This window comes from Pinus tabuliformis, chromosome 6, assembly GCF_031772625.1.
Source record: "Pinus tabuliformis cultivar Carrire ecotype Pingquan chromosome 6, CPIR1, whole genome shotgun sequence".
Classification (NCBI taxonomy): Eukaryota; Viridiplantae; Streptophyta; class Pinopsida; order Pinales; family Pinaceae; genus Pinus; species Pinus tabuliformis.
Window position 1 is genome coordinate 492,573,191 of NC_142292.1, and position 144,179 is coordinate 492,717,369.

Below are 144,179 nucleotides of genomic sequence, written 5' to 3' on the forward strand. Positions count from 1 at the left end.
TGTAACTGTTTTGTCAACAAACACATTTTTATAAATATTAAGTTCTTGTTCTGGTTAAAAAAAAACAAATGATACTTGATAAGGTAGGTACAACCTTTATTAAATCCAACACCTATTCACCTCGTATCAAAAGACTTTATGCCTAATCAAATGAACCATTCTAAAATTGAAATCATCGCAACAAACTTAATAAACAATGTATTTCTAAACTCAAGTTTCATTTGCTGGGCATATGCCATAGTCTAGCCATACTCTAACCAGGCTTCAAATTTACCCAGCAAATTATGGAAAAATTGGCAAGCTTTTGATAAAATCCAGTAAATTGTTTTGTAAATCCAGGTTACAGCTGTCAAATTTTAAGATTTTGGGTGCGTTGGGGGTTTTGATGGTGTTGAATCTATTTCTACCATCAAAAACATGATTCAAACACTCTTACTAGCAGATTTTTTGAAAAATAAAATTGCCGGATTCCGACCATTTTTTGCCGTCCAGGCAAATTTGCTGCCTCAGTAGATACCTATACCATATTGTTGCTCATTGAACTTATTTTTGCTCATTGACATTGTTGACCACAGTTTTAGTTCAAACATCACACTGTATGACTGAAAATTTCACATCGCTGAAGAGAATAAATTGAAATGTGGACGTCATTATGTTCGAATTGAAAATTTGGTATTTCGGAAGAAGCTATTCCATTTTAACTCGATACAAAAAGATGATTGTTAGAGACTATTATGCGTCTTCAAATACTAATGTGTTATTGTTACAGTTACGTATATTTGAATGCTCAAATTTCTGAAAGAAATAGCTATATGGAGATTATGAAACCCTTGTCACAACTCATCTTATTGTTACAAATAAGATGCGTTCCAAACACTCGTGAGAAGGATACAAATAAAAGAGACTATGAAATACCAATCAGCTTTTTAGATAGGTTGCATTTATTTTTTTGCAAGACCTCTTATCTGTGTATATAACTAATAGTAAAACTGAAGAGTGATTATCACAGTATGTATATAACTACTGATGCTGCACATGCCTCTGATGTTTCTTACTATGGGAACACACAATTCCAGCTTTGCAGGTACCTAGAATGCATGTACAAACATAAAGCAGGAAAGCCTCAAAATCTGACGAAAACCAATTGCATTATAAATTTGGACAAATCATGAACGATAGCCAACATTTACAAGATAGTCTTACTGGCACTTGAAATACCACTATTACATTTGTCCTCTACAGCTCTTTAGAGAAATCCAAAAAGAGGGTGAATGTATCTCGGACAAAGATGGACTCGGGTATTTATTAAATATTTATTTAAAATCCATGTACACCCAAAGGGTACACTACTTTCAAAAAATGTTCCAAAACCAATGTCACTCATCCACGATGCACCTCTGGTGGTCCATGAAATTGAGATCAGCTCTTAGTGTTCAGAATGATGTTTCTTCCTTTCAAAAAGCCCATCAGGACCTAGATGCCACAACCAAACGAATATAAATTTTGATTAGTGAAAAAATACATTTCGCAACATGATGTCTTGAAAATGATCCTGTAATATCCTTAACCTCAACCCACAAAATTCAATTACTTAATCCTTACATAATAACAGAGACTGCAACACCTATATATTATCAAATATAGTTAATCATTTATCAAATTGCACATTTCTCTGGCTATAGAGCATTGCTAACAAGTGTTGTCCATAAATGGACTAAATATGCACACATCTTTTCTTCTTCATATAGGATTTGCTAATATTCCCCAAAGCACCCAGATCATACAAAATAGCTGACACTGTTAGAAGTTAGAACCTGGGCATCCCCCAGAGTTGATGCGACAATTTTCAGAACTTCACCCAACCTCAGATTGCAATCTTAAATACTATTCTAAAGGATACAAATTTTATATTGGCAGTATGTTATCTTGGGTTGGTCCATTACAATTATCCCTACCGATTTGACAAAAGAATTGGCCATCATTTCCATGTTCCGTAGATATACTACATTGATTGTGGAAGAATGAGATGTGGTGAAGGGCTATGCCAACGTCAGATGCTTTGTCAACGCCTTAGGCAGGTTAGGACTCGAGAGTTATCCAAGATAATATGCAACTTTTCATGTTCGCCTATCAAGTCTCTGCATTAATGTCTTACACCATTGAATCACACCCGTAGAAATGGCATCTTAACTGCCCTAACTAGCGACACCCTGTTATTGTCCTCCAAGGGAGTGTATGTGTACTCCCGAAGCTCAACCAATCATACAAGACAATTGGAGGCAAAGTTACAAAATAAAAACATTACAAAGAACAACTTAAAAAATTCATCTTATGGTCTACTGGAATGTAATTCCATAGCCCCTAATGGTATCTTTTAATCAGAATCACCTACAACCACATTCTTCCTAAGCTTGTTTGCTAAAAAGAGCCAAAGAAGACAAAGGAAGAGTTAGCCAAAGCCTCATCTAACTGCATTTATGCCTTCACAATAATTCAGTCCTAGCTTAATCATAGTCAATGCCTGCCTAAAATATGGCAGAAGTATGTAGTTGGAAAAACGGGACAAAGTACACAAAAAATAAAGTTAATATTATGTACACACCTTTAGTTTCCTCTAAAATAAATGGTTCTAGTCAACCAAGTTGTGGTCAAGTGGTTAGGCTAAAGTACTTCCAATGCTCATACCCATGACATTCAAAATCCCCCCCAAAGCCATGTTGTCGCAATAAAGTTGTTAATAAAAACTTCCCATTAAGTTGATCTTATGTCATAGAATGTGCAAGGTTCATAGATCAAACTTGCTTGTTGTGTACAAATGAGGTCGAATTCCTTCTTATATATAGACTTTCTAGGGGTACGAATTGCCTTCATGAGGCCGACTTGATCTTCCATGCAGGCCGACTTCTTGTAGCTCATTTGACAAGGTCTTGGAGGGTCTTTGACTCTAGTTTGACTCAAATAAATTTTCTTTACAATATGTAACATGCCCAAAAGGGTCTTCCATGTTGAAAAATCAATGCTAGTAGTAATTAGTGTTTGGTTCCTCTTCTTTGATAATTACTTGTGAATTATGTTGGCTTCTTTTACTTATTTATTATATTATGTTTCATCAATCAATTACCAATATATGTGTATATGAAGATTACAAGAACAAGAGACATAAGATGTAGGAGGACAGCCAGGTCAAAACACCTATAAGGGGAAAATTCACGCATAACTCTTCCTTCAGTAGATCCAAAGACAAGATGAGATAGTCCAAGACTCGTTTGATCTTGGACACAGACTTCCCCCAATCACCAAGTCAGCCCTTCCTTCTTCTTCAAGTGATGTTCTCCAGTAGCAACTTCAACCTAGAGCTTCGACCTGGCAACAGCAGAATTTCGGCCTCCCCAGCAACAAAACTACATGCAGTAGAATTCAGAATTTCAGCCCCAGCAATAGCCCAGTAACTTCGCACATGTGAGAGAAAGATGGCCCAAAACTTCAACTTTGTCTTCTCCTTCAATATTCTTCCTTCTCTTGGAATTTCGCACCTTTTTTTGCCTCTCTTTCTTATGTATCGAACTTGTTGAGTGAATGCAAAAATGGATCGAAATGCCTGTCTATATATAGCCTCTTTTGGGGGTCGAATTGCCCTAATGTAGGTCAACTTCATCATCACAGGGACGACTTGGTGCGGGGTCAATGACCTATTTGACTCAAAAATAGTTCTTTTTACATAATAAAAAAGCCCAAGAATGATCCAATAAAATTTACAATGACTCTATTGACTCAATATAAAACCTAGAAGCCTACAATGGAGGCTTTGACCTATAAACATGATGACCCAAGCATGAAACCCATTGATTTAATAAGTCATTATAAAATTTCTTTTAACAAATAAATTACATGATACAAATATGAAGACCGAACCTAGTTACATTCTTCAACACTCCCTCTTAACTAGGAAGGTATTCATATACAAGTACATGGACGATCTCAAAAACACATGAACTACGAAGAGTTCAGGCATACTCAATGCCACGAATTAGATACCTGACCAAGGTTATCTATCTGGGTGGGACTAAGATGGACTAAAGTTTTCAGCCACTCTAGGTACCATCAGGCTTACTAACTAACCATCAACCCAGGGATCTAGGTGTGTATCCAAGGTCAGAGCTCCAAGACCAACGCCACCCTCCCTCTTCAGGATCAGGACATCAAACACACACAGGTCGGCCAAGTGTTCTCCCAAACATCCACCATTAGATGCTTCTTCTCTCTTTATCAACCAAACCTGCAATGTTAACCAAACCAAGCATGATTCGGAAGAGACTTTGTCAGCACATCAGCAACCTGTTCATCTATTGGAATATATTGTAGCTTTATGACCCCATCTTGTACCAAACTTCTAATATAGTGGTACTTGTTGTTGATATGCTTCGTCCTTGCATGGAATACAGGGTCTTCAGACCAATGTTGCACGAAGCGGGGGCGAAGCGGAAGCATTTTTTAGAAGCGTGGACGCGGAAGCGTCATTTTCCAAAAATCTAGGAAGTGAAGCGTCCGGGGAAGCGTCTGCTATATATATATATTTATATTTATATTTATATTTTTTTTGCATTTATACTCAAAACAAACATCCCAAATACCAAATTAATTGTAGAAGACATGAAAACATGCATATTTTTGCATAAATCAAGATAGATATAACATCCATTGTACATTAATGATTAATTATTCGAGCATCAACCATTTAGATGCATCAACCATCTAGAATCCAGATTCTTCTCCTCTTGTCTAGCCTTTGCCTCTACCTCGATTGTCTAGGGATATTAGTCAACATTGCCCAATTTTGATCAAGCTACCTAATTCAAGACTTAAAATATGGTAGAAAAAGCTTAACATGGTTGATCGATGATTTTGACTTGATTGAAAGGTAATTTTTTGCTAAGGGCGTGCCACGTGACAAAGGAGTTCAACAATTAACACCACCAACACTTGGGTACATATAGGGCTTGGTGCTCTTGATTAAATGCTAATCGCATACCTTCATACTTGATATAATCTAATGAAATGCCACAATCTCATTGATCCTGAATTCCTGAAAACTGTTAAGTTTGTTGAATTTTGAATAGGATATGAAATTCTATTTTCTCCATATGAAGTCCAATGAGGCTGGAACCACTCTCAAACATCCTGAGTCATTTCATGGTAATGTTAAAATTTAAAAATTTAAGTAAAATGATGAAAATGAAAAATAAAGAAGAATGTCACTTTTACTTTAAGAATTTAACATTACCATGAGGGAGCATCTGCTATATTTATATTTTTTTTTGTCTTCATTCGTCACCCTAACCCAAGGTGGACCCACCCCCAACAAGCAAACTCACCTAAACTTAATAAACCAAAAAAAAAAAAAATTGAAAAAAAAAACGATTTTCCAAACGCTTTTCCGGAAGCGTACGCTTCCTCCTCCGAAGTGCCATACAAAGCGCGCTTCGGCGCTTCCGTACCACGCTTCCGAATTTCCAGGAAGCGGCAAAAAATTCGGAAGCGCGCTTCCTTACGGGACGCGCTTCGAGGCTTGGAACCGTGGGGGGGGGCGCTTCGTGCAACATTGCTTCAGACATCTTGATGCTGCTTTGATTATCACAATTTATTATAGTAGGATCCAGAGGCTTTCCAAACAAATATGACAAGAGTTTTCTTAACCAAACAGTTTCCTTTCCTACTTCACATGCAGCAACATATTCAGCGTTGGCACTACTTAATGCAATGGGATCTTGTTTTCTACTCATCCATTAGATCATTGCAGCTCCCAAACTAAAACATCCATCGGTAGTTCTTTTGTCATCAGTCTCACTACCACCCCAATATCAATCTGTGAAACCTGTCAACTTAACTTCCTTTCCATCATATTTTAGGAAGTGATGTATAGTGCCACAAAGATATCTAAGAATATGCTTAGCAGTTATCTAATGGTCATGGTGAGGCTCCAACTAAAATTGACTAAGAATATTTACAGCAAAACATATATCAGGTCTTGTATTTAGCAAATACATTAGAGAGCCCACCAACTTGCGATAGCTAGTAGGATCGACGAGACCAGAGTGAGAGCTTCTCAATTTCTTGAGATTAGTTATCATGGGTGTAGTCATAGGCTTGTAATCCATCATACCAAATTTCTGTAAAATATTGATTATGTATTTACCTTGACCCAGATATATTTCTCCAAGTTTCTGCCAAACTTCCAAACCCAAGTAATAGTGCATAAGTCCCAGATCTTTCATTTCGAATTCAGCTGCTAGCATCTTCTTGCATTCTTGTATTCTATGCTCCACACCTGTAATAAGCAAATCATCTACATAAAGTAGTATAATGACTGGTTCATTGTTTACTACCTTAATGTAGAGATTTGGATCTACAAAACTTTTCATAAACCCAATTCTTAAGAGATATGCATCCATTCTTGCATACCATGCCCTAGGAGCTTGCTTTAAACCATATAGGGCTTTCTTGAGTCTGCAAACATGTGTGTCCTTGCTATTTATTTCAAAGCCTTCCAGTTGTTCAATGTATACTTCTTCATCGATGGTCCCATTCAGAAAAGTTGTTTTTACATCCATTTGATGAATATTCCATCCCATTGTAGCAGCTAGCGAAACCAAAGATCTTATAGTAGTATACCTAGTAGTAGGTGCAAAGGTTTCTTCATAGTCTATACCTTCCTTTTGAGAGAAACCCCTTGCAACAAATCTAGCTTTGTATTTATCTATACTTCCATCAATCGCATGTTTGATTTTGTAAATCCATTTTGAAGTGACAACTGATTTGTCCTTTGGCCTAGAAACAATTTCCCAAACTCCATTCTTCGTGATGGATTTATATTCTTCTTGCATTGCCTTCTTCCATTCTTCTTGATGAGCAGCTTCTATCTTTTTTGTTATGTATGTTGCATATCCTGAATATCTTTTAGGTCTTTTGCTTTCTCTAAAAGTTCCTTTAGCAGCTCCATGTCCTTCAGCATCTTCAAGAGTAGCTTTCAACCAATTTGGCCTCTTACTTGTTTCGCCTATGATCATAGTTTGAATCAGTTCACTTGGTCCTTCGTCTTCTTCTTGGTTAGGAGTTGTCTCATCATGATGTTTTTCTTCTTCAAATAGTGGTGTATCTGTTGAGAAATCAATGCAGTAGATTAAGGTTTGATTTCTCTTTCTTGATAATTACTTGTGAGTTATGTTGGCTTCTTTTACTTCTTTTTTATCTTATCTTTCATCAAGCAATCACCATATTATGTGTGTGAAGATCACAAAAACACAAGACACAAGATGTAGGCCCTATGCCAGGGCAAAACCCCCCTCGAGGGGAAAACCCGGTCAAAAATTATTTTCCTTCAATAGTTTTCTTTGAGACTCTTCAAACTAGACATAGACCAAACCTTCCCTCCACACCAAGTCAGCCCTTCCAGATCTTGGACCCCTTTGCAGCAGCACTTCCAACCCAACAACTTTGACCATGCAGCGACTTATGGCATTAGGCAGTAACTGGCAGCAACAACACTTGTAAGACTTCGATCTCCAAAACTAGGGCACGAAAGAGAGAGAGAGTAGCACCAAAACTTCGATTTCTTCATTCTCCTTATCCTTGACCTAACTCACACTCCTTTTGACTTCCTTGACCCACTTCGCACTGTTTCCAACTTCACTAGAGATATCAAACTTGCTTGAGATGAGATACTCCAAATGACTTCGATCTCCTTCTATTTATAGGATCCAGGTGAGGTCAAATTGGTGTTCGTTAGGCCGACTTGATCTCCTTTAGGCCGACTTGATGTGGAGGTTACATAAATCATATTTGACTCAATAATAAACCTTTTTACATGATTCCAAATCCCAAGAAGGGTCTCTTTAAATGTACAATGACTCTATTGACTCAATATTAATCCTAGGAATCCACAATGGGGACTTTGACTAATATAATGATGACCCAAGCATGAAACCCATGCTTTAATAAGTCATTGATACAATAATAAAATTATTTTTCTTTATTCTTTTGACAAGTACATTACATAATGACTCAAATACATTTATGAAGACCGAACCTAGTTACATTCTTCAACAGTGTCTTTGTCATCAGAATCAATTGGAATATCCTTGGATCTCTTGTAGACATGATTCTCATTGAATATAACATCCCTACTTACTTCAATGTGTCTTCCTTCCTTAATGTAGATTCTATATGCCTTTGAAGAAAGACTGTAGCCAACGAAGATCCCTTTAATGCTTGTAGAATCTAGTTTCTTTCGCTTGTCCTTTGGAACATGGATGTATGCAGGACACCCAAAGATTCGAAGATGGTCCACACATGGCTTCTTCCCTGTGAATGCTTCTTCAAGTGTCATATTCTCAATAATTCTATGAGGACTTCTATTTTGTATATATATGTTGTCATAGTTGCTTCACCCCATAGAAACTTTGGAAGATCTTGATCAAATATCATAGTTCATATGCATTCTTCAATTGTTCTATTTTTCCTTTCTGCAACTCCATTTTGTTCGAGATTGTAGGGAACAATGAGCTCCCTCTTAATACCTTCTTCTTTACAATATGCAACCAATTCTTTTGAAGTGTATTCCCCACCATTGTCGGATCTCAAGGTTTTTATCTTTCTTTCGGTTAAGGTTTCCACTTCAGATTTAAACTCCTTCAATTTTTCAAATACTTCATCCTTTGACTTGAGAAGGTAGAGCCATGTTTTTTTATAGTTATCATCAATGAAGGTCCCATAATAAAGATGGCCTCCAAGTGATTAGTTAAACATAGGCCCACACACATCAGAATGAATAAGATCTAATATTTCTTTAGACCTTGTATCACTGCTTGTAAAAGGCTTCCTTGTATTCTTTCCCAAAGCACATCCCTTACATGCTCCTTCACGATTGTCCTTGATGGTAGGAATGCAATTATCATTTGATTGAGCATTAGGGGAATTTTGAGGTCTAAAATGGGCCTCCTAAGAAAAATGTACAACCAAAATAAAATTTATAAGAACCAATTGGATTCAGGATGATGATGTCAACCATGGGGGATGATTCACCATTTTTGGAGTAAAAAAGTAAAAAGATTAAAAAATAATAAAATAATAAAACTACTTTTTCAACTTATCTCCCTAAGTTTTTACTCAAATTTCGAGCGAGAGTACTCATAGGATGCGAAATTCAATTCTTCATCCAAGGAGTACCCATGTTGCATACTTTCGATGGATCTTGCAACACAAAAAATGAGAAATACATGAAAAAACGTTATTGCAAATATGAAACATGGATAATCCTTGGATGAGGAATCAAATTTTGCATCCAAAAGTGTTTTCACTCGAAATTTGTGTAAACCCATAGGGAGATAAGTTGAAAATACGAGTTGAAAAAATAATTGTCTTTTATCCCTCTAAAATTTGATGATGTAATCTAATCTTATTTTATTATTTCCACTATTATTTTAAAATTTCCTTAAGAGGCCCATTTTAGACCTCAAAACTCCCCTAATGAGAGGGAATGACCTTGTAGTGTATATGCCCATATCTTCTATGCCATAGTTCAATGGGATTGATTTCCATGTAAATTAAGGCTTAAGGAGATGGTGTTATAACTCTATATAGTCTTCTTTCACGAACTCCAATAACTTTTGCTTTTTCAATGCTGGAATCCTTTCTCCAAACCAAAACTTTACCATCTACAAAAGCAACCCTATCTCCTTTTATCTTCTAAACAAGAAATTGAAAGTAAATTTTTTTCAACCCTGGAACACAGAGTATATTGTTGAGGTTTAGTTTTGCTCCATTATCTAGCTTCAAAGACGTAGATCAAAGGCCCTTGACTACATAATTGTTATTGACTCCTAGCTCCACTGCATGAGATGATTGTTCCTTTTATAGAGTATGAAGTTGTCCTCTTTCTACTGTCATATGTCTTGATGCTCCACTATCAATGATCCATGCATTGTCATCATCAAGAGTACCTGTAAGTGCAGCCAAGAATCCTTCGCTTTTGACCTTCTTAGATCCCTTCCAATCCAACTTCCTACAATTCGTATGATATTGAATCACATCTTCAAGTAACTTGCCACAGAGGGAGTATCCTTTCTTTTTAAGCCAACAAAGTGATCTCCAACCTTCTTCGACCTTAGCTCTAATACCAGGTCGAGAAATCAATGCTAGTAGTAATTAGGGTTTGATTCCTGTTCTTTAATAATTACTTGTGAATTATGTTGCCTTCTTTTACTTCTTTATAATATGTTTCGTCAAGCAATTACCAATATATGTGTAGATGAAGATCAAAAGAACAAAAGACACAAGACGCAAGCGGACAGCCAGGGAAAAACCCCTATAAGGGGAAAACCCATTCAGAACTCTTCCTTCAGTAGATTCAAAGACAAGATGAGATAGTCCAAGACTCTTTTGATCTAGACAATGACTTCCCCCAATCACCAAGTCAGCCCTTCTTCTTCAAGTGATGTTCTCCAAGTAGCAACTTTGACCTAGAACTTCGACCTGGCAGCGGTAGAATTTCGGCCTCCCCGGCAACAGAACTTCGACCCCAGCGACAAAACTTCGACCTGCAGTATAATTCAAAATTTCGGCCCCAGCAATACCCTAGTAACTTCGCACGTGTGAGAGGAAGATGGCCCAAAACTTCAACTTTGTCTTCTCCTTCAATCTTCTTCCTTCTCTTGGAATTTTACACCTTTTTATGCCTCTCTTTCTTGTCTATCGAACTTGTCGAGGTTGTGAGCAAATGGATCGAACTACCTGTCTATATATAGCCTCTTCTGGGGTCAAATTGCCCTAACGTAGGCCGACTTCATCATCATAGGGCCGACTTGGTGTGGAGGAGTCAAATGACCTATTTGACCAAAAAAAAAATTACATGATGCAAAAGCCCAAAAAGGGACTAATAAAATTTACAATGACTCTATTGACTCAATATAAAACCTAGAAGCCTACAATGAAGGCTTTGACCTATAAACATGATGACCCAAGCATGAAACCCATGCCCTATAAACATGATGACCCAAGCATGAAACCCATGCTTTAATAAGTCATTATAAAATTTCTTTTGACAAATAAATTACATTATACAAATATGAAGATCGAACCTAGTTACATTCTTCAACATTCCATACATGACAATGACTCAATTGACGTGTAGACTCAATGACAAGCTCTAAAAGCACTCAATGGGTGCTTGACCTATAAATAAATTTTCCTTGAGCATGAAACCCATGTCTCAAGAATGATTACATATGTCATTATAAAGACTGAACCTAATTACATATTTCAACACTCCCTCTTAACTAGGGAGGTATTCATAATCCATATCAGGTACTTCGACATTCTCACACTGAATAATTCTCATAAGAAAAGTCAGATTTGTAAGACATCTCATAAGATATCTTATCAGCTTATACCAGAGCATCTCATCATACCAACCAGAATTGTCACATAGCAAGCCCTTGACTAACAACTCTATCTCTCCACAAGATCAGAGCACAACGCTGGTGAGACCAATGACTGATAGACACCATCATCATTGTCTCTCAAGGCACATACCCCACCCGGGTGTTCATAGGGTATGTCCTTTTAGGACAATTCCTATCTTGGAATAACACATCCTTAAGGAATTTCCTAACTACTCTTGCCTATTGGATGCCCTACCACATCCTCAAAGAGTATCGGAATCAATCTCATGTGCTTACCCAATCCTCCATTCTTTCTTCACAACATGAAGACAACTAGATAACCGGATTCGTCCTAGAGGCCCCTCGAATCCCGAATCCAGCGTGTCCGACGCGATTCTGCCCTGATTCGTGTCCAAATCCAATGACACGTCGTGTCCTTTCCTGACTCGTCGAATCCGAGGTCGTGTCCCGATTTTCATCTGCGTGTCACGATTTTGGGAATCGTGTCCTGTTTCCAGGACTCGCTAGGCTCAAAAAGTGACCTGCGCGGGTATGAAAAGGCCGCATTTGGTCATTACAGCCACGCATATTTTCATTTGGCAAGCGTTTTGGCAGCTTCATGATCAAGTCTAGGCCCTAGTATTGATATGCTATTCATGGTAATGTTAAATTCTTAAAGTAAAAGTGACATTCTCCTTAATCTTCATTTTCATCCTTTTACTTAAATTTTTAACATTACCATGAAATGACTCAGGATGTTTGAGAGTGGTTTCGGCCTCATTGGATTTCATATGGAGAAAGTAGAATTTTAGATTTCATTCAAAATCCAACAGACTTATCAGTTTTTCAGGATTTTAGGATTGGGGGATTGCAATGTTTCCATTGAATTTTGTCATGTATTAGGGTATGGAACTCATATTTAATCAAGAGCACCAAACCAGGAGCTTTTGAAAATGTCGCTCCCGCTCCCGTTTTCGTTCCCACTCCCTGATTTCGCTCCCGCTCCCAAGTAACATTGTTCCTGATGATATGGGTCTGGACACCAGTGTTGAGTTGGCATTGGCCAACATGGATCTCAATTATCCAGTGCTAGAGCCTGTTAGATTTGATGACTTAGAGGGGTCATCCTCCACACCAGCAGATGCAGAGGCGACTATGGATACAAGGGAGGAGGATGATGTAGAGGAGAGCAGTGGGGACTATGATGATGAGGACATTGATGCTGATTCTGATGCTGATTGATGCCTTGAGGCCTGTATACCTGTAGTTGTTTTATATTTTCTATTTCTATTTGCCATTGGCATTGCTCTAGCACTACCTATGTAACACATTTTGATTTGATGACTTAATGAGAAAACTACAGTTGTCAATGTGTTTATGTTACTATCTTGTAGTTGTAAGTTGTCTTTCAATTATGAATTATGAATCATGATTTAAATTTTTAATAGATTTATCATTTATGTGACTAGTACCACTGACATTTATTTGAATTTTGTATGTACTATGCATGCTAATAGCTATAGATGAAAATCTATGTTTGAAATCAATAAATTTGTATCATTAATTAAAACTTGTGTAAGAAATATCTAATTTTTAATATATATATATATATATATATATATATATATATATATAAAATAATATATAACGAATCCTACGTGCCCTGTTCCGGGGGGGTCAAAGTGTCCGAATCCGACACCACGAATCTCGAATCCTATGTGTCCCGAATCCCCGTGTCAGGTGACCTAGGAAGACAAGAATGATGTGTCTATCTCTCCCTCTCAACTAGGGAGGATTTACTCGATCCTATAAACGGATATACACAAGCTCCCTCTTAACTAGGGACTTGTTATCGACAGCAGCTATCTGCTCTTCTGTGGAGATCATGGTTCCATTTTCTTCTTTTTGCTTCTCTCTCTATATTTTCTCGTTTTGTCAACTCTATTTTTGGTCACCTCACTAGTGATTGATTCCCTCTAAGTCATTGAAATGAGTCGATGTCATCCATCACTTTCCTTCAACGAACCATAAGGTTGAACCACTAGTCATGTCATCCTTCTCTTCATCGGAAAGTGATCTTCTAGTCCACATCTGGCTTTTCTTCATATAGCTACGTCTTCCAAGTCATATTTCTTTTAGGATCTTCCATTCATTCCCACGAGTATGAGTTGTACATGACATCTACAACTCCATTTCAGTAGTAGCCCTGTTTCAACCCAACTAGATGTTCAAAAATCAAAATGAACATAAAATCAAAGTTACCTTTTACGATGGCCTTTCATCATGACATCTTCTTGTTTGCAACATCAACATCTTGCACATTCATAAACACATCTCCAAGACATTTGATGTCAAAAGTCTCCTTTCTTTACAGAGTTTATCAGGGTCTTCATATCTTCTCTATGGAGATGTCCTAATTCTTCTAGTCATTGGATGTTGATCACTATAGTTGCATCTTCCATGAACTCTTCTTCCTTTCTTCACATATTTCTCCCCAAGAACTTCTATACATAGTTCCTTCATCTTGTCAACTACCTCATATTCCATATGAGGTCATAATATGTTGATTTCATATTGTCAATAGTTCAAGACATATGCCTTCATGCATCGTTCCAAAAGAAGAGATCCTTCTTCTTCGATCATGCTCATGAGCTAGAGCATTCAACCATGCTATCTGCAACTATATGATGACATGACTTAATCTATTAAATATATACATACCTCTTTTCTTCTTTTGATCATCTAGACTTCCTTCGGCAGCTTCCTTTCCTTGCTTGAAAATACTTCAACCATCTTGACATGTTGCACTCCTTTGTCACCATACCATCATCCTTCTAAACAATGGATCCCACACAAGGTGGAATGTAGACTATCAGCGAGACACTTGCTTCTTCCAAGTAGAGGTGAATCTTCTTATAAAGATTCTAGTGAAGGATCTCGATGATCCTCATTCTGCAAATGCTCCTTAACAATGATGATGTATGATGACCTTTCTATCTTTTATCATGCTAGATGACTTTCTTCCAACCATATATACTACTATTTCGGTTGACCTTTTCATGCTTTCAATGAGGTTACCATGAGCTATTTCCTTTCTATCACGATGACTGCTACAACCATGTAGACTTCTACTTCAGCTATCCTTTCAAGCATCTATAATGATGTCATGAGCTCTTCTTTCAATCGTATGCTTCTAATATGATGCCACCTTCTAATATGATGCATCCTATCATACTTACAATGCTTCTCATCTTGACTACAATCTTTAACCATAGTAGAGGTCTTTTCACCTCCTACTTCTCCTTGCTATGTACCTGAGAGACCTTAATAGCGAAGATCTATCCCTTCCTACATGAATTTCTCATCAATTTCTTCTACTTCTTCAATGATATGGGATTCATTTCTTTCTTTTCTCTTCTTGTTGTCCTTTTTGAGTTTCAGACAATCTCTCTTGAAATGCCCATATTCCTGACATCCATAGCATTGGATCTTTGATGTATCGATCTTCTTAAACTTCCCAAACTTTCCTTTTCTCCTAACCATGGCAGCAAATCCTTGAACTTGTTCATTTGATCCCACGTCACCTTTTGCCTTCAATCTGGTTTCTTCAATGTTGCATAATAACCAAGTTCATTGAATGGGGTGCCTTCCTTCTTTCCATAGATGCTCGATATAGAGTTGCCCCGTTCATCAGGTAGTGCATTGAGCACCACGATGGTCATTTCTTTGTCGGACATTATTTCCCCTAACTCTTGCAATTGGTCTCTTATTTGTGACACCCTCATAAGATATGAGGCTATCCCTTCTTCCTTTGATACCTTCATCTTGTATAGCTCGGTTCTCAAAGATATAACTTCTCCTGTAGTGCTTATGGAGAACAATTCTACCAGCTTATCATAGATTTCTTTTGAATCTTCCAACTTTGCTACATAAGGGATGAGGGAATCCTTGATTGATTCTATAAGGATTCTTTGAGCCCTTATTTCCCCTTTCATGTATTTTGCTAGAGCTTGAGCTTCTTCTTTTGGTGGTTTAGTGATTGAACCCTTAACATGTCCAATGACTTCATTTTCTATGAGGATCAAATTTGTCCTCTTTTTCCATGCAAGGAAATTTGATGACCCAACCAGTTTGTTGCTCTCCTTGTAGAATGAAGTCATTTTGATAGTAGATTCAAACATAGATATAAAGGTACTTACTTGTCAAGTGAAGATGCTTCTTTGATGATGATATCTTCAACTTGATGCCTTCTTTGATTTTGATTATAGTTGATGATGATAGCTTCCTTGAAGATGACAATATTCTTCTTCTAGAGATGTCTTTCTTCAAATATGCTTGAGATGTGATCCTTGCTTCAATGAGAGGGAGATCACCTTGATGATGATGGCAACGCTTCTTCTTGCTTCCTTAGAATGTGGAGACTTCAAGATGCTTCTAATGTGTAGTCCCTTTTTCTTTGAGTGGAGGTAGGGTTCTTCTTGAAAGTAGAGTCTTTGAGGTCTTCTTCTTCTTGTTGCTTCTAGATGGTGTGATCCTTGAGATGAAATGGGTAGCCCTCCTTGATGCTCCTTAGATTGCTCGACCCTTATGTATCCCTTCTTGATGGTTCGATGTCCTCTTTGATGCCTTGACCTTTCTTGATATTCCTTTTGATGGTCCTTCTACAAGTTACCTTTCCTTGTCTTGTCACCTTAGCTCTGATACCATGTTGAGAAATCTAGGGGCAGCTAGATTAGGTGATTTCTCTTAAATTGATAATTGCTTGTGATATCTTATTACTTATATTAATTAGCTTCTTCTTCTTCAACTTGATTATTACTGTGTTATTATCATCAAACAACGACCAAACAATAAAGAACAATGAGACAAGAGGACACAAGATATAGGTTATCAGCCAAGGCCAAAACCTTTCCTCTTAGGAGGAAAACCCGCAAGAACTCCTCTTCTTTAGAACTTCAATTGACGAATTCCAAGACCTATAACCCTTGACCAAGACCCCTCCTAGACCAAGTCAACCTTCATTCTTGATGAACTTTCCTTACACACCTTCCAGCAAGAAACTTCGATGTTCTAGCAACTTCAACCCCCAGCGACAATTTTTGCAACCTCGACCTAGTAGCTTCAACAACTTCAACCTAGCAAATTCATAGCTTCGACCTAGTTGCAGCTTTCACAACTTCGATGCAACATCACAGCTTCAATCCAGCTGCATAGCTTCGACCTAGATGCAACTTCACAGCTTCTATGCAGCTTCAAAACTTCGCCTTGCCTAGTAACTGTAGAAACCCTAACACAAGAGAGAGAGAGAGAGAGGGCGGTCCAAAACTTCGAACTTGCTCTTTTTCGTCTTTTTCCAACTTCTTTCTTGGGAAGATTGAACTTGCTTGTTGTGTGTACAAATGAGGTCGAGTTCCTTCTTATATATAGACTTTCTAAGGGTACGAATTGCCTCCATGAGGCCGACTTGATCTTCCATGTACGCTGACTTGTTGTAGCTCGTTTGATAAGGTCTTGGAGGGTCTTTGACTCTAGTTTGACTCAAATAAATTTTCTTTACAATATGTAACATGCTCAAAAGGGTCTTCCATACATGACAACGACTCAATTGACTTGTAGACCCAATGACAAGACCTAGAAGCACTCAATGGGTGTTTGACCTATAAATAAATTTTCCTTGAGCATGAAACCCATGTCTCAAGAATGACAATAATAAATTTATTTTTCTCTTTACATCAAATACATAAAATCATGATTACATATGTCATTATGAAGACCGAACCTAGTTACATATTTCAACATCTTTACCATAGAATCTCATCCCTCAACTCACAGACAACTCAAGATAGATTCAACGATAAGAAGTTCTTGTACAATGTAAAAGAGAATTTATAAGGGGTTGGAATCAAATGATTGCACAGAATATAGAGACAGTGAACAAAAGACCTCAATGTCAAATTGTCCCTCTAGTGATTAATGAATCTTGTCCTTGGGGATTCTTTGATGGTGCTTTCTAAGATAATCTAGGGAATAGTGGAGCAAAGAGTTGTCTCTTAAATTTTTTCATTATATTTCTTTTTTATTACGTCTTGGGGAGGATCGAACAAATGAGCTCGTAACTCAGCAATGGCAGTTACGTAAGAACTAATGCAAGAAATGTGTCACTACATCTTTTCCTCCCTCTCATTTTCCTTATTGATATTTCCGTTATATATTCAACTAGCCTCATTGGCTTGTATGAATTGTTGGGTGTATTTGATTTGTATTAAGGATTCTTTCATAGTCAATACTAAATAGACTGTGTTTTCAAGATTGGCAATGAAATGGCATCATATAACCTTTGTTATGGAGCAGTTTATGCTAGTACTGTACTCTTTTTTTGGAAGATTCAATTGGTCCAATCCATGTGGATAGTTTTTGCAGTCTGACAGTATAGACATGTGCCTTGGCACAAATATATATTCTATTCCAAGTTAATAAATTATGCTTTATTTCCCTCTAGGACATATATATATAAGAAACTAATGGTGAATTTTATCAATAGAAAAAATTGCTATTTTTTCTTGAATTTCATTGTCATTGAATTCAAACACGAACACAAAACCAGACAACATACCTATGGACAAGCTCAAGTGGCCAAGAAACTAACCTCACCTTGTTCTTAAAGCATTGTTGATGGTGTTTCCTCGGCGCACACACTTCACATACACCACTAGGTAATTCAAGCTACAAAAGATTGTCAGCAATATGCTAACTCATATGTCGACAAAGATTCAAGGTTGGTATGACCCAAACATTGATGCTATAGCATGTTGTGTCATCAACATCAACTACCACAGCATCAAACCCTCTTGTTCTAAGGAAGGAGTCTTCCCCAATTTGTACATATGATTGGATTCATCGTAATATTATGAGGCAACCACACTTTAAAACAACCACTCATGCCCTTCCCAACCGATCAATTGGGTCAAAATTCCACCTTTTTACTGGTGTGTAACGTGGTAAATAGAAAGAAAATTTGGTCCAACTCCCAAAACATAAAGGACATCTCCAAATGTGGGACTGTGATGACATCACCACAACCTGAAACTGGTAAGGCAAAGTTATCCCCAATAACCACTTTCTCTCAACTACGTTGTTGTCCATAATCAAAGAGAAGGTGTTGGTGTTTGGTCACATGCCTTGTAGCCCCAAAATTAGTAATCCATTATTTCAAGAGGAACAAGATGAAGAATGCACAGCCAAATGTGCATTGTGAGAGGATCTATTAGTATCATTAAAAAGATCCTCGTTGCTCATATTTCCCCTGCATATTCTTCAATTTTTTAAGACATATCCCTCCAATAGTTGCATGAGTTCCCCCCAACCTGCTCAGGCTCATGCTTAAAAATGTTGATGTGAGTAGCATTGGAAGATCTTCTACAATTGCTTGGTGTCTTAGCATGTGGAAGTCATTATTTGTCTCTTCTAGTGATTTATGTCTTCTTTCCCAAATTTAACTTACGAAAAGTGCAAAAATTAAAATAAATTAATTGTTGTGGACTATTGGATTAAGAATAAATAATTTAATTATTTAAGCGACTTAGAAATAATTTCAACCGTTGATCTTCAAGATGTTTCGAGAAGGAAGATTCAAGATATTTTTAAAAAGAATCTTCAAGATGTTTCTAGAGGGGAGATTGGGGTTAGATATTTGGAATCAATAAAGATTATAAATGGAGGTGAAGACACAACAAAGAGCTCAAGCATGTGAGTGACTCATCACGAGAGAGTGATTCCCTTTGCAATGCAAGTGTGGCTCAAGTGACTAGTGCGCAGAGAAAGGAAGAAGTGTGATTGGGTTTGAGCGAATCAAAGAGGGCCAAGTTGGAGAAGAGGGCCAAGTTTGTGGCTTAATTAATTTTGCAATGTGTGATTGACCTCTCTGATTTATTTCCATTGCATATTTTTAATTCTAGAAGTTAAAGATACCAATGATTCTATTTTTTGGCGATTCAGTTATTAGTTGAGTAAATAATAATAAATTGGGGATAAATTAAACTATCATGAGAAAAAAAAATTGGCTAGCATTAGAAATTTAACAGGGTATCAGAGCTACCTAGAAGACTTTAAAAGAGATATCTGAGATCACGAGGATTGGTAGCAGATAACAGTATCGAGAAGTATAAAGCGAGGTTTGTGGCGAGAGGGTTCTCCCAAAAGGAGGGAGTGGATTACAATAAGAGATTTGTACTCGTCGCCAAATATGCATCTAATAACGCAATTATGTTCATTGCTTCAGAGATGGGGTGGAGGATACATCAAATTGATGTGAAGATTGCTATCCTCAACAGAGTGATTGGGGAGGAGGTGTATATTGAGTAGCCTCGGGGTTTTGAGGTGTATGCAAGTTGAAGAAGGCCCTTGCCAAGATTGATGGATATCTTCTTGGTTTGGGCTTTTCACCAACACTGAAGTGGATCCTAACTTGTACTTTGTACTCATTGAGGGATGTGCAAGGAAGACCTTGATTCAAAATTCGACATGAAGGACATCGTCTTTATGCACTACTTTTTGGGGTTGGAGATTTGGCAGTGCTGAAGAATGTAACTAGTGTCGGTCTTCATAATTGTATTTGTCAAAAGAAAAATATTATTGAAGCATGGGTTTCATGCTCTTTCATTTATTTTCTAAGTCATAGCCTCCATTGAAGGCTTCTAGGTTTTGTCAAGAGTCAAGAGAATCATTGTCATATTTATTAGACCCTTCTTGGGCTTTTGTATCATGTAAAGAAATTTATTTTTGAGTAAAAATAGTCATTTTGTCCATCCCCAAGTCGGCCTTGTCTTGGAGGAGTTGGCCGTATTGGAGGCAATTCGACCCTATGGAAGCAATATAAATAGAGGCAACTCGACTCACTTGGAAGCACACTCACACAAGTTCAATCTATAAGAGAAGTATAAGAAGAAGACCTAATCCAAGGATGAAGAATAATCAAATTTTTTGAGCATCTCTCTCACATGTGTGAAGATTTTTAGGGTTTTTGGACAAGTAGTTGTGTAGCTGCAGGTCCAAAATTCTATAGCTCAGGTGTCGAAATTCTAGATTGAAGTTGCACCTGGGAAGCTGACATTTGGAGACTTTGGCATAACACATCAAACTGAAGGAAGGGTTGACTTGGTGATTGGAGGAGGTCTCTGTCTAGGTCAAAAGGGTCTTGGATTGTCTCATTCGACTCTGGATTTTCCCCTAGATAGGGGCTTTTCCTGACTGAGTGCATATATCTTGTGTTCCTTGTTCTCGTGATCTTCATACATTTTATTTGGTAATTGCTTGATGAAAGATAACATAATAAAGAAGTAAAGAAGCCAACATAATTCACAAGTAATTATCAAGAAAAGAGGAATCAAACCCTAATTCCTACATGCATTGATTTCTCAACATGGTATCAGATCTAAGGTGAAAGAAGGACTAGTTGAAAATCACTTTGTTGGCTATCAATTGAAGGAAGGAAAAACAATCTTGGAAGAAAAGATCACTCTCTCAATGGCAAGTTATTTGAAGATGGGACTCAATCTCATGAAAATTGCAGGAAGCTTGGTTGGAAGGATCATCTACAATCTATCTAGGAGAGTCGAGAGTGAAAGATTCTTGGTTGCACTTATGGGTACACTATGATAACAATGCATGGATAATTGATAGTGGAGCCTCAAGACACATGACAGGAGAAAGTGGACAACTTCATACTCTATCAAAGAATCATCATCACATGTAATGGAGCTTGGAGACAACAACAGCGACGCAGTCAAGGGCCTTGGATCTACATAATTAAAGCTAGAAAGTGGAGCAAAGCTACACCTCAACAACATCCTCTATGTCCCAGGTTTGAAAAAGAATTTACTTTCCATTTCTTGTTTAGAAGATAAAGGAGATAGAGTTGCTTTTGTAGATGGTAAAGTTTTGGTTTGGGGAAAATATTCTAGTTTTGAAAAGGAAAGAGTTATTGGGATTTGTGAAGGAATATTATATAGAGTTATAACTCCATCTCCTCAAGCCCTTGTTCATATGAATATTAGTCCCATCGAACTTTGGCATAGAAGATATGGACATATTCACTACAGGATAATACGCTCTCTAAGTCAAAGGGTGAAGGGCATCCCCAACATCAAGGAGGACCATGAAGGAGTATGTGATGTGCCTTGGGAAAGAATACTACAAAACCCTTTACAAGCAGTGATACAATATCTAAGGAGATATTAGATCTCATTCATTCTGATGTATGTGGGCCCATGTCTAATAAATCTCTTGGAGGCCACCAATATTATGTGACCTTCATTGATGATCACTCTAGAAAGACATGGCTCTATCTTCTCAAGACAAAGGATGAAGTATTTGAGAAGTTCAAGGAGTTTAGATCCGAAGTTGAGACCCTAACCGAAAGAAAGATAAAAAACTTTGAGATCCGAGAATGGAAGTGAATACACTTCAAAATAACTTATAGCATATTGCAAAGAAGTTGGCATTAAGAGGGAGCTCATTGTTCCCTACAACCCCGAACAGAATGGAGTAGCAAAAAGGAAGAATAGAACCATTGAAGAATGCATAAGGACTATTATATTTGATCAAAACCTACCAAACTTTCTATGGGGAGAAGCAACCATGACAGTGATATACATACAAAATAAAAGTCCTCATAGAATCCTTGACAATATGACCGCAGAAGAAGCATTTTCAGGGAGGAAGCCAAGTGTAGGCCATCTTTGAATCTTTCGATGCCCTGCATACATTCATGTTCCAAAAGACAAGCCAAAGAAGTTAGACTCTACAAGTATAAAAGGTATCTCCGTTGGTTATAACCTTTCATCAAAGGCTTATAGAATCTACATCAAAGAAGATAGATGAATTGAAGTTAGTAGAGATGTTATAATTTTTGAAAATCGTGCCTACAAGAAATCCAAGGATATACCAATCGAGTTCGATAAAAAGATGTACTAATATTTGAAGAAGAAGAGCAACATGACAAGTCATCTACAAACCTAGAGGAAGGACCAAGTAAACCCATTCAACCTACAATTATTCCCGAACGAAGAAGAGGCCAAATTCGTTAAATGCTACACTTAAAGATGTCGAAGGACATGGAGCAACAAAAGGAACTTTCTAAGAAAGCAAAAGACCAAAAATATACTCAAGATATGCAACATACATGACGAAGTTAATCAAAGCAAAACCAACTACCTTTGAAGAAGTCGATGTCGCTCATCAAGAAGAATGGAAGAAAGCAATGCAAGAAGAATATCAATCCATCATGAAAAATGGGGTTTGGGAAATCTTTCCTAGACCTAGTGACAAATCTGTGTTCCAAATGGATTTACAAAATCAATCATGTTGTTGATGGAAGCATAGACAAATACAAAGCAAGATTTGTTGCAAGGAGTTTCTCTCAAAAGGAAGGAATAAATTATGAAGAAACCTTTGATCCCACTGCCAAGTACACTACTATTATATCTTTGGTTTCGCCAACTACAACTATGGGATGGAATATACATCAAATGGATGTTAAAATAGCTTTTCTAAATGGAACCATTGATGAAGAAGTATATATCGGACAACTGGAAGGCTTTGAGATAAATGGCAGGGATACTCATGTTTGCAGACAAAGAAAGCTCTATATGGCTTGAAGCAAGATCCTAGGGCTTGGTAGGCAAGAATGGATGCCTATCTTTTAAGGAATGGCTTTGTCAAAGGTTCTGCTGATGCAAATCTCTACATCAAGAAAGTGAAGAATGAACTAGTGATTATACTTCAATATGTGGATGATTTATTTATTACAGGTGTGGAGCACAAAATTCTAGAATGTAAGAAGGTGTTGGCAATTGAATTCGAAATGAAAGATCTGGGACTCATGCATTACTATTTGGTCTTGGAAGTTTCGCAGAAACCAGATGAGATATATCTTGGTCAAGGAAAATACATAATCAAGATGTTACAAAAGTTCATGATCTGAAAATGAGATCTTAGATTAATATTAAGGTATTACAGACTCATGTGCAGGATTTGCCTATATTACTTAGTGCAACGGATCGAAAAGATTGTGAATAATATAGACAATGAGCAGTTAGAGAAACATAACAGACACACACACATAACATAGCAAATAATCAAGGAGTTCACCCAAAACTCTTGGGCTACGTCTCCTAGTCCAGCTTTCAGTGGTGACCTCTCTATTATGTCTTCAAGAGCAGAGTTTTTACAAATGTGAGCTCAAATTGAGTCTCAACACAACAAGAACAAACAACAGGGTTTTTCTTGAATCCCTCAAGTCTTTCTGAGTACACAGACTCTCCCTCTCGCTCTCTATCTTTGTTTTCTCTCTGTCTCAGCACTGCCTGTCCCTTTCTCTGCCACTGACTGGCTTTTAAGCCTATCGGCGCTTGTCTGTTCGTCTCCCCTTTCGGGCTTTCTGGCTTCCGGCCTTTGTCCGCTCAAATCCCCTCTGAGCATTAACCAATCATGGTGTAACATCTTCAGGTATGGTGGCCACCTGTTTTTAAACAGAAGGGACCATCGGCGCGTTTGAAATCCCAAAACAGTCGTTTCTCTGTTTACACAGAGAAATACACTAAAAACACGCGAAAACTCTTTCTATCGGACTTCAAAAATCTTCAAATCCGCCCTATAATCCTTTCGGATCCGCCTTTGGTTGCTATCGCAAGTCCACCGTTGATCTGGGTGATCTTTGATCCAACGGTTGATATTCATTTTCGGGCGGCTTATGCGTACAGGGATTCCCGCCCGAAAAGGCAGTTTTCTCTCTCCGACTCCAAGCCATGTGTCAGCCGTGTATGGGATCAGGCGGAGCCCGTCCAATCCTACTTACCGCCTGAGGCCCGCCCGAAATCCCGCTCATTACGAAACTCAAAATATATATAGCTGCATGTATAAACCTTTCGGGTCTGCTTTATCGCTCCGAGTGCATTTCCTTTGTATTTCGTTTAATTAACGAAAATGCGGGATTACATAAAAAAACCTTTTTTCCGGAACTCAAAATATATGTATTCGCATCCATAAAACACGTTGGGTCCGGCTTTATCGCATGTCGCATGTCTTTGGCATCACCCCTTACATAGCTGCGATGCGATACTAAGTCACATGACACGAGGACACGAGACACAGAGGACACGTAAATATGAGGTATTCAATACGAAACGCAGCGACCTGGAAACAGGACACAGGGGACACGTTTTATATATATTTAATAAATATATATATATATATATATATATATATATATTATAAGCCTCTACCATTACCCATATTTGCAGCACAAAATTTTTTACACATTTTACCCTTTCTTAAGACATTATGAAGGGGCACAAATATCTATTACCCTCTTCTATCTTGTTTTCGGTGGTATTACTAAGGTTTCAGGATCCCTTTAATCAATTTTCAATATGAAAAATATTCCCCTAATCGTACATGTTCACCTAATATATGGCTCAACTAATTTCAAAAGTATGCAAAGAATTGCTAAGTCTTAATTTAGAAGATTGGTTTTTCACCTTACCTAAATTGCAAGAATAGAACATAGGAAGGGGTCCCATTAGGAAAGACTTCAATTTTGGATGAAAACGACTATAATTTATATATATATAGTATATTTGCACCAAAGTTTAAATACATTGATGAAGCCTTATTTTATTATATTTTTCATGAAGATATGATCATATATATAACTTGCTGTAATATACCATGTTACATAATCTTATAAAAATACATGAATACAGATATTATTAGCATATTTATTCTCAATACAGAATTGAGGAAATAATCAGGATTTAATGCTATATGGTATTGATGGCAACGTTGTTAATATTACATGGAAGAAAGGGAAGTAAGCCCAAGTTTCGAGATCGTTTTACAATTGATTATTTTCTCATTCCACTTTCAATTTCCTATGGACTATATAGCTTTGTTGATAGTATGGCGGATTTATTTAAAATTGGCCCAGAAAAAGAAAAAGCACACAATGATTTTGATACGCTTCTTTACATTTACTTTTCTTCTCATTTGGTTTGCATTCTGCTCTTTTTCTTATTTGGTTTGCACTCTTTAATATTTCTGATTTTTTTAATGCTCATCAGTGATCACTAATGTAGATTATATTTATGTGCTTCATATTGCTTAAAGTGGTCCAAGTCATATTTTAAGATCTTTTATATTTTTTAAACACTTAATTTCGTTTGTAGGACTCTCTTTACATGTAATAATTCCAAAGATTTCTTTGGTCCAAGTTTCTGCAGGAACTTGAAGGGGAGATATTGTCTGAAACTGAGAATTGGATAGTTAATAACAAATCACTGCTATCTTTTACATTATTGTACAAGCAAATTGATTTCTTTATTTTCATCAGGACTTCATTTTCATCGGGACTTTTTTACTGCAAAGTTTTTTAAATTTTTCTTTAATTTTCAGCATTTTGTATATATCTAGTTTATTTTGATTCTTTTATAACATTGGTTTTGTTTCATTCTTTTGTAAATTCTTTATTGATATTATATTTATTCTATACCATTTCAATTGTGAAGAAAATTTGAAAAAAACTAAAACATTAAAATATTTAAATAACAACTTTCAAGTTAGTACTTCTTGAACTTTAAATCTTTATCATCCTTTAAACGAGGACTTGATGAACTTAAGTCTTTATCATTTCTTTAATCCTTCAAGCATATGGTGACATTCCTCGCGACTACCTCGCTTATCCTTAGAAAGTTTCAGTGTCATGGATGAAACATTACAATTTTGCTCTCAATAATACAAACATTTGGTTTGCCAATTTAATAACCTTTTTAATTTTTGGATTTGAAAACTTGTGACTGTTTCAACATCACCTCACCGCTGCTCGCTCCACACGACAGAACACTCCCGCAGCTCGCTCCACACGACAGAACACTCCCGACAACCGAAAATAGGCCGGAATAGACCGACGCTTACGTTATAAACCACGCTTTTTTTTCAATACGTATTCAAAAATCGAAATACGTTAGGGCAACGTATTTTATGTACCAAATACGCGTATTCCAAATGTATGACACGACTCGAAAACGTCGAATACGTATTCGATTTTTATGACACGTTAAAAATCGTATTGGACACGTATTAGGGCCGTTTTCGTGTCCAATACGTAAAATACGGGACACGGGACCCTAGGGGACGTGTCCTCTGACTTAGATGCGATATATCGCAATCGCATATTGCCAATCCTTCAAACCGCGAGTAAGTCCTTCTGTATGTATATTAGCGATGCGATAGCGCAGGTAAATCTGGGCCGTTGATCTGCGCGCTTGATCAACGACTCTCATTTAATCGTGCTAATCGCTATCGCGATTCCCATAAGGCCTCCTTCGATTGACTCTGCTTGCTGCCTTCGATTGCGATATGCCAATTAGATCTGAACTGTTGATCGGCCAGATCTGACGGCTCCTATGCATTGTTTTTTTAGCCTTCGATAGCCTCTGTTTTCACCATTTCTGCGTGTTTTTCCTGTCCAATAGTGTTTTCCTCCATTTGTGAAGGTTTATCCTTAGCGATAGTTCTTAAGTATTGAAAACTTGGAGGGTTTTTTGGATCCATTTTGGATCACGCCTTCCTACTGAAAAGCTTTTGGACCACCAAAAGTTGGTTTTTAAGCATCGATCAAGTGAGGATACAGCTTCCTAACTTGCCCAATTTCTATCCATCGTGCATTGCTTGGTTTTGAACCTTTGAGTCTGATTCTCAGGTACTCAACATCCCCTCTGCGCATAGTTCTCACCTTCCTGGCCAAAATTGTGTCTTCTTGCAATTCATTGAGATATTTAGGCAACAGATCATCAATAGAAGGCAACTGACTTTGCTCTTCGGGATCTTCAATCATTGAAGCTTCATACAGTCTCAAGTTCTCTGCATTAACGACTGAATAGATATGCATATAAGCTGGCAAATCAAGGCGAAAAGAATTTTCACCAATTTTCTCAAGTATCTTGAAAGGCCCATACCTTATTGGTTTCAGCTTCTTACTTTCACCTTGCCTTCTGTCTTTGCTAATGTACAGCCAGACTTGATCACCAACTTGGAAGCTATGCTCAATTTGATGCTTGTCATGCCTTGCCTTGTACTTGGCCTAGCTTCTTTCCAGCTGTTCCTGCACTGCCTGGTGAATTTCTTGGATCTGTTCAATGAACTTGGTTGCTTTGTCCACATCACTATGTCCATCAACTGCTATGTCTTTACTAAAGACAAAATCCAAGGGAGACTTTGGTATAAAACCAAAACAAGTCTCAAAAGGAGATCTCTGAGTAGAAGAGTGCTTGGCACGGTTGTAAGCATGTTGCACATAACACAAATGTTCATCCCAAAGCTTGGAATGCTTGCTGCAATAGCCTCTGAGCAATTGGATCACTGCCCTGTTGACCACCTCTGTTTGACCATCTGTTTGTGGATGAAATGTTGTGCTCTTCTTCCATCTGGTGTCCATCAACTCCCATAGACTTGACCTAAACTTCCCAACAAATCGGGAATCTCGATCAGATACAATAGAAGTGAGTAAGGCAAAATGAACCCATACACGCTGAAAGAACAACTTCGTTGCTTTTCAGCTATAACCTGCTTGTTACAAGGTATCAAAATACACATTTTGTTGAACCTATCCACAATAACATATAAATAATCATGACCTTTTCTAGATTTTGGCAATCTCCCAACAAAGTCCATGGAAACACTTTCCCAAGGACAAGAAGGAACTGGAAGTGGAGTGTACAAGCCTATTTTTCTACTGTTGGGCTTGCTTTGAGCACACATGGTACACCCTTTAATATATCTAGAAACTGTTTCATGCATTCTTGGCCAATAACAGAACCTTTGTAGCTGTGCCACTGTTTTACTTACACCAAAATGACCTGATATAAGAGAAGTATGTGCTTCTCGGATTATGTCAACTCTTTCAGTTTGTGGAATACATAACTTTCCCAATGATACAAGAGTTGGTCCTTAACATAATAATCCAATTCTTCTACATGTTTGCCATGACTTAAAGTTGCATATACATCTTTAAAATCTACATCTTGAGCATATTGTTCAATGTAGCTTTCACGCATTACTGAGTTATGCTTAAGTATAGTAGATGCCACTGACTGGCTTTTAAGCCTATCGGCGCCTGTTTGTTTGTCTCCCCTTTCGGGCTTTCTGGCTTCCGGCCTCTGTCCACTCAAATCCCCTCTGAGCGTTAACCAATCATGGTGTAACGTCTTCAGGTATGGTGGCCACCTGTTTTTAAACGGAAGGGACCATCAGCGCATTTGAAATCCCAAAACAGTCGCTTCTCTGTTTACACAGAGAAATACACTAAAAACACGCGAAAACTATTTCTATTGGACTTCAAAAATCTTCGAATCTGCCCTATAATCCTTTCGGATCCGCCTTTGGTTGCTATTGCAAGTCCACCGTTGATCTGGGTGATCTTTGATCCAACGGTTGATATTCATTTTCGGGCGGCTTATGCGTACGGGGATTACCCACCCGAAAAGGTGGTTTTCTCTCTCCGGCGCCAAGCCACGTGTCGACCAGTGTATGGGATCGGGCGGAGCCCATCCAATACTACTTACCGCCTGAGGCCCACTCGAAATCCCACTCATTACGGAACTCAAAATATATATAGTTGCATGTATAAACCTTTCGAGTTTGTTTTATCGCTCCAGGTGCATTTCCTTTGTATTTCATTTATTTAACGAAAATGAGGAATTACATAGAAAAACCCCTTCTTTTCAGAACTCAAAATATGTGTATTCGCATCCATAAAACCCGTCGAGTCCAGCTTTATCGCATGTCGCATGTCTTTGGCATCACCCCTTACATAACTGCGATGCGATATATCGCAATTGCATATCGCCAATCCTTCAAACTGCGGGTAAGTCCTTCTGTATGTATATTAGTGATGCTATAGCGCGGGTAAATTTGGGCCGTTGATCTACGCGCTTAATCAACGACTCTCGTTTAATCGTGATTCTCATAAGGCCTCCTCTGATTGACTCCGCTTGCTGCCTCCGATTGCGATATGCTGATTAGATCTGGACCGTTTATCAGCCAGATCCCACGGCTCCTGTGCATTGTTGTTTTAGCCTCCGATAGCCTCTGTTTTCACCATTTCTACGTGTTTTTCCTGTCCGATAGTGTTTTTCGCCATTTGTGAAGGTTTATCCTTGGCGATAGTTCTTAAGTATTGAAGACTTAGAGGGTTTTTAGGATCCATTTTGGATCAGTTCAGTATGATGAATTCCAAGCCTATGACCACTCCCATGATCACAAATCTAAAGAAGTTGAGAAGCTTTGTCCCGTTGATCTTACAAGCTATCGTAAGTTGGTGGGCTCTTTGATGTACTTGGTGAATACCAGACCTGACATATGCTTTGTTGTAAACGTTCTTAGTCAATTTCAGTTGGAGCCTCGTCATGACCATTGGATAGCTGCCAAGCATATCTTGAGATACCTACGTGGAACAATTCATCACTGCCTGAAGTATGATGGAAAGGAAGTTAAATTAATAGGTTTTACCGATTCCGATTGGGGTGGCAGTGAGACTGATGGAAGAAGCACTATCGATGGTTGTTTCAGTTTGGGATCTGCAATGATTTCATGGATGAGTAGAAAACAAGATCCTATTGCTTTAAGTAGTGTTGAAGTTGAATATGTTGTTGCATGTGAAGTAGGAAAAGAAGCAATTTGGTTAAGAAAACTCTTGTCAGATTTGTTTGGAAGGCCATTAGATCCTACCGTGATAAATTGTGATAATCAAACCAGCATCAAGACGTCTGAAGGCTAAGCATATCAATAACAAGTACCACTACATCAGAAATTTGGTGCAGGATGGGGTCGTGAAGCTACAGTGTATTCCGACAAATGAACAAGTAGCTGAATCTCTTCCAAATAAGAAGTTTGAATATTTCATAAGCATGCTTGGATTGGTTGATATTACAGATTTAGTAGATAGGGAGAGATGAAGCATCTTGGGGCGACAAGATGCTTGGGAAGACATCAGGTCGACATGTGATGATGTCTAGATCCCGAAGTAGCGAGGGTGGCATTGGTCTTGGAGCTTCGACCTTGGATATGCACCTAGACCCCTGGGTTGGTGTTAGAGCATAGGCTTGATGGTACCTGTAGAGGCTAAAGCTTGGAACACAACCTTAGTCCCACCTAGTTAGATACCTTAGTCAAGTATCTAATCTGTAGCACTGCGTGTGTTGTAACTCTTCATAGATCATATTATTTTGAGGCATTCCATGTACCTCTATATATATGTAATTATGAATACCTCCCTAGTTAAGAGGGAGTGTTGAAGAATGTAACTAGTGTTTGTCTTCATAATTGTATTTGTCAAAAGAGTCAAGAGAGTCATTATCATGTTTATTAGACCCTTCTTGGGATTTTGTATCATGTAAAGAAATTTATTTTTTAGTCAAAAGAGTCATTTTGTCCCTCCTACCAAGTCGACCTTGTCCTGGAGAAGTCAGCCCTATTGGAGGCAATTCAACCCAATGGAAGCAGTGTAAATAGAGGCAACTCAACTCACTTGGAAGCATACTTACACAAGTTCGATCTACAAGAAAGCAAGGACGAAAAAGAGAGCGAAGTGTAGGAGAAGAAGACCTAATCCAAGGAAGAAGAAAAATCAAAGTTTCTGGGCATCTCTCTCACATGTGAGAAGATTTTTAAGGTTTCTGGACGAGTCGCTGGGCACTGAAATTTCTGAAGTAGATGCAGGTACGAAATTTTGTAGCAGGCGGGCCGAAATTCTAGATTGAAGCTACATCTGGGAAGCAAACACTTGGAGACTTTGGCAGAACACATCAAAGTGAAGGAAGGGTTGACTTGGTGATTGGAGGAGATCTTTGTCTAGGTCAAAAGGGTCTTGCACTGTCTCATTGGGTTTGAATCTACTAGTGGAAGAATTGGACTGGGTTTTCCCCTGGATAGGAGTTTTGCCCTCACTGAGTGCCTATATCTTGTGTTCCTTGTTCTCGTGATCTTCATACATTTTATTTGGTAATTGGATGATGAAGGATAATATAATAAAGAAGTGAAAGAAGCCAACATAATTCACATGTAATTATCAATAAAAGACTAATCAAAACCCTAATTCCTACATGCATTGATTTCTCAACAGGCAGCAGCGAGCAGAGATTTTCCTTAGGCAGGGCAAATATGTAGGAGATCATGTTTGTCTGGAGGAGGTGGAGATGTTGGAGTGTTGGGGTTTTTTCAGTGCACAATCTGATTACTAGAGGTCGATTTCTTCAGAGCGATTTCATTTGGAGGTAGATTTCCTTGAGGTCGATTTACCTAGGTCGAATTCATTCTGTGGGAGCCGAGTTGTGGGTTCCAAATTGTATTATTCTTTGCATCTTTGTGGGTCGAAAACCCAAATTTTCCAGTTAATGAAATGACGGAGAGTTGTTTGTGGGTTAATTAATTTTCCAATATGTGATTGACCTCTCTGTTTTATTTCGGCTGCATATTTTTAATTCTAGAAGTTAAAGATATTAGTGATTTTATTTTCCGGTGATTCAATTATTATTTGGGTAAATAAATAATAAACTAGGGATAAATTAAATTGTCGTGAGAAAATAAATCTAGCTAGTATTAGAAATTTAACAAGAAGAGGTCAAGATAGTCTTTAGATGGGCATGATCTCAAATGGGTAATTCTCCCATATTCCTTAATGTGACTTGACACTAGGCAAGACTGCCAAAAACCTCCTTAAGAGGAGATGTGCAACCCTTTAAAAATACAGGGATATTATAAAATTGGATAGTGAAGGATTTGAATGTTAATAATAGAGAAGGTTTTAAATGCTAAAGAAAGGTTATTTAGAACAACACAGAGGAAAGGGTGGCTTTCCATATACATCCATAAACTCTTGCTACAAAAAGGAGGCACTCACTTGATCTAACCAAATATGATAATTAGCCCCATTCAATTTGTTGTGTGTGTGTTATATTCTTTCCACAACTAGCCCCACACGCGGGGGGGTCGCCCCCCTGTGAGTTGCATCGAGCGCAATAGGGGGGTCACAGGGGGGGTGGCAACCCACCCCCCTATTGGGGGGTTTGAAGGGTGCAGTAGCCCCCCTCTACGGGGTCTGAGGCAGCACCCTGGGGAAAAAAAAAATTGAACCCTATATTAGGTGGGCAGAGCTACCTATGGTTTTGTGCGTGGTTTTCGCACATGGTTCTGGGCATGATGGTTTTCTGCCCATGGTATTTTGTAGATCCGGTCAAGGGAACTACTGTTATGTTCTAATCCAGGGTTAATGGATTGGGGTTTATGGATGTTTTGACATATATATATATATATATATATATATTGTAACATTGAAAGGAATATAATGAAAAATCAATCTAGTAGTCCTAGTTTTGGGATCCAGGAGAAAATCTCTGTGTATATCTGTTTTATGTTTTATGCTCTCGCCATTGTTTATTTTCTGTTTTTAGAATTCGTATGCAGGTAATTTCTATACGAGGTTAAAACCTACACAATCAAGCAAACAACCATTTTGAGTCCATGAGGTTCAACAACATCATCGCTTTGATAGACCCAAGAAGTACTAGCTTCTTCAGAAACCTACATTACGCTGCCTACAACAAAGTGAAGGAAAGAAAAAGCATCGACTTTATAAAAGGGTTTAAACTTTAACCCTAGAAAAACTTAGAATACCCTTGAAAAAGTGGCAATAACCTTTGAATAAGAGTTTAAACCCTAGGAAAAACCCCATAAATACATTATCCAAATAACCCTGGTTCCAGAATCCATAGTAGAAAAGCAGTGTAACCAATGCAACTAGGAAAAATATTTGAGCTCAATTGTTAAATTGAACAAGTGAGACTACAACTTTAATTTCAACACTTGACTCGATCAGAGGGGAAAAATTGCATGTAGAGGTTTCCCTATTAAATACCTTATCCTTGGAATATGGTACTTTATAAATATTAATTTAGGAGAAAAATGAAGAGTTAAGTGAATATGAATAGTCATTATACCTACTGGAAGATGAAACCAAAGGTTACTTCACATTGTATTTATATATGGCTCGCTTTAATGAAATTCTCTTAATCCGTGGGATTATTCAATCCTCTACATGGCAGTGGTATCAAAGCTTTGAGGTTGGTATAACTCCATGACCCTACTCATAGAGCCAAGAATCTCTACAGCCTGCTCATACAACTTGCTTGAACAATTTGGAATCTCTATAGCACTTCAATCTTTAAACCATAGGGATAGTTATCAACCAAGGCAAGAAGGCTCATTTAGCTATAAAACTGGAGCACATTTTACCAATCCATTTGAGATAAATTCAAGCGTTGCAAAGAAAATGTATTGGATTTTTTGGGGACATTAATTTTAGGAAATTGCAAAAAGAACCCTCATGTGTGCACTAGGGATTCCCAACTTGGAAGGCCTTTCAACAGAAGTTTCAATCACTTGTTTCTGTATGTATTTTGCTCATCGCTATGGCTGAATATTGGAGTATTTTTTATCAACAATACAAAGGTCACAAAGTAGAATACCATCATTTCTAAGACTATAGTGAAACATTAAAGGAGAATGATTGTGGCCAAGACGAAGAAAAAGGTTCCAAGCCGTTAAATCCAAAGATGGAAAGAGTCAAGTCTCTTCATTGTTAAGTCGTGTTCATCAATAGCAAGGCTTTTTCTACTCCTCCAAAACTTGTGACATGGCAGCAAGTTGATCATTTAATGTGCCCATAGGCCTGTCTACTCTCTATTAAAGAATGAGCACTCTCCAAGAACAAAACCCACATTTGCAAATTTAGTATCGAACTATGCGAGTTGCAAATGAAGGTGAACTTTGTGCTTGAAAGCATTTAAGCATTCCTACTAAAACGATGGCAATGAAAATGTGGTGGACCCATAACCGTTCAATGTCAATTTCTCGCCATTTCCTTATCCCTCTACAACCCTTGCTAAGATCTAAGTTAAGTTGGATGTTGACTAGATTCAATCACGGGTAGAGGGTTTCCTCCCTATTTTTCCAAGGAAGGGTTAATACTAGAATGATTTAGTTACAAATGATTTATCATATGAAGATTTTTGTTGGTAAGGCCATTGCCATGAAGAACTCTTAAATTAAGTCGCAGCATCAACATTCCACTCTAGTGTGCTCAAATTTGGTGCGATATGATTTCACCCGTTAATGATTCCTTGATGGGCAAGCAATATCCAAGTCTCTATTAATCAAAGAAAAAACACAAAAATTATCCAATATCCAAGTCTTTATTTGAATTTGCTTGGACCTTTGCCACCTCATTCTTTGCTTTCACCGAGCGTGTCCATGGGCTTGTGTAGGCATAGGTGGGCAGCATGGACATAGCATGAGAGGAAGTGAAATAACCTTGGCTCCTCTCCTATGCTTTGAATTTGCTCAATTAATCTTTTTCTGATCACCTAATTCTTGTTGGTGTCCAAAATGTGTACAACTAAGTGAGATAACTAATCTCCTTAATCTTAGTAATTAATCTCCTTAATCTTAGCAACCACCTTATCTCAACAATAAAATATATGACTAAGATTAGATCAAATCCAACTCTTTAATATTCCAAAAATCTCTAGAATATTTCATTTAGAATTCTAATATTTAAGAAATCTAGGGAAATTAAACTCACTTTTATTTACTAAGTGAAATTACAAGATGGTATTATTTCCAACTTTTACTAAGTGATTACCAAAAGTTGTCTTAAACCACTTCTTACTTGTTCACATGTAACATGTGCAAGTAGTTCCTACTTTAGCTACACTTCTCAACACTCCCTCTTAGCGAGGAAGGAATTATGCACCAATTTAAGTCTATTCCTTAATGCTTTTAGTCTATTCCTTAATGCTTCAAACTTCCCTTTTACCAAGGGCTTGGTCAAAATATCAACTACCCGTTGATCAGTGGGAATATACTGAGCTTCACTACTCCCTTCTAAATCTTGTCAGAAATGAACTTTTACTTGATCTAATTCATGAAACACTACATTCTTAGAGAACTTAATACAACATTGATTTCCATAGTAGATCACCATGGAATCTAACTCCTAATCAAATAATTCTGCAAATAACTTGTGAAGCTAGATGGCCTCACAACTCATTGTACTAACTGCCATATACTCTAACTCTACTTATCTAAGTGCCACAGAAGTTTGCTTCCTACTAAACCAGGATATCATTGTTGATCCCAAACAAAAGCAGCGCCTTGAGGTAATCTTCCTACCTATTGCATTGCCTAGCTAAAATGAGTCTATATACCCCTGCAACTTCACTTCACCATCTCCAACATATCTCAGACCATACTCCATTGTGCCCCTCAAATACCTGAGCACATGTTTTGCTGCTATCCAATACTCTTGCCTTCACTCCACCATGGGTTGACTCAAGGTATTCACTGCAAAACATATATCAAGTCTAGTGTTTACCAAATACGTCAAGGAACCTATAAAATACATGTACATCATGAGATCCACCAACTTTGAATCTGAAGTTTTCACCTTCTTCAAATTGGTGATCATGGGTGTGGCCATAGGTTTGCAATCCTCCATCCAAAATCTCTTCAAAATCTCAACTACATATTTACCTTGTCTAAGGAAAATATTCCATAATCTCTATCAAACCTCAAAACCCAAGATAAATGCATCATGCCAATGTGCATCTCGAATTACACTGCCATATCTGATTCACACCCTACAATGAGGTTCTCTGCACCTATCAGAAACAAGTCAACTACATATAATACCAAAATAAGCAGATCAATCCCAATGAATATATAAGCTGAAATTTTTCTTCACTTTTGGTGAAACTCATGCCCAACAAATATCCATTGATCCTAGAATACCACGCTCTTGGCAATCACTCGAGTACGTAAAAGGATTTCTTAAGCTTGCAAATATGAGACTCCTTCACATGTACCCCAAAGCCTTGAGGTTATGAAGCCAGATGGCCTCACAACTCATTCTACGAGCTATCATATATTATGCCTCTACTGAGCTAAGTGCCATGAAAGTGCGCTTCCCATTGAACCAGCATATCATTGTTGATCCCAAACAAGTGTAGTACTATTTGTTGGACTACCTGCACTTATGTCTATATACCCCTACAACTTCACTATCCCCCAGATATCTCAGACCATATTACATTGTGCCCCTCAAATACCTAAGCACATGTTTTATTGCTACACAACACTCCTGTCTCGGCTCCATCATGAATTGACTCAAGGTGTTCACTGCAAAACATATATCGGGTATGGTGTTGATCAAATACATCAAGAAACCTATCAATCGTATGTACAATGTGGGATCCACCAACTTTGAATTTTAAGTTACCACCTTCTTCAAAATGGTGATCATGGGTACGGTCATAGGTTTGCAAAAGTCCATCCCAAATCTCTTCAGGATCTCAACTACATACTTACCCTATTTAAGAAAAATCTCCCCTGGTCTTTGTCAAACCTCCAAACACAAAAAGTAATGCACCATGCCAATGTCCCTACAATGAGCTTCTTTGCACCTATCAAACATGAGTCATGTACATATATAAAAAAAATCGGAATTTTGCTTCACTTTTGGCAAAGCCCACACTCAACAAATATCCACTAATTTCAGAATACCACACTCTTAGCACCTTTGCTTGAGCCCATACAAGACCTTCTTAATCCTACAAACATGAGACTCCTTCCCATGTACCTCAAAGCCTTGAGGTCATTCTATGTACATTTTTTCCTCAATGATCAATTAAGGAAAGTTGTCTTCGCATCCATTTGATGTATCCTCCATCCCATGACTAAGACAATAAATAACAACTCTAATGGAAGTGTCAGGCCAGGGTAACTCGTTCATCTTCTTGATGACTGTTCACGTTCCAATTCACCCATCCGTTGAGGATTAGGTGTCAACATTCCCCCCCTTAATCTAAAGGGATGTTGGTGAGTCCAAGCATCGTTCTGAATCTTTCAAGCTTTTCTCTTCCAAGCGCTTTGGTGAAGATGTCTGCAATTTGTTCATTTGTGGAACAATGACGGAGATGGATTGTTTTGGCCTCAACATGATGTCGGATCAGATGATATTTAGTATTGATGTGCTTAGTACGATCATGGAACTTTGGGTTCTTGGCCAACTTTATTGCAGAGGTGTTATCAATCATGAGTGGAGTTGATTGTACTTGTTTTACCTGCAAATCTTCAAGAATTTTCCTGAGCCACACAATTTCTTTTGTTGCTTCAGCTGCTGCCACGTATTCTGCTTCTGTTGTGGAATCTGCTGGAACTGATTGTTTGCGTGATCTCCAGGAGACAGCTCCTGATCCAAGACTCATAGCATATCCTGAAGTAGATACCCCAGTTTCTTTGTCTCCATCGAAGTCTGAATCAGAGTATCCAATCAAGTTGAAGTCGTCCACCTGTGTATACTTGATTCCAAGGTCTTGAGTTCCCTTCAAGTACCTTAGAACTCTGTTTGCAGCAGACCAATGTCCCTCACAAGGCTTTTGCATAAACCTGGAGAGAATTCCAACAGCAAATGAAATGTCTGGTCTGGTAGTAGTGAGGTAGATGAGACTTCCTACAAGCTGTCTATACTTTGTTGCATCCTCAAATTCCTTTCCTTCAATAGATGTGAGCTTCAAGTTTTGTTCCATTGGAGTAGAAAGAGGATTGCACTCTGTCATGCCAAATCTGTTTAACAAATCTCCAATGTATTTCTTTTGAGAAAGAAATATGGATTTTGGATGTTGGGTTACTTCAATGCCAAGATAGTAATGAACATAGCCCAAATCAGTCATTTCAAAACTTTTTCCTAATTCTTTCTTTATGGATGCAATATAGCTTTCATTGTTCCCTGTCATTAAAAGATCATCTACATATACCATAAGATATACAACTGTTTTGCCAACTTTCTTGACAAATAAAGTTGCATCATCAAGATCAAAATGTTTGAAGTTGAGTTTCAGAAGATGCTCAGTTAGTTTTTCATACCAGGGTCGTGGTGCTTGTTTGAGGCCATACAAGGACTTCACAAGTTTGCATACTTTGTGTTCATGTCCTTTCACAGCAAATCCTTCAGGCTGGGACATAAAAACATTTTCTTTTAGATCTCCAGTCAAGAATGCAGTTTTTACATCCATTTGATGGACTTTCCAACCGTTCTGAGCAGCGAGTGAAAAGAGTGTCCGGATGGTGGCCCATTTGCTGTGGGGGCAAAAGTTTCCTCATAATCGACCCCTTCCTTCTGTGCAAAGCCTTTTGCCACAAGCCTAGCTTTGTGCTTGTCAAGTGAGCCATCAGCTTTGTACTTGTTCTTGTAGACCCAATTGCAGCCAATTGGTTTGGTTCCAAATGGAGGATCAACCAGCTTCCAAGTGCCATTCTTTATGAGGGCATCATACTCCTTCTGCATCGCTTCTTTCCATTCATCATGAGAAGCAGCTTCTTTGAAGGAAGTTGGTTCAAAATCTGTAGACAAGTTCAATTCACAATCATAAGTAACATCCATATCAACAGGTGAATTAGAGTTATCTACATCACCTCCATCTTGTCGGTTTGTATTTCTGGTTCCTGTTTTTCCAATTTCATCAGGATGAACACTTTCAAGTGTCTTTGTCAGCCACTTTGGAGGACCTTTCTGAGATGGTCCAGGCTGCTCTGTTGATTGAGTTGGGACTGAATCAAGATTAAGTCTCCCAATTCTATCAATTACATCACTTAAAGCATCATCCGTTGTTGGAGTGTCATGCAGGGGAGATTGTTCTTCAGAAGAAGATTCCACATGTTGATCTAGTATAGGAATCCCCCCTTCAAGATGTGGAATCTGATTATCAAACTCTTGAAATGATTTCGGTTTTGTGAATCTATCCAAGCGATCAAGTTGCCGCTCAACAACACTGTCAAATTTGGATGATTCAAAAAAAATGACATCTCTAGATATAACAAACTTTTTATTTACTTCATCATAGAGACGGTATGCTTTAGAGGTGTTTGAATACCCCAGGAAGATACACTTACGACTTCTAGCACCAAGTTTGTTTCTATGTACCTTTGGTATTAAAGCATAACAGGTGGAACCAAAAATCCTGAGATGTTTTACCGAAGGAACATATCCATACCACAATTCATAAGGAGTCTTGTTTCTTATAGCACTAGATGGACATCTATTCTTTATATATGCAGCACATAGAACAACATCAGCCCAAAACATTGTCTTTACATTTTTGAAGAAAAGCATGGATCGTACCATATTCAAGATTGTTCTATTCATTCTTTCTGCTACACCATTCTGTTGGGGATTATAAGGTACAGTTGTTTGATGTTTGATCCCATGTTGGCGAAGATAGTTTTCAAATTCATTTGATGTATATTCTTTTCCATTATCAGTGCGAATAGACCCAATATGAGATTGTGCATCATTTTAAATCCACTTATGAAAATTCTTGAATGTTTGAAAAGCATCAGATTTGTTCTTCAATAAATAAACCCAACACATTCTGGTGTAATCATCAATAAATGTCATGATATATTTATTTCCATTTGCAGAAGGAACAGGCATTGGACCACATAAATCTGAATGAATGAGTTCAAGCTTCCTATGTGCTCTTGAATGTGAATCATGAAAAGACTGTTTGCTATGCTTTCCTAGAATGCAAGCATCACATTGCTTATGTTTTCTAGGAATTGTAGGCAAACCAGCAACACCATTTTTCTTTAATAAGCGGAGACTGTCATAGTTTAAATGTCCAAATCTAGCATGCCATAATAAACTTGATGGAAGTGTACCTTCTTCATGATGAGAAATATATGAGAAATGTTGTGCATGAGCAGAAGTTCCTTGCAGTTTAAGAAGTCTTTCTTCTTCTATACCCCTCATGACAAGTGAGTGGTCAGATGCCTTTCTTACCTCAAGCTTGCCATCAAACATATGAATGGAGTGACCTTGCTGGCGGATGTGGACCAGGGACAGCAAGTTTCTCTTGAGCTGTGGGAGATATAGAACATGATCCAGAAGAAAGTCTGGAAGACCAGGCAGTTTAAGGCTGATTGTGCCAAGCCCTGATGGCTTGATTTTTGACTGATCTGCAAAGTATACTGCTCCATCAACATTGTCAGTGAAATCTTCAAAAAAATCTTTCCTATGAGTCATATGACAGGTTGCTCCTGAATCAAGCAACCAATCATTTTTCAAAGAAGCAAGTGAAGCATTAAACAAGTCTTCATTTACTCCAATGTTACATTGTGCCTCAATATAGTGAGCGGATTCAGGTGCTTTACCTTTGTCTGTGTCATCAGTTTTACCTTTCTGCTGATTTCTTTTCTGCTCAATCTTTTCCCATGGTAGCTTGCATGTAGAAGCATCATGTGATCCATTTCGTTTGCAGCGAATGCAATGCAGATCTGCCTTTTCTCCTTGAGGGTGTCTGCCCCCCCTGCCTCTGAAATATCTTCTTCTTTCTCTTGAATGCATACTGTAACAAAAATTATTTCTGCTGATAGAAAATCCTTACGTTACAGCCTTCAAATCTCTCTAATATTTGCTAAAAAACATCAGTATTTCATTGTACATATCACTGCAATACTACTATGTTTTGAAAAATGCGCAAAGGGATCACTTCAATATATCACTTCAATGTATTAATATATCACTTCAATATATTAATATATATCATGCAATACTACAAATGCTTTGATATATAAAACACTCTGACTGATATAACTTTGAATGCTTTGAAAACTGCTTATATAAACGCTTTGGATGATATATATAAACTGCGCAATACTATTTGAACTACCAAACAAAGTTTTGTTACCATACGCAGCAATGTTCACTCTCAAAGACTTCCCACAGACGGTGCCAGATGCTATTTGTCAGTTACCATACCATATCCTCCTTAAAATATTCAAACAGCTTCCAAAACTTATTGAAATAGCGTCCAAAACGCATTCAATAACTTATTCAAGCAGCACATTCAAAAAAAACTTATTGAAACAGCGCATTCAAAAACTTATTGAAACAGCTGGTCAATATATATATGCTGGTCAATCATCAACAAGGCATATACATGCGGTTTAATACCAAACTTTATGGAAACATATACCACTCGGACGGTGCCAATCTTCTGCACAATTTCACCTTTAGGAGGTGCTGTCGTTTGGAGCTCGGAGGGAGCGCAATGGACTGTCTTTCATCTTCCTTTGGCGTGATTAATTCCACCACCCTTAACAATAATAACAATACCTTGCGCCCAAGGCTTGGGGTCTGTCACGCGAAGAACAACACTGTATCAACGATGCGCAACAGCAGCCTCAATAACCATTCTTCCAGGTGATGGCATTGAGCACAGGTCGTTGGCTCCAAAAACAAGCCTAAACCCCACTATTTTACAGCCGAACCGCCTGCACACCCATTTGTCATCAAACCACTACAATAACATCGACACATGCGACATCAGCGCTATGAACATTCCAAACATTCAAATATGCAGCCAAAATTGAAATAGATTGCGGTATATAGAGTCACATTGAGGTCCCTGACCAACCCAATTACGAGTTCTCAGCGATATGGTGAACAACAGGTGTACAGTGGAACTAGAGGCTGAAGATGTCGAGACCAATGTTACCCTCCAGCAGTCGGTCGCTCCAAGCTCGATCCTAACCTTCCACGGACGCCGCGAGATCTATGACCATAAATGAAAGGGCATTGTGATAAGCTCGGTCCACAGCGTAATTCTCCACAACTTCCAGGTAGGCGACGTTGCAGAAAGCGATACAATTCATATATACAAGGGGGTGACCAAGGTGTGGATCGATCACTTGACCTCCTTCAATGGGAAACTGGGCCTCGTCACAGTAATTCAGGGCTCCACCGATGTGACCATCTCCAACTCTCTGCTTTCCAATACGAATTTCAACATGCTCTAGGGTGGTTCGGACATGGATACAGTCGATCACAAGCTCAGGGTTACAGTTTATCGAAACTGGTTCTTGAATGCTTCATGGACGCGGAGACTATGACCACAAATGCAAAGGCAAATCATACACAAAAACCTACGAGTGTGAAGACCAGAGCCGAGGCGCAGAGCGGATTGGTAGAAGGTGTCAAGCCAGACAAACGTTCCAGGCAGAGGTCAGACAAACGTTCCAGGCAGAGGAGTTATTGCCAGGCAAACATTTCAGGCAGAGGCGTTATGGACAGATGCAGCGCTCATGACAGAGCAGCGCTCAGGACAGAGGAGCGCTCAGGACAGAGATAAGGGAGTTACAAGGAATCTGGGACCTGCGCTCTGATACCATGTCAGGCCAGGGTAACTCCAGAATAGGCAGAAGAAAAACTGATCTATTATTTCATTAGAGAACTATTGTTTATATACAAAAAGGAGACGGAACAGTTCATCTTCTTGATGACTGTTCACGTTCCAATTCACCCATCCGTTGAGGATTAGGTGTCAACAAGAAGTGTACCTAGCAACTAGAGAAAAAGTCTCCTCATAGTCCACTCTCTCTTTTTGTAAGAACCCTCTCACAACAAACCTCGCTTTGAACTTCTCAATATAATCATCTACAACATGTTTGATTTTGTAGAGCCACTTGGAAGTTACTTTTGACTTCCCCTCTGATCTTGGAACTATAACCCAAACATCATTCTTCACGATGCAGTGATACTACACCATGGCATCCTATCATACCCGCTGCTCTACTACCTCGGAATCAATAATGTTGCTCATTAATGCCATGTAAGTAGGAAACTTCTTCAAAGGTCTACTCTCACTAAATGTGTTCCTAGGAGCCCCAACATACTCCTAAGCATCCATCAATGTCTGTGTGAACCATCAAGGTCTCCTGAAAGAATTGGAAGGGGCTAATGTCTACTCATGTGACAGTTGTCTCAAATTGGAAGTTTCTCAAATTTCGAAGCTTCTTACTCATATTTTATCACTAGAATAAGCTCATGTGACTTCCTAGATGCAAAGTCTTCCTTAAACTTTACATCTCTGTTCACTATTGTCCTCCTCTCTTATGGATATAAACCTTGTAGGCTTTTGAAGTCTCACAATACCCCAAAAAATAGCCCTTCCTATTAGAGCACTCCAATTGGGTCCTCTTTTCTACCGACAAATAGATATATACTTGAGAAAAAAGATGCAAAACTGACTCACTTATGGCTTAACACCAGAATGCATCCTTTGATTTCTTGTCCCCCCGAGATCATGTGAGGACACCTCTTTTGGATGTAGGTTGCTTTGTTACATGCCTTTGTTCAAATAAACATGGGCAAGTCCTAGTCATGGATCACAACCTTAGCAGCGCCTATGACGAATCAATTCCTTCACTCGCAAGCCCATTCTGTTGTGGGTTGTATGAAACTATCAACTCCCTCTTGATTCCTTCCTTACATAAATTATTGTTGTCCTATGTCTCTTTACCAAATAATTTACCTCTTGAATTACTTTAATAAAAAAATTGAAATTTGAATGAAGAATGTAATCAAAGACAAAGACAATGAGGGAGCAAGCCACTAGGGTTTCCCAGCCATCGAAGGAGCAAGCGACTAGGGTTTCCTAATCTTACTGGAGATTTGTGCAGTGTGTTGTATTAGATTGTGGCGAATATGGTGTTTTGTTGCAGATTTAGAGTTTCGTTTTCTTCTGTCGTGAATTGCTTGGTTGCTAGCAGTGGTTACATGCAGAGTGCTTCAATCTTCATGGCAAATCAAATGTTTATGATGTTGATTTGGACTTTCAATCTTGGTTTTTTGCTGCCCCAACTTGCTATTTGCATGGCTAATATATTCTTTCATCCAATTATGTTGAGCTCATTTCTTGTACAATGGGTGGTCCTTCCGTCCCTTAGCGTGGAGGTGTTGGAGAATGTAACCAGATTCGGTCTTCACAATTACCTTTGTACTTGTGACAATGTATATTTTTGTAAAAAGAAGAAAAAGAATTATTATTTTAAGCATGGGTTTCATGCTCAAATTGATTTATCTTCTAGGTCAATCAGGTTCTTCATGCTTCTAGGATTTGTCAAGTCAAAAGTTGAGCCCCATTTGGACTTTGATAAGAAAGTGTAAAAAGAATTTTGTTTTGAGTCAAAATGTCAATTTTTGTCACAACAAGACCAAGTCGGCCTTGTTTGGGGCAATTCGACCTCCTAATATGTGTATATGTAAGAGCAACTCAACCTCATTTGAAGAACACATCAAGCAAGTTTGATCTCTTGAAAAAGGAGGAGGAAAATCAGCGAAAAGGACAAGGAAAGAAGTCAAAGTCAATGAGAGAGAAAGCAAGGTTAAAAGAGAAGGAAATTTGCCCTTAAAACTCCCACACATGCGAAATTTCAGAGTTGCGAGAAGGCCAAAAATTGCAAGTCTATTGCAAGATGCCAAAATTTTGTTGCAGTGGCCAAAATATGGAGTTTGACCAATTTTGGAAGGGTTTGACCATCATTGACTTGTGGAGACTTTGACTTGTTGGAAAAGCTTGAAAGGAGGGTTGACTTGGGGCTTGTGAGTAGACTTGGTCTTGGTGTTTGGGTCTTGGATTTCTCATTTGATCTAATTCTATAAGAAGAGAAGAAATTATTTCTGGGTTTTCCCCTTGGAAAGGCGGTTTGAAGCCTACATCTTGTGTCCATTGTCTTTTATGATCTTCATGGTTTATGGTCTTGATAATTGTTTGATGAAAAGAATATAATAAAGAATAATAAGAATCTAACATAAGTTCACAAGCAGTTATTAAGGATAGGAGAATTATTTTAATTGTTGCCCTACTTGATTCTCCAACGTGGTATCAGAGCTAAGGTGAAGAGAAGGCAACTTGAAGATCATTCTTGTTGGCATAGAGGAGGTTGCTTATCAAAGGAAATCATTTGCTAAGGACACAAGGAAGGGCATAAGGAAGAGGATCTATTGACCTATAAGGAAGAAGACTATAAGCTCTCATTGAAGGCTCTCTAGTGCACTCCATCATCTTGAAGAAGAACATCTATCTTTCTCTCTCTTGAAGGCTCTTTGCTATTGAAGGACATCTTTGAAGTCTCTTGAAGGTTCTTGAAAGCTTCAAAATAGTTGAAGGCATCATCTAGAAGGACACTCATTTGACAAGTAAGTACCATATTATCTTCCATGTCTCAATCTACAAATCAAATGACTTCGCTTTGCATAAGGAAAGCAATAAGCTTAATGGATCAACAAACTTTCTAGCATGGAAGAAAAGGATTGATTTGGTGCTCATAGAAAATGAAGTCATGGACTATATTCTTGGCGAAATTACTAAACTAGAAAAAGAGAAGACTCAAGAATTAGCAAAATACAAGAAGGGAGAAGTGAGGGCACAAAGGATTCTTATTGAATCTATAAAGGATCATCTCATTCCCTTTGTTGTTGATTTGAGTACATCTAAAGCAATCTATGATAAGTTGGTGAAATTGTACTCTATAAGTACCTCAAGTCAGAAAATATCCTTGAGGAATCAACTATATAAAACAAGGATGTCAAAGAATGAAGATATGGCCACATATCTTATGAAGATCTCACAATTGAGGGATCAGTTGCAAGGGCTTGGGGAAGTCATCTCCGATTCAGAGATGACTACTTATGTACTAAATGTTTTGCCACCTGAATGGAGCAGTTTTGTAACTAGTGTCTACTCAAGAAAAGATATTGCTCCCTTTAATGAACTATGGGCTCAATGCATCTTGGAAGAAACGGGACTAAAGGAAAAAGATGACATCGAACCAAATGAAAAGTTTCAAGTCTTTGTTGTAAAATCCAAGAAGAAGAAAGGGAAGTTTGGAAAGTCCAAAGGAAAACAAGATATGTCCAAAATATAATGTTATGGGTGCAATGAATATGGACATTTTAAGAGGGATTGTCCAAACAATCCACAAAACAAGAAAAATAACAAAAGGAAGGAAAGGAGTGGAGCTCACATAGCTGAAGAAAAAGAAGAACCTGAAAAGAAGTCAAAAGGTGAAGATCCCAAGGATCTATACTATTGAAGGAGCTCCACCTCTATCAAGTTTATTTGCAGTTTGTCTTTCTTTTATTAGAAAGTAGCAGTTAGAGTAGCATGCACCATTGCATTCTCTAGAAGAGTCTTGGTTTTTGTGAAGCATGACATCATAGAAGGAAGCATATGATAGTAGAAGATTTAGAGTCTACATAATCAAATTGATTTGGAAGAAGTCATCTAGCTGACAAGAATGAAAAGATTTGGACCATCTTGCACATCACAATTCATCCAAGTATTTTCTAACATAATGCTATAAGTAGTCATCTTGCAGAAAGGATCACGGGGATCCTCTAATAAGAACCATCATTTAGGGGAGGTTCTTAAGTCTTTAATATTTGGAAGCATCATTATGACATGACTAATATATATTCCATTTAGTATGGAAACAATAGTCTTGAAGGATGAAGGGGTGATGAAGGTGAAGTTGTAGTATGAAAGACATAATTGAAGTCTTTCTTCTCTTAAAGAGGGAAATTTATCTTCGATAAGGATAGAAGCGGGCTCATTAGAGGGAAGGATGACTAGATGGCTATATGAAATAAGTATGCATGTCTTTAGTAACTCTTCACTAGTAGATAGAATTCATATCTACAAGAATGTTGCAGGAAGAGAGGATCGTAAGAATGTGCTCGGTAACATGAGCATGATAGGTCTTCCATGTGGTTACTTGATGCCTGGGGTGTAGTATGCCTTGAAATGGCAAAAGATCAAGACTCTTCCATAAGCTAGCATGACTTAGACATGATATTGATCAACGTCAAATATGGTCTATTGAAGAAAGAAAGAGAGTTGACAATGACAACTCCAAGGAAGAAGATAGTGTAGCTTGCTAATTAGTTTGTTCCATGGGCAGTTTGATTGAAAATTGAAAGCATGGAGAAGGATTTTTTGTACAACATGGAGATAGACCATGCGGAAACAAATAAGTAGAAATTGATATCTTGACAAAAGGCCATCATGATATTGATGTTTTAGTATTGGTTATCTGGTTGGTATATGGTTTTGCTACCTGGAAGAATGTTGCAGAAATGCATAATGGCAGTTGAGGCAAGTGTATCTACAACTGTTTGTTTTGAACTCAATTCAAAGAATACATGGATTGAGTGGATGGCTTTGGTAATCCTTGGAGGATTATATGGCCAAGATGTCTACATCATCTTGGGATTGAAAGGTAGCAATACAAAAAGATAACTTGATGTTTATGTTTCGATGACAATAAATATCACTTTCATGATTAGAGGGAGCTACGACTAGCTCTACTTTGATTGGCTCAATATAATGCCTTTGTTGATGATGACTAGGTTGATGACCTGAACCCTGTCACAAATTGAAGAAAGAGTTTGGCTCCATAACATTCTAAAAGGTAAAATCTCAATATGATGAGATGCAAAGAAAAGGAGGAGTCATGCAGCTACTTGAAGATCTACATGAAAGAACTAGTAATTGATGTATTGATAAAGTTTGTGACAAGCTAAAGAGCTTGTGGTTATGTCTTCCTAGTTAAAAGGAAGTGAGGAATCTCCTCTATGCTTTAGAGTGAATAAGTAATATCCTTAATGATTGAGAAGCAGTAAGGATCTATTCCCTGATCAAGAGGGAATGAGGATCTCCTCTTTGGTTGAGAGGGAGTGATGATGGATATTTTATTCTCTTCTTCATGTGTCATGCACTAGGTCAGGACTAACAGTCATACATCTAGTGAAGGCCATGGAGGGAGAATGGAAAATGGAGGATTGGATAAGCATCTAGGATTGGTACTCCTTGAGGATTGGGAAATCCAAGAAAGGAAGTAATCTTGTGGACCGACACTCTTTGAGGATTGGACAAGGTATCCAAGACAATAGTGGTCAAAGAGCATTGATATTCTTTGAGGATTTCTAATCCATGGTAAGAATAGTCCTAGACATACCCAGTGAACATATGGATGGGGTATGTGCCTTGAATGGTAGTGTGGTGTCTCACGTAAAGCCTCCCAGCATTGTGCTATGATCTAGTGGAGAGATAGAGCTTGTTAGTCAAGGCCTTGTTATGTTGACAATGTTGGTTATGATGTTGATGCTTAGAGATGACTTATCAATCCGACTCTTCTTATGAGAATATTTCAGTTTGAGAGAATCCTTGTATCGGTTATGTAATTATGAATACCTCCCTAGTTAAGAGGGAGTATTGGAGAATGTAACTAGATTCGATCTTCATAATTACCTTTGTACTTATGACATTGTATATTTTTGTAAAAAGAAGAAAAAGAATTATTATTTTAAGCATGGGTTTCATGCTCAAATTGATTTGTCTTCTAGGTCAAGCATGTTCTTCATGCTTCTAGGGTTTGTCAAGTCAAAAGAATATTTTCATAAGTCTATAAGTCAAGTCCCATTTGGACTTTGATAAGAAAGTGTAAAAATAATTTTGTTTTGAGTCAAAATGTCAATTTTGGTCACTACAAGACCAAGTCGGCCCTGTTTGGGGCAATTCGACCTCCTAAGATGTGTATATATAAGAGCAACTCGACCTCATTTGAAGAACACATCAAGCAAGTTCAATCTCTTGATAAAGGAGGAAAATCAGCGAAAAGGACAAACAAAGAAGTCAAAGTCAAGGAAAGAGAAAGCAACGTCAAAAGAGAAAAAAATTGCCCTAAAAACTCTAGCATGTGCGAAATCTGAAGTTTGACCAATTTTGGAAGGGTGTGACCATCATTGACTTGTAGAGTCTCTGACTTGTTGGAAAAGCTTGGAAGGGGGACCGACTTAGGGCTTGTGAGTGGACTTGGTCTTGGTGTTTGGATCTCGGATTTCTCATTTGATCTGATTCTATAAGAAGAGAAGAAATTATTTTTGGGTTTTCCCCTTGGAGGGGATTTGCCCTGGCCATTGTCTTTTATGATCTTCATGGTTTATGATCCTAATAATTGTTTGAAGAAAAGAATCTAATAAAGAATAATAAGAAGCTAACATAAGTTCACAAGCATGTTTTAATTGTTGCCCAACTTGATCCTCCAATAGGATGGTCATGGCTCTTTGCCACAAAGTAGATTTGTAAAAAGGGCGTATACAACTCCTCCTTTTGATTTGGGGTTTGTTACCTCTACAAAGAAAAATGTTAATACCTTTAAGAAAAGAGGGTTGAATGGGTAATGTTTATCACACATTGGACTCTAGATTTTAATCCTACCATGGAAATCTTTTATGCACCTGTCTGGTTTAGATTGTGGTATCTTCACCCTCTTTGCTACAGCCACTATAAAAGCTATACGTGACAAAGTGTGTTGCTATATTACTAATTCCCAAGGCAAGGACAATAATTTCTCATGTGCCGACATTTGTGTTGAAATGGATTTCGCAAAAGGACTCCCTCAGGTGATTCAACTTGACTTCAAGAATCAGTCCCATCTTTAAGCTCTAGATTAAGTGTGTTGCTATATTACTAATTCCCAAGGCAAGGACAATAATTTCTCATGTGCCAACATTTGTGTTGAAATGGATTTTGCAAAAGGACTCCCTCAGGTGATTCAACTTGAATTCAAGAATCAGTCCCATCTTTAGGCTCTAGATTATGAGCAGATTCCTTTTAAATGCAATTTTTTCCATGAGTATGGACACTTTGCAAAAAAATGTCCAAAGTAAGGATATTAAAACTAGTTTCAAGGAAGCACAAGAATCATCAGACTAAGAGGCCTCATTCCACCATACCTAAATCTCATCAGCATCCTCCCTCCCGTAATATATATGAATCTTTGATGTCCTTGACGGCAGAAGTCATAGTTGAAGAAGATCAGCCAGACCTAGATCAAGTGTCATCAGAGAACCTCAGTTCACCTGCTAACGAAGAGACAACACTTCAAAGGATATTGACAAAAACCTTCCCTCATATAAGAAGGAAGAAGAGGTCAACTTGGAGGAAGAGGGAGGTCAATCTCTCCTCTTCTTCTCCTTCCTATTTAGATGTTCTAAAAAGCAATCAGCACTCTTCTCCTGCATTAACAAGAAGTAGAAAAGATTGGAGCAAGAAATCCAGAAAATCCTGTTGAAATTTGGTACCGGAGGACAGGTGGTTCCCTTAGGCTTTGATCTTTGGCCTAGGGAAAAGTGTCCAAAAGAATTTAATTTTTCTCCTAAAGTGACTTTATAATTTTATAAAGTTAAATCTAATTTAAAAGTGACTTTAAGTGATAAAGTTATTAAGTCTAATTTTAAAGTGACTTTTATAAAGTCAATGAAAAATTAGAAAGGAAAAGTGACTTTGGAAATAAATGACTAAGTGGGTCTTTATTAAAGTGGGGTGAATTAAAAAATAGAAAGTGAGATTTAAATGAGCATTTAATCTCAACCATTGATCTAAATCTATTTCAGCCATTGGATTTAGAGATCACCCAAAAGTCACTTGGATCACCCAAAAGTCACTTGGAGTTATATTAAAGGAGGAAAAGGAGGAAAAGGTCATTCATTCTTTCATGAGCAGATTGGGAGAAGGAGAGCAAGAGAGCAAGAGAGATTTCTGAGCAGGAAGGAGAAGGAGACAGCAGCTTGGCACACATTCCAAGGCAGCAGTTGAGCAGATTTGTACAGCTGATTCAGCACATAGTGTAAGGCAGATTTTTGCACAAAAATCGAGGAGCAATTTGCTGATTTTTCTGCACACAAAACGGAGGTCGTACAGCATTTATTGCTGTCCTGTTTGCTGTAATTTCCAGATTGCTGTGAGGCACGGGAAAGGAGATAAGTTGTAAATTTGCTTGCTGATTTTTTGCTGAATAATTCTCACTGTAAAAAGACAATTTTCAGAAATAAAGAAGAGCTCTCAAACTGGTTTTCCCCAAGAGTTGTAGGGGGTTTTTCCAGGGTCAAGTTGACCAAAAATATCAGTGTTTTAATGTGTTTTAATGGCTGTTTTTAATTGTTGATTTTTAATTCTACAATTTCCAGCATTCTGAAAAAATTTCCAGAATTTGTGTTTTCAGCGATATTTATTTTTTTCAGTCTGTTAAATGTATGGTTATGGGAATGGGCATTTAACTACATGGGAGAAATAAGGAGAAACTGAAAACCGGGGTGGGAAAACAGAAATTTTTACAAATCCGATGCCCATCATTCTTTAGCCCCCCCAGTCCTAGTGGGGGTTCGGAATCGATTAAGTCGTAGAAATGTTTTGTTTTTCAGTCATCTTCTGCAAGCAATATGTAAGAATCTACTCTTGTTCTCAAGAAGAAATAGGCTCAAGTATCAGGAGGTCCAGTTTTGGATCTCCTCCTCTTCTCCTTTTGCTGGGAGGAGGATGGTATTTTGCACGCCTCTTTTTAGAATCATTGAAGAATTTTTCTCTATAGTATTCATTCCGATATACTTCAAGCTGCTTGTTCTGACCACAGATTTTTGCTTCATAGTTCTGGTTTAAAAATAATACTAATAACATAATTAAAATTCTGAACATGCAATAGTCACACAGATAGCTGGAAAACATAAACAGCAGAAGCAAAATAGCTTTTCAGGTACACATAAAATTATGCCCATCAAATCAGTTTATCATTAATGATCAGAACTTGCAAGAATACCTCAAAACTAAGGTTTTCAACCTACTGAACACTCAGATCTGCACTAGATCTTCCTATTGGTCAACTGAGACCTGCTAGATCCACCTATTGGACACTCAAATTTGCACTTTACAAACTGTTGTACAACACTGTTTGACCTGATCTGACTTTGTCCCTCTCCTATGCTCTGAATCTGCTCAATTGATCTTTCTTTGATCTCCTGAGTCTTCTTCATGTCCAAAATGTGTGTACAAGATGGTATTATTTCCCACTCTTACTAAGTGGTCACTAGAAGTGGTCTTGAACCACTTCTCCCATGTTCACACCTAACCTATGCAAGAAGTCCCTGCTTGAGCTACACTTCTCAACACCCATCATGACAGGATGGGGGGATGAAAAATTGTTGAAGTTGAAAGGGACATTTGCACAGGCGTAGAATTATGAAGGTACAATGTCTTCTAGTCTTTTGTGGAATGCTAGAATTGGACACATTAATTATGGTAATCTTCATGTGTTGAACACAAATGGTGTTTTTGGTTTGCCCAACATTCCAAGGGACTTTAAGCAAGATAAGCCTTGTATTCTTGGCACACACAACAAGCAATGATTTCATGATTCTATGTAGAAAGCTAGACTTGATACACTTTGATTTGTCAGAACACTCCTGTTCCATCTACATTTGATAATAAATATATCATGATTTTTATTGATCCCTATATCCCTACACCAGGATGTGATGTGTTTATTTGTTGAAACAAAATCCTCAAGCGTTTAAAACATTTAAAATTTTCATCTATGAATTGAAGATGAAATCAATGTCATATTAGAGCTCTTTGCACTAATAATGGAGGGGAATACATTTCAAATTGGTTTGAAATCTATCTTCACCAAGATCGGATCAAGAATCAAACCATTATTCCATACAATCCTCAACAAAATGGTGTAGCAAAAACAATGAATAGGACATTCTTGAACATGGTACGTTTATTGCTATTTTCCAAGAATGTGAAGCTGATCTTTTGGGCTGAATCAGTTCTATGGGTATTATATGTGAAAAACAAGTGCCCATCTCATGCTCTTGGGAACAAGGCACCTTACAAAATGTGGTATGATCACACTTCCTCGATGGGGGGCATCTTAGGGTCTTTGGTTCTACCTGCTATGCCTTAAGCAGTTTTATGGGTTGTATATGTGAAAAACAAGTGCCCATCTCATACTCTTGGGAACAAGGCACCTTACTAAATGCGGTATGATCACACTTCCTCGATGGGGGCCATCTTAGGGTCTTTGGTTCTACCTGCTATACCTTAAGCAGTTCTCTGTGTAGTATATGTGAAAAACAAGTGCCCATCTCATGCTCTTGGGAACAAGGCACCTTACGAAATGTGGTATGATCACACTTCCTTGATGGGGGGCATCTTAGGGTCTTTGGTTCTACCTGCTATGCCTTAATTCATAAGGAGCACAGAAACAAACTTGGCGCAAAGTGTCGAAGGTGCATATTCTTGCAATATTCGAATACCAGCAAAGCATGTCATCTTTAAGATGAGGTAAAACAAGAAGTTCATTCTTTCCAGAGATGTGATCTTTCTTAAATCCATTAACAAAGACAAAATTGTGGAGTAACAACTTGATTATCTGGATAGACTAATCCATGTAAAAGCATATCACAAGTTTGATGATGAAATTCCACATCTTGAAGGAAGGATCCCTATCTTTGGTAGAACAATCTTGGAATCACTAGATAAAATTTGTATAAGCGTCATCAAGGGGTTCGACCAATGACCATACAAGTAGCCAAATTCATTTTGCAAGGATTAAGTAACTAATGACAAAGGCTCATCAGTTTTGTCAACTATTCAACTCCATCCAATGCAATGTTAAATTGGTCAAAATTTATCAAATAGATGAAGAATTAGATATATATTACAATTCCATTGCCCACAACAGATACATGGAGCTTGACTGGCATAGTGTGTTTGAGATGAACTGCTATAACCTTAATCCGGAAAAAGCATAATCTTTCTTGGCAACCACATACATTTAATTAGTAAGTGTTCCCAAGAGAGTGAACTTTTGTGGAGCTCAAGGATCAATCTTTATAGGTGATGCAAGAGTTGGCCTCTTCATTTAGGGGTGCAGCCCTAAGTTGACTCGAGTGTGAGTCAGCAAGTGTGGTCAAGGCTTGTTCACCCTTCATTTTGATGGTAGTATGGTCACCAGAGAGCAAACTTTTGTGGAGCTCAATGATCAATCTTTATAGGTGATGCAAGAGTTGGCCCCTTCATTTAGGGGTGCATCCCTAAGTTGACTTCAGTGTGAGTCAATTGGTATGGTCAACACTTGTTCGCCCCTACGTTTTCACGATAGTATGTGGTGGAACCACGTTAGAGAGCACAAAATCAAGGTTGCACCACCATTTTGTAATCAAGGGAACTAACATAAGACAACAAAATTAGTAAGGTGGCTAGAAAAACACAAAGGACTAACCACTTTAGAGGCAATCCCCTATTTTGTAGAATAAATGGAGCTAAAGGATTGCATGAAGATAGTTGCATTGCTAATGTTCATGACATGGGTTTTAATGACAACTAAGTACGGCCCATTGCTCTAGATTTTCAAGTGGATGGCCTTCAAAAGGGTTGGCTCAATTAGATATGTTTTATCTACTTAAATGGGACATGGTCCAACATACAAAGTTTGATCTAATCTTCATGTAACAATGTTGCAACTGGTTATCTTTGAAAAAATGTAGTACCCCCATTAGTGTTTAAAGTTTAAACTTTATTCTTGAACTTTCATGTATATGAATAATGTATATTTCTTTCTAATTCAGTTGCACTCAATAGAATATAGATCGAACAATGTTAAATACTAACCCCTGAGGTTTAGCTCGATTGGTAGATGCTCTTGCCTAAAACCTCATGCAAATCTCACGAAAAAACACCATAAAGTCCCCTAGAGGGTTACTAGTCAAAATTTCCACTAGCGATTACTACCATCCTCCATCTGAAAAATAGAGGAAGAGAGGGGGGGGAACCCACAAGGGATTGGCAGGTTTAATACACAAGTGAGTGAGGGACTATATTTCTCAAGGAAAATGAAAAAAGTATGTTAGATATTGAGCATGGCCATTTGCAGCTATGACCTTCCCTATTGTTCTTTATCCCACCTCCCTAACATCTTTGCAATGCACCTTGGGTCATATTGTCCCTGCTTCAAGGATTGACATGTTGGTACTAGACTACAACATTTTATTGGACACCATCATGGACCCTAGTCTACATTTTTGAGCAAAAAATTGTTCTGTCTTCGAGACCAAGTCGTGCTACATGTGAAAATGCAACAAATATGAGGAAGAGAACTGCAAAGGAGTAGATTCAAGATGAAAGAAACCTCCAACAGAGTAGATTCAAGAATTTGTTTGATCAAATAAATTTGTTTGCAAAACAAGATCTTTTGATCAAATAGGATGTGCCCATAACATTATTGCTCTTAAAAACAAGTTTTCTATCATTTCTTGTTCCAAAATTTTGAAAACTTGTGAAAAAGTTACAACTAATGGAATCTTGTTCAAATATCGAATGGGATCAAATGCCTACAACATTTAATCTAAGTTACAAGGATACGAATCCGTTGGATTTTTGAAAAGCCAGGATACGGATCCGTTGGATTTTTTAAAAGCCAAGATCAGATACGGCGAGGATATGGCAAGTACAAAAATATATAATAATATTTTTTAAAATTTTAGAAAATACATTTAATGATTAAAATCAAAACCATTCATGAATCACAACATTAGAACTAAAATTATTAGATAATTTATGAATCTGAACACTAAAATGATGCATCTTGCCTCATACAAAGATGATAGTAGTAAATACAAAATAAGTTTTTCATCAATGATCACTTTATTAATATGATAATATAGAGTAGGCATGTCTACAAATCATGAAATAGGTCTACATCATCATCATCTGCATATTGCAACTCTACATCATGAATGGACGATTGTGCACCAGGATTGTTAAAAGTTGTTGCAGAAGTAGGAAGTGGTTGTGTAGCGTCCTCAAGTAGATTAAGGTGAGTCATGGCATTCAATGTCATGTTCAAGTCAGATATCTCAAGTTCCACATCCCACATCCTACTTGGACTTTTTTATACTCTGAAGTAGAATGTGATAGAAGGCGAAGGTTGGAGTGGACATATACAAGATCCTCAGCCTTCGTTGCTCCCAGTCTGTTTCTCTTTACCGAATGGATGAAGCCATATGTACTCCAGCTCCTCTCAGCTGATGGGGAACTGGCAACCTGCGATAACAACCTCGTGGCTAGAGTTGAGAGATAAGTGCTATCTCCACCATGGAAGCCCCACCAAGTAATAGGATCCATATGCCCCCGATCATCCATGGCCAATGGATCTGAAAATATCCCAGTGGACTGTACAAATGCTCCAAATTCCTCGCGCACTTCCTTTGCAATTCCAACTTCCCTATAGATTTTCCTCAAAGTTGTCTTATATCCATGTACCACTTCAGAATCTCTGTTTGGCGTTGCTCTACCAGGTAAAGACAATATTTTGGAATGGTAATATTTGTGGTGTAGTGCATATGCCAAAAGGTGCAATGGCGTGGTCATTTTGTTCCATCTTTTGTAACTATGTCTTTCACTTCATTGTAAAATACTTCAAAGGGGTCATGCTCACTTGCCTTGATAATTTCCCGTATTTTCTCCAACATACTATCCATGTTTTTATAGACTTCCCCCAAGCAAGGCATATCTGTGTCAAATGCCTTGATCATGGTTAGAATTGGTTCTGTGAACTGCAAAAGGTATTGGACCTTGCCCCACCATGCATCATCAAGAATGATAGGCTTTATTCTTTATCCTCTATCAGAAGTTGAAGTCCTCCATGATTCCCAAAGAGGGTCAATGACCATTGCTTGTAATGCTTGTCTGACCTCCAAAAACCTCTTTATGACTAAGTGTGGGAAGCAAAACGAGTTTCGGCAACCTACATAAACATATTGAAAAGTCAAATCTTAAATCAGACATAAAATAAATGGAACATTAAAAATTGAGAACTCATAATGCATAACATTGATTAAAAATGGAGTACCTTTAGTAGCTCCAACTTTGCAAAACTCTGATATATGGCTTGGGACATTGAGTGATTGGTGATAAACATTTGGATCTCCTTTGATGCTACATATATTTCATTGATCCACTCAATCTCATCAATCTTGGCTAGCATAAGGTTCAATGAATGCATTGCACATGGAGTCCAGAAGATGTGATTGTATTGACCCTCCACAATCAAATTTGTTGCTCTACAAACCTTTGCATTGTCTGTGATAACTTGGACAACATTTTGTGACCCCACACTTTCTATTGCATCAATAAGAATTGCGGAGATGAATGTTGCATCATTTTCCACTCCACTGCAATCAATGGCCTTCAAAAACATTGCTCCTTGGGGACAAATTGCGATAACATTAACTAAAGGGTGATTTATTTGGTCTCTCCATCCATCGGAAACGATGGACACCCCTGTTTCTGCCCATGTATCACGGATTGATTGTAATTGTCTATCCACAAATTGTCTTTCTAATGTTAACAAAGTGATGCGTACCTTTTCATAACCGGGGCTCTTGTATCCTTTTGGTGCTTCATTAACTGCTTTAATCATTTGTTGCAATAAGGAGAGCACACCAAATTGAATGCCAGCCCATTTGCATAGATGCAATGAGCAACATGCTCATCTGCAACTTCTCTACCCTGGTTATTGAACGCTGCTTCAAGAGGTCCTAGAGTAGGTATTTTATTAATTGTCAGAGCTGCTATAGATGGCAATGAAGACTTGCTTGTAGAGGCTTGCACAAGGAGTTTTCCCTTGCCGAATTTCCTATTAGCAACATCTTGCAAAGATGCATAAAACTTAACTTTTGCAAGACTCAAACCTATCCCAAGTTGGCCATTTGGACCCTTTGGACCATTGCATACTAACACACCTGTTTTAGTTTCCCCAGTGGGATGGGCCTTCACCCTAGTGTATGAGCCATTTCGAATGCTATTGCATTCACTACATCTCCATTTGTACGAACCAGCACCAGAGTTTTTGCCAAGAATTTCCACATACTGCCATAAAGGAGATCTTGGATCTTTATTGACATTTATTCCTTTACTAGGTTCATGGTGTGATGGCTCCATGTTTATCACACCTGCATTTATAATAAAATATAAATAAATAAAACTATAATTCTCGAAACAAAATTCCAAATTGTTATTCCTAATAGATATATATGTGTGTGTGTGTGTAAGGCAAAATAAATTACAAAAAAAAATATAGAATTCTAAATTATTATTTTATAATAAATAATTTAAAAAATAAATAAATAAATAATTATACATATACCTAATTTAAAAACTAACAAACAAATAAACATATAAATATTAATCCAAACATATTGATATAATTGTTAAAATAAAGTTATAACATAAAATATTTTTTTATTTATAAAAAATAAAAAATATTTTAATTTTTAACAACCAAACATAAAGTTATACTTGTGAGTTATAAAAATAAAAAATTTAAAATGAAATACAAAACATATGGTTTATTAAACATAAATATATTGATTTAAAATAAATAAATTAAAATAACTTTATTATATATATATATATATATATTAACATCAAAATAAACTTTTTAATTAAATCTTTATATTGAAAGCTTATTAAAAAACTTGATTTAAATCTTTATATATATATCTATATATATATATATATATATATATATATATATGTCGGCATATGGTAAAATCAGATGTTCTTGAAACATTGGCCGTAAGAGAGAAGGAAGTTACTGAGCTTCAATCTAGGGCCCAGTCATTGCAAGAAGCAAATAGTAATCAAGAACTGCAAAAAAAGGAGTTAGAAGCTCGTATTCAAGTAATGGAGCACGAGTTAGCAGTTGCCAATGGGCATGAGATAACTATTGTGGAAAGTTTTAAAAAAGAGATCAATCAGTTTCAAGAATGGCTTCAGAAGCAGATTAAGTGTTGTAGTGAGTTGGAGATAAAGTTTCAACATGAAATGAAGCTGCGTGCAGAAGTGGAGTCCATTGCAAATGCTGCAAATGAGAAAATCACAACGCTTGAAGAAAAAACGCAGTAGCAAGCTGAAATTGCTGAAAGAGAGATTACTCATTTAAATTCTGAGATTTGAAGATTGAAGAAAGATTCTAAGCTACACTGCGCTGACGAGACATTATTGAAAACTTATTAAAAAACTTAGACGTCGTAAATTGAAACATTACATGCACCTGCGGACGCCCGCGACTCTGCCCGACGTCCACTGCTCGACAACTCTGCACTCTGCCCGACGCCGACTGCTCCAGCGATTATCTGCACAGCGACGCCCACTGCTCGATGCCCACTGCTCGACAACTCTGCACTCTGCTCGACGCCGACTGCTCCAGCGATTATCTACACAATGCTCCCACGATTCTGCATCTATTTCTTCAATCTTCGACTTTTTATAGAATATAATAATTGCTAAACTGAAGCTAACCAGCTAACCAACAGTTCAATTAACGCTAACCAACAGTTAATCTAACTAGCTTACCAGCAGTTAATCTAACCAGTTAACTGAAGATCTGTGCGGCGTTATCCGCCTCCAAAACCCACCAGAACTGCAGTCAACCAGAAAAATGCCCGCGGCTGTGTTAACTAAGTCACTAACTGACCGTACGCGGATCCTAGCATATCCGTATCTGTATCCATACCAGTTTCGGATGCGGGGATCCGCGGTTCCACCTCTTCCCCTCAGCGAATCCAGTAACGTAGCATTTAATGGTATCCCATCCAAATATTCAATGAAAAGAATAACAAGATTCTAATGGAGTGGTAAGTCTTCTCGCATCTTGTAATACTAGTCTCTTTTTAGGAGTCTTTTTCAATATTTTTACTAGCACAAAATGTTGGGCATTCTCTATGATGGATAGCATCAACTTTTATAGTTATTTTGCGAATTTTCGGACAGATCTTGAACTACAAACTATGGGACAGTCCTCTTTTTTGCATGAATATGCTAACCAATGAGGCCACAACACTTCTAATACAAAATTAACTATTCCTGTTAAAAATATACATATAGCTATGCATTTTCATTGATCTCTATATAAATAATACAAAGGCCATACTGCACCTTGTAAATGAACCAAGACTCATATTTTTTAAAACTTTAAAATGTATTATCCATGAATTTCTATTAATGTATTGAACATTTAGAATGTTTCCTCATCAAGACAGGAAAGATAATTAAAAGAATAGCAAATAAATTGAAACTTTGGGAAGGTCCCCCTACTAGAACAAAGCCTCCTCCCTTTGTCCCTCCATATTTGAACCTTGGGTTAACATAGATTATCAAGAAGTGAAGATATAGAAATCTGTTACATCCTTATAGGACCTACCATTCTCAAATCAATCAGAAAGAAGTCTTATAATAATAGTGTAGTCTAACTAATCGACAATTTTTACCTTTTATGGGGATATTTTCTAGTAGATTTTATCCCAAATCAAGGATTTCTTGGAATGGTAAGCTTGAGTTATGTAATCCACACAAATTGAGTGCCCCAAGGGTTTTCAAGGCACTAAATCCATTTATGCATTCAAGCATGCATTTTAAACAACAAAAATTCACAATCTCACAAAAAAATTATCATCAAATTCAGACCAAAGAGACAAAAACGTTGATTAGTTAGAATACACGTTGTAATAATCTCTCCTTACATATACTTACCTCCACTTATAAAGATAAACATTGGGTGTACTCTAATTTTTCAAAGCATATGGAATCTAGCAAATGCATACAAATCATTCTTTTGTTGGAGAAGAGTGGATCTTAGAAAGGGATGACTCACATATTAGTTTTCAAAAGCCAACACTCAATATTTAATTCCAAGCAAAAGACTCACTGAATAAACACAGAACAAGGTTCCTAACAAAATATTCAGCAGAATCACAATTACACAACCAATCGCAATCACAATGATGCACATAGATTTTTGCCCAACAAGTTTTTCACTAACAAATCCAAACTTACATGGGCTCCTGTCTTGCGATAATGGCCCGCCTGAGAAAATACAAATACAATAACCTGGATCTGACCTCCAGCCCCTCTACACTCCCTCAAACCTAGCACACGCTTACTAAGATGCCTCCCTCAATCTTGAGTTGTCGTTGTGTGTATATCTCCTCTGCTCAACCTTGCTTTTATAACTTTACATTGAGCCAAAACCCTAATTCTAACTCTAATCTCAAAGTGATTATCAGCTAAGATTAGATCTCGCCTCATTTGAGATCAATGGCTAAAATTAAAACTTACTAAAGGAAATTGCTTTACGTTTCCTAAGTTTTTATTAGCTCAATAAGCCAACATATTAATGTGCTTTTTCCTAACTTAAAACTTAGGCTAAGCTACATTAGCAACTTACTCAACCTAGAGCAAGCGTTCTACGAAATGTGGGCAACTTCTACACACCTAGACACAAGGCATGTGCAAAAGTACCTTCCTGAGCTACAAACTTCAACACCACAATGAATAAGTCGTAGTCTATCTGTTATATGTTTTGGAGGGTTTTCAGGGTGTTGAATCCATATATGCAGTAAAAAACCAATTTTAAACAACAAAGGTCAAGATATCACCCAAAAAAAATTCGTTGGATTCCAACCAAAAGCTCCAAAATGTATAATGTTTAGACAATGCACAACCAATAATAGGTTTGGTAATCTTTTGTACTAACCAAAGATGGTAAATCCTTAAATCCTTATAAGTGGTTAAACAATGTCAAATATGAAAGTTCAGATATCCAAAAAAATTAACATTTTCGACATAGCTTTCATATAACAATACAGATTAATTAGATAAGCTCAACAAACATTACGAGTTGCTCAACATAAATAAAGTGCCTTCCCTGAGGTTTTTAGTTTTTCCTTGAAGATTACATTCCCTGAGTTAAGTTTTCCTCCTCAAACTTGCCTCATGAATCCTTTAAAAATGTACTCTTGCAAACAAATACCTAAAGGAAGTTATTCTTCCAAAAGTAAGAAACTAATGTCAATGCAATTGTAAGTCCATATTCACACTAACATTTCTTTTAGAGAAACACAGTATTGAATTTCCTTTGCTCAATCTAGTAATTATAACAAAATGGAAAACATGCAATTTGATAAATACTGGCCAAATTCAAAAATACTCACCCCATGGAAATTCCTTGTTTCGAATATGCAAGTATGGATAAGGCTGCACAAATAAAATACATTTGAATATTAGCAAATTTTGAAAAATGAATCTTCTAATATGTTTCAAAACATAAAAATATATACCTCGATATATGAAAAGCAAAGAATATATCAACTATTATTTGGAGAAAATAAAAAGAGCGAGCAATTTGAAAGAAGAATATAACACCAATAAGTACATGAACTTCACTAAAATTGGTACAAGATTATATAATGGTAAAGCATTTGGAGTTCCACAAAGCTTTTCGTAGGGAAAAATTAAAAAATATATATATATATTCTCTCTATTTCAAATAATGTCATCTAAGAGAAATATAAACTATTCCAATCGGCCCTAAATAAAAATTAGAAATACAGAGTTAGGTTAATGAATGATGCAAAAACCAAAGCAAGGTTCTTCCTCATTTGAATAATTATTGTATGTAGTACTATAACCACAAATAATTCATATGCTATACTTTTTCTTATTCTTGTTAAGTGGTACATTACCAATAAGCAAAGATTTGGGATTTTTTTAAATAAATCACAATCCTCAAATCTCAACAAGCAAGCAACTATAGCGGGATATTTAACGATCATTTTTAAGAGTTATGAATGGAAATCATTAAATATCATATCCCTCGCTTACTCAAATGGTTAGAAGAATCAAACAAGAGACCCAAGAGTTGTTTTCTAGTGATAAGTATAAAGGCATCTCAGAGCATGCAAGGGTGCTAGAGTTGTTTTCTAGTGTCAAGGTATCTTGGAGTATGCAAAGGAGCTCTCCTTACCAAGCTTTGAACTTGCCCCATTCTCTTCTTCTTTCTTGTTTGCATATCTATCCTTGTGGAAGTGGCCACTTCAATTTGGAGCCATCTAGTTTACCTAGGTCGCCTCAATTAACACCTCCTTTGGGGATTCTATGGTTAGTGGTGGCTCGATCATTTTATCGAGCACTCAAATCTTCTAGCCGCAACTAAGAATTATTACCAAGACCCTCTACGGATTACAACAATTGAAGAGGAAAACAAGTTGTGAGTACACAAAACATCATGTTTATGAGTTGCAAGAATATGAATAATGAAGTAAAATATTGTTTGAAAAAGGCAAGTGAGGTGAGTTATCAATGCATGTGTTGTTGAAAACGTAGTGAGTGAAGGTCTTCTGGCTTGTGCCTTAACCAGTGAAGACCTTGATTTGTCTTTCTCTAGCATGAGTGTGAGCTCATGAGATAGACTTCAGTTATGGTGAGTTTATTTCCAGTTTACTAGAACGATCATCTAGATTGTATGCATACAGTTTGAGCTTTAGTGAGTTGGGGCCTTCTTCAATTTGATTACAGAACGAGGTGGCAATTACAAGTACAGTTAGAACACGTTAGTCTCCAATGTCGATTGCAGAGAGAATCGGTTAAGAAATCCAGTGTTGATTGGAGAGAGGCTAAGTAGCACTCTCAGTTAACTCGCAATCACAACTCGACTTCTAAAATTGAACTGGGCCTTCCTTGCATGCTCGAATTGGGTCTATAAAGAGGAGGTTGAAGGCACAGGATTATAACAAGTTTGTGAGATCATCTTTGATTGTGGAGTGTGTACTCTTGAGGAGCAAGTGCGCACAAATTTAGAAGGCTTGAGCGCTAAAGAATGGGAGCAGATTCGCACTAGTAATTAGGGCCTCTTGTGCACTAGGAAATAGGAGGTCTAGTGCACAAGGAAATAGGGGAAGGAAGTGCGCAAGAAAATAGGAGGAGGGATTAGGGATTGCAAGGGCACATCAAGGCTATTCAGTAGGAGAACAAGTGTGTTCTGAGTGAGATTGCTAGTTGCAGGAAGTAGTGTGAATTGTAATAGATCCAATTGCTCAAGAGCAATCAATAAAATACAACTACAAAGAAAGAAGGTTTTCCCATTTGGGTTTCCTAGTAAATCTAGTGTGTCAATTTGTGTGCTAGTGTTTTTATCTCTTGATTATTTTTAGCTTCTTATAAATTGTTAAGTAACTTCGTATCTTGGTGAAAGTAAATTTGGTTTCAATTATCAGTTGCATTGTTTTCAGATATTCATCTAAGTAGTAGTAGAGTTTCAAGGAAAATTAACATGGTATCAGAGCAAAGATCAGCATAAAGACTAACACCAAATTGCTCAATCAGTGAAGAGTGCATTTTAAGCAGGAGGCTTGCGCTAGAGTTTTTAATATCAGTTTTTGGATAGCAGGATGTCATTCCAAGGACTAAGGGCAAATCATTGTTTAGAGGGAACCTCTAACTTCTACTCATGGAGGGAGCGGATCTCAGTGGTGTTGGAAGATAATGGGGTGCTAAAATTTGCAATGAATCAAATAGTCCCACTTCAAGATGCCCAACAATTGATCCAGTGTAACAAGAATGACACCAAGGCCAGGAGGATCATTGTTGAAGGGGTCAAAGACCATATTATCCCTCATCTCCATGGGAAGAAGACAGCATGTGAGATGTGGCAAGCCATCTTAGATTTGTATCAATGTCCCAATGATGCCAGGAAGCTTGCTCTAAAGGAAAACCTAAGAAATATCTGGATGAGCAAAGGAGAGCCCATCATTACATACCTTTCCAGTTCACCCAAGCTCGAGATGAGCTAACTGGAGTGGGCAAGAGTAGCAAATAGTGACCTTGTGAGTCTTGCACTTCAGGGACTTCACAAGTCTTAGGAGAATTTCCAAGATGCAGCGAGTGGCAGAGAGAATATTCCCAGCTGGGAAAGGTTGTGATCAAACTACGTCCAACAAGAAATCTGGAGAGGGACGAGAGCTTGGAGATCATCAAAGACAAAGGACAAGGAGAACTTTGCCCTAGCAGGAAAAGGCAGCAAAGCCAAGGAAAGGCTGAGTCCAGTCAGAAGGGCAAGAAGAAGAAATATTTGAGCAAAGATCAAATGCTTCCATTGCCACGAGTTCGAACACTATGCCACTAAGTGTCCTAATCGAAAGAACGTATCCAGTAAGGATCATGTGGCTGCATCAAGCTTCAGCTGAGGTATATGAGTTTTCTTCTCAGTTCGAGAAATATTTCTCATTGATAGCTTGCAGGGCAAGCTCAATAGGCAGCGGCATATGGTACACTGGTTTTGGAGCATCCTTCCACATGACCAAGAACAAAGAGTATTTCAATCGGTTGAAGGAGAAGGACATGCAGTTACACATTGAGTTAGGAGATGATGGCAAGTACTTGACTAGGGGAGTCAATAGTGTCAGTTTTGAGAGGAAGTATGGTAGCTCTCTCCATTTCAGGGATGTCCTCTATGTTCTAGGCCTGAAGAAGAACCTTGTTTTAGTGGCTACCCTAGAGGACAAGGGTTACGATGTCATCTTCAGCAATGGTGAGGCTTACCTCAAGCACTCTACTTCTGGATCAATGAACAGATTGGTGTGAGGCCGAAGAATATTTATAGGTTGCAGGTTGAGACATGCACAGCCTTGAGCAGTAAGGTAGGAAGTGCATAGAACAAAGAGGTGGGAAAACTTTGGCACAAGCGCATTGGACATTTGCATCATGGGGCGTTGAAGATCCTTCAACAGATAGCCACAAGACTACGATAATGCATATTTGACTATCATGATGTATGCAAGGCGTGCACACTTGACAAGTATACCAAGTGATCTTTTCAAGGACGAGACAGCCGCGCCAAAGGGCTTTTGGAGTTGATACATTCAGAGGTATGTGGGCCCTTCTCTTCTCCATCACTCATGAGACACGGATACTATGTCACTTTCATAGATGATTATTCCCGGAAGACATGGATCTTCTTTATGAAGAAGAAGTAGGTCTTCTCCAAGTTCATGGGTTTAAAGGACTTGGTAGAAAACCAAACCAGGAAGAAGATCAAAGCATTGGGGAGTGACAATGGTAGAGAATATGTCTCCAATGCTTTCAGAGATGTATGTGCCAAGGAGGGCATCAGGAGAGAGCTTACAGCACCCCATAACCCTCAGCAAAATGGGGTGGTTGATAGGAAGAACCGCAACATAGTTGGAGCGGCCAAGGCCATGTTGCATGACCAGGGACTACCTATTTTCTTGTGGGCAGAGGCATGGAACACGACAATATTTCTATAGAACAGCAGTCCACAAAGGGTGCTTGGACGAGTTACACCGGAGGAGGCTTTCACAAGCAAGAAGCTTGATGTTTCTCACTTCCACGTCTTTGGCACAAAAGTTTACTGTCATGCATCCAAAAAGAGCAGGAAGAAGTTGGATCCCAAAGCTGAAAATGGAATTTTCGTGGGTTACAGTGAGACATCTCAAGCGTACAGGGTGTATCTATCATCACTCAAGAAGATAGTTATCAAGCGGGACGTGAGGTTTAAGGAGGACCGAACTCTAAAGGAGTCCTTAGAGCAAGAGCAAGTTGGAGTACTTGAGGAGGAGCTACTCGCTCCCAAGCATGAGCCTCAGCCAAGATCACCGATCGAGTCTCAGCTAGGTGGCAAGAGGGTCGCACAGTAGGATGACCAGGAGTCAACACAAGATGAGGAGGAGAGACCAAGACGAGTGGAGGTAGCCACTCAGTGAGTGACTCCCAGCACAGGGAGGAAGAGAGCCAAGTGGACCAAGAGGTTAATTCAAGAGGCCCGGAAGCGAATTGAGACTCCTAGCTCTATGTTCAGGCAGAGCAAGTACCCACAGAGGTATACCAGATATATGGCATTGATGACCAAGTTGTTGGACACAAAGCCTTCTTCTTATGAGGAGGCAACCTCTTAGCAAGTTTGGCGGGATGCCATGGTGGAGAAATATTCCTCCATGAAGAATGATCTCTGGGAGATTGTGCCACGGGCATATGGAAAATCAGTAGTAGGTTCACGCTAGATGTACAAGGTGAAGCATGGAGGATATGGGAGTGTGGAGGTACAAGGTCAGGTCAAGGGCTTCTCGCAAGTTACGAGCATTGATTATGATGAGACTTTCGCTCCGGTGGCACGTTAATCATCCATCAGGGTGATTCTAGCACTGGCAACACAGATGGGTGGAAGATCCACTAGATGGACGTGATGATAACATTCCTCAACAGAGTGGTTGAGGAAGAGATTTATATGGAGCGACCAAAGGGGTTTGAGACTTTCAACAAATACACTCATGTTTGTTTGCAAAAGAGATCTCTATATGGGCTCAAGGAGGCTCCAAGAACATGGTCCGCTCGCATTGATAACTACCTTCAAGGATTCGGCTTCACTAAGAGTGAGGCAGATGCCAACTTGTAGTACATCACGGTTAGAGGGCTTCCGCTCATTCTAGTGCTCTATGTTGATGATCTTATATTGACTAGAGTAGATAAATTGATCCAGAACTGCAAAGTAGATCTTGCAAAGGAGTTTGAGATTAAGGATATGTTGAGAAACCAAATGTAGCAGGATTAGGCTTGATTTCTCTGTCTTGGTAATTCCTTGTGAATGTTAGATCTCTTCTTATTACTTCTTATGTGTTCACTTATTACTTCTTATGTGTTCTTCATCAAGCAATTATACAAATGTTCAATCTTTCAAGAAAAACAAAGAGACAAGAGACAACAAAATTAAGCTCCAAGCCAAGGAAAAACCCCAAAAAGGGGAAAACCCAACAGCAATCCTTCTGTTATAGAATCAGATCAAAATGAGATATCCAAGACCAAAAATGCAAGTCAAACCCTCCTTCAAGTCACCTCCAATGTCAATGTCAATGATGGTCAAATTGTCCCAAATTTGGTTCAACTCCTGAAATTTCAAGTCTACAACAGAGGGGTCGAAAATAGATTTGTAGTTGCCTTAGAAAAACTCGTCCTCGTACAAATTTTGTCCTCCACATGTGTTAGATTCTCTCTCCTTTAATTCGGATTCCTTTCTCCTTTGCTAGTTCAGAAAAATGCTTCTTGTATTGTGCTTGAATGAATCTCCAATAGGTCGAATTTTCCTTCTATATATATATTTGTTCAGGAAGTCAAACAGGGATCTCCTGGAGGCCCAAACCGACTTGTTCCAAGGAGGGTCAACTTGACATTTTGTGGACTTATTGACCCAACATAAAACTCAAAATTCTTTTCTTACAAATGTCCAAATGGGACATGACTCGAGTACATGAAGCGAACAAAGTTCCCTTTACAGATTAATTACTCCAAAAGACTTGGAATATAAAGATATCAATGAGGATACAAATATTATATATTAAATGTATGAATAAAAATTAAGATACAATGAGAACGAGAGGCTTGTTTATATACCAAGCAGGTGTCTCTTCATGGGGTGTCATGTCTCATTTAGACATGCCTCTTCAACCTAATTACTAATTTACTAATAATTAGTTATGATTATTGTCATTTACATTATTTCCTATATATTTATTCATAACATTGCCTTCCTCCTCAAAAAGCTTTGTCCTCAAAGCTTGTTAATGAAAAAGACTTGATCTCTTTTTCGGCTTCGAATGTCTTTCTGTCTCGGAACTATCATCTTTGTCGATACATGTTGATATGATCTTCTAAGTGACAAACGAAATTGTCGCACTGATAAGGGATCGAACCATCCTAGATTAATCTTTTGTGTAATATTCTGATCACTGGAATTTTGTAACGACTTGTCATCATAGGACTGGATTGAGGTTACATCACTATTCTCTGGAACATCAGTTTGTTGTTTCTGGTCTGAATGGTCCTGATACGTAGCTTGGTTGAGTTGTCTACTCTCATGATTCGGATGTCGATAGGGAACTTTTTTGGTTTGACATTCCCTTATTAAGTGTGTGGAAATTTTTTGATTTACTTCAGGGGACGATGTTGTTGAGTTGGTTACAAAACCTTCACTTGGGATGTTAATCATCTGAACTGCAACATCTAAGTGTGTTGTTTCTTCAACTGACTTGTCTTCTTGAGTTGTCATATTCACTGGATCAGTATTCGTTCCCTTATCTTCAACTTGGACTGTTACGACTGGAGATTTCGATACTTCTTCTTGAGTGAATTGTTCTAACTTGTCTTTTAATGCTTTCTTATCATCCTTAAGTTTCTTAATTTGAGTGAGTAGACTTTGATTATGGTTTCTCAGACGTAAAAGTTCTTTGATTTCTGATTTATCAACCTTATTTTCAGTGTTTTGACTTTTAAGCTTTTCATCTTTTAGATCTTTGATTTGTTCTAATAAATTTTTATTAAGGTTCTTTAAACGTAAATTTTCCTCTTCTTGTTCTGATAAGTGTTGCTTGAGTTCCTTCTTTGTGACTTTAATCTTCTTGACTTGTGCAATTAATTTTTCAACGTGGTCTTTGAGGCGAGAATTTTCTTCGTCTTTTTCCATTATTTCTTTGTAATGCATATCCATAAGATTTTTATGTTTGTGTTGTAACACTTTCTTGTTTTGCTGAAGTTTGAATATCTTGCCATTCTCTTGATCTTCTAGTTGCAATTTCTTGGTACACTAGATTACATCGTTTGGTAGAAGTGATGATGGGCTTTCAACTTGTAATGTGGATTCTGTTTTCTTCATTTCCTTATATCTTGCCATTAATTGTCTCATATTTCTTGCTAATAATTGTTTATCTGCATCACTTAGAAATTCGACAAAGGTAAGAGTTTTGTAACATTTTGTGCAAACAACGTTTTGATTTCTAAATGGTTCTTGACAATTAGGGTATCCTTCTAAACAAACAGGACATATTGCAAAGAAACCACTACTTTTGGTGGACAACACCTTTTTTTTTCTCCACTTCTTTTATCTCCCTTTTTTTTACCTTTTTAATAGTAATAATAATAAACAGTTTTTTTAATTATGAATATATATGTATATTTTTATTTGACTTTTTTTCTAATATATATTGACTCTTTTTTTTGTTAATTTGACCTTAAAAAAAATATTATATATATAGAGTAATCTTAGCCGGTTTCTTTCCTTTATATGTTTGTATGTAGTTGAGGCTTTGGAACTCTTCTTTATATTATTTTTTTTGTTGAGAATAAGTATATTCTCTTTTTTTACTTTTCCCAATAGTCTTGTTATAATTTGTTGTACCCTTTTCTAATAATATATATATAATTATTAAATTGATTTAATAATTTTATATCATAACTTCGAAATAAATTTTCCTAAAAAAAAAATTATGATGAGACGTGATGAACAAAATTACGGCAAGGTCGAATGGTGGGGTTTTGGATGGGGAAGAAGTGACCGTGATTGGAAAAAATGTGTCGGTTGGAGGCAGGAAATCAATGAGAAGGTGGCGGTGGCGATGGTTTCTGAACGCAGATGAGGTTGACCGAGTGGATGTGTCGTGGACGACCGATGTTCACAGTAGGGAAACAATCGAGTTAAGATGTTCACAGCGATTAGTGGATGCGGCAGATAATAGCGGACAATGGCGTATACCCACGATTGTGTAGGAAGATGAGTAGCGGAAGGTATTAGAAAAGGGCGAGGAGGTGGTGGCCTTTGCTAGTGTGTGAGGATGACGACTATGCCAGCTAGTGTGGTTGTAAATAGTTTCAAGAGGAGACTATGTGTGGGCATGGGGGCGGGTGTCGTAGGCTGCGTCGTGGATGTCGTCAGGAGGTTAGTCAGCGAAGAGCAGTGGCGAGGGCAACGAGGAGTGGTGGACAACCTCTTGCGGTTACAACGGACAATTTGCAAGGGTTGTCAGTAATAGTATATCGGGTGGCACGACATGTTGCAGCAACGAAGAAGTGTCATGCGGAAATTGAGTCTGACAAGAGAGGCGGTGATCAGGGCAAGCAACAGGGGTCATGATGTTGTCAGGAGGTAGTTGCTATGCAATCGGCGTTTGTGTTTTTTCCCCCTTTAGTAGTTTAAATTGAAAGTTTGGAAAACCTTCAATAATTTGATGTTTTAAAAATGTCCCTTTTTGATATATAATTTAATTAATTAATTTAATTTTATGTTTTTGTGTTCAATGTACTTTTTTAAATGAACCTCCTTTTTCTTTGACTCATAATAAATTCTTTTTTACTTTTTCTTGGCCCTATAAGCATGAAGAACATGCTTTGACCAAAAATAAATATAATAATGAACATAATAAATACATCTGTGATTGTTTTACATTACATTATGATGACCAACATTAGTTACAATTTCAATACTCCCACTTAACTAGGGAGGTATTCATAATGACTCAACAAGATATTCTCAAGTTGAAATATTCATATAAGAAAGGATCCAAATTGATAAGCATCAATGATAAATTACATCATCATAACCAACATTGTCAAACTACAAAGGCCTTGACAAGTAAGCTCTATCTCTCAACTAGATCAAAGCACAATGTTGGGAGGCATAAATTTGAACACCACCACCTCTCTATGGCACATACCCCACCCCAAGTATTCACCAAGGTATGTTCTCACAAGACCATTTCCTAATCCATTGTCACAATATTTGACACAAGGAAATGTCAGTCCTCAGGACCATTCTTATCTTAAATCAATGTACTTGCCATACAGTAGCTAGTCTTGGTTATAGTACATATCTTCAAGGTGTTAGTCCCTAATGCTTATCCAATACACCATTCTCCCTACCAATGTTCATGCACTAGGCTTACGGTTATTAGTCTTGGCCATAGTAAGTGACACATGGAGAACACGATATCCACCCCCACTCCCTCTCAACCAGGGAGGAGACCCTCACTCCCTCTCAAACAAAGAGGAGATGAATAGAATCCCAAGCTTGTGTCAGAAGTACTCATACTTCCCTTACATCAGTTGCATGTTCTTCTGTGGAGATCTGTTGTAGCTTCTCAGCTCCTATATGCATCATAGTCTCGAATCATAAAGCACTTCGACCTTCCTAGTTCTTTGAGAATCTTCATGCAGCTTTAATCGATATCATAATCAAATCCAACATGTCATCAAGTAGTTCATCAAACACCTTATGGAGCCAAACTTTCACTGTTGATTGTACAAGCCTTCACATCTTCTTCCTTTGCATTGCAACAAAGTTCTACTTCTTCCAAGAAATCATACCAATTCCCAACCATCAGTGGTATCTTTATCAGCATCAGTATTGTTAACCCAATCGAAATGTTCTTGAATTGAATATATCAGAGAACTAATCAGTTGTCGGTATAATGATTTACCAACAATATCAGAACTCTTCAACTTCTTGCTAAAGGGTATTGCCATTGATATGTCATTTGTCCTTTTGATCACAAGCTTCTTTGCCAAACTTCAAGTAGTATTGTATCCATCCAAGATCTTACAACTTCCTCTTTCCATCTAGGGTAAGTGAACTTCTTCCCTTTTATTAAGTCTTGCTTTCATGCTACCAGTTAATCAAATTCTTTTATGCATACTTCAAACTGATTTCTCCTCCTTCACTTATGTCTATTAAGATTCAGAAAAATCTTCGTTCTTTGCTACGTTCTTTCAATTCTTCCATTTGCTAGTAAAGCTTAGATAGTTCTTGTTTTGACCTGCAAACTTTATTAGAAGACTATGAAAGAACAAAAGCAAAGTGCATGGACAAAACAGTAGTAATCAAACAAAGGAGATGTAGAGTACTTATCTTTTGAGGAAGCTCGGCTCCCTTTTAATCTTGGACCTATTCACCAACCTTGTTCTCACATTAGCACGATGTCATCTTTGTCATCTTCAAGAGTTAGATCTCCTTCTTACATCATAAATGATTAGTTCGGGTTTTGTTCCTGGGATTTTCTAATTCAAACCTTTGATAGGGTTTACAAACCCTAGATTCTCCAAAGTTTTCAAGATCTGCCATTTAAGAATTGCAAATGCTACAAAGCATACTAATGAGTTAGTTGCAAAACCCTAGAGATGTTATTGACAAGCCTTCTATGAGATGGGGTGCATTTTCATTCATTGATCACAAAAACCTAGTGTTTATATATCTACAAACCCTTTTTATAAAACAATATTGTTTTTCAAGAGAGCACTAGATCGTTGGCTTAGCATTATATGCACTATAGTTGTCAATTGCAAAAATTATACATACCTCTTTTAGCCTTACCATGCTATCTATCACAGGGATCCTGTTCAGAGATTATTTGACTTTATATCATCTTCCTTCAACATAGGTGCCTCAAACCCTTCAGCCATACAATCCACAGAAATTTCTTTGAGCTGCTAGCAATCTCCTTTTTCTTGGTTCACAAAATTCACACATTCATTGTTTAGAGAGGAAGATCAACCTTTGTATATTCTTCAGATCCCTTCGATATCAAACAGGTCGGATTCATGGTGTAGTTCATCCTTCTTTTTATGTATAGAAAAGGAGTTTCGATATCATGGCTAGTGCTACTGAGATGGGCTCGTTGGCTACAAATTCTATATATCATTGGATCTCATATGAGGAAGATTATAGTCCTCCTTACAAGGAGGTATGACATTGTTTTGTTAATATAGATCTTCAAACTTGATAATTTGGCTCTTTCACCACAGAGTGTCGGCTTCTATTGACAGAGAAGATTCACAAGTTATCGATCCCTTCCAATTTCCACATAAATTTGATCATTTTTGCACAAGGGTATATGGTCTTTCAAAGAGATATGTCACAGATAGTTGTTTTCGTAGAAATATAATGCCTCAGATTTATGTATATGCCTTGGAAATATTGCTTCAAATTTTACTGTCTTTTCTTCATCTTTGGATTTTGTATCTTTCAGTCTCAAACCTTAGCCTCTCAAATTTCCATATCTTCTATTGTTATGAGAGATGATGGGTTCTAATTGAAGAATGTAAGTGGCTGTAAATAGTATTTTTCCATAAGCGGATGGATGCCTATTCATATGGCTCCAAAGGGATAAAACTAGTTGGTTCAAATGTCAAGAAATTTGAAAGTCTTGTTTGGACTTTGTTCTGAGATAATTGAACCTCTTCATAGGATTTCACAAAGATAAACTTCCTTTTTCGAATTTGTCACAAAGGTATTATAACTTCAGACTTATGCTCACATTAGTTCCATAACTCATACAATCCCACAAATATTGGTCTTGGATATTTTGAAGCGGTTCATGTTTGCAAATTTCCATGTAGATTGGGTGTCATAGGTGGCTCACATGAACCTCAAAAAAGTGCCACATGACTTGATCCAAATTGTAGAATATAAAGCCACATGTACACATTGTAGACCTATTACTTAAAATCTAAATCAACTCTTCACCAATCATCAGTTGTTCACATGAATTTTGTCTCACGCTTATCTTCAAGATGCCATAGAAAAGTTCTTCAAGAAACTTCGCATAGTGTGGAAGCACAGTGTCACAATCTCACAAAAATTTTGCATACTATAGTTTCAAAGAGGCTTTGTGTTCCACAATGCCTTACAGACTTTTTATGTCACAGTGTTGTAAAGACTTCACATAGAGTGACATCCCTCGAGTCCTTATATAAATTCGGCCTTGAGATGAATTCCGGATGGTAATAAAGGTACAGACTCCCTGAAGCAAAGAAAAGTAATTCGGATATAGCTTCTCAAAGATATCCACGGGTAAGATCTTTGAATCACAAAGGGTCTTCAAATGCCACTGCAATTTTTTTGTAGCTCTAATACCATGTTGAGAAACCAAGTGTAGTAGGATTAGGCTTGATTTCTCTGTCTCGATAATTACTTTTGAATGTTAAATCTCTTCTTATTACTTGTGTTCTTCAGCAAGCAATTATACAAATGTTCAGTCTTTCAAGAAAAACAAAGAGACAAGAGACAACAAAATTAGGCTCCAAACCAAGGCAAAACAACACAAAGGGGAAATCCCAACAACAAACCTTCTCTTATAGAATTAGATCAAAATGAGATATCCAAGACCAAGACCTAAAATGCCAAGTCAAACCCTCTTCCAAGTCAACTCCAATGTCAAAGTCAACGACGGTCAAACCGAATCTGATCAACTCCTGAAATTTCAGGTCAGCAATGGAGGGGCAGAAAATAGGTTTGTAGTTGCCTTAGAAAATCTCATCCTCATACAAATTTTATCCTCCACGTGTGCGAGATTCTCTCTCCTTTAATTCGGCTTCCTTTCTCCTTTGCTAGTTTAGAAAAATGATTTTTGTATTGTGCTTGAATAAATCTCCAATAGGTTGAATATGTCTTCCATATATATCTGTTCAAGAGGTCGAACAGGTGTCTCTTGGAGACCCAGGCCGACTTGTTCCAAGGAGGGTCGACTTGACATTTTGTGGATTTATTGACTCAATATAAAATTCAAAATTCTTTCCTTACAAATGTCCAAATGGGACATGACTCAAGTACATTTTTCTTTTGCTCGTAATAAATTATTTTTTACTCTTTTTTTGACTCTATAAGCATGAAGAACATGCTTTCACCAAAAATAAATATAATAATGAATCTAACAAATACATCAATGAATGTTTTACATTACATTATGAAGACTGACACTAGTTACAATTTCAACAAGATATAGGGCTTATGTACTATTTCCTCGAGCTATGGCAAGGTGATGGAGAAATCTTCTTGGGGCAGGGGAAGTATACTACACAAATCCTCAGGAGGTTTCACATGCAGGATTGCAAGCCCATGACCACGCCTCTAGTCACAAACTGGAGGAAGATGGATGCTAGCAAAGCACAACGAGTAGATGCTACATTGTACAGGCAGCTCATCGAGTCGTCGATGTACTTAGTCAACACACAGCCTAATATTTGTTTTGCAATGAAGCAGTTGAATCAATTCATGACAAATCCAACCAAAGTTTACTGGGTTGCTACAAAGCATGTTTTGAGATATCTCAAAGGCACAACAAATTATGGATTATGGTATACACAGGTTGATGGAGTGAGGTTGAAGGGCTTCACAAATGCAGATTGGGTAGGGAGCTCCACAGATTAGAAGAGTACTTCAGGTTGTGTCTTCAACATTGGGTCAATAATTGTTTGCTAGTTCCGCAAGAAGCAGAGATCAGTTGCACTCAATTTAGCCGAGTACATGGCTATCAATTTGGCAGCCTGTGAAGCTATCTAGATGAGGAAGTTGCTTGTGAGACTTTTCAAGTTGGGTATGGAGCCTACTGTGATACATTGTGACAATCAAAGTTGCATTAAGCTCTCTGAGAATCCAGTGTTTCATGATCACTCCAAGTATATCGAGATCAGGTATCATCACCTTAGGGATTGTGTGCAGAAAGGGATAGTGAAGCTACCGTACATTCCGACAAAGGCACAGACAACAAATATCTTGACCAAGGCATTGGCAAGAGGCAATTTTGTTTATTTTAGAGATAAGTTGGGAGTTGTACAGAATCCCTTCCTTGCTGCTAAGTGGGAGTGTTGAAAATGTAGCGAGTGAAGGTCTTTTGGCTTGTGCCTTAGCCAGTGAAGACCTTGATTTGTCTCTCTAGCATGAGCGCGAGCTCATGAGACAAACTTCAATTATGGTGATTTTATTTCCAGTTTACTAGAATGATCATCTAGATTGCATGCATACAGTTGGAACTTTAGATAGTTAGAGCCTTCTTCAGTTTGACTAGAGAACTAGGTAGCAGTTACAAGTTCAATTAGAACGAGTTAGTCTCCAATGTTGATTAGAGAGAGAATGAATTAAGAACTCCAGTGTTGATTAGAAAGAGGTCAAGTAGCACTCTCAGTTAACTCGCAATCACAACTTCACTTCTAAAATTGAAGTGGGCCTTCCTTGCATGCTCGAATTAGGTCTATAAAGAGGAAGATGAAGGCACCGGATTATCACAAGTTTATGAGATCATCTTTGATTGTGGAGTGTGTATTCTTAAGGAGCAAGTGCGCACAGATTTAAAAGGCTTGTGTGCTAAAGAATAGGTGTAAATTTGCACTAGGAAATAGGGCCTCTTGCATGCTAGGAAATAAGAGGCCTAGTGCGCAAGGAAATTGGGGCAGGAAGTGCACAATGAAATAGGAGCAGGGATCAGGGATTACAAGGGAAAGTCAAGGCTATTCAGAAGGAGAACAAGTGTGTTCTCAGCGACAGATTGGAAGCTGCAAGAAGCAGCGTGAATTGTAATAGATCCAATTGCTCAAGAACAATCAATAAAATACAACAACAAAGAAAACAGATTTCCCATTTGGGTTTCCTAGGTAAATCTAGTGTGTCAATTTGTGTGCTTGTGTTTTTATCTCTCGATTATTTTTTGTTGCCTATAAATTGTTAAGAAACTTTGTATCTTGGTGAAAGTAAATTTCGTTATGGGTTTTAGTTACCTTGTTTTCAATTATTCATCTAAGTAGTTGCAGAGTTCCAAGGAAAATTAACATGCATTGAATGAGGCCACTAGCAAGCAAAGTTTGAGAAGAAACTTCAAGAGATGAGCTTCGCACAAGACTCTTGTAGAGTTTACACAACAAGGCATGTCGTTGACATGAGAAATCGACATCCAACTTAGCAAGAGGACAGTTGATTATAGGTTGTCTATGTAAAACAAATGGTTCAGAGGATAGCCACTCAACTCAACATTCTAGATTCAAACTTGATTTCTCCTATTCAATCTAATTCTTCTCTTATGTCAACCTCCTATGGGACATCTTTGGCCTCTACTCAAGTTCTAGGGGAAGAAATCAAAGTGCAAACCTCCTAGGAATGTAAGGAAAAGCTTGGGAAAAGAAGCATGATTTGAGTCTCTATTTTAATCTATGTCTTGTTAGCATATTTTTTAGAATTAAATGTTTAATTTATCAATTTGTTAAACAACATAGCTTGCAAGATATAGTAGGTGTTTTTTAAACCCTGTTAAAAATAGAAAGCTAAGGTCCAATTCCACTATAGACGATGCATTTGCATGAGATGATGATTCTATTGGATTCCTCTTCTCGAGAGGATCAATTTTGACCTAAGGCATGATGGATTCTGACAAGCAGAAATGTATTTTTGAAGTCAAGCCCACAAAGATGGTTTTTGTCAAGGTCGACCCCACAGTCATGTAGGCTTATGAAGCCCAAGAGACATGACCTTTGACTCACATTGACTTTTATAAATACAAGTTGAGTTGAGATCATTTTGGCACATCCACAAACACGCATCTTCTTCTTTCTCCTCACATGATTAAGCAGTTCAACATCTCTTCTTAGACAACAAGTTTTCTCTCTTCACACATGCAGATCTGTTTGACTGTAATTTATGTGATTTCCTGCGGTTGACTTTTCCAACGCACAAAGCAACGTTGACCAACATCTTTGACTTCTCCTTTGACTGTGTTTTTTGTGGATTTGGATTCTGCTAGCTAGGCCACACTTGTAGGCATAAAGATCGAGGTAATATATGATGTTTGACCTGGGTCGACCGCAAGTCTGAGGCAAATTTGACCACAAAATTGTCTGACCCTGTTGACTGAGTTTGACCTGATTCTGTGGCTACGTTGACTGCGCTGTGATTGGCTAGAAAGGTGAGTTTCTCTCACCTTTGACTGAGTTCCTTTGTCGATTGTTGTTGTTGCTGCATTGATCGTTGACCTTTGCTGGTTAGGGTTTATTATTGACTGTTGTTGGCTTCTGTTGACCAGAGACAGAATTGCAAAGATGGAAGAGGTCGTCATATTGACCTAGTTGTAGAGATGTTTAGATCTTCTATTGGGCAAGTCAACTTGTATGTTGACTTTGACTATTGTATCATTGTACTTATGGATTTCTCTCTCTCTTTGAACATTTGATATTATCAAGAAGAAAAGATTCATGGGTTCCCCCCTTGTGGTGTTTTTCCCTAGCTTAAGCCTAAATCATGGTGTCCTCTTGCCTTGGCTTGTCTTCTACATTTATGGTTGTTGTTCTTTCATCAGTTATTGTCATATGATATTGATTAATGTGATTGCTAATGGAAATCTAATGGAATAATAATGGGTTAATGGATTAATAAAGTAATTGTCCTAAGCAAAGAACATGTTAAGCTAAAATTAACAAACCCTCTGTAATTATAGGCATACTTGTTTCCTGTTGCATTTGTTTAAAAGGCAAAAGGCCTCATTATTGTTTTGTAATAGTTGTCACCCCCTTTTTATTTTTAATGTGACCTTAATCATTATGTGAAAAACAAAACCATATAGCATTTGCCATTTCTTCCAAACTAAGGATATATTCAATGACGCTAATCCAACTTAAAACATGTTGAGGCCACGAAAATCGTTGCAACAACATAGGGGAAACCACCTGGTCCGGACCTTAGTACAGCTCCTTTTCCGTTTGGAATAGTGGCTCCGACTGGGGATAATGGGACCAGTTTCCCAATAATGGATAAAAGTGGGATAGATGAGTAACTTGTGATGTATGATGGTGATAAGCGACCAACTAAAACTATCAGCGAAATATATGAACTATAATCTAATCCCGGGACTTATCAATCATTAAAGCGTAGCGTTTGATAGTCTGTGCTTTAAGGCAAGCATATAGATGACTCTAACGTTAAAGCATAGATGTTTAAACCATTTAAGATTGCTCTGCATAATTAGTTATGCAAAGCGATAATAGCGAATTACTACACTTCGTCATTCATATCATTGCTACATGCATGATTAAAAGAAAGGGCATATCACAAAACATCCAATAGTGGAATGAAATGAAGATTTGTTGTTACAGCGCATACATGTATTCAACAATAGAAAAAATAATAACACAGCAACTCATATAAGAGGAAAGAAAACAGATGCAGATAAAAGTACCATGTAAGCTGCTTAACAATCCAGTATATTAATCGTTATGTCGCAGTCCTTCCTTCAAACCAGAAATCATTCCAAACAAGAGACAATAGTGCACAATTGTATAAAACAGCCTTCTCGTTAAATTAAGAACTATCGGTCGAGTTTCATAAAAGAATATAGGTTGAAGCACAATAGTGCAAACTTCAGCCTTTAGGTCTATTACAAAATTTTACGACCCTTTCCAAAACAGTGAAAGGGTCTATAAATACTAATCTAATCTAAATATCTAAAAAAACTGAAAAGTTATTAAATTGGCATCAATAAATATTTTTCCATCTTCCTTGGCGATCTGGCAGTCGGCAGCAATGCTTCATTCGGTGGGCTCTTTGCCTTTAAACCTCAGCTGACATATCGCCAGCATTGGCTCTACTTCCGGTGGAGTGTTGAGACGCGAAGTGAGCTGGGCATCATATGTGGCATCCTGAATGTCGGGGATCAGGCATCCGAGAGCATCTGTTAAACACTTGAGGGCCGACCTTTGAGCGTGTGGCTTGATTAGAAAGAGCCAATATGCCTCGGAGGCTAAAGTATTTACTCCGGCGATTAACCTTCCCCTCTCCTCCAAGTCATGATAACTTGTTTGTTCAATCATGTTTGCTGTTGTTATGCTTCCAGGTGTGCACTGGGAAATCATGTTTGCCAAATAGAGTGTGTTATTGACTAAATCAATCATATTGCTGGCAATCATCTTACACCTTGAAGCTGCCCTTTCCGCTTTCATCACTTGAGTGTTCCACTCCGTGAAGAGTATGTCTTTGTATGTCTCATAGATACTAGGCAAGTTCGCTGCCTTCCCCACATCAGTATCTTGCCAATCAAGATATCCGGTTATGGTTTCTTCGGCCTGATCTAGTTCATTTCTGGCTTGCTCTATCCGCTGACATACTGCTGTAGATATTTCGCATAATGGCTCAGCCTCTGTAAGTTGCTAGCATAGGAGTCTAATATGAGATATTAATGCGCCATTTATTTGAGCTGCTTCTGCTCTGAAATCCTCCACTTTTCGGGTGCCCTTGATGTCTTCAAGTTGCGATAATAGTCGAGCTATTTGCTCGTCTTTTGATTTCGTCATCAGCGCATTCGCCTCTTTCAACTGTGCCAATGCCTCCGACAATTCTTTCTGCTTCTGGATTGCGCTCTGGTCGATTCTCTGTTTTTCAGTCTGCAGTTGCTGGGTTATATTGTTTTCTTGCTGTTGTGCCAGCAGCTGCTCTTCCACCTGCGCTGCCTTGTTTTTCGCCTCGGTTACTTCTGCCTGTAATGTACAAATCTCCTGGTCCTTAGTCTTCAACAGAAGACTTACCTCTGATGCTTTGTCAATAGTCGCTGCAGAATAGGCTCCCGCATACTGCGACAGCTTTGTTAGATCATCGGAGGGATCCAATTCCTCCTTCCACACTACATTGCCCGTGATTGTTTGCTCAGGAAAGATAGAAGGTTGATCAAGCCTTCGTCTCTTCCTTGAGCGCTTAACAACAGCTTTATACTTTGGGCTATAGAAAACATCCAGGGGAGGAATATCTTCCACCTGGAGAACAATTTGATCGGAAGGATCTATAGTAATTACCTCAACATCCTTTGAAATGGGTGGGCCGCTGGTTCCGCTTAGAACCTGAGAAGAAGTGGTTTCTAGCGCATCGCTTGTTTTAGAGGTATCTGTATCTTTGGAGCCTTCCTTTCCACTGATAATGGAATCGAATTGGTTCCATTGTTTAAGCAATTCAGGATCAATGGAGGTCTGTTTATGTTGCTCTGTCTGGGATTTGCTCCGCTCTTTTTCTTGTTCTAACCTCTGCTGCTCCTCTAACTCTTTTCGCTGCTGCTCTTCTAACTCCCTTTGTCTCTCTTCTTGCTCCCTTTTCTGCCTATCTGCCAATTCCTTTTTCTGCCTATCTGCCAGTTCTTTCTTTTGTTTCTCCTCTTCTTCTTTCTTCCTCTGTTCCTCTATCTCTTTCTGCTTTCTCTGTTCTTGATCCTTCTGCGCCTTTTGCTGTTTTTTAATCTGCTCCTTCTTCTGCCTCTCAGCTTGCTCTTTTCTTTGCTTTTCTGCCTGCAGCTTCTTTTGCCTTTCCTCCTGTTGTTTCTTTTGATCATTAGTTGTAACAGGAGGTTGGCTTGTCTGTTGCCGACCAGGCTCGCTTGAGGAAGACGCTGGGGTTGTTGTCAATAAATCTAGAGGCAGAGTTTGCAACCTCTGCTCTCTATGTTTATTGAACTCAGTTAACGTCTCATCATTATATCTCATTCTAGCAAGCTCTTTGGTCTGACCGATTGTATCGGCGGCGGCGAACAAGTCATCAAACATATCCTCTTGATGGTCAACTTTTGTTAATTTGGCCTGTTCTAGGGCAGTGTAGACAGTTTTACGTGGATCATAGAGTCTGCTTGGGAGAGTGGCTAGGGATAAAGCTTGCATCTTTGTTGCCTCTTTTTCTGCATGCTTGAGATCATGCAGAGTATAAACACCAATTCTCAAGGGAAAAGAGGGCCAGCCCCTCTTCTTTTCTTTCTTGAGGGTTTGTGTGACACTCTCGGCCATAATCTGGTAGGAGATTTCTCGGGCCAACAATTTGTCTGGAACATATAAAGGGAGAACATGCGGCTTGGCCTGGCTCCCAAAAACCCTAATATAGGTAAAATGCTCTTCTCCAAACCAACCTGCTACAGCTGGTAAGTCGAAGGAAGCCAGACAGGAAATTTTGGGAATAGGTCGATCAAAAATGGAATAATGAATGGGAACCATAAAACCATTGCAAATTTGATACAAATGGTCCTTGTAAGAGGACTTCCACAATTTCTAATGATACAAATGAATGGGTGAGGGGTCTTGGGTGGTCCACCTCCAACCAAGGATAGGGAATTCAAAATTAAAACATAAAGTATCCATAATGTAAGCGCTATAATAAAATGGTGGGATTTTCCTTTCGGAAACTCTGGATTTGGCTCTAAAGTCACGAACAGCTACGGCCAACTTATCAGAAAGAATGGTGGCCCAATCCATGATTATACTATTAACAACTGCTTCCATCAAGGGAACCATTTCTATGTCGAAATTAGCAGAGTCATGTAACCCCCATAGCCTACACATCATAATTCCCGCATAGCAATAGGGAGAAGCCAAAGAATCGACGGAGTACTTACCCGAGCTTTCGTGCTTGTGTTTGGCCGGATTCTGCCTCCAATCCCGGATGGGTTCAGATTGTACTTCATTCTCGATTGCAAATTTCTCCACGAAGTCTTTGTTATAGATTTTCTCCGGCTCGGGCAAATGATACATTTGCCTTAGGTGCTCTGGCTTGAACGACCCGAAAATCCTTCCATCTCTTGTGTGGAACGTTCTATCAATGATTGGAATTTCCTCGATTGCCCAGCGCACTACATCAGTGTAGGGAAGGACCTGCTCTCTGGCTGCTATCCTGTGAAGAAAGGAGTCGGCCAGATCTTTGAGAGTAGCATCGGACTTCTTTAGTACATCCACACTAGCCTCTGTCACTGTCACTTGAGGTTGCTCAGCTTCTAATAGGTTATAGGTGCCCTGCCATGATGTCCTATTGAGACCAGTGCACGTAGTGTCTGAAATTAGGCCTTTCTTCTTATCCGCGGCAGCTTGTCCTGCAACAGATGCAGCAGCGGAGCCCGCGGTCCTCTTGGATTTCTTCCCCATCATGCTCAGACTTCTCTCAACAGATGAATTCTACACAAAGGCAAGAGAAATCGTAACAAGGAAATAACAATGACAATCCATAAAGGGAAAGATATATCATTTGAAGCGTGGTGATATTAATTCTCAAAAGTGGCTGCGGATCCAATCACTGGGAAAATATTGCAGATGCATTAATGGTGATTTTAAGGCCTGCTACCCATTAAATGAGTATCACACCGTTATCCGGCTGAATGACCCCTCTTAAGCGTGCAACAGATATTTTGGCGGTTAAACGCAAGTGTTCGTTAATCGAAGGGGCAAAGTTTTAAATACACATGCATTACCTTATCCCTGCATTTAACGGTATTTTGAAATTTGCGCTTTATCAACCAGATATCAATATAACTTTAAAGCTTCAAGCGATGAGTTTTTTGAGAATGCCGACCGCCGATGAGCGATATCGCATCGCATCGGGGAATAGATGCAACACAATTATTAGGAAAAGATCCTGCCGAGTGCCGATTGCGATATCGCATCGCATCGGGGGTAAGACCCGAGCGTCTTATCAAAGTGCATGGGATTCTGCCGACGGCCGATAGCGATATCGCATCGGGTCGGGTGTATAACTTAAAGGGTTTCTTCCCACATGATGGAGTGCCGATAGCCGATCGCGTCGCGTCGGGGCGTGAGTTATGTGCCCTTTTTAGGTGTGCATGGAATATCGCCGATCGCCGATAGCGATATCGCATTGGCGGAGAACAAGATGCTGCTTTTGATGTGTTTCTTATGTCATTGCGATATGCGATCTTGCGATCGCTTTATCGCAATAACCAAAGATTGCTTTATTATTGGAACACTATTACTCAAAAAGGCTTCAATACATAAACTCATTTGATTATCATACCTTTTTGAACACAAAAGCATTGATGCCAATTAAATTTTAAAAGGGACCCATTCCATATATTAATTTTATGTGTGAATGAAAATGTTATGAAATGGGGGGTTGTTGTAGAGCACAACAGAACATTCAACTAGTCATGCACCTTTGGCTAAGAACCCATTAGTGGCAAGTATATATTCCACCAAAGTCACCCAAGAATTACTCCTTACCTGCAATAATCATCATGCTTGCACAAACGCATTAACTCATGAGAAAAAAACACGTCACCTTGGAATAAAATGGATAGTCTACATGTCAAAAGATAATATTTCTTCGAATTGCACCTACTTCCATTCACAACAAAAAAGGTAACCATCTCCTTTGTGGATCTCCTAGTACGTACTTGGAATGTTATTGGATGTGATCATCACAATGATCACTCTTGCTTTCTCTTGGAAAAAACATGCCTATTAATTAATTGCCGAAGGGAGAACGAAGTAGCCTATCCAACCCCATAGGTTATAGTCAATGATAAAGGGGGGAAACCATTATCCATTGTTTTGGGGCACCATTGGGTAACTTGGGGTAATTGGGGCAAAACTTGCAAAGGAAGCCAAAATTGGGGCTAAGTGGAGGGAAACTTGGAACCCCTAACATTATAATAAGGAGAAGAGACCTCATAAGGAATCTATAAATAAGGGAGAGAAGAAATAATTTTCTCATGATTGATTGGTTGGATATCTCTGGTTTTTGAGTTGAGGCTATGAGGGTTTTAAGACCCCCATTTCCTTTTGATTGGTTTCGGTGGTGATGATCCCACCCTAGCCAATCCCTTCCTTTCTCTCATTTGTTTGGCGCAATTGTTCTAAGGCATTCTCAATCTGATTTTTGGCATTCAAGGAGAGAAGTTTGTGGGTTGTTGATATTTTGTGGTTTGTTAGAGGCTACTTTGAGGCAGCGAAGACCTGGTCAAGACATTCTACAAGAGCAACAAGAGCCAGCCCTTGGCAAAGAATCCTTGAGTTCAGACTAAGGTTTACGGCTAATTCCTGAAGAAGATTACCTGAGCAGTCGGTTGTTTGTGAACATTTCTTGGCAGCAACATCTTCTGAGGCCCTAATTGAGACAATGGCCTCCATGCAAGGGTTTTTTGTGGCAGTCCAAGGCATTTAGGGCAATGGAATTTCTAAGGAATGTAGCGGTCAACTTAAAGATAATTCCTAGTGGCAGCGAAGCCCTAACCAAACCACGAAACCCTTCTTGTAGCAAAGGCCCAATTAATAGTATATCTATGTGGCAAATATAACCTAGATGGGTAGCATAACCCTTCCTGAAGAAGCAACTCTCCCGGAGACCTATTATCTGAAGCAGCGAGGCAATAGTGGGACAACAGAACACTCTAAATTGCAAGTACAGTATCTCTGAGGTATTGTAGTGGTCGCATGACATTCTTGCTGCACAGTAATACTATCAGAGATATCTTTGGATCCTGAATTGGCAGCAGAAGAAGATTGTGGTAGACAGCGAGTTCACCAAATAGCCCACAGCATTCATAATCAACTGTCAGGTCATAACAGGAGTAGGGTAGCTAGAGTTGTCTGGTACAATAGTATTCGATAGGAGAAGTTAAACTACAGGTTACGTTGGGCTTGTGAATTGGTTTTATTGTATGAGCTATTGGTGGAATAAAATACTTGTGTGCATTCAATGCTGTCACTATTATATGAACCCAGATCTACTGGTGTAGGAGTAGCTGTAAATTGAAACAGATGTGAACTATTGATGCATTGTGCAAACTACTTCTTGTTTACATTGTTATGTACTCTATATCATCTCTGTTTGGAACTAACATGAATAATATGAAAACTAGTAGAATTTATCTTGTGATCTTGTTACCCAAGAACAAATATTCTCGATTTCTCATGCCATATTAACATCCATAAAGTCAAAGGAAATCTCCAAGACAATACCAACTCTTTAAAGACTAGAGAATTGTTCTCTAAATTTTTTATATGAAAACATATAAATGTAGCCTTTTATTTATTTATCTTTAAAAGATCCAAACATAGCATGTATAGCCCTTATAGCTTATATCACAAAATGTACACAAATTACAAATCTACATTTGGAGCATGGGTGAAGATTTATTTGTTACAACCTCCTATACAAAACACTGTCACGGGATTGCCACCACGTCACTCAAGTTGAATATATCAATGAATATATAGGCTAAAGGTTGCCATCATGTCACTCAAGATAAATATAGCAATGAGTATATACCCCATTCCTAGGATAACTACAAAGCATTGTCCTACTCATAGGTAACATCGGTATTCATTAGTTTACTTGCTAGTTCTCCAAGAGAGACAATTAGGAGTCAGGACAAAGCTATGTTACCTAATAGTACTTAAAGAGGCATCTCATTCAAGTTATGGATGATTAAGAATAAATCAAATGCACACCCAATCCTATTTGTAACATTATAACATTGCTCTGCTACCAAGTAACGCTCCTATTTATTGCAATAGTTCCTAACTCGTTGAAAGTTAACAAACTAACCATTGGAGAGGCCTCTCATTCAAGTGATAGATGACTCAAAACACGTGCAATATCAGCACATTAGTTCAAAGGATTTTTGGTTTTTAGATCAGTTATTCTTTAAAAAATTACAATTGGAAGCATTATTTTTTAGGTTTACGGCATGTACAACACAATCTACGCCATTATGAAGCCATAATGCATCATTGTTTTTCCCCTACTAATATAAATTGTAAAATTTGCAAAATATTGCAGTCTGCAAAATTCTGCTCTCCTTCGTCGAAAAGTAAACACCATCAAGAAAATTCAGTTTACATCGGAAGTTTGCAAATCCTACACCCTTTAGTGAAAAATTCTGCCCTCTTTAGTGGAAAACAAATCCCAGCAAGAAAATTCAGTTTACATTGAAAATTGATAGAAGATTGATCACAGCATGTTTACTCGAGGAGTAATATTTAGATTCTAGAAGAAAGACTATAGTAGGTTAGATCAGGACCAAAGGCTCAACCACAGCTAATAAAGCTGCAAAATTTTGCTGCCCTTGAGCAAAATGTCCTACTAAGCAGATTTAACATAATAAAATGTACAAAAATTGTATCTGTATCTGTATTACAAATTATAATGTTAACTTAAAACTTATATGCTTTCTTTCAAAATTTCAGTATAATTTTCTGAATATACATACACACCCGTTAAAAATTAAAACTTATATGCTTTCTTTCAAAATTTCAGTATAATTTCTGAATATACATACATACACACACATACACACACAAGCGTACACACACACATATATATATCATGTTTCCCGGTTTCCTGATTTTGAGGGGGTCCAATTTCTAGCCCATTCCCATTTCAGATACACGTATACACTTCCCCATACCATGCAACTTAGACCCATATGTTTTGTGGGCATCCTTTTTCTGGTTTTCCAACAAAAAGAAAGTTGTGCATTGCAGCAAGAGCTGTAATTTTCTATCCTTTTCAAACGTAGATACTATCAGTTCTAGAAAGATGAAAAAAGCTGGATGTAAATGTTTGTGAACCGCCAGTAGGTTTAGTGATATAGTTTGTGGGCTGCTGCTGAGTGCAAAGACATAAAATTTAAGAATTTCTCTTACACCAGGCACAGAAAGAGAATTTTCAAAAGGTGCATTGAGGAAGTGCGGATCAAACAGTAAATTCACTTCTTAACCACTTGAACATCAAAGTTACAGACTTCATAACAACTTGGACAGTTTAGTTAACTTAAATACTGCAATGGAGTTAGTTTGCAGAAACGACCACTCCAGAATGAATTCCATTTATTTTTTTATATGAACTGTACAAATTAGACACCAAAATGTTCCTGCCGTACAATGAGAACAGAGCCACCTTACAGACTTCAACATAGAAACGATTATTTATGACATTCCCTGGAATTGAATGATAGTTTACTTATATGACAATCCTGAATCAAAGCTTACCGGGGGCTCTTCATGATGCTCGTGTTCACCAGATAGACAATAGATGCCAAGGGAAGTGCATGTAATGATTCCTGCAATGGTAATCTTTTTCCACTTTTCCGTTTCATCTGGATACAAACAGCATTCCGATAGTTTACTGTATTAGACGAAACATGTTTTCATAATAAAACTTAACAATTTTAAAAAACATATGATTTTATTTTATTTCATCTCATTGGACAAGGCCAAGCTTGTCAAAACTTTCACAACTCCAAACCTTTTTTCCTTCTATACATTCAATATTCTTGCATCATCTCACAGCAATCTTTAAAATTGCAAGATTTCTCTGCCCGATGATTTACCGCGCCAAAATAAATTACCAAATGGACAGCATAATACCGCGCGCGCTTAACGGAGTCCCTAACAGAGTAGAGGCTTAAGTCTTCGCATGGCACTGAGACCTATTTTCTAAAGTTGAGTGGCATACATGAGTCAAACTACTGACATGTTCTTTGGCGAAAGCAACCGGAAACTTTGTATCAAACGCACAGAGTGAGAAGAAAAGCAAGAAGAAACAAATATAGTCTGCAAAAAATCCGAACTACGAAGTAGATTAATTAAAATTTTACAAATACTCAGCCAGAAGGCAAACCACAAAGTCATCTCAAGCCGATCATTTAATCTGCCATAACGATCCGATTCGAATTAAGGTTACATTGTTTTTTCCACAATTAGCTTGGGTGCATTGAACCCTAATTCAAATACACATTAGTTTCAACCAAAGAATGGCAAAACCCTAATGCTTCCAGTCAAAATCCGTCCGCCAGTAACAGACTCCTGATCGTATCAAGGACCATATATATTGCAACAAAGAATAAACAGAACGGAAAAAAAATAAAGCAGTACAGAAGATCAGAAGTGTCCTTGACAACGAAAGAATTGTCGGGTCCATTCCAACCAGTGATAGTGATGAGGGCGACTGTCTGGTTGGCACAACTTCGGCATGAGGAGGTTACAGGATCGAACCTGGATCTAAATTGGTGAAACAAAAAAAAAACTGAATACCAGGAAAGGAGAAAGACTTACACGCATCATCATGTTCCGCTGAAGAAAAAGAACGCTTGGAGGAGGCAGAACTGACGTTGACAGAAGGTGCGAGCCTTGTCCTGAGAACAGCCGGAAACAATCGAGATCTCATGGCCTGCGCCATTGCAAACCCTCCGTTCCTTCTTTGCCACAGACGCTATTAAACTTCAAACGGTATTGAATGAAAGATATAATAAGTATTTTGTTTGATCAGTATATATATCTCTCCTTTATGAAAATTAACTCGAAGTGCCAATGTGCTCAGTTGGCATAAAATGACCTTTCCGGTGTAATTGAGTAATTAGGGCCACCCTTCCCTATTCTTCTTTCAAATATTTCATTGAGAGAGTTGGTACCTTAGTTTTTGCATCAGTATTGTTTTACCGAGAGAGGTTTAAGTATATTTTATATTCAAATATTAAAAAAATTATAATATTTTTATGTGTGTTATTCATTTTATTTTAATAAGAAGGATTTTTAATTTAATTGTTTTTTTTATTTTTAGATGCTGGGTAAATTTAAAATTAAAATAGATTTATATTATTAAATATATTTATTAATTAGTTTTGAGATATTGTTAGTGGTAAATGTTTTTTGTGTTTCTTATAATTGATTTTGGAGTATATAAGTTTTTCAATTAATATTTTAATTTTTTTTTTTCCTTTTTATGGTGGGTTTATTATATTTTATAAGTCTTTTGGGTTGTGGTTATTATGTGTATTTTATGTATGTAATTATTATAAGAGGGTATCTTTCTCATGAGATTTTATCCCACATTAACATTTACTTTATTATATGGCTTGTGGTAATTATGTGTATTTTATGAATGTAAGTTATTTTTTTCTTATGAGATTTTATCTTACATTGACACTCACTTTATTATATGGCTTATGGTAATTATGTGTATTTTATGTATGTAAGTTATTGTTACATCAGAGTATTTTTTCATGAGATTTCATTTCACACTAATACTCACTCTATTATATTTTACTCATGTTTTTGAGAATGTAATATTTCTATTAGTTTTAGTTATTTAGTTAATATCATTTTTAAACCATGATGTTCAAGATTTTTTACTTGTTGATTGTTCAATGATATCTTTGTACACGGAGAAAAATAAATTAGAATCTGCAACTTCAAAACTTGATTGTTAAATAAGGTTGTGTGACATGTGTGTTGTGGGATTGTGAATGTAAACATTTTTATTAATTACCATCTTTTCCTTGCTTTGAATTTATTTTCAAATAAGTATTTCCTTTTCAATTTGAAATAAGGTGTTATATTAATGGATATTTAAATCTGATATTTATTTTCCTGGTCTCTAAGGTCTTCCATTAGAGACCAGATTCTCTTATAGAATTTACACAAAGCAAACTGTGAAAGAGTGAACCATGAAGAATGTGGCTTATTTTGCTTAAATGTGTCATTGAGTTTATCCCATCTAACTTGAAAACTTGCAATAGTTATTGGAATTGAAAATTATACTGAGAGAAGGTTGAATTAGTATAATGACATATTTTACTTATTTAAAGTTAGTCAAACATCATACAACATCAATCTCATAAATTGAACAAGTAACACAAGATATACATGTAAACCCTTATGGAAAAAAACTATAAAACTTATTTATATGAAAGATCGTGTAAGCACCAACCCCAAGGGTTAGCTCAATTGGTCGAGACCCATCGTTAAAGCACCTATGTTATTGAGAGGTCACAGGTTAAATTCTATTGACACCCTCGAGGTTAGGCTCTGTAGTTGAGCCGGCATGAAGTGATCCCTTCGGGTGGATCTCTCAACTACAAATATTTTGTGGATGTAGCAGCCACCGATCTCTGGGGTCCATGAACCACATAGAAAACAACAATAAATAAATATAAAGATCTTGTACGCACCAACCTACTATTACATCAATTTGTAGGTACCAACCTATTGTTACATCAATCCCTTTGACTAATTTGTAGGCACCAACATATAGGAGACAACAATCTCGTTTGCTACTTTGTAGGCACCAACCTACAAGGTACACTAATTCCCTATGTTGCTTTGTAGGCACCAACCTATAGGGGACGCCCATCCCCTCTACTATTTTATAAGCACCAACCTACAGGAGACAACAATCCCCTCTGTTGCAAGATTTGTAGGCACCAACCTACAGGAGACATCAATCCCCTATATTGCTTTGTAGGCACCACCTACAAGAGACACAAATCCCTACTACTGTAAATATTCATAGGCATCAACCTACTTGCTTGCTTCTTCACAATATTGTTAGTTGTTCCTGCTTTCACCGGGTCTGGTTGCTACTTCTATCTTAACCAACTACGTTAGTTTCTTCTGCCTTCACCAAATCTACCTACTACTTCTTCCTTCACCAAGTCTACATCTTCCAAAACTTGTTTCTTTTGTCTTCTTCCCAAGAACAAATTTACACAGCATGCCACGTATCCATTTTTGCAAATCTAGTTTTGAAATTTCTCCCATGTGTACCTAGAGATCTCTTCTCTATCTCATCTAAATTTCACAAGCTGAAACATCTCAGAAAGAAAGTTATAACAAAAATGGCAAGCTAACTATTTGAAGCATGTTTCATGAGCATTCAGGAACACTAACTTCCTCAAATCATATCTCCAAAATTGTAGCGAAACAAGGTCTGAAATTTCTACCATGTGTACCTTGAGATCTCTCCTCTATCCCTCCAAATTTTAGATTCTGAAACATGATAGAAAGAAAGATATAGTGAGAACCAAGGTTTGTAATTTGAACTATACCTACATGATGATCTTCTATCTGTATCCTCCAAGTTTCAAGATCTAAAGAATCCCATAACTAAAGTTATAATCAAAATGGCAATCTGACATGTTTGAAGAAGATTTTAGGAGCATTTTGGAAGCCTAACTTCCTTAGAGCATGTCTTCGAAATTATAGAAAATCAAGGTCACAAATTTGAACCACAAGTACATTAATATATCTTATATGTATCCTCCAATTTTCATGTTCCAAAACATCCCAGAACAAAAGTTACAGTGGAAATGCCAAGTTGACTTGTTTGATGAAGATTTTAGAAGCATTCAGGAAGCCTAACTTCCTTAGACCATTTCTCTGAAATTATAGTGAATCAAGGTATGAAATTTGAACCACATGTACATGGAGATCTTCTATCTATATCCTCCAAGTTTCATGTTCTAAAACATCCCATAATAAAAGTTATAGTGAAAATTCTCAGATGACTCGTTCACCCCATAAATCACATATTTGCTTCCACATTTAGACTCTAAGAATCACCCCAAAAGTTATTCCTCGGATCCTCTTGTGATGTTGAAACCCTTCTAGATTGAATTGTCTACAAATGAACTAATATTCCCTTTAATTATAGTGTTTATATGTTCACTTATGGGGATGACTTGTAGAACTGCTTGGGTTGGCTTGCTTGTACTTTCGTATGGTCATCTTGACAAAATATTTCACATCTCCTCATTCCAACGAAATTAGAGGGAAATTCATATATTGCTAAAAAGGTATTGGAATAAGCTTTCCAACCATATATCCTATGCTCCTGTTGAACTAGGTAATTGGAGTAAAAATTCCTTCAAGGATAGGTTATCCAAATGTGGCATCGAAAGTCCAAATACAATATTTCCAACAATCTTCATTTTCCATCTTTAGCTTGGACATCTCACCTTGTATTTGACATCAATGACAACAATGTTTCCGATAATAGTTGATGGTGTAAGGTGTTATAAAATCCATAAATTCAATGGCTACTTCATTATGCACTTTAGTCATGGTTGCCCTCATCTGATGATTTGCCACTTGTCGATTATGTTCTTTAAACATAACTACTATTGAAGTTGCTTCTACCCTTATCCACAATGGAGTAGTAATTCCTCTCCTTTGTATAATTCCATCTCATGATCCCTCTTTATCTCATTCTACGACATGGATTGAAATGTTATCAAATTGATATCTCTAATAAAATGTTCAATGTTCCATGCAAAATTATCTAGCAATTAATTTTTATGTAGATAAAATTCACAAATTGCATTTCTCCTTTTAGGAATGCTGGAGAAATACATTCTATAAAGGGTTTTCCCAATACCCTTATAATCAAAAGGAGAGTTAGATACAATTTGTTCTATTTAATGTTGGAACCATTGTTCTTTTAAATGCATAGTGTAACTTGGCGAGTGTGGTCTACATGTAACCAAGTTCGATGCAAGTTCCCTAATCTTCACTATTTCATATTTTAACCTATGAATTTCTTTGTTCTTTTCATTCATTTCTTTATTATGGTTTCTTTCCATCTCTACAAATATTTGCTTCAATTGTTTAAAGTTTTCCCTTAATTTCCAAATGGTGTGTTGTCAAGCACTACAATACTCAAAAACTCTTTCTTTTTTTGAATTCAATCACTTATGATGTTTCTCTAGAGAATGCATTCTTTGGAATGGGAAGAAGTTATTTCCTTCCAAGCATCCTTTTCAATGACTAATCCTTTAAGTTTATCTCTTAATTTATTCATTTCTACAATTAAATTAGAAGAAGAAGATATCATTTCAAATGTTACCAGACATGTTGCATCTTCTTTATCAACTCTAGGTGATGCTTTCTCTCTAGCTTTCATTAATTCTTTATCACTATCTTCAACTTGTTTTCTCTAATAACCACCTTCCTATATAAACGAAGAGGGAGGTTCACCCTAATGTTGTGAACTACTTGGAATTTCTTCAATCAAGTGTTTTCTCCATGCTCTCTTACTCCTTCATTCACTTTGATACTAAGCATATTGCGTTGGTATTGCAACGCCTTCATCAGTTTCAACGACTTGATCTACTAATCCCTCAAGGGATTCCTCCCAATTTCCATTTGGATGTAATACATGCATCCTTTGACTAAAAAATATATGAGATGTGATGTGCTAACTATTTTTCTCTTCTTTTCTAATATTGTTATGTTGTTACTTGAAGAGAATTTAGTAAAAGAAAGGCAAAGTGAATGTTTATTTCTTCTTAAATTTGTGGGAAAACAAAAATAATATGTCATACACAGAGAAGAGCATCCTTCACAAGTAAAATATTTGATTTTTTGTTGTAATACCTCTCCCCATGGTTCTTGTAAGGACATGGTTTCAACTCCTTAACTAGTGCCTTCTGTTACTTCATTTTTATCATAAAAAATGAGTCAAACCTTTTTAGATTCTACTTGTTTTTTATACTAGCTCCTATCCTCCATTACTAAGCCACTAGCTTGAGAAATTATTTCTTTTTTATTAGAAATTCCAAAATATGCACCTTTGTCACGTCATTCATCAAATTCTAAGCAAATACTCGTGCTACTTTAATGTTGTTGTTTTGAATTTTCACAAAAAATTATAGCCACCTAGTTTACCTGAAAATATTTGCTACTAATTCATTACCAAGGATAGCTTCCATAGTGATCGATTCTTGTCTAAATAAGGTACCACTCATCTTGGCTAGCTACATATTAATGCTCAAATGAGTTTCTTGCAACAAAAATATGCATGTTGAAGAGAATGTGTGCAGTGTGGTGTAAAGTCATCCTTTCAACTTGGCTTCCTTCCCAACTCATCATAACTACAAGGTCATTTCCATCGGAGTGACGTGTCATGTTGACAATGACTTCAAATTAGAAAACATCATCATAATTGTCTCTTCAACTATACCCATCCTCATCATCAAAGGGTTTACAAGTGTGGACTTATTATGGATGAAAAAGGTGATTACAAGTGTCAACATTGGATTGTAGGTTAATAAGTGGGTTGACATGTTAAAGGGAAATTTTTTGATCTCGATCTCTTCAGCTACTAGAATTGACCAAGATCTTTTACTTTTTTGATGTTAGGAGAATTGCATGTGAAAGAGTATGAAAAACCACATGCGCATACATTAAAGAAGAGGAAAAATAATGACGACCATCAAATCAAAGAACACACACATTGATAATAGATTTCACCCAGTGTGGGTTACATCTCCGGGCCCGATGTCAAGAGTGGGGAGGTCACTTCATTAAATGTTGTAAGATGGTGATGAGTGCATAGTACATTCTGTCATTACAAGCATAAATTCCCTCAACCAGAGTGACATGTCTCTCCACTAGACATTCTCCTATAGGAACTATCACTTAAATGGGCCCTCCTTCAACATGACAAGCTAATAAATTCTCATATGAAGTGGCATACAAGTATCCTTCAACAAGGATCTCGACAACGAAATCATCATCTCAACAAATCACAAGAAAAACATGGCATAATTGCATCATATAGGGATGGCCTGAAAATGCAAAGCTTAGCTGATGGAATGGACTACACCATTGAATTCGTGGTGCAAAATCGTGTCAAATGGCTATAAACTTGGCCCCTTTCTGACACTGTCAAAATCTGGACCCTTGGGAATCTTGAAGATTCCCCCAAAGATTCCTTCCTAAAGATGGGTGAAAAATCCACCACTCACATGCAAATTCTGAGCACACCACTGCACTCCTTGTGAAATTCTGTGAAACATGACTATAAAGTCGACATCATTCCGCCTCTGTAAAAAATCAACCTCCAAGGGAATCTTTTTAGATTCCTTAAGATTTTGCCAACATTCCTCACTGCTGACTACCTAAAATTATATTATTTAGATGAGGAAACAGACCACACCATGACATTCCCTGCAAAATTTTGGTTCTTTTGAGTATAAAGTTGGCATGTTTCTCTCACTGTGAAAAATCACCCTCCAGGGTCATCATCCTAGAGTTGATTTGCTTGTTGAACAACTTTTCCAACGGGTTCTTGCATGGGCGCTTTGTCCTTGAGATGTTGCTCTAGATGGAGCCTCCAACATGTGGCTCTTTGATTTCCTCCTCTGTTTCAATGATTTCAAAAAGTCCTCTTCCTCCAGACCTGCTTAAACTTCTTCTTTCCTTAATGTGGAGAAGGCCTTTTACATCTCGTCCTCTTTCTTACTGTCATTCTCTTCCAACACTCATCAACCACATGGTTATGTAAACCACAAAAAATACATGGTTTTCTATGCCATGATTTTTGTTCATCACTAACATGCATGTAATCAAAATGAACTTTAGAATACTGAGACTTTGTATACCTCTCTTGATTGTCTCTAATGCAATCCTGGCGATGAGAGTTTGCCTTAGCTCTTCCTCTGCCATGTCCACTTTCATGGGAGGATTGTGATGTGCTATAATCATCCTCTTTCTTCGATTCCTTTAACAATATCTTGGAATCTTTTGCTACCTTCGAGCACTCTCCTTCAGTGTACCCAAACCTACAAATCGAGGTCTTTGTACAACCTCCAATGGATGAGTCATCCCTTGGCCATTAACACCAAGTCCTCCTCCTTTATACCCCATCTTGGTAAGGAGTCTCATGTCAGTTCCTGAAATGGGCACCTCCTTATCTCCAACATAAATAACATCATGTGAAAATGAAACTGAAGAACGATTGACATTGTTTACCTCAACTGTCGATTATGAAACAGGTGATGATGGCTTCGCCAAGCCTTCATTGCACTTCAATATTTCCAAGGCCTCTTTTGTGGCTCATAACTGAAGCTACAATCTCTGCTTCGCCTCCTTTTCTTCCCGTAAAAGTCTCCTCAATTCAAAATTCTTTGCTTGAAGGCTTTGATTAATCTCCTCACCTGAATTATGAGAAGATGAATAATCACTAGAGGATGGAGATGGAGCATCGTCCTCCACTCTTTCTTTCTTCTATTCCTCTCTTGCCATTTTCTCCTCATAATATGCATACATAATGTCCACCATGCGTGCCATCTTGAGGAGGTCCTCGTAGAGATCTTTGTTGTTATCCATTTCCCTTCTTATTGCATGTTCAATCGTTCACACTCGTAATTCACATCAGCGAGAAGGTTGCTCTGATACCAAACTTGACTTGGATCTCTTCAGCTACCGAAATTAACCAAGATCTTTTACCTCTATGATGTTCGCAGAATTGCATCTGAAAGAGTATGAAAAACCACATGTGCTTACTTTAAAGAAGAGGAAAAATAATGATGACGATGACCATCAAATCAAAGAACACACACACATTGATAACGAAGTTCACCTAGTGTGGGTCACGTCTTCGAGCCCGGTGTCAAGAGTTGGGAGGTCGCTTCATTAAATGTTGTAAGACGATGATGAGTACATAGTACATTCCTTTTCATTACAAGGATAAATTCCCCCAACTAGGGTGACATGTCTCTTCACGAAACGTTCTCCTATAGGAACTCTCACTCAAATCGGCCCTCCTTCAGCATGACAAGCTAATAAATTCTCACATGATGTGGCATACAAGTATCCTTTAATAAGGATCTCAAAAACAAAATCATCATCTCAGTGAATCAAAAGAAAGACATGGCACAACTGCATCATATACCTCCACTTTCGGGGATAGCCTGAAAATGAAAAACTCAGTTAACGAAATGGATTGCACTATTGAATTTGTGGCACGAAATCATGTCAAACAACTATAAACTTGGCCCCTTTATGACACCGTCAAAATCTGGACCCTCACGAATCTTGAAGATTCCCCCAAAGATTTCTTCCTGGAGATGGGCGAAAAATCCACTACTTGGATGAAAATTCTGAGCACACCACTGTACTCCTTGTGAAATTCTGTGAAAAATGACTATAAAGTCGGCATCATTTCGCCTCTGTCAAAAATCAACCTCAAATGGAATCTTTTAAATTCCTTAAGATTCTGCGAAGATTCCTCACTGCTGATTGCTTGAAATTTCGTTGCTTAGATGCAGAAACAGACCACACCATGATATTTCCTATGAAATTCTAGTTCCTTTGAGTATAAAGTTGGCATGTTTCTGTCACTGTGAAAAATCACCCTCCAAGGAATCTTTTAGATTCCTCACCGCATCAAAGAATATTCTTGCAAAGATTCCCTAAGAATCAATGTCGAAATTCATGCCAAGCATGGTTCCGCCTTAGTCACTGTGTCAATATTTCGCCTCGGCCCTCATGGTTGATTCCGCCGCTCCTCTATTTGTCCGACGAATGAGAAATATTGGTTTTTTATAACTGATTGTGGGTGGATTAATCAATGGAAGGGTCGTTGGCCCATTGGTAATTCTTGACGTTTGTTGTCGTGGGGTCAAACCCCCACCCAACAATAAATAAAAGTATTTTAAACATTTTTGTATTGGCGATTAAATAAAATCCGGAGGCGCGTTGAATTGTTTTACACAGAGGTGATTGTTAACCGTGGTGGAGTGCATTCTATGGCGGTTAGCATTTAATGTCTAATAGTGGGATGTGGGGTTGCCGCGTGGGGCAAGCCGGCCATCCGGCTGGCACGGGTTCAAGTCCCACTAACCCCGATTTAATTGGGAGTTGTGTATAATGGGATGAGGTGGCGGGGTATGACTGTCTGCCACCCATATATATATATATATATTGGTTGGCGGGCTGCCACTCCCGCCAACCATCCATATATATTAATTTAAAAAAACAATTTTCTTTAATTTTTGATCGATTTTTAAGGACCACTGGCAAAATTAACAAGGTGACAAATTCGCTCGTTCCGTCGATCGGATTATGTGCGTTGATACTTCACCAGATTGTTGCCTTGTTAGTGACTGCCACCTGGCCTAGTTTGACCAGGACTTTGACCGCAAATATCTTAAGCATATGAACTCAGATTTGAGTGTTGTTCATGTCATTGGAATCAGGGCGATGAGCACTACAATATCGTCTTGGTTTAGGTGAAATCTAGGAATTTTGATTTTTGAGCTTTTCCATAGCCACTGTTGAATTCTGGGCATGTCTGGAGGCATCTGGATCATTCCTCCCCCGTAAGGAGCTTTTAGTCACCCAAAAGCATGAACATAATCTACAATTGTTGTGTTACATTGTCTACACCACAAGTGTCCTAACAGGTCACACTCCCTTCTCCTTCACCCTTGTTCTTCGTAGCCATAAGTGATGAGCAGACACTTGTATCCTCTACAAACCTGTAGTATAATATTTTCTACATGCTCAATTACATGACCAACCATGACCCAAGCGTTCCCATACTTGCCAAGAGTTTATAACACACACTCTGTGGTCAAGTTTACATCATAATAGAACCCAATACCCCAACTATCAATAAAAGGCCAAAACATCATCGTTGCTTTAATAAGCGATGGAAAACACATCATCACTTTTGTTGGGTTGTGTTATATTCTTTCCACGACTAGCTACCCTAGTGAACGGGGGGGTTAGAGGGGGGTCGGAGCCCCCCCTTCATTGTGCCAATTATGCAGCGGGGGGGTCATGGGGGGGCAGTAGCCCCCCTTTGTCTAGGGGGTTTGAGGGGGGCAGGTAGCCCCCTTCTACGAGGTCCGGGGCAGTGCCTCGGGGAATTTTTTTTTTTTTTACCTTATATTAGGTGGGGCGAACCTACCTATGGTTTTGTGCATGGTTTTCGCACATGGTTTTTGGCATGATGGTTTTCAGTCCATGGTATTGGATGCTTCGACATGTATATAGATGTATTGTAACATTGAATGGAACATAATAAAAAAATCAAGTTGGTAGTTCTGGTTTTGGGATCCAGGGGAAAATCTCTGTATATATGTGTTTTATGTGTTATGCTCTCGCTATTGTTTATTTTTTGTGTATTAGAATTCGTATGCAGGTAATTTCTGTACGAGGTTAAAACCTACATTTGGTATCACAACATTTTTGGCTTCAAGGGGATGCCTTTGTTGCTGAGGGGTTTCACTCGGGCCTGTGGTAGACCCTGTTCAGTGAGAGATTTGCGGGATCGATTCTGGTGGTGAAAGAAGATGGCGAGTAGTGGAAAGATAGAGATCAAGAAATTTAGTGGTCAAAGTTTTGAGCTATGGAAACTCAAGATGGAGGATTTGTTGGTAGATAAAGATCAGTGGATCGCTGTAGATCTGGGTACTAAACCAACGAGAGTGTCCGATGAAGAATGGAAGAAGTTGGGTCGGAAGGCAAAGAGCACAATACGATTGTGTGCTTTAGGTTCAGTATTGTTGAATGTATCAGGGGAAGCTATGACTAAGACTTTGTGCGTCAAGTTAGGGACTTTGTACTAATCTAAGTCTCTGGTGAATAAATTGTTCCCACAGAAAAAGCTGTATAACCTGAGGATCAAAGATGGAGACTTGGTGAGAGAGCATCTGAACTCATTTAATACTGTGGTAAGTTAGTTATTATTTGTTGATATTAAAATTTCAAATGAAGATAAGTGAATTAGTTTGTTGTGTTCTCTACCAGATTCGTGGGATAGTCTGGTTATTGCAATAGGTAGCAATGCAACTGCCTTGTAGTTTGATGAGATAGTCTCATCCTTGCTGATGGAGGAGATGAGATGGAAAAATATGGAGAGCCAGAATGGTGATGCCTTGTCTGTATGAGGACGGTCCTAGAACAGAAACAAAAATAAGTCATCAAGTGGGAGATCTAAATCTCTAGGAAAACCTGTAAAGGTGGTGTGCTGGAAATGCGGAAAGGAAGGGCACTACAAAAGGGACTGTAAATCTAAAGCTCCTGACAAAGGAAAGGGATCTGATGATGCTCCTTCTGCAGAGGCGAAAACCACCTTAGATGAAGGTGGGGATGTGTACTTGGTTTCTTCAAGTACACATGTAGATCATGAGGCATGGTTGATTGACTCAGGTGCATCCTTTCACTTCACTCCCCATAGAGAGTGGTTCTGCAAGTATGAGAAATATGATGGTGCTGATGTCTTCTTGGGGGATGACAGGAAGGCTAGAATTATTGGTTGCAGAAAAGTAAAGTTGAAGTTGCAAGGCAGAAGGATTAGAACACTTCTGGGTGTGCTGCATATTCCTGCAATAGCCAAAAATCTGATTTCTGTAAGCAAATTGGATGATTCAGGTGTAAAAACAATGTTCGAAAAAAATACCTGCAAGATGGTTCGGGGAGCACTAGTATTGATGTAGGGAGTTCGAATTGGAATTCTGTACAAGCTACAAGGTAGCATTGTTATTGATGGGTGCAACAGTTCTGTGGTTTCTGAAAGTGGAGCAAAAAATCTAGTGGTCTCTGGAGAAAATACCATGCTATGGCATCAAAGGCTTGGACATATGGGAGAGAAGGGCCTTCGAATACTTCATGGTAAAGGTATGGTAGAAGGTATGAATAATAGCTCTCTAGATTTTGATTTCTGTGAAAATTGTATATATGGGAAGCAGAATCGGGTGAGTTTCCCCTCTAGTGGTAAGAGGGCGAAACAAATATTAGAGCTTGTGCACAGTGATGTGTTTGGACTTGTGAAGGTTCCATCGCTGGTTAAGTCTGTGTACTATGTATCATTTATAGATGAATTATCAAGGAATACATGGGTATATTTCCTCAAAAATAAATTTGAAGTCTTTGACAGGTTTAAAGAATTTAAGGCTCTGGTGGAAACTAGACAGAGAAGAAGATAAAGGTGTTGAGGACAGATAACAGTGGAGAGTTTTGCAGCAAGGAATTTGAAGAATTCTATAAGAAGTGTGGTATAACACAATATAAGACTACTCCATAAACACTTGAGCAAAATGGAGTTGCAAAAAGAATGAACAAGACGTTGATGGAAAGGGCAAGAAGCATGCTCAGTGGTGCCGGGTTAGGATAAGAATTCTGGGTAGAGGTTGTGGATACAACATGTTACTTGGTCAACAGATCATCTTCATTAGCATTGGAGGATAAGACTCCACAAGAGGTATGGACTGGTAAGAAAGCCTCTCTTTCACATTTGAGGGTATTTGGATGTGATGCATATGTACATGTGCCAAAGGAGAAAAGAACAAAGTTGGATAGTAATATGAAAAGTGCATATTTATTGGGTATAAGGATGGTTTAAAGGGTTATAAGCTTTGGAACCCAGTAACAAGGAAGGTTGTGTACAACAGAGATGTGGTGTTCAGAGACGTGAAAGATGTTATTAAATATGAAGTCCTATCAAAGGAACTTGAGAAGATAGAGTTTGAGCTTAAGGAGGAAGAATACTCTATAATAGAAGATGAATTAGAAGATGAAGAGCCACAAACTCCGGGTGTGAGAAGATCAGTTCGAGAAAGAAGGCGGCCAGAAAGGTATAGTCCATCTACTTTCTGTTCAAATTTTGCTTTATCTATTACTCATGATGATCGCAGAACTGCGAAGGAAGCAGTAGATTCAAAGGACGACAAACTCTGGAAAGAGGCCATGGTTGATGAAATGGCATCTTTGCACAAAAATGAGGCTTGGGATATGGTGGAGTTGTCGGCTGGAAGGAAACCCATTGGAAGCAAATGGGTGTTCAAGAAGAAGACAAATGTAGAAGGAAAGGTGGAGAAATACAAAGCTCGGTTGGTAGCAAAAGATTATTCCCAAGTATCGGGAATTGATTTTGGTGATATTTTTTCTCCTATTGCCAAGGTAGCTTACTATTAGATTATTGTTATCTGTTGCTGTTGCTTTTGATTTTGAGGTAGAACAGATGGATGTGAAGACAACATTTCTTCATGGGGATCTAGAAAAAGAGATCTACATGAAGCAACCTAAAGGTTTTGCGGTGAAGGATAAGAAAGAACTAGTATGCAAGTTAAAAAAGTCTTTGTATGGGTTAAAACAATCACCAAGGATGTGGTATCATAAATTTGATACATTTATATGGGGACTTGGCTTCACCAGAATCAAAGCAGATCACTGTGTGTATTTTAAATTAATTGATGACCGTGTTATTTATCTGGTCTTGTATGTGGATGATATGTTGTTGGTTGGAAATGACAAATAAATTATTCAGAATTTGAAGACCCAATTGTCCTCCAAATTCGACATGAAAGATCTTCGTGCTGCAAACTATATTTTGGGCATGGAAATTAAAAGGGATCGGGCAAAGAGGAAGCTCTGGTTAAACCAGAGGAAGTATGTTGAGACAATACTCCAGAGGTTCAATATGCAGGATAGTAAACCGATGAAGGTTCTTATTCCTGTTGGTGTAAAGTTATTTGCTGAACAGTGTCCCAAGACACAAGAAGAGGAAGAGGACATGTTCTGTGTTCCATATGCAAGTGCAGTTGGTAGCTTGATGTATGCGATGGTCTATACTAGACAGGTATTTGTGTGGCACTAGTGATTATGGTTTGTGCTACCAAGGAAGATCAGGATTGGACAGAGTTTTGGATATCCGTGGCTTTTTTGATGCAAACTGGGCTGGAGATTTGGATCAGAGAAGATCTACAAGTGGGTATGTGTTTAACCTATTTGGAGGTGCAGTCAGTTGGATGAGTAAGAAACAATCTGTAGTGGCATTATCAACTACAGAGGTAGAATATGCGAGGATCCCTCCTAGGGTCCTCTAACTAAAATCTAAATTTATCTAATTTCAAATACAATAAAACGAGAAATAATTTATTTCTAACTAAATATTTAATCGATGATAATTTACCATTAAAATTTATTTCCCACAATTAAATAGTGAGCATTTTATTTCAATCACTTACTTGAGTAATCTATAAACCGAGGAATACCTGTTTTGATAGTCTGGCTGAGATGCCCCTGAGTTCTTGATCTTGTTGGGATGCTCCTCTTGACTACCGATTGGATTTACCTCCCAGCCAACTAGGAATGATTTCCTAACCTAGGAAACCTCCACAGGTTCCCTAGCCCTCCGAGCCCGTGTCCAACCAGATGTAGCGTGTCAAAGATAAAAACTACTCTCATTCTCTCCCTTCTCTCTTCTCCAGCTTACTCTCAAAACAAATCCTCCAAAACCACAACCAAACCAAAACCAAAAGCAAGACCAAGGATCCCCCTTCCTTCCCTCATCCTCCCCCTTTTATGCTCCCCCTTCTCCTCTCGACCTCAACCACCTCTCATTAATGTCATAACTACTCCATCATCCTTACATTTGACTTCTCTTCTCCCAAGTAAACATGAGAGGATATTTGGGGGTGTGATATGAATATAAAATTGGGTAATTATTGGAGAGGACCATATCTTCTCTCAAGTAAATATTTTGGGGATGAGAGATGAATATATAAATTGGTAATTAATTGGAGAGGACCATGTCTTCTCCCAAGTAAATATGAGAGGACATTTTGGGGATGTGATATGAATATAAAATTGGTAATTAATTGGGGAAGACCATGTCTTCTCCCAAGTAAATATTTTGGGGATAAGAGATGAATATATAAATTGGTAATTAATTGGAGAGGGCCATGTCTTCTCCCAAGTAAATATGAGAGGACATTTTGGGGATGTGATATGAATATAAAATTGATAATTAATTAGGGAGGACCATATCTTCTCCCAAGGATATTTTGAAAGGACATTTTAGGAATATGGATATTTAAATTGGAATAATGGAATGAGACCATATCCTATCCAAGATTAAATTTGAGAAGACAAGTTGGGAATTGAATAATAACAATAATAAATTTTATATCAGTAAATAAAATTTACACTATCCCAGATGAAGGTATTTACCAATATTTCTTGATAATTATAAGTCAATATTTTCAGGTAATTTAAACATTAATAAAATTTGCATGATAAGATTAAGTGGGGCATTACAGAATACATGGCAACCACTCATGCAAACAAGGAAGCAGTTTGGTTGTAGAGATTGTGTTCAAGCATGGGGTTAGTGCAGGGAGCTATAAGGATAGACTATGACAGCCAAAGTGAAATTTTCTTGGTAAAGAACCCTACTTACCATTCAAAGACAAAGCACATTGCTGTTCAGTATCACTTTGTGAGGGATATGATAGTAGACAAAAAGGTGTTGCTAGTAAAGGTGGACACTTTGAAGAACATTGTAGATGCATTGACAAAATCTGTGAGCTCTGATAAGTTCTCTTGGTGTAGAGAAACAATGGGCATTGCAGGGCTGGATAAATGACTAAGCTATCCTGTGGCCCCTTGTGGAAAGAAAATAACAAGTGGGAGAATGTTGGGTTGTGTTATATTCTTTCCATGACTAGCTACCCTAGTTAATCGGGGGGTTAGAGGGGGGGCGGAGCCCCCCTTTTGTTGCGTTTGCGTAGCGGGGGGGTCACAAGGGGTTTGAGGGGGGTGGGTATCCCTCCTTTACGGGGTCCGAGGTAGCCCCCCATGGAATTTGTTTTTTGGACCCTATATTAGGTGGGGCAAACCTACCTATGATTTTGTGCATGCTTTTTGCACATGGTTTTGGGTGCGATGGTTTTTGGTCCATGGTATTGGATGCTTCGGCATGTATATATATGTATTGTAACATTGAAAGGAACATAATGAAAAATCAAGTTGGTAGTCCTGATTTTGGGATCTAGGGGAAATCTTTGTGTATGTGTTTATGTGTTATGTTCTTGCTATTGTTTATTTTTCTGTGTTTTAGAATTCGTATGCTAGTAATTTTGTACGAGGTTAAAACCTACAACTTTTACAATTATATTGCAAAACATGATTTACAAAAAGGGGACATGACAAGCTACTATATCTAGTAAAACCATTTCTCACTCATCAAAGTGGGTTCATCATCCTTGAGTTGATTCACTTGTTGAATAACTTTTCCAACTGGTTCCTGCACAAGCGCTTTGTCCTTGAGACGTTTCTTTGGATGGAACCTCCAACATATTGCTCTTTGATGTCCTCCTCTATTACAATGATTGCAAAAAGTATTCTTCCTCCAGACTTGCTTAAACTTCTTCCTTCCCTAATGTGGAGAAGGCCTTTCACGTCTCGTCCTCTTTCTTGTTGTCATTCTCTTCCAACACTCAGCAACCACATGGTTATGTAAACCACAAAAACTACATGGTTTTCTATGCCATGATTTTTGTTCATCATTAACATGCTTGTAATCAAAATGAACTTTAGAATACTAAGACTTTTTATACCTCTCTTGACTATCTGTGGTGCAATCCTGGCAATGAGAGCTTGCCTTAGCTCTTCCTTTGTAATGTGCACTGTCATGGGAGGATTGCGATGTGTTCCAATCATCCTCTTTCTTCGATGGCTTTGACAATGTCTTGGAAGCTTCTACTGCCTTCGAGCACTCTCCTTCAATGTACCCCAAACCTGCAAATTGAGGTCTTTGTACAACCTCCAATCGTTGAGTCATCCCTTGGCCATTAACACAAAGTCCTCCTCCTTTATACCCCATCTTGGTAAGGAGTCTCATGTCAATTCTTGAAATGGGTAACTCCATATTTCCAACATAAATAACATCATGTGAAAATGAAATTAAAGAGCAATCAACATTGTTTACCTCAGTTGTCGATTATGAAATAGGCGGTGATGGCTTCATTAAGCTTTCGTTGCACTTCAATTTTTCCAAGGCCTCTTCCATGACTCGTAACTAAAGTTGCAATTTCTACTTCTCCTCCTTTTCTTCTTGTAGAAGTCTCCACAATTCAACATTCTTTGCTTGAAGGCTCTGATTGATCTCCTCACCTGAATGATGAGAAGGCGATGAATAAGATGAATAATCATTGGAAGATGGAGATGGAGCATTGTCCTTTGCTATTTCTTTCTTCTATTCCTCTCTCACCATTTTCTCCTCATAATCTACATACATTATTTCCACCATGCGTGCCATCCTGAGGAGATCCTCGTAGACATCTATGTTGTTCTCCATTTCCCTTCTTGTTGTAGGTTCAAGCATTCACACTCGCAATTCACATCAACGAGAAGACTGTTTTGATACCAAACTTGATCTGAATCTCTTTAGCTACAAGAATTAACCAAGATCTTTTACTTTTGTGATGTTAGCAGAATTGCATGTGAAAGAGTATGGAAAACCACACGTGCATACTTTAAAGAAGAGGAAAAATAATGATGACCATCAAATCAAAGAACACACACACACATTGATAACAAAGTTCACCTAGTGTGGGTTACGTCTTCGGGCCTGGTGTCAAGAGTGGGGAGGTCGCTTTATTAAATGTTGCAAGATGATAATGAGTACATAGTGCATTCTTTGTCATTACAAGGATAAATTCCCTCAGCCAGAGTGACATGTCTCTCCACGAGACATTCTCCTATAGGAACTCTTACTCAAATGGGCCCTCCTTCAACATGACAAGCTAATAAATTCTCACATGGCGTGGCATACAAGTATCCTTCAACAAGGATATCAACAACAAAACCACCATCTCAGCAAATCAAAAGAAAGACATGGCATAACTACATCATATACCTCCACTTTAAGGGATGGATTGGAAATGCAAAGCTCAACTAATGGAATAGACTACACCATTGAATTCATGGCACGAAATCATGTCAAATGACTATAAACTTGACCCCTTTCTCACACCATCAAAATCTCGACCTTAGGGAATCTTGAAGATTCCCACAAAGATGTCTTCCTAGAGATGGGAGAAAAATCCATTGCTCGGATGAAAATTCTAAGCACACCATTGCGCTCCTTACGAAATTCTGTGAAAGATGACTATAAAGTCGACATCATTCTGCCTCTGTCAAAAATCAGCCTCCAAGGGAATCTTTTAGATTCCTCAATATTCTGACAAGATTCCTCACTGCTCACTGCCTAAAATTTTGCCTCTTATATGAGGAAACAAACCACACCATCACGTTCCCTATGAAATTCTGGTTCTTTTGAGTATAAAGTTGGCATGTTTATGTGACTGTGAAAAATCACCCTCTAGGGAATCCTTTAGATTCCTCACTGCATCAAAGAATATCCCTACAAAGATTCCTTGAGAATATGTCTCAAAATTCATGCCAAGCATGGTTCTTCCTCCGTCACAGTGTCAAGGTTCCACCTCGACCCTCATGCTCGATTTTGGTACTCCTCTGTTTGTCCGACGAGTGAGAGATATTGGTTTTTAATCACTGTTTGTGGGCAGATTAATCAATGGACGAGTCATTGGCCCATTGGTAATTCTCAGCGTTTGTTGTCGAGGGGTCGAATCCCTGCCCGACCATAAATAAAAGTCATTTTAACATTTTTGTATTGGCGGCTAAATAAAATTTCGGAGGCATGTTGAATTGTTTTACACTGCGGTGTTCCATGGCGGTTAGCGTTTAATGTCTTACAGTGGAATGTGAGGCCGACGCATGGGGTGGGTTGGCCATCTGATCGGCTCAGGGTCAAGTCCTGTCGGCCCTGATTTAATTAGGATCCGTGAATAATGGGACGGGGTGGCGGGGTTTGATTGCTTGCAACCCATGTGTGTGTGTGTGTGTATCTATATATATATATATATATATATATATATATATATATATATATATATATATATATATAACTGCTTTTTGTTTTTTAATTTTTGACTGATTTTTAAGGATCACCGACAAAATTAATGAGGCGACAAATTCGCCCGTTTCGGCGGCCAAATTCCATGCGTTGGTACTTCGCCAAATCGCTGCCTCGTTAATGACTGCAACTTAGCCTAGTTTAACTAGAACTTTGATCGAGAATATCTTGAGCATACAAACTTGGATTTGAGTTTCATTCACGCTATTGGAATTAGGACGACGAGTACTACGATATGTTCTTGGTTTGGGTGAAATATGAGAACTTTGATTTTTAGCTTTTCCATAGCCACTGTTGAAGTCTGGAGCCACCTGGATCATTTTCAGTGGTATTTAAATATATTTAAATGCTCTCATGATAGCATGTGGAGCATTTAATGTGGAATGGTAGAATACAAATGGATTATTTGTGACAATGATGCCCCAAATTGATTTGATTGCCATACTAGTAACAAAAAAAGTTTAGGATAAAACAAACAACATTGATTTTCAAACTAAATAAATCAAATTACTAAAAAGTTAGGAGTACTTGAAATTTGATGTTGTGAGTGATGTGAAGTAGATGTGTATGTTGAAGTGTTGAAACAAGCACACCCATCTACAAGGTGATCAACAACATAATGGTTTGTGTGATAAAAAATAGTCGTTGTAGAGAAAATCATCAATTGAAAGTAATAACATAGGAGGTAGCAAGCAGTTGTAGAGAAATTATGAAGCAATAGAGAGTTGCTAAGAAAGTATGTACTAGTAAACTTTGGTGTATTATTTTTCCTTTCTATCTAGTAACTCACCATTTATGGTTTTCAAGTATACCTATGGCCTGTAATACCATTTTTGTTTTTTGTTTTGTTTTTGTTTTTTTTTTTCACAAATAAAGTTGCCATTGTTGATTTAGAACTATCTTTAGGGTCAAATTTTCCATTGCCAGGTACCTTTTTTTTTTTTCCTTTTTTTTCCATAACAACAACCTACTTGAAATAAAGTGTAAAAAAGGGCTTGAGAACCTTCAATCACACTTGGAGAATGATGTTGTTGCAATTTAAAAGTAAGCTCCTATTTGAATAAGGACTCCTTATACAACTTCAGGTGATAATCATTAACAAGGAATGGAAGTTTTTCATGATCAATCGACTTGAGTTTGATAGTGCCATTTTTTAAAACAATCTACACTTCATATGGACCCAACCATCTTGTAGGTAATTTTCCCTTTAAGTCATCAAACTAGAACCATACAATAATTCCAATCACCTAGTTGGAAAAACTTGTCCTTGGTAAAGTGATCATGCTAATGAGTATGTTGTTATTGTACAATTTTTGTATGTTTCAACGCTTTTAAGTGAAATTCATCTAACATGTTTAATTGGACTAATCTCACCCTCTACATAGTAGAAATATCAATTCCCAACTAAACAACTGTGCAAAGAGTTTTTATCTCAAACTCAATTAGTAAAAGTACTATTTTTTCATAAAATAATTCATATGGAATAAATCTAGTTGATCTTTCTGAGGTTTCCCGATAGGACCAAACAACTTCAAGAAGTCTTGTTGCCCAATCTTTATACTGAAGTATAATTGTTTTAATCATGATTTTTCATGTTCTCTATTAGTCACTTCCACCTGAGCATTGGCTTGTGGGTGATGAGAAATAGGTTTTATAAGCCTAAATTTATATAGATTCATGAGATATGCTATGAATAATGAAGTAAATCGAACTCCTTTATTTGATACAATTTCCCTTGGCACTGCACATCTGGTAAAAATATTTTCATAAAGGAATTCAACTACTCTCTTCTATTGAATTTTTTTAAGGGATTGAACTTCCACCCATTTTATAAGGTAATCAATTCATGCAAGGATATACTTAAAATGATTAGAAGGTGGATTAATGAGTCCAACGAAATAAATACCCAATTTCTCAAATGGCTTTAGAGAAAATTGTGGCTATAGTGGCTTTTCTTCAAATTGACTACGTCGATTCATTTATTGGTAAGCATCACAATGTCACACATACTTTTAGCATCTTTATGATGTGTTGGTCAATAATAGCAAGTGGAGAGGATCTTGTTAGTGGTCCTTGTGGAAACAAAATATCCTCCAAACTATTCCTCATGGCAAACTTTCAATATTACATATACTTCATCTTCTCTAGTACACCTTTAAATGATTTGTTCTTGCCCTAAATTGAATAAATACCATTTAATTAATGTAAAAGGTCCACTATTTCTAGTGAAAGCAAAACATTCTTGATAGGAAAAATGTTGAGGAAACTTCCATGCAACCAAATCATTTAGAATATTTGTAAACCAAGGTGTGTTGATAGATAGTGCAAAAATATGCTTATCAAGAAATGAATCAACTATGGATTCATCAATTTTGTCTCCCATGATTTGCGACAAAAAATATGCAACAACATTTTCTCAATCAAACTTATTAAATATAGTAATATCAAAATCCCGAAGAAGTAATAGCGAACAAATGATTCCACTTTAAGGGATGGCTTGGAAATGCAAAGCTCAACTGATGGAATAGACTACACCATTGAATTCATGGCACGAAATCATGTCAAATGACTATAAACTTGACCCCTTTCTCACACCGTCAAAATCTCGACCTTAGGGAATCTTGAAGATTCCCACAAAGATGTCTTCCTGGAGATGGGAGAAAAATCCATTGCTCGGATGAAAATTCTAAGCACACCATTGCGCTCCTTACGAAATTCTGTGAAAGATGACTATAAAGTCGACATCATTCTGCCTCTGTAAAAAATCAGCCTCCAAGGGAATCTTTTAGATTCCTCAATATTCTGACAAGATTCCTCACTGCTCACTGCCTAAAATTTTGCCTCTTATACGAGGAAACAAACCACACCATCACGTTCCCTATGAAATTCTGGTTCTTTTGAGTATAAAGTTGGCATGTTTATGTGACTGTGAAAAATCACCCTCTAGGGAATCTTTTAGATTCCTCACTGCATCAAAGAATATTCCTACAAAGATTCCTTGAGAATATGTCTCAAAATTCATGCCAAGCATGGTTCTGCCTCCATCACAGTGTCAAGGTTCCGCCTCGACCCTCATGCTCGATTTTGGTACTCCTTTGTTTGTCCGACGAGTGAGAGATATTGGTTTTTAATTACTGTTTGTGGGCAGATTAATCAATGGACGAGTCATTGGCCCATTGGTAATTCTCAGCGTTTGTTGTCGAGGGGTCGAATCCCTGCCTGACCATAAATAAAAGTCATTTTAACATTTTTGTATTGGCGGCTAAATAAAATTTCGGAGGCATGTTGAATTGTTTTACACCGCGGTGTTCCATGGCGGTTAGCGTTTAATGTCTTACAGTGGAATGTGAGGCCGACGCATGGGGTGGGTTGGCCATCCGATCGGCTCAGGGTCAAGTCCTGTCGGCCCTGATTTAATTAGGATCCGTGAATAATGGGACGGGGTGGCGGGGTTTGATTGCTTGCAACCCATGTGTGTGTGTATATATATATATAACTGCATTTTGTTCTTTAATTTTTGACTGATTTTTAAGGATCACCGACAAAATTAATGAGGCGACAAATTCGCCCGTTTCGGCGGCCAAATTCCATGCTTTGGTACTTCGCCAAATCGCTGCCTCGTTAATGACTGCAACTTAGCCTAGTTTAACTAGAACTTTGATCGAGAATATCTTGAGCATACAAACTTGGATTTGAGTTTCGTTCACACTATTGGAATTAGGACGACGAGTACTACGATATGTTCTTGGTTTGGGTGAAATATGAGAACTTTGATTTTTAGCTTTTCCATAGCCATTGTTGAAGTCTAGGGCCACCTGGATCATTTTCAGTGGTATTTAAATATATTTAAATTCTCTCATGATAGCATGTGGAGCATTTAATGTGGAATGGTAGAATACAAATGGATTATTTGTGACAATGATGCCCCAAATTGATTTGATTGCCATACTAGTAACAAAAAAAGTTTAGGATAAAACAAACAACATTGATTTTCAAACTAAATAAATCAAATTACTAAAAAGTTAGGAGTACTTGAAATTTGATGTTGTGAGTGATGTGAAGTAGATGTGTATGTTGAAGTGTTGAAACAAGCACACCCATCTACAAGGTGATCAACAACATAATGGTTTGTGTGATAAAAAATAGTCGTTGTAGAGATAATCATCAACTGAAAGTAATAACATAGGAGGTAGCAAGCAGTTGTAGAGAAATTATGAAGTAATAGAGAGTTTCTAAGAAAGTATGTACTAGTAAACTTTGGTGTATTATTTTTCCTTTCTATCTAGTAACTCACCATTTATGGTTTTCAAGTATACCTATGGCCTGTAATACCATTTTTTTTTTTTTTTTGTTTTTTTTTTTTTTTTTCACAAATAAAGTTGCCATTGTTGATTTAGAACTATCTTTAGGGTCAATTTTTCCATTGCCAGGTACCTTATTTTTTCCTTTTTTTTCCATAACAACAACCTACTTGAAATAAAGTGTAAAAAAGGGCTTGAGAACCTTCAATCACACTTGGAGAATGATGTTGTTGCAATTTAAAAGTAAGCTCCTATTTGAATAAGGACTCCTTATACAACTTCAGGTGATAATCATTAACAAGGAATGGAAGTTTTTCATGATCAATCGACTTGAGTTTGATAGTGCCATTTTTTAAAACAATCTACACTTCATATGGACCCAACCATCTTGTAGGTAATTTTCCCTTTAAGTCATCAAACTAGAACCATACAATAATTCCAATCGCCTAGTTGGAAAAACTTGTCCTTGGTAAAGTGATCATGCTAATGAGTATGTTGTTATTGTACAATTTTTGTATGTTTCAACGCTTTTAAGTGAAATTCATCTAACATGTTTAATTGGACTAATCTCACCCTCTACATAGTAGAAATATCAATTCCCAACTAAACAACTGTGCAAAGAGTTTTTATCTCAAACTCAATTAGTAAAAGTACTATTTTTCCATAAAATAATTCATATGGAATAAATCTAGTTGATGTTTTTGAGGTTTCCCGATAGGACCAAACAACTTCAAGAAGTCTTGTTGCCCAATCTTTATATTGAAGTATAATTGTTTTAATCATGATTTTTAATGTTCTCTATTAGTCACTTCCACCTGAGCATTGGCTTGTGGGTGATGAGAAATAGGTTTTATATGCCTAAATTTATATAGATTCATGAGATATGCTATGAATAATGAAGTAAATCGAACTCCTTTATTTGATACAATTTCCCTTGGCACTGCACATCTGGTAAAAATATTTTCATAAAGGAATTCAACTACTCTCTTCTATTGAATTTTTTTAAGGGATTGAACTTCCACCCATTTTATAAGGTAATCAATACATGCAAGGATATACTTAAAATGATTAGAAGGTGGGTTAATGAGTCCAACGAAATAAATACGCAATTTCTCAAATGGCTTTAGAGAAAATTGTGGCTATAGTGGCTTTTCTTCAAATTGACTACGCCGATTCATTTATTGGTAAGCATCACAATGTCACACATACTTCTAGCATCTTTATGAAGTGTTGGTCAATAATAGCAAGTGGAGAGGATCTTGTTAGTGGTCCTTGTGGAAACAAAATATCCTCCAAACTATTCCTCATGTCAAACTTTCAATATTACATATACTTCATCTTCTCTAGTACACCTTTAAATGATTTGTTCTTGCCCTAAATTGAATAAATACCATTTAATTAATGTAAAAGGTCCACTATTTCTAGTGAAAGCAAAACGTTCTTGATAGGAAAAATGTTGAGGAAACTTCCTTGCAACCAAATCATTTAGAATATTTGTAAACCAAGGTGTGTTGATAGATAGTGCAAAAATATGCTTATTAAGAAATGAATCAACTATGGATTCATCAATTTTGTCTCCCATGATTTGCGACAAAAAATATGCAACAACATTTTCTCGATCAAACTTATTAAATATAGTAATATCAAAATCCCGAAGAAGTAATAGCGAACAAATGATTCCACCATTTATAACAGATTTATTCATAATATATTTAATTGCAAACTGATTTGTATGAACAAACAAATGATACCTAATAAGGTATTGACATGGTTATTTGATTACATAAACCACTGCTAAAAACTCATTTTCATCAATTTTGTACTTTAATTAAGCATTTGCAAGATTTTTATTGAAATGATATATAACATGCATTATATTTTCCTTTTGTCCTAACATAACATCCAAACTTTTATCATATGTATTAATATAAATATGGAAATGTAATTCCCAATTATGTCCTTACATATTAGGAGTAGAAGTTCATTTTTCTTTTAGAGTTTCAAAATCTTGTTGGCAAGTTGATATCCAAATAAATTATGCATCTTTAGAAAGCAAAATGAATAATGGGGAAGCCAATTTACTAAAGTCTTGGATAAATTTCCTAGAATATCTAGCATATCCTACAAAACTTCTTGCATCTCATTGTTTTGCAGGGACTAACAAATTTGTAATATCAATGATTTTTGTGCATTCAACTTGAATGCTTTTAGCAAAAATTTGGTGTCTTAATACATTTCCCTCTATCATCATGAGGAAACATTTCTAATTACTCAGGGAAAATGAACTTTTTGACATCTTCGAAGAACCTTCTCTAACTTAGATATTGCTTCATCAAATTGATTTCTGAATGGTAAAATCATCCATAAATTTTCCACACAATTTTGTGTTAATTTAGAGAAAATGCTCAAAATAACTCTTTGAAAAGTAGATGGTGCATTGCATAACCCAAAAGGAAATAATATATAATCAAATGTTCCCTAGGGGTTTCTAAATATACTTTTGTCTCAATCTTTTGGAGAAATTTGGATTTGATTTAACCACTAAAATTGTCCAAAAAAAATAAAAAAAATAAAAAAATAAAAATAAAATATTGTTGTCCAAATAATAAATCCAAAACGTTATCAATAAAGGATAAAGGAGTATGGGCCTTCGTAGTAGCCTCATTGGGTTTCTATAATAAACACAAATGCACAATTTAACCCCCTTCTCTGGAACCATCATTGATGCATGAGCATCTACGAGTAAAGACCATTTTTGACCCTCTTTGGTCAAAATCCATTTACCAAAGGAAGTTGGTTTCCTTCATTTTATTTAAATTGTAATACCTTTCCAAATGTTAATCTAGAAGAAATCTAAGTTGTTAGCAAGGATAAGATGAGTATCATTTAATTGATATGTAAGGAATAGATATAAACAAAATTAGGAATTTATTAGTTGAATTTCTTGAAGTGGGCATGAGAGAGAGAGAGAGAGAGAGAGAGAGAGTTGAATTGAGCCGTAGAGAGAGTTAGAGAGTGAGAGAATTTCTAAGTTTTTGAGAGAGTAGGAATGTAAGAAAAGAGGAAGGTTGTGCAAAATTTATAGTCTTGTAAACTTCCCCTTATTTAGTTACTATATACATATGTATATATATGTATATATATGTATATATATATGTATATGTATATATATGTATATATGTATATATATATGTATATATATATATATATATATATATATATATATATATATATATATATATATATATATATATAGATATATATATATATATATATATATATATATATATATGTATGTATGTATATAGTGTGTGTGTGTATGTGTGGTTCTCTGTGTTTTTTTTACAGTTATAACAATTATGGGGGCATGGAACAGATCGCATGCATCTTCTTATAGACCCATAGAGCAGCTCGAAAGTGTCCATACCTAAATGAATTAATCCTCGCATGAAAACCAATTCAATTTGCAAATTTCAAAAGTTGCAAGCTCAAGTTTGAGTTACAGAGTCTCTCAGCTATGAGGTATCTAGATTAAAACCATATATGGCTAAAGAAAAGTTCAAGAGGGAAGCGTCAATCTGATAATTAGATCGAAATTTATAATCTGAACATATAATGTATCTGGTCTGGACCCACCACAAGGTTTAATAATGAGTTAGATTATGGACTTCGATTTCATACCCACAATTAATTCGTGCCCAAAGAATACTCAAATCTCCCTTGAAGTATCTAACTTGAACAATTGTGAGTTAAACAAAGGGCCATATATTGGATTGGAGTGTTAGCCACGTTAAAGGAGATATTTAGGTCAAGTGACATCTAGATTAAAGTGAGATTTAAAAGACATTCAGATCATCAAGATCTTCAGATCTTAGAGTTATAAACCAAACAAAATTATGCATGGATTCTTGACTTAAAGTAATTTGTGGTTTTGTAATAATTAGTTTGAATAGAATACTTTAAAACCATTCAAGTCTAGATTTTCAAACTGTGCATAATTTGGGGTTGTCTCCTTTTAAAACAAAAATTGGGCAGTTTAAGTTTGAGGTTGGAACAAAGCACAATCAATGCTAGAGTCTGAGTTTGAAGCTAATAATGACCAATTCCATGTCAAGTAAATATTGTAGAGTGAGAGACAATAAATTTCTCAATAAGATTTGAAGATCATGATCCAAGGAGGGAAAAAATAGTTAAGTGAGACCATTGCATCAAGTTTGGTATCAGAGCACAATACTTGCTCTTAGACATGGTAGAAAGAAACCAAGGAGAAGATGGAGGAGTAGGTCGAGGAAAAGGCCTACAGTGAATGCATCCCTACAAGCAAAGATGAGGTGCATTCAGACAAGGTTAGAGGCAATAGAAATTGCCTAGAAAAGAGGGGTTGGCATGGGATATGTTAGTGAGGTAGAAGAATCTTCTAGTGAAGAATAAGGTGAGGAATCAATATAGGAGAAAATGTTGAAGATGATAGCTAAGATGAGTGGCAAACCAAAGATGGAGGTGCCTATATATGAAGGTAACTTAAATGTTGATGAATTGATGGATTAGATCTAAATGTCATGGATAAATATTTCGATTATGAAGGTGTTGATGAAGGAAAAGGAATGAATTATGCAATGGCAAGTTTGAAAATCCATATAGCCCTATGGTGGGATGAAGTGTAGGTAGATAGAAAGAGGACATGCAAGTCCAAGATCAAGAGGCAAGACATAATGGTTGCAAATCCCAAAGGTAAGTTCATTCCTACAAACTTTTTAAATAATTTTAAGCAATTGCAGAATCCTCGAGAGAAGCCTATGTCAATAAAGGAATACACTGAAGAATTTTATAAACTAAAAAAATGGTTGGTCCTATTGAAGAGGACACCTAAAAGGTTGTTTGGTATATCAATGGTTTAAGGTATGAAATTGAATATGAGAATGGTGTCTTATCTCGAGGATAATTGAGGATGCATATCAAGCTACTTTGAAAGCAAAAGAGAAGATCACCATAAATTAGAGTCAAAGAGTAGAGGAAGAAGTCCTGCAAGAGGAAAATGACGATAGATTGGTAGAAGAAGATTAAAGTCTTCGAGAGTAGTGGAAGCTCAAGTAGTTAGTCACCAAAAGGAGGTGATTACAGAGGAAGAAGATCTTTCTCAAGAGGCAGGGGCAAAGTTAGAGATTAACAACCTCGATGTTACATATGTGGAAAGTTGGGACATATGTCTTGGGATTGCCTATAGAATAATCCAACAAGTCATATAAGTGTACATGTGGCAAAAACAAAAGAAGAGAATGTGATTTCAGTGGATAAACAAATTCCTTAAGTAAGAGAGGCCTTGTTGATGAAGAGAGTTCTGATCAATCAGAGAGAAAAGTTAAGGAGCCAACCCAAAGGAAAAGCCTATTTAGAACTTCATGCGAATCAAAGGATAAGTGTTGCAAAGTTGTGATTGATAGTGGTAGAAAAAATATTTTTTTCTATTGAGACGGTAGAAAAAATAGATTTGAAGCGAATCACAATAGCATGTTGCACCCTACTCCTTATACAGTATCATGGATGTAAAAAGGACATCAAATTTTGGTGAATGAACAATGTAAGGTGTAGTTTTAGATTGGCAACTATAAATATGAGGTATTATGTGATGTAATGCCCATGGATGTTTGTCATATTTTGCTAGGAAAAGCATGGAAATATGATAGAAAGGCTATTCATGATGGTAGGAAGAACACCTATTGAGAAGAATGGTAAAAAAACATGTCATGTTATCTTTGCAAGATGAAGGAGCAAAAGAAGGACTTGGTCCTAGTGTGTTATTGATGAGTGGAAAGGAGTTGTTGCAAGAAGTTAAAAAGGAAGAGGTACATTTGGTTGGAAATCCCAAGGTATTTCTTGTTCAAGTTTCTAAGTTTACTTAGATTAGAAACCCTTCATGCACTTTTTCTGATTTATTCCTACCTACTTGTTATTTTTCCTTTAACAAGTCAATTACAAAGTAAATACTGAAAATAAACACCAGTGCATGCTTAACATATTACAGATCAGCAACTAAAAGAAACAAGAACAAACACACCACATGACACCATTATTTTTGGACCAATGTCCCCAGAAAAACCCAATGCGGGAAAACCAGTGCAACTATCTGAGGGTTTTCTTATTAAGCAATATCAGAGTACAATCTAGGTGTCAAAACTGACCTACCTAATAGAGAATTTCCTTAGCATCTATACCTCATAGTTTTAGAGAAATCTCCTGGCTAAAACCCTGGAAAAACCTTCCGACAGTTCCTCAACATAAAACTGCTCCTACAACCCCAACGTCTGCCCAATCTGGACTGCGTCAGCCCCTCTCTATCCCACGCTAGCCTTGCGTCAGCTTATCTTGGCCTGCGTCAGCCACAGGTGGTCTTGCATCATCCACATGTGGTCTTTCGTCAGCCACAGCTGGTCTTGCGTCAGCCACAGGTGGTCTTTCGTCAGCCACAGGTGGTCTTGCATCAGCTCTGGAAGCCTCTGCGTCAACTGTGCTAGCCCCTCTGGTGCTCTACGCAGCACTTGGCTACCTCTACGTGGCCCTGCGTGAGCCCTTGCTGGTTCTGCGTCACTCTCCTTGGCTGCTGCGCTGCTCTCCCGACACACTCTCTGCCTTCTCTATTTCTCTGTACTCAATGCCCCTCAACTGCTCTCTTGATCACTGATTCTAACTCTCTTAGCAAACCCCGCTCTAGAGAATAGAATGACTAATCATCTGGTGTCTTCTGCAAGTGACCCTCAAGCCTCCTCTTATAATTTCCTGTTGACATATCAACGACTGATATTAAGTCCCTAATCAAAAGCTAAGATTAGATCTTGCTTGATCCATGTCTTTTGGACCACTCTAACACAGATTCATATTAAAACATATTAATATTTTATTTTCCCTAAGTTTAGACTTAGGGACTACATTAAAAATATTAATTATTTTAATATCTCCTGATCTATTTAGAATCTGCCCAAACCCTTTCTGGGTATTGGAGATCTCATGTGCCCCAACCTCTCCACCAAATTTCATGGCTAGAGCACATCTGATGCTACCCCAAATCAACACTCCCTCTTAGCGAGGACTGTGCTCTAGCAATACTCCTCACTGAGTATTACTCTGATCATCTAGCATCAGTACGTGCGCTGATGCTAAGCCTTCCTGCCCAACATCCTCTGCATTGTTTCATCCTGTACTACTGCCCATGGTTCTGCCACTTCCATTGCTGCATCTGTACGACAACTCCCTCTGTTTCCGTGCTGCTGCTGGTCCTTTCTCCCAACACTGCATCTGCACTGCACCTCCTCTCATCAAGCTGCATCGTGCTGTCCACTACTGCACTGCAACTCAGATACTGAGAAGTAAGTAACTGATCTCCCAACTGACCTCCCTATTGGGCTAGAGACACCCACTGATGTTGAAGCTCCCTCTACCACTAACAAGTGCTCCCTCACTGACCTCTATGCTGCTGCAACAACTCCCTGCATCTGGCACCATTGCACACCTCTCTGTGCCATCCTGCACTGATGCAACACTCTTGTGCCTCTCGCACTATGACAACCTGCTAGCTCTGTGTTGTCTTGGGACTCCTGCACTGTAGCTCTCTCTATCGCTCCATCCGCATCTGTCTCTACCAACATCAGCGAGTCCTGCTACTCCTCGTCAGGGCTCCTGTAGCAAGGTCTAATCCAAGAGGCTAGGAACCTTGAGGATCCTGCCCCTCATCGCCTGTAGTCCACTTGAATATAGCTCGATGTCTCCCCACTTCCGCTCAAGTGGTGCATGTGCACTCATGGCACAGTCATCGTTTGTTAAAACTTCCTTCTCTGCCCATGCTGGCGCTACCTTAGTCTCAGAAGACTCTCCCTTACTATTCTTCCTTGGGCACTAGGTCGCATAATGACCCATCTCCCCACAGTGGAAGCACTTGATCTTGGAGAGATTTTTCTTCTTCCGCTTCTCCTACTTTCCCTCAGATGCTAGGGCCACATCCTCCTCTTCCTGCTTGACCTTGATCCCTTTGTTGCTGCTACCTGTCTTCGACTACCATCTGATCTCTTCCTCGCGAAGAGCTGCCCACATCTCGTCCCAAGGTAGGAGAGTCCCACTGCTTAGGATACTATGGACAAACACTTCCCAATCTTCTGAGACAACATTCAGGGCTGTACTCACCATAAGCTCTTGATCCAGTGTCACTCCTATAGCAGTCAACTGGTCTCGAATCTCATTCAGTCCTCCGAGGAAGGTGTCAATCGATTGACCCTTCTTCATCCGATACGACCTCATCTAGTTCTCGAGCAGCATTCTTCTCTACACAGAAGTATGTTGGTACAGGTGCTTGAGAGCCTCCCACATCTCAACTGTGTTTCCTTCTTGGCTATATGTGGTACCACATGATCCTTGACCTCGTCAAGGATAATGCACTTGGCCCTCGCCATCACCTCTTCGTACTTGTCGTTATCATTGGGGTCGACTGGGATAGCTATAACCTTCAAGGCGAAGTTCTTGACATGATTCTTGTCAAGCACTGATAAGATTCTAACCTTCCAGACTGCGAAGTTCGATGCTCCGTCTAGTCTATCCTGGTCTCTTACCCCGTGTAGTGCCATGATGCTCCTCTACTTCCCTCCTGGAAGTTCTCTGTTCGACTCCTTTAAGTCTCTACTTCCCATCTGGAAGTTCTCTTCTGGACTCCCTCTGATTCCTGATTTCCCTCCTGGAAATCCTTCTGCCGCTTGTCGAGATGGCCCCTACTCTGATCGTCTTATGCAACTGCACTACTGATCAGGGTTCCTCAGCTAGAAACCCTCGGTAACAACTCCTCTGGCCCTGCTCTGTCAGGTATTGTTCTGACTAAAGTACCTCACCAGCTCCACTCTGCAATATTCCTGCATCCTTTTAGACCCCAACAACTGCCTCTCTGTGAACTGCGTCAACCCCTCTTTGCCCCACGTTGGCTCTGCGTCACCCTGGATGGGTTTGTGTCAGCACTGGGATGCCCTATGTCAGCCCTCTGGCCCTCTGCGTCAGCGACGCTGTCCTCTCTGAGGCTCTGCGTCACACTTCCTTAGCTTCTGCGCTGCTAGAAACAACTTCTGTCACCTCGGGACAACTGTTTTCTGCTGTTATTGCTCCGTTCGGCTGATGTCTTTTAGTCCTCCTATGATCTGCAATCACGCTCTGATACCATGTTGAAGTTTCTAAGTTTACTTAAATTAAAAACCCTTCGCACACTTTTTCTGATTTATTCCTACCTACTTGTTATTTTCCTTTAACAAGTTATTTACAAAGTAAATACTGAAAATAAACACCAGTGCATGCTCAACATATTACAGACCAACAACTAAAAGAAACAAGAACAAACACACCACATGACAGCATTGTTTTTGGACCAAAGTCCCTGGAAAAACCCAATGCAGGAAAAATAGTGCAACTATCTAAGGGTTTTCTTATTAAGCAATATCAGAGTACAATCTGGGTGCCGAAACTGGCCTACCCAACAGAGAATTTCCTTAGTAGCTATACCTCACAATTTGAGAGAAATCTCCTGGCTGAAACCTTGGAAAAACCTTCTGACAGTTCCTCAACACAAAACTGCTCCTGCAACCCCAATGTCTACCCAATCTGGACTGCGTTAGCACCTCTCTATCCCACGTTGGCCCTGCGTCAGCCTATCTTGGCATGCATCAGCCCCAAGTGGTCCCGCGTCAGCTTTGGAAGCCTCTGCGTCAGTTGTGCTAGCCCCTCTGGTGCTCTGTGCAGCACTTGGCTGCCTCTGCGTGGCCCTACGTGAGCCCTTGCTGGCTCTACGTCACTCTCCTTGGCTGCTACGCTACTCTCGGCATGTAGAAATTTTGAATAATTTAACACATATTCAATGGAGATTATCCTGATCATGTACTATTGCGGAAAACATACACAATACATAAGCTCCTCTACGTTGATCATCAATATAGCAGCATCAATAACAATAAAACATCAAAAGCATTCACACATTAACACGGTATGTATCCCGGGGAAAGCATCTCGCTAAAAACCCCAACTATCTGTATATTAATGATTGAGTCATGTAACATTACACAGCATAATACTTCTCACAAGTATCTCCACCTCTGTTACACACAATACAGCTCAGATCTGATCTCCAAATCTCTTCCACTGCTTGCCTGCCTCCACTGCTCAATACCTGCTCAAGAACTGATGAGAATGGCTCACCAAACTCGTTTTTCACCTGCAAAATAGTCGCTCACCCTTTGTTGGACGTGAGCACAAGCTATAATGTGGGAAAATACGTGAGCAAACTCATTAGCATACTCAATCCCTTGATTGTGCAAGATCTGGTGCACAACTATAGTCACAACTGATAGCAATCTGATTCTCTACCACCTGTCCCTGTTGAACTGAACATGCACTGACATGCAACTGAGTTAACTGATGTATTCATTAGTTGTATTATGAGTTAATAACTTGTGAATTAATTAATAACTAATTCACCCAACTCATCTCTAGTCTATTTGCCAGTTAGACTAAATACAACCAGTTTAACAAAGCTAAACTGAACACAACTCCATCAACTCCACAATCAACTCCACCAAACTCAACTGATTGAGTTCTAACTGAAGTCATGCATGCAACAACTCAACTGACTCATAAGAAAAGCGTATTTCCTTCTGACAGCTGCATGTGCCACCTCTGTAGCTCAAACTGAAGTGCTCCAAGAGAATAAGATTAAGTTTATAGTCCAAATATTATTGTGAGATAATAATATTTGACTTTTCTATTTTTGACAGCCAGTCTAAAAATAGACTTTGATCACTCACACTTTCATCAAAGATAGAAGTCCATCTATTTTTTCCCAACTTGATCAATCATCCATAAACAGCAACCTGCAATCCATAGACATGATCCATATGTCTAAAAATAGACTTGCGCCAAAAATAGCCTGCGGGCCCACTTAGTGAAGGCGACTCTTTTCACTAAGCTCCATCATCTTGTTGTAATCTCAACACGGCACACTCTCTGCCTTCTCTATTTCTCTGTACTCAATGCCCCTCAGCTGCTCTCTTGATCACTGATTCTACCTCTCTTAGCAAATCTTGCTCTAGAGAATATAATGACTGATCATCTGGTGTCTTCTCCAAGTGACCCTCAAGCCTCCTCTTATACTTTTACTGTTGACATATCAATGGCCGAGATTAAGTCCCTAATCAACGGCTAAGATTGGATCTGGCTTGATCCATGTCTTTTGGACCACTCTAACACAGATGCATATTAATACACATTAATATTTTATTTTCCCTAAGTTTAGACTTCGGGACTCTATTAAAAATATTAATTATTTTAATATCTCATGATCTATTTAGAATCTTCCCAAACCCTTTCTGGGCATTGGAGATCTCATGTGCCCCAACCTCTCCACTAAATTTTGTGGCTAGAGCACATCTGATGCTACCCCAAATCAACAATTCTTACTAGCACAAGCTTAGACGATTTGCTCGAAGAAGTCAAAGTTATATTGGATGAATTTATTGATATCATTATTGTTGAATTTCCAAGTAGTTTACCTCCTATTAGAAGCATTAACCATCATATAAGCTTAATTCTTGGATCAAATCTCCCAAATAAAGCAACATACGAAATGACTCCACAAGAGAATGAAAAATTGAAGAGACAAGTGCAAGAGTTGGTGGATAAGGGTCTCATGAAGGAGAGTTTAAGTCCATGTGTTGTTCCAATAGTGCTCAACCCAAAGAAAGATGGCAGACAAATAATGTGTAGTAATTCTACAACCATAAATAAAATTACAACTAGGTACAAATTTCCACTTCCACACATTGATGATTTAATTGATTTTTTAAGTGGTGCCAAGTATTTCTCTAAGATTGATCTAAAGAGTGGATACCATCATATTAGGATTAGAGAAGGGGATGAATGGAAGAAAACCTTCAAAACAAAACCATGGATTGTATGAATGGTTAGTGATGCCTTTTGGTCTCACTAATTCCCCTAACACTTTCATGAGGTTGATGAATGAGGTTTTGAAGGAGTTTACTACTAAGTTTGTCACTATCTATTTAGATGATATATTGGTATATACTAAAACAAATGAGGAGCATTTGAGACATCAGGTTGGTCTTAAATACCTTGCAACAAGAGAAATTATTGATTAATTTGAAGAAATGTAATTATATTGAAAAAGGAATTGGTGTACAAGGGTTTTGTGATTTTTGAAGATGGTTTAAAAATGGACCAAGAAAAATTTAAAGAAATTTTTAGTTGGTATGTTTCATAGAATTTCTTTGAAGGGGTAAATTTTTATGGTCTAACAAGCTTTTATTGAAAGTTTATTAAGAACTTTATTAACATTTGTGTTCCTATTGTAGAGACCATCAAAGAAAACAAACAACCATTCAAATGGATAGTAGCATCTGATAGGAATTTTAAATTGATGAAACAAAAGATAACAAAACAAAATGTGTTAGCCTCACCAGACTTCAATAATATTTTCCAAGTTGAGACAAATGCAAGTGGAGCTATTATTAGAGTTGTCTTAAGTGAGGAGGGAAGATGAATTACCTATTTCAATGAGAAATTGAATGAAGTAAAACAAAAGTATTCCTCTTATGACAAAGAATTTTATGCTATAGTTCAAGCCTTAAAAAAATGGAGACATTATCTTGTGCTTAAGGAGTTTATTTTCTATACTAACAACCATGCTTTGCAATTTATCAACAATCATTTGAAATTGAATCAAAGACATGCTAAATGGGTAGAATTTATGCAAAATTCCACTTGTGTAATGAAGCACATAAGTGGTTCATGAAATAAGGTAGTTGATGCATTAAGTAGAATTAATTTAATTCCCCATGAATTTCAAGTTAATGTTTTGGGATTTGATGAGATAAAATAGATATATAGAGATGAAGGAAATTTTAAGGATGCATATGCAGCATATGATAATCCAATCAGCATGAATGGAACTTAGTGGTTGAGTTATATGATTCGAGAAGGATTGTTAAGGATAGTAAGCTTTGCATGCCAAAATGCTCAATGTGGGGTAGTTTGATAAAGGAAAATCACAATGAAGAATTGTCACGACACTTTGGGTAGGATAAAACAATTGCTCTGTTAAATGTTTTTTACTTTTGGCTAGGTATGTGAGTCGATGTGAAAAGGTTTGTTGAAGGTGTAGAGTATGTTAACATGCTAGAGGAAGAAGTCAAAATATAGGTTTATATAAGCCATTGTCGATTCCAAGAAGACCTTAGGACTTTGGGAGTATGGACTTTGCTTTAGGGTTGCCTCGAACTCAAAGAGGTAATGATTTTATTTATGTGGTTGTAGAGAAAAAATCAAAGTTGGCCCATTTCATAACTTGTACAAAGACTAGCGGTGCAACAAATGTTGCTTACTTATTCTTTAAAAATATTGCAAAGCTACATGTTTTGCACAAAAGTGTTGTTTCAGATAGAGATACAAGATTTGTAGGCAATTTTTGGAGAACATTATGGAAGAAACTAGGCACTAACCATAATTTTAGTTCAGCATACCACCCACAGATATATGGGAAAACAGAGGTGGTAAGTAAGAGCTTAGGAAATATCTTGAGGATCTTGGTGAGCGAACAAAACAATAGTGGGATCAAGTACTTTCTCAAGCTCAATTCACTTATAATGACTCACTTAGTAGAAGCACGTAAATCAGTTTGTTTTAGATAATATATGAAATGCATTTGAGAAGAATTTATAAGTTGAGAAATTTGGGAAAGCAAGAATTAACGAGTGTTGATGGTGAAAACTTTGCAGCAAGCATGAAAGAGTTACAAGAGGAAATCAAACAATAATTGCAAGAGAACGGCATGAAGTATAAGCAAAGATATTATAAGAAAAAAAATAGGCAGAATTTAAAGTTGGCGATTTAGTGACGATATATCAAATAATTTTTTCCTATAGGGACATACAATAAATTAAAACTTAAGAAATTTGGTCCATGTAAGATTTTAAAAAGATAAATCTTGTAATGCTTATGAGTTAGAACTCTTAAATGATATTGGGATTTCTCAAATTTTCAATGTTGCAGGTTTGTATCCTTCAAGGAGACAAATTGTTACAATAGATAAGCCTATAAGTGATGAAAATTAGACCAATGGATGGAAGAAACAACTACCAAGAGAATTTTAGAAAGAGATTGAAGCAATGTTAGATCGAAGGGTAATAAAGATAACCAAAGGTAAAGAATATTTTTAGTATATAGACAAATGGAAGAACAAGCCAACGAAAGATGCCACTTGGATAACAGTTGCAAAGATTTCCAAGATGGCAAAAGCATTGAAAAACTCACTATCAATTCATTTCTTCCTTGGGAGTCTAATGCATGAGCATCCAAAAGTCAAGACCATTTTTACCCTCTTCGGTCAAAATCCATTTACTAAAAGAAGTTGATTTCCGACATTTTATTTAATCTGTAATATCTCTCGAGTTGTAAATCTAGAAGAAATCACAAGGATAATATGGGTGACATTTAATTGATATGTAAGTGATATGTCTAGAGAGAGAGAGAGAGAGAATTGCATTCATGTAATCTTCCCCTTTCATATTCAGTTGATATATCTATTGTGTGTTTCTTTGATTTTTTTTTTTAAATTGGGATCATGATTATGGTGGCATGGAACATAATGTATCTTCTTAAACACTCACAAGGTAGCTTGAAAGTGTCAAGACCTAACTAGATTCTTCATCGCAAGCAAATCGGTCTAGGTTGAAAATTTCAAAGGTTGTAGGCTCAAATTGGAGTCACAATATCTCTCGGCTAGGAGATATCCAGATTAATACCATATCCACCTCAACAAAATTCAAGAGTGAAGCATAAACTAAATAGTTGGATTGATATTTGCAATTGAGGCTTATAATGTATCTGGTGTGGACCCACTACAAGTTGGAATAATGAGCTTAATTTTGGACTTGGAATTCGTACCCAAAGTTAATATGGTCCCAAAGGATATTCAAATCACACTTAAAGCATATGGATTGAACAATTGCGAGTTAAACAAAGAGCCAAATGCTAGATTGAAGTGCTAGCCACATGAAACGAGATATGGAGACGAAAAACATCTAGATTAAAGTGAGTTTTAAAAGTCATTCAGATCATCTAGATATTTGGATCTCTAGGTTATAAACCAAAAGAAATTCCGCCTAGATTCTAGACTTCATGTAATTTGGGGTTTCATCATAATTATATTGAATAGAGTACATTAAAACCATTCGAGCCCATATTTCTTATTGGGCATAACTTGGGTTGTCGCCTTTTAAAACAAAAATTGGGGAGTTGAGGTTTGAAGTTTGAATAAAGCACAATTAGCACTACAGTATGTTTTGAAGGTGATAACTACCAGTTCCACGTCGAGTAAAGATTGTAGAGTTAGAGATAACATATCTCTCAAGAAGATTTGAAGAGCATGATCCAAGCAGGGAAAAATCAGTTAAGCGAAAGCTTGGTATTAATCACAAGTGGAGAAACCCACTTCCTATTGAAAATAGGGTTAATAAATCCAATTGTTAAAAGTTCTTTCATAATATCCTTAAGCACATGGTTCATTCTTCATTGTGGTTGGCAAATAGGATGAACTCCATTTTGAATATAAATTCAATGCATACAAATAGATGAGTCAATTCCTAGGATGATCCGGATTTAAACAGGAACGCAACAAATTACAGAGATAACCATATACACAAAGATGCAACGGAAATAATACTTCATTTCATTAATGGAAAATACTGAAATATGCTTACAACCAGAAATGGAAATAAACCAGCTAGGGCGATGGTAGCTTATCTCTGAGAAGAGATGTGGTGGCTACATGCCTCTGAACTGTGTTACAATGAGGCTCGAAGGCCTATTTATTGTTGAGAAACAATGGAAAACCCTTAACATTCCAAAACCTAACCCTAGGAGATGAAACGCCAAACTGTGGGCCCCGTTTGGGGGTAAATTGGTACACCAACTTCCCGGGGTCGTAACTTTGGCATATGATCTCCGTTTGACGCGTACAATAGCTCATTAGAAAGATCTATCCGAGCACTATCATTGTTGGAACGGACAACATGGTCCATTCCATGGACCCATGTTGCCCCTGGATTCCCCAAAAAACGTCGTTTAGGGCCTCAAAACGGCTCCGGAAGTTCAGGACCCGAAAAACTGCTAAAAATAGTAAGTTGTGCTACAATTAAGGAAACTGAAAATGCTGAGAAAGACAATGGTGGGGGTCCAGGTGGACTTGGCAGGTGGCCACCAATATCCACCTGGATCATTCCTCCCCCCTTAGGAAGCAATGGTCCCCATTGCGTTGAGCTCCTCCATGAGATGAGGAAACTTCTGCTGAACTTGTTCCCTGGTGAGCCACTTGCCCTGCTGAAGGAGTTGGCCTGCTTTGACAACTCGATACAGTTGGATATTCTGTTGGCGAGTGTTCTTGATCTGTGTGTCCATGATCCGATCATTTGCAGCTTGTTCCATGCAATCTGGATTTAATTCTGTGGGTTTGAGCTGTTCTGCAATGTCGGATGTGTCTAGCAATGGTGGAAAGTATGGCCGAAGGCGGTCCACATTGAACACTAGGTGCAGGCCAAGGAATGGGGGAATGCTGAGCTCAAATGCATTGTCTCCCATCGCCTTAGTAATGGTGTACGGACCATATCGGAGTGGTCTCAATTTCCGATAGGCCCCAGTAAGGCGTTCCTTTTGCAAATGCAACCAGACTTTGTCGCCCACCTGAAACTTGTGTGGCACCCGGTGTTGATCATGTCGCTGCTTGTACTTGGCATTTGATTTCTCAAGAATGTCATGGACCTGCTGGTGAATATGTTGGATGCGCTCAATGAAGCTGGTGGCCTTATCTGTTTCGGACTGGACATGAGCTGAATTCATGTGAGTAGCTGCAAGGGGCATGGCCACATCAATGGGGCATAGTGGCTGGAATCCCAAACCCACCTGAAAAGGGCTATGGCCAGTGGAGCTGTGAAGAGCTCGGTTGTAGCTGTGCTGAACATAGGGGAGGCTTTCGTCCCATGTGCGTGGATTCTTTGAGTTATACATGCGCAGAATGTGCACAATCATCCTGTTGACAACCTCTGTCTGGCCATCAGTTTGAGGATGGAAGGCTGTGGACTTCGTGAGTTTGGTGTCCAGCATTGACCAGAGACTGGACCAAAATGTGCTGAGAAACCGACTGTCCCGATCTGTGATGATAGACTGTGGGATCCCAAAGTGCACCCACACTCGTTCAAAGAAGAGTTTAGCAGTGGCTTCTGCTGTGATATTCTTCTTGCAGGCCATCATAATGGCCATCTTCGAGAACCTGTCGACGACCACAAAAACACAGTCATTTCCATGCTTAGTGGAAGGAAGGCCTGACATGTAATCCATGGAGATGGATTCCCAAGGTCGACTAGGGGTAGGCAACGGGGTATAGAGGTCGTGCTTCTTAATGGTCGGTTTGGCAATGGCACAGGCAGTACATGATCGGATGTACTTCCCAACATCCTGTCGAAGATTTGGCCAATAGAAATAATTTTGCAGTACTGCCACTGTTTTCTCGACCCCGAAATGCCCAACAGCCCGACTGTAGTGTGCTTCCCAAATCATCTTGGCACGCTCGCTTGAAGGAACACAAAGGTGACCGAGGTGGCATAATAGGGCGTCCTGGAGGTGAAAATCTGCAACATGCCGACCTTCCAAGAGTGTCTGGTATGTGTGGCCGAATTTTGGGTCGCTTTTGTAGAGAAGTGGCCAATCAGAAGTCTCGTGCCCACAAGAGTTGAGCACGGTGGTCAGCGCCATGATCGGTGGTCGACTGAGGCAATCTGCAACATTATTGGTGCTGCCCTTTTTATACTTGATATTCAAGTGAAACTGTTGCAGGTATGTAGACCACTTCTGATGGCGATCATTCTGCAATTTCCCTTGGGTCTGTATGAACTGCAGAGGTCGGTGGTCTGTGTGGATGACCGTTTCCTTCCCCAAAATGTAATGCTTCCATTGTCGGCAGGCCTGTACAATGGAATACATCTCTTTATCATAAGTGGGGTACTTCTGGACTGTGTCTGAAAGTGTTTCACTGTGATATGCCACTGGATGTCCATGTTGAGTAAGGACTGCCCCAATAGCATAGTCAGAGGCATCTGTCTCGACCTCAAATGGTTGTTGTAAATCTGGTAACGCGAGCACTGGTGCTGTGCAGAGGCGATCCTTCAATTCCCTGAATGCCTTCTGTTGAGATTCAGACCAAAAGAATTTTGCTTTCGCCCCGCCCTTGGTGACTTGACTCAAGGGCCAAGAAATATGAGAAAACCCCAACACAAACCTGCGGTAGAAGTTGGCAAGACCTAGAAAGCTGCGGAGCTCTGTTAGAGTGGTTGGAGAGGGCCAATCCCGAATGACTTGGATCTTGGCCGGATCGACATGCACCCCCTGTTCATCAATGATGTATCCCAGATACTGAACCTGGGTCATGCCAAAAGTGCATTTCTCCAAATTGGCACATAGCTTGTGTTGCCGCAGTGTTTGGAGAACCTGTCGGATGTGGTGGAGGTGCTCTTCCCAACTCTGGCTGAAGATCAGAATGTCATCCAAGTATACTACTACAAAGGAGTTGGTGAATGGCCGCAACATGTCATCCATTAGCCTCATAAAGGTTGCAGGAGCATTCGTCAATCCGAAAGGCATGACCAACCATTCGAAAAGGCCCTCCTTGGATTTGAAGGCAGTCTTCCACACATCAGAGGGTTCGATTGGTACCTGGTGATATCCTGACTTCAGATCGATCTTGCTGAAATATTTCGCCCCCTTTAGTTGGTCTAGGAGGTCATCAATCCGCGGGATCGGGTACCTATTACGGACAGTGATCTTGTTCAGCGCCCGATAGTCAATACAGAGTCTCCACGTCCCATCCTTCTTCTGTACCAACACGATCGGGCTCCCACAGGGCGATGAACTCGGACGGATGTGACCTTTCTGCAGGAGCTCCTGAATCTGCCTCTTGATTTCATCATTCTCTAGAACGGAGCGCCGATAAATTGGTCCATTGGGTAGCGGCACACCTGGGGTCAGATCGATGGAGTGCTTGACTTGACAGTGCAGAGGAACCCCTGCCGGGGAGGTGAAGATGTCCTCGTACTCCTCCACAACCTTGTCCATCTGTAGTTGTCGTGCAGAGGGACCCCGTTTGGAGGCCGCGGCCACTGTCTTCTTCTTTCCTTGAGGGCGTATCATCAGGAAAACAAATTTCCTGGTTTTGGAAATGATCTTACTGCATTGTTTTGCAGTAATCAAAGAGATGGCGGCAGGTGGTGCTACCTCTGGTATCCTGAACAACTTATTTCCCAATGTAATAATAACAACACGGGGCCTTGATTCATACACAGCATGTCGCTTCCACAAGTATGGTTGTCCTAGTAATACATCACAAACTTCAAGGGGAGCAATGTCACACAATACCTCATCCGTGAAGGGCTTGATGTTGTATGGAAGGCGACACTGCTAGCTCACGCGAAGATCTCGTCCTTGGTGAAGCCACCCAATGGTGTATGGTTGTGGATGTGCTGTGGTCGGTAAGCCCAACCGCTTCACGACCTCTGCCGAAATGAGGTTCTTTTGACTCCCGCTATCAACAATGAACTGTATCGGGGAGCCCTTTACCCACATTTGGGAGTGGAAGAGACGCTCCTCCTCCTCTGGATCTTCGGGTTCATTTTTCTGGATCTTTGCGGTAGCAACAGTGGCGCTGGGATCTGCATCAATGATCTGCTTCCCTTTTTCATACCCCTTATCGGGTTCTGACTCAGAGTCGGAACATGCATCTGATTCTGAAACCTTTAGCTCAGCCACCAGTGACTGCTTGGCCCGACACTCACTTGTGTTGTGAGTGGAGCTCTTATGGAACTCGCACCATTTTCCAGTGTCCTTTTTCGGCTTCGCGGCGCTGTTCTTTGCTTGCGGCTTCGGCTGGTTGTCTTGGGCTGTCCCGCCTTGGCTTTGTCCTTTGTTCTGTGGTTTAGGGGCACCTTTCCCCTGCTTTGGATTCGCAGATCCAAAGTCTCGCTTCTTTTGTTTAAACTTATGCTCGACCTTGACGGCATATCGGTATGCTGCGCCGAGCGAGGGGATGTTTAGGAATTGTTTCTTCCTGGATGTACTTGTGCAGGCAGCCACGATATTTGAGTATCAAATGTTGCTCCGAATCCTTGATACCCAACTTTGTGCGAAGGGTATGGAAAAGATTGGTGAACTCCGGCACGTCTTGGTCCCTTCCCTGCCGCAGCGTGGTCCACTTTATGTATTCATCCTCATAGCTTCCGACAGGGTAGTATTGCTCCTTGATGGCATCCCGGAACGAATCCCAGGTGGGTGCGGCTGAAAATAGTGAGCCAGTACTTTCATCCTTCTGCTCGCAGTAGGTTTCCCACCAGTCCTTGACGTGGGGGGCTGCTTTGAGAAGAGCAAAAACAATCTTTTCCCGACTCGAAAATTCATGAACAGAAAAATAACCCTCTAGCAGATTTAACCATTTATCTACGGCATCTGCGTCTATCTGACCCTCGAATATGGGGATTTCAAAATTAACTTGTACCTTAAAGGGTGTGGCGTTTCCAGAGTAGCTGCTGGAAGCCGATGCGTTGCTTCTGGGTAGCCGCTGAAGGATCTGGGCAAAGCTGTCCATCATCGCGTTCCGTTGTCGCTCGAGGGCTTCTTCGAGCAAGATTTTGATGGGATCTCCTGCCCCCTCGTCTTTCTTCTCGTCCGCCATGGGAGGCCGTCGGGATTTGCGAGGCTGGTCTTGCAAAGGTTCAACCAGTTCAAGCCCTAACTCCTTATATCCCGACCTTGTTGGGGACATGCAAAGAAAAACAGAGAAAAAGCAGACCGCTCTGATACCACTGATCCGGATTTAAACAGGAACGCAACAAATTACAGAGATAACCATATACACAAAGATGCAGCGGAAATAATACTTCATTTCATTAATGGAAAATACTGAAATATGCTTACAACCAGAAATGGAAATAAACCAGCTAGGGCGATGGTAGCTTATCTCTGAGAAGAGATGTGGTGGCTACATGCCTCTGAACTGTGTTACAATGAGGCTCGAAGGCCTATTTATTGTTGAGAAACAATGGAAAACCCTTAACATTCCAAAACCTAACCCTAGGAGATGAAACACCAAACTGTGGGCCCCGTTTGGGGGTAAATTGGTACACCAACTTCCCGGGGTTGTAACTTTGGCATATGATCTCCGTTTGACGCGTACAATAGCTCATTAGAAAGATCTATCCGAGCACTATCATTGTTGGAACGAGCAACATTGGTCCATGTTGCCCCTGGATTCCCCAAAAAACGTCGTTTAGGGCCTCAAAACGGCTCCAGAAGTTCAGGACCCGAAAAACTACTAAAAATAGTAAGTTGTGCTACAATTAAGGAAACTGAAAATGCTGAGAAAGACAATGGTGGGGGTCCAGGTGGACTTGGCAGGTGGCCACCAATATCCACCTCGATCATAGGATATGTTTATAATCCAAGGCACATGTTCAACAATGTTTTATGTAACAATTTATGTAGCTCTTACTCCCAAAATTATCGTAATTATTGTCTATGTTGAGAAGTTTTCGCGGAGAGATCTCTACATTTTTAACTTGGTAATCAATAAACTCTTCCATGAAGTATCCATCTAGATATTAGCATTGGGTATGTATAACATATGATTTTGGAAATGATAGAGGAATATTAGCAATTTCCAAGCATGTACTAGTACTTGTCCCTTCTTCCTCAGCCTATTGAATATGCTCCCTAATTTGGAGGGTAGAAGGATAATTTTTTTTGCATAAAATTCAAGTGTCATTTGATCTTTAGATGGCTCTTTTAACATCAAATATTCTTCTATTGTGGGAATTAATTCGCCATAATGATCATACCTATCATTTAGTTAAATCCATGGGTTCTTCTAAATCTAAAACAGTTTTTGTCAGGGAATATAATGTAAGCCTTTTAACTAATTTCCCTTGAGAAATTATCATGTTTCGAGAACAACATTTAATATAGGCACGATAATTGTTAGCCATGGTCTTTCGAAAATTTCTAGATAACCCCCAAACTTGTTGTGGTATGTAATACCCAAAATTTGTCATGTATTCCCAATAATTTATGGTAACTATGATATCCCTCAAAACTCCCTCAGATTTAAACATGGACCTATCAACCATTTGCAAGATTATTGGTGTTTGATGCATTAGAATTTGAAGATTCAAAGTTTCCATAACCTCTTTAGTCATTGTATTGATGGTTGCACCTAGATCATTTCAAGTATTTGGAATTTGGAGTTTCTTCCAATATAAATTTGCACCATAGAATTACTTGAAATTGCATATTTTGGATTAACAAAGTGGCCTAGCATCAAATTAGAATTGACCTATCACTTGAATAGTTGAAAGATATAACTTTTCCCTTCCGGTTTTTTTAACAGATAAATCCCTAATGAACTTATTATATATAGGATTGTCTTTGATATCTTGGATCAAAGGAATTTTTACACACAACTTCTTTCAATTCCCCCATAATGTCAAATTCTAGTTGTTTTTGGTTTGATTAAGTTTTTCAAGGAAAGGTGGAACATTCTCTTTGCCCTTTCAAGAAGGTTTGAATTTAGACTCATCAATAATATCAAGATTGACATGTAATTAATCTATTAAATCTTTAATTTTTTTTTTCCCTTAGTTACATCCTTAGCCTTGGTTGGTTTCATATCTTCCAAAACTAAACAAGATTGAATAAAAATAACTCGACAATCAAGTGTAGAGAGTAATTAAGTTGGAAAATCACCTACTTGATTAGTACAATCTGGTTGACTTATCTGTCCCACCTTGTGATTAAAATTTTGATTTGGGTGGGCAGACAATTGGGATGGCCTTATCGGTGCTTGGCTTGGGCCTTGTATTTGAGGTGAAAGTAACATATGTTGTTGCAAAATCCACTTCTAGAAATGTTGACAAGACTGATGTTGGTTTGGCCATTGGGTTCCTTGAGTTAGATAGGGTTGTTGACCATAAATAATGGGATAAGACCATGTTGTGGGAAAAGGTGTTTGTCAATGTTGCTAATTAACTAGAAATCATGGTGAGTACCAATTATAGGTTGAATATTAATTAAGCCAAGTTGAATTATAATGGTTTTAACTCAATTTTATAAATTTCTACAAATAGATTATTTATAAAAATAGAATAGATGCAATGACACACACACATTAACACAAAGATTTTGTCTTGGATACCTAAATATGGGAAAACCAATTGTTTTCTTTTCAATATGTTATATATTTATAATGTTACAATGCAATATGTAGCCCTTGTGGCATCCATAGACCCCTAATCCATTGACTTTGGATTAGAATACAACCATAGTTCCTAGACCGTAATTAAAAAACCTTGGGGGGGTTGCTACCCCTAAACCCTTGTGCAGGGGGTCTCCCACCCCTAAACCCTCGTGCAGGGGGTCTCCCATCCCTAAACTCTCGTGCAGGGGGTCTCCCACCCCTTTGTGATCCCCTTGTTGCATCTAGTGCAACAAATTACACACGGGGGTAATCATGCAAAGAATATAACCCACACCCAACATTCTCCTGCTTGTTGTTTTCTTTGCATATAATGGGTCATATGAGTACATGATCAAAAATTCATGGTAATGATGTCCATTGTTTCTCTACATCAAGAGAACTTCTTAGTGTTTACAAATTTTGTTAATGAATCCACAACATTATTCAAAGTGGCCACTTCTACCAATTGCACCTTCTTGTCTTCAACCATATTTCTCACAAAGTGATAGTTAACATCAGTATGTTTTGCCTTGGAATGATAAGCAAGGTTCCTTGCGAGGAAGATTGCACTTTGACTATCACAATCTATTCTCACAGCTTGTTGTACCAACCTAATACTTGAACATAATCTCTATGACCATACTACTTCCTTTCTTGCATGAGTGGCTAACATGTATTCAACTTTTGTAGTTAAGAGTGCCACCGTAGACTGTCTCTTGCTAATCCAACTGATTGCTCCTCCAAATAGGTTAAATACATACCCACTTGTAGATCTTTTGTGATCTAGATCTCTCACCCAATTTACTTCAACACGTTTATGTATGTCCAACACTCTGTCCAATATTGATCTTAGCTGGTAGCATAATCAATAACCAATAGTGCCATGCAAATACCCAAAAACCTTCTTTACATTTTTCCAATTCTCCTTCTTTGGTTTTGACATCTACCTGCTCAATACTCCCACTACATGTTCAATGTTCAGTGTAGTACAAACCATTGCATACATCAAACTGCCAACCAAAATAGCATATGGAACATGAGACATGTTGCTTTCCTCATCCTATGTCTTTGGATATCGATCTGTAGTTAACTTTACATCTACAGGAATAGGGACCTTTACCAATTTACATTCCTGCATATTAAACCTCTATAATATTGTCTCAACATACTTTCTCTGATTAAATTAGATTTTCATGTTTGTATACCTCTTTTAATATCTATGCCCAAAATGAAATCTGCAACACCAAGATCCTTAATGTGAAATTTAGAGTACAATTGAGCTTTCACATCCTAGGTGATTTCCTTGTCATTTCCAATTAGCAACATATCATCCACATACAAGACCAAACAAATAAGATGATGACCAATTTATTTGAAATATACACATAGATCCCCTTTATTCCTTGTGAAGCCAAGTCCCAATATATAAACATTGATTTTTTTTATAGCACATCCTTGGAAATTTCTTTAACCCATACAAGGACTTCTTTAACCCATACACAAACTTTTTTAGTCCGCATACCAGCTCTCTCTTTCCATTCACTGCAAAGCCTTCTAGCTGCTTCATGTGGATTTCGTCTTCCAGATCCCCATGCAATAATGTTGTCTTCACGTCCATCTATTCTACTCCAAAATCAATAGTAACATTAATAGATAAAAGAAATATAATAGAAGTTAACTGCAACAAGACAAAAAATCTCATTGAAGTCAATTCTCTCTACCTTAGAATAACTTTTTTCTACTAACCGAGCTTTGTATTTGTCCACTTTGCCTCCTACAGTCAGCTTATTCTTAAACACCCATTTGTTGCAAATGGGATTTATTCTAGTAAAAAACTCCACTAGATCACGAGCCTCATTCTAGTCCAAGTCTACCATTTCTTCAACTATGGCCCTTTTCTAGAGTTTGCCATCCTCTAAATCCAATTCCTCTGTAACAGTTCTAGGATCATCATTAGTAACAAACAAAGCAAAATTAGAGTGAAAATTAGGTGGAGTATACCTTTCTAGTTTCCTTCATTCATGAACCGGTCTTCTTAATACCAAAGTTGGTTCTTATTCTTATAATTCATGTCCTTTTGTAGAGTTCGATTAATCAACCTTCAAATCAAACTCCATATTCTCTAGTTCTTTTTCCCTTGGTAAGACTTCCTATTTGAAAACATATTTGGTTTTTCTAAATAAAACATCTTGATTATACAAAACCTTCTTAGTTTATGGGTCCCAAAATCTTATGATCTTTCATACCATCTCTATAGTCAATAAATATATACTTTTCATCTTTATTATCCAACTTATTCCTATTTTCCTTTAGAATGTGTACATAAGCATCACAACCAAATACCCTGAGATGTTTAAAAGATTATTTCTTACCAATCCATACCTCATTTGGATCCTTGTCATCCAATGCTGATGAGGGTGATCTATTTACCAGGTAATAGGAAGTATCCATTACCTCTACCCATAATTCATGTACTAATCTGACACCATTAAGCATGCTCCTCGCTTTTTCCATCATCATCATGTTCATCCTCTCTACAACTCCCTTTTGCTAAGATTTTTATGGAGTAGTTTCCTGCCTTGCTATATTGCACTTCTTGCATAAGTTTTTGAATTCATTCACACTCAATTATCCTCCATTATCCTTCCTTAACATCTTAAGTTTTTGCTCTGTCTAATTTTGCATAACAACCTTAAAATATTTAAATTTGTCAACGACTTGATATTTCTTCCCAAGGAAGTAAATCCATGTTTTATTTGAGAAATCATCTATAAATGAAACATAATACGCTGATTTATTTAGTGATGGCACTAATAGTGTCAGGTCCAAACACGTCATTGTGCACCAACTGTAATATTCCCTTTGCCCACATATCATTAGAGGGGAATCTTACTTGATTTTGATTCCCAATTAAGAAATATTAATGGAAATCAAAATCCAGAGAGTAATTAAACATTTTTTTAACTATACATTTACCATGTACTACTCAAAGGCCCTTCTCTTTCTTATGTCCCAACCTTCAATGCCACAACATAGTTTTCTCTCCAAAGACTGTAGGAGTTTTCCCTTTTTCAACTCCACTCTCAAGGACAATGGAACTATTGCATCCATTAGTAATATTGCTTCCTATTGATATTTGTAGCTCATGTGGGCACTTCTGCACAAGCCAAAGTGTCTGGACACGCAAGAAGTCATGTAATAGCCCTTGAACCTTAGCAAATTACTTTATTGATTGAAGTCATTTCTTTTATACGAAAAAAGTGAGTTAATCTAATCTAATGCAAATGTTATTTACATTATAGAATTAGATGAATCTCAATTATTAATCTCAAGTGAGGTGAGATCCAATCTCAACCATCAATCACTTTAGAGATTAGTGCTGCGGATTTGGTCATAACTTAAGCTTATAAAAGAAAGGCTAGGCCAAGGAGAGGAAATAACACATAAGGGTGTAGGGTATTGAAAGATGCATCTCAATGGTGGGTGCAGAAGCACTTCTACTCAAGTGTGTTGGACATGAGGAAGGTGCAAAGGGGGAAGTAAGGCGATCTAGATCAACCTAGTCTAGGGCTTAATCAGTTGGACTAAATCCAGATTATTGCATGTATTTTCCTTGGTTTTTGCCATTTTCCTAGTAAGGGTGCCCATGTAGGTTATGATTAATGAAATGAAGAGTTGTTGATTGGGAAAAAATTGTGTCTCTCTATGCCTGAGATTGGTTAATTTTTATTGCTTCTATTGAATTTTATTTATGATAAGGCCGAGTCATGATTTGATTAAATAGATCAATAGATAAATCAACTAGGACTTATGACCGAACAAAGGGTTCATAAATTAACATAGTATTAGAGGAGAAACTATGAGAAATTGATCATAGAATCATGGTGTTAAGATCGTATAGGCACTGTAGGGAGGCCAGGCTTGGTCTTGATTGTACGAGGCATAGATGTAATGTTTTAGGTTATATGTAGGGGATAAACATAGACTATACATGGTTGATGTAAACAATCATAGGTGGTGACAACAAAAGACTATTAAAAAAATAAGAAGAGATAAAGTGAGGATGGGCCTTGAGTGGTTGAGAAACTTGGTAGTGGGATGTTGGACCTAGCCATGGGTTGTAGTCACAACAATGGGAAGGTTATATGTAGCATGGTTTTAAGTAGTCAAGAAAGATGGGTTGGCACAACTATCATCCACAGTCAATAGACTCATAGATGCATGCAAGGGATTAGAGTGGTATGCAAGTGTCGCGCGGGGCTAGCATGAGGAGCCTCCCCAAATCTAGAGTCTTGGTGCTACTTGAGGCCTCACTAAATGTTGACACATTGAGTGAAGTGGTCAATGTTTGTTATAAACGATCAATATATGAATCAATGAGTGATATGACTATTATATATTTTTCATAAAGAAGCAACTATTTATGTGAACTGGGTCCTTATAAAAGCTTTTCTTTATGAAGGAATCCTTGATTGATTTGGTGCACAAGTGCTAGTAATTCACTAGATATATTGAAGGCATAGTTAATGATATTCATTTCACTGGATTATGATTGAATGACCCATATTAGAGTAATAAACATAGATTTTGTTTGAATATGGGGTGAAAAATTATCTACAAGTATGTCTTTTAACATCCCTCGACATTGCTCCACTACCTTCAAGTGCCCATGCCCCAATGGAGTGACCTCAACATCATAGCCCTTGATGTACTTCTTGCGAGCATCAATAGGCCCAATAGAGATATATGCATGTCCCCCTAATTATCTTGAATTCCTTTCCCAACCCTTTGCCTTTTATATATTGCTTAGCAATTGGTGGGTGGTAGAAGCGTTGACCCTTTAATAATAGAGAACAATCTTCGATCTAACATCTTTAATAATAGGATTACAAAAGTATTATATCTAACATCTTTAATAATAGGTTGGATAACACCTATTTTTAGGCATGAATTTATTGATTGATCAAATTTCTATGATGTGGATATTCCCTTGAAAAAATTTCGTCCCTAGATGTTTGAGTTTCCTCCTTTCACATGGTTAGATGATTTAATGTGAGTGGATGGAGCCCCTAAATATTTTGATTTGTTAACTAAAAGCCTAAGTTTTGGACTCACCTAATGGTTATTCACTCTGAATATAATAAGTCTACCACTATTTAAAATATTTCAACAATCCTTACAATTCATGTTTTGAATCTTCTTTCAAGATTATAATTAAGCAATACATATGGAGTTTACAAGGCTCAACATGTATGGACATTATATCAATACACTTTCATAGCTAAAAGGGGTAAACTAAAGTGCATTCTTGAAGTGTGCAAGATTCAATATTAGCATATATAGGCCAATATTCTGGGAGAAATATTAAAAAATGGAAATTCATAATTTAAAGGAATGCATAACAAATTCTACAAAATCAATAACGAGAAATTGAAATTATAAAATAGAAATGAATGTAGTCTGAAACAACCATTGGGAAAATACATGAAATAAAACTTATTGTGTACAAGCTAGCTATCTTAAGTGTAAACTAATCCAAATACCACTTTTGTAATCGGTGACTGAGAGGAAGAAAATTTAACTCCACTTCCATTTCTTGTAGTGGATACATGCCAATGTTAAGCCTCTCATCCATTTGGAAAGGTTGAGCCATAGCTGTTGGAATTTCATGTGTTTGCCTTTAGGCTCCTTCATTTTGTCCCATTTTAAAACAAGGTCACTAACTTGGAATCATTATCACTAGATTCCTACTTCAAAGCAACACTTGGTAATTTTTTGATAGGCTGCAAAAATTTTCTTGGATCTCTCTCTTTCTTTTTCTAGTTTCAATAGTGTCAATTTTGTGGCTTTCCTCACTTGCAATCTAATAAAGTTGTAAATAGGGTAAGAAAATATTAGATGGTAATATGGATTCTTTACCATACACAGGGAAGTAAAGTGGGGTGCCTAATGCTACTTTGGGTGTAACTTGATTTACCCATAGTGCATAATGCCAGTTACAGTGATGGCCAACCACCTTTTCCTTAATGATTTGAATCATGTTATTATTAGTTGATTCAACTACTCCATTTCCTTTCAAATAATAGTTAGTTGAGTCCTGCAAATCAATGCCCTTCTCTAAAGTAAATTTAGTTAAATTCAAAGGAAAGAACTAGAAAGCATTATTGAATACCAATACATGGGGGATACCAAATTCGGTGATTATATGTTGCTCCATGTAACAAATTATTGTTTTTTCCTTCATGTTGTTCAAAGGGACAACTTTTGTCCACCTAGTACAATATTCTATGGTAGTTAGTAGACACTTGCATTGCTTGATAGTGAGGGTTGATCTAACCAATTATATCCAAACCCAATCACCTGAATGATATGTGTATAGAAATGCGATGTAGATGTATTGTTGGTTTCTTTTATTTCCAACATATCTATAGTAGATTTGACATCCTTGAATAATGTTGGCTAGAAATGCTTCTCTCTCAAAATTTTATGGGGAGTAGTTTTCCTAGAGAAGTGTCCACCAGTTAGATCTTCATGGAAATCATTCAACACCTTTTCAACATCCTTGTTCTCCATGCATCTCAATAGCAAACAATCATAGTTTTTCCTAAAAAGAATACCATTAGTGAGTTGATATTGAGTATACTTGTTTCTCCATGCTCTTCTCTTTTTTAAACCGAATAAATTAGACTATATATTATAAAAAGAGAGACAAATAAAAACATAATAATAACACATGCAAACAACAACACATGGAGACTATAAAATATATTCAAAATCGTGGTGGGAAAAGCATATTCTAATAATAGATCTATTGTTATTTGGCCCAAAGGCCTCTTACAATGGAGTCATCATGCCTTGAAATAGGATACATTACTAGAAAATTCCATGGGAAAAACCATGTGTTACGAAACCTCAAACCTATAAACCACCAATGGTAAACCCGTTAATGGCCATATCAGATTGACTATATGACTGAGTCAAGTTTATCTGAATTACCCTAAAAATCCATTCTCTTCCTTTAAACTTGGCATGGGGAGATTAACATAGTCCCAATATGTTTGTTGAAGTCCATATAAAAAAGTTACCATACGTTGGAAATGCGTTGTCATTAATTTTCAAACAAAGTTTTGCAATGTCATTGATGTTTAAGCAAATGTATATGTTTTGAGTAATGCACAAGGAAGCTCAGGTAGATGCTTGCCCAAGATCACACAACAAAGGACCAAGCAGGAAACTAAGGTATGAACTACAAATTTCCAATGAAAAGTGAAAACCCCAAATCTGTTAAGGCTCACACAAGTTTGCAGGCACATTGTCGCCTAGTCAAGATCAACGACCATGGATTGCATCGACACCCTCAATGTGCTCTCTAGTTAATAGGAAATATTAATACTAGATATGATGATACCAGGTGAATGTTTACATGTTGAAAATGATAGGTTGATGCTAGTATATAAAAATACATAAGAAACTTTAAAAATAAAATCAAACATTTTTTCCCCAAAAACTAGTTTATTAATCGTGCCCATTAATCCTTCATTAAACCATGATTATATTAATTAAAGGGCAATTAGAAGGTACTATATAGGTTTATTGCATACTAGTACTGGATGGGATGATATTGGGGTACTGGGGATTAGATGTTATATTTTATAAATGTTGAAAAGAATAGGCTAGTATCTAGTATCACGTGGAAGAAAGATGAGGTGGTAATGAGATGACATAACATTTCCATGTGGACAATAGGTGACATATATGATGACGTGG

At 37.9% G+C, this 144,179-nt stretch overlaps 1 protein-coding gene across 2 annotated transcripts; it reads right to left on the minus strand.

The window, feature by feature from the left end:
• Positions 1–1,131: 1,131 nt before the first annotated feature.
• On the minus strand, positions 1,132–89,719 carry LOC149259472 (cytochrome c oxidase-like protein). Of its 2 annotated transcripts, XM_089418318.1 has the most exons (4): positions 89,522–89,718; positions 88,457–88,563; positions 62,278–62,320; positions 1,132–1,473 (listed from the first exon to the last, which is right to left on the minus strand). In XM_089418318.1, exons 1-4 carry the CDS (start codon positions 89,643–89,645, stop codon positions 1,427–1,429), a joined length of 321 nt encoding a protein of 106 aa, XP_089274444.1. In that variant the 5' UTR covers positions 89,646–89,718; the 3' UTR covers positions 1,132–1,426. The 2 variants fall into 2 exon arrangements, with proteins under 2 accessions (XP_089274444.1, XP_089274449.1); XM_089418323.1 differs by lacking the exon at positions 62,278–62,320 and having other exon boundaries at positions 89,522–89,719.
• Between the last annotated feature and the right edge of the window lie 54,460 nt (positions 89,720–144,179).

What these genes read in the sequence shown, in the direction of transcription:
- LOC149259472 (XM_089418318.1), bottom strand. Translation starts at nt 89,645, where the DNA reads ATGGCGCAGGCCATGAGATCTCGATTGTTTCCGGCTGTTCTCAGGACA. An exon ending in AGCATCATGAAGAGCCCCCG is followed by an intron (nt 62,321 to 88,456) that starts GTAAGCTTTGAT and finishes TTATTTGTGCAG; the next exon opens with CCTTATCCATACTTGCATAT. An exon ending in AAACAAGGAATTTCCATGGG is followed by an intron (nt 1,474 to 62,277) that starts GTGAGTATTTTT and finishes TGTGGCATCTAG; the next exon opens with GTCCTGATGGGCTTTTTGAA.